Below are 125,476 nucleotides of genomic sequence, written 5' to 3'. Positions count from 1 at the left end.
ATGCTAGCATTTTGAAAATGCAGAAGTGGAGTACTTTATCTTGTGCATCTTTTACAAGATACACATTTTTCCACCATGTATGGTCTCTCATTCTGACGGCACCCATTCACTGCAGAGGACCCATTGATGAGCAAGTGATGTAATGCTAAATTTCTCCAAATCTGTTCCAATGCAGAAACAAACTCCTCTACATCTTGGGTGGCCTGAGCCATCAATTTTGGGTGCATTCTTTAAGCCATCTATAATGTAAAATATCTTATGTCATTATAATTCTTCAGTCTATGGAAATGTTGGCACAATAAGCTGAATTGCACAGTATATGTTAACTGGAAGGAGCTTTGTTGTTAGTGATCTTTCTCTGAGCTTAAGGTCTGTGTGATTTGTGTAACGGGGGGATGGGTCTCTCTCCAGAGGGTCATTCAGTTCAGTGTGTAGCTGTGGATGAGACCTCAGCCCTAAGTCAAGTCAAGTCAAGTCAATTCACCTTTATTTATATAGCGCTTTTAACAATACAGATTGTGTCAAAGCAACTGAACAACATTAATTAGGAAAATAGTGTGTCAGTAATGCAAAATGACAATAAGCAAGCCAGAGGCTACAGCGGCAAGGAACCAAACTCCATTGGTGACAGAATGGAGAAAAAACCTTGGGAGAAACCAGGCTCAGTCAGGGGGCCAGTTCTCCTCTGGCCAGAAGAAACCAGCAGTTCAATTCCAGGCTGCAGCAAAGTCTCATTGTGCAGAGGACTTGACTGGTTCCTGTGGTCTTGTCCTGGTGGTCGTCTGAGAAGAGGTCTTTACAGGGGATCTGTATCTGTGGCTCATCTAGTTGTCCTCGTCTCTGCTGACATTCAGGGCTGTAGAGTTTAGGGCTCTCTCAGGATCTCTAGGTGCTGATCCACCATCTGGTCTGGATACGTACTGGATCTGGGTGACTGCAGTGACCATCTGATCTGGATACAGACGTTTAAGCAGCTGAAGTGGTTTGCTTTCCATGAAGTCATGTTTGCATTTTAGTCTAACTGGTGAAAATTTAAGACCTGCCACTTCTGCTGCTTCAGTTGCTTTGGGGATATTAACAATGTCATTCAAAATAGTTATTTATTCAATACGGAGTCTTTTATTTAGAGTCAACGTTTGAATTATTTCCTATTTTTAAACATAAACATTGTACCCAAAGTTATTTTTGTTTTACTGGTAAAATTGTGCATGTTTGACCTGTGCATAGAAAAAGATCCCAAGCTGTAAAGTCATGTGACATTCTACCACAGGTTTCACAACATTCGTTTTATATATGTAAACTATTCCGGGGGGATGGGCTGCTGGGTTAGTGAGGTCACAGTATAGTTGTCAATGGAGCCTCTCCTTCATGCAAAATATTGTAAAATCAACAATGAACTATTAAGTGAAAAACAAAGACTTTTACTTAAGATTTTTACTTCTGCAGTAGAATAAATATGCAATTTTTTATTCAAAATGTAATTTATTTAAATAAAATATATATTATATGTTTTTAAGAAAATCTATGATTTTACTGTTAGGACACATTAGGACACATTATTACACTTTTTGTAAGCGTCATCCGCGCCACAAGGATGCGCTGTTTTCTTTCAAATCAAAGCTAAATACACGTAGAAACAGCGCATCCTTGTGGCGCGGATGATACAGAAGAGCATACCGTGATATGGAGAGACACAGAGGAGACTATTGACAAAGGAATTGTTGAATAAAGTCGTTATTTTTGTTTTCTTCGCTTACAAAAAGTGTAATAATGTGTCCTAATGTCTTAACAGTGAAATCATAGATTTTCTTAAAAACATATAATATATATTTTATTTAAATAAATTACATTTTGAATAAAAAATTGCATATTTATTCTACTGCAGAAGTAAAAATCTTAAGTAAAAGTCTTTGTTTTTCACTTAATAGTTCACGCTTACAAAAAGTGTTCCCGTTGCTTCATATAACCCAGATTGATCAGATGGCAGATGGAGTATTCTGACGACGACTTTCATACCTTTTATGGACCTTGACACTGTTATTTACTTGGCAGTCTATGGGACAGTCACAGGCCTCCCTGTTTTCATCCAAAATATCTTAAATTGTGTTCTGAAGACGAACAAAGCTTTTACAGGTTTGGAACGGCATGGGGGTAAGTGAGTAATGACAACATTTTCATTTTGGGGTGGAGTATCCCTTTAACTAAAACTTAAAAAAAAAAAAACTTTTTTTGATATTTGAAATAAAATTAGTAATCTAAAAAAATATATATATTTTTAACATTTTATTTCAGATAGTTGCCAAGTCAACATTTCTCATTTAGTTTGACTTGATTTACCAAAATAAGTTACACCAAAACTGAAATAAAAATGAATAAAAACTATACAGGCATAAAACAAAACAATAAAAAAAAACCACAACAACAAAATAACACTTTGGTGAACTTATCTGCTACAGATGAGTTTGTCTCTCCTGCTGTGTACATGGCAATAGGGCCTTAACATATCATACCAGTCAGAGGCTGGGATTGTCAGATAGGTATCCTGTTGTCCTTGGTTTTAGCGCTAAAACATGGTGATGTTCATGGTGTGAATGGGGGCAAGCTGATCTTGAGAAAGTAGAGCATGGTTAACGCGTGGCCTATATTCTGTTGTGTACATTAACTGTTGACCTACAAGTGGACAACAACAGTGCTGGAGGAAGTTAGAGTGGGTGACCTTCACCGACTGACACTGATTAAAGATTGACCAAGTGTGTTTGTGAATGTAAAATTTCAAATCATTAGTGTGTGGATGTTATTCAAGAGACATTTCACCCCAAATGAAATGGAAATAGACTAATAAAAATTATTTACAGTATTTTTAGCATTTAGTACTATAGGAATAAACAATCTAACTGTAATTTAGATTTAATATTGGGTGCAGTATTCATCAACTATGAAACATCATCAGATTTCTTTATTTTACACAGTAGCTCTTCAGTACTGACTGCACATAGGCTACTTGAATATTTTTATTAATTAATCTGCCCTGAATCTGCCTGATTATTAATTAATCTGCCCTGAAGGCTCATATTTACTCTTGACAGTGTCCTTTTGATCATAACAACCATGAAGCAAGTCAAAGCAAATATATAATTATAGACAATATAGCCTGGTTATTACACTGACCACAGGGAGCAGCCTCATAAGCTCATTTGTTTTGAGTGAAACTGAGCCAGTAGCATTGGTTGTCCTGAGCTGACCTTCTCTTTTTTTTTTTGCCAGATACTATAGTTCTGCTATTAACTGTGTGGATTATGCAATGACTTTCAGGGAGGCAGATTTTTTTAGAAGGGATTTCTGAATGTAATTTATGGGACACAATCTGATTCATCTTGCAAAATGCTTTTTTATGTGACACCAGTATTGTTTTATTATCACTGAGATGCTCTTATAGTTTTTTGAATTAACTATAGTTTATTATTTTTCAATTTTGAATTAGTTTTTATTTTTATATTTTCCATTGTAATTATTTATTTTATTTTGTCAATTCATTTTTAGTTTTAGTTATTTTAGTTCATTATATTTAGCTGAAATTAAATACATTTATACATTTAGTATATATTTTTTTTATTCCAGTTACCGTTAATTTTATTTCAAGTCAATTATTATTATTATTATTTTAATGTTTGTAGTTAGTTTTAATTTTAGTTAACTACAATAACCGTGTGACACCTCTGGAACAGTTAGGCTAAATATCAATATCATATTCTGAACATAATTTTTCTTAAAGATGCACTAATCTTTAATACATTGTTGATACGCTAGTTTACAATAAATTGATAAATTATGACAGTACAGCATACTGTTACTGTGGTAACTTCTAAAATAATTTGATTCTCATCAAAAATATAGCACTGAAAATAAATGTATTATGTTCCAATCAAACTCTACCTAATGTGGAACAGCAAGTACCATCTGATTCTGTAAAATGTGTTCCAGTGTGTAGTATCTGTCTCTACACACGAGTGCCACGTGCAAAGATGGGGGTGTACAAATAGATGAAACCGACCAATCACGGCTCAAGTTCTCCGGGATTGGATCTACTTTCCGTCCAATCAGCCACTGGATTCTCATCTGTCAGCCAATGGGAGCGCAGTCTGCGATGGCTTTTATCCAGCACGTGTAGAAACTCACATGTTGTCCCTTGCTGTAAAGTGACGTTAGAGGAGAAGGGAAGCGGAGAGAAGTCCAAACATTCTCTCAGGACAATAGTGCGAACGACCAAAACGTCGGAACACAGTCTTAATTAAGCAATAAAGTGTATGAAACTACATTGTGTTGGTCGTGTCAGTGGCGCTGGACACCAGGTTGTTGTGGTACCGACCCAGAAACGAACCACCATTAAGGTAAGGGCATGTTTTATATTTAAAAATGGTTAAAAATATCTGTTATACTCCAGAAATGCTTCACGTGTTGATCATCGCGCTTGATGTATGTTAACGTCATGTGGAGCTGAATGATCCCTTTGTTTTTTTTGCAGTCTGCTATTAAATAGCATCCCCTTGATTTCAAAATTGCGAGTAAAATTGATTTACAATGTAGGGAATTAAGTTATTACAATCTGATACTAGTCAATGTGTGGAGGTAATCATTATCGCTTTGTTTTTTATTTCAGCTGTTTTTTTCCACGTGATTAAGGTTTTTTATTATTGCATTTTAGTTGTTTTTCAGTTTTATTTAAAGAATATTCATTACTGTTTATTGGTTTAACAGCTGATATGATTAAATTTATAGATGATTATGCAGCACAGCCCACATGGACCAAAACCTTAGTGAATACAAGATAAAATAATAGTGCTCTTTAAATGTTTTATATTTGCATTTGTTCATTTATCAGACGATTTTCTTTCCTTTTCCTTTTTTTTTCTTTTTTTGTTTAACTACCAAATAGTCCATTTGGTAATTTGTCTTAATGGCACCTCCTACCTGCTTATTTTTATGAGGGACATGCCCTTGAGAGGGTTTTCTTCATCTGTCAATCCAAACAACATTATAGACACGCTCATATTATATTACATTCATGTGCTTTTCAAAACTCCTGTGGGTAGCAGTGTTTCTTGAGACACAGCCCATATGTGGTTTTGTGGCCTTTCACCTAGTCAAAGGAACAGTCTGTTGTTCTTCATGGAACGTGTGATTTTTTTTTTTTTTTTATGATATCTCTGTGATTTCTCTTTCAGTTTTGGAATGTATCCTGTGTTCCTTTTATCTCTTTTTTTAATCCATGCTTTGCCTTCCCAGTTGTTTTTTTGGTGCTTGCACCTCTCTTGTTTGTTGACTTAAAGAAAAGAGAAGTTTCTATACATATTTCTATTACATATCTCTCTGTTAGGAGACCTCAACAATAAGGGATTTTCTGCAGTCCAGAAAAGCCAGTACAAAGTCAGCTTTGCACATGTCCTGCTAATATTATATAGGCCTAAATATTTGTCTGTGTATATATATATATATATATATAACCACACACACATTTAGGCCTATATAATATTAGCAGGACATATATAATATTTCTATTTCAGCTAAATGATGAATTTTACATTCATCAAAGGGTCCTGAAAAATGTATCAGGATAAAATTGTTGTAAAGGGATGTTTCCCTTGTGGAAAAATGCTTCTACAAGAACATTAAGAATGTTTTCAACATCAACAAATCAACATATTACATTGATTTCAGAAGGATCATGTGATGCTGAAGACTGGAGTAATTGCTGCTGAAATTTCAGCTTTGATATTTTAAATTATAATATTTCACAGTATTACAGTTTTTACAGTATTTTGAGCAAGGTAATGTGCCCTTTGTGAGCATAAGAGACTTCTTTTCAATGAATGTTTATATATGAATTTAATGTTTAATTTTCTTTACCAAAAAAATAAGTTTCAACAAATAATTAAAAAAATAATAATTAATTAGGCATTTTATTTATGGGGAAAAAATATAATTCAAACACTCTTTTGCTGAAAAATAATAACATAGAGTGAAAAAACATGACTTGTTTTTAATTTTTAAACTATTGTAGCTGTTAAAATTGCAAGAAGGACTTCCAAGTCATTCTTGCAATTTTAACAAGGATTTGCAAGACGATCCCAGTGACCGTTCCGTCAACTGGCTCCTTCCCCCATTGTTTCACTTTATTGTTTACATTCTCTCAGATGTATTTCGTGTATCTTCATCTTCATACTTTTCAACTGCCACATTCCCTTGAGAGAAATCACTCGCTACGATCAGTTCAGTTCATTTCAGCCCATCGCTCCTCAGCTTTAAACAGTCTGCCACCTCACATTTATCCGTTTTCTCACATTTCAGTGATGCTGTCACCGGGGAGTCCTTCCAAATGGCAAGTGCAAGATTCCCTCTCCTTGACCCCAAGTCTCCCCTACAGCGAGAGTGACCAGACGGAGGATGAATCGGAGGTCTTCTCCTCTGAGAGTGAGGCTGCAGGAGTTGTGTCTGGTCCAAAGCCATGCTCCTTGGCCAATGGGAGCTCTCATAATTCAAAATCGCCTCTCACCTTTGTGAACCAGAGGAGTGGTAGATCTGAAAATGTTCAAACTGGATGTTCCTCAACATCTCCAGCCTACACCGGTCAGACCTCAACATCAGTTGAAAGGATTCCCACAGAGGGGGACCTAAGGTTTGCACGAAAAGTGAGTCTGAAAATCTCTTCACCCTGTTTAAAATGTATTGGTGTTATTTATTTATTTATTTATTTATTTATTTATTTTTTAAACACAAAAGTCGTACCAACACAAACAAGGAAGAGGTCATCATATACTCATTATTTTATTTTTATGCTGAGATAATTTATTGCCGCTTATAATTTTAGTCAAGTAGTTATTCATGACCATTTCTCTGTAAATGTTTTGTTTTTTGGTGCTGTACCTTTAAGCACACTTTCATATGTGAAATGTGAAATGGACACTATTACTGAGCACGTTCTTTCAGACACTGGCTTGTGAGTTGCTGTCATGTCAAATATAGCTTGAAGTGGCCTATCTATAAACTTTGCACCCCATTGTGACAGATGTAAAACAATGCTTGATGAAATGTGATGAACAAACGATCTGACAAAGAACCTTGTTAAAAATAAATGCCAGCTGCTTGTCTCAGCATGAGACAACCTAGAGGGTATCATTGATGTACAACTGTGGGTGGTCATGTTGACGTGTTGATCTGCACGCTTTTTTTTAATGTCACTAAGCTTTGGAAATTCAGAATGAGTCAGTTCTGCAGCTTGTTTCTGATAAAAGTTCTAAAAAAGTTACAGTGAGCTTTCATTAGGTTCTATTTTTATCTAGGTTTTATTAAAACAATCAGGGAAAGTGTGATTCCTTATGTTTCTTTTAAAATTGCTCAAGCCTCTGAGTTTTGCAGTTTATAAATCTGTTGTGCCTCTGTATTTTGATATGATATGCTGTGCCTCTGTACATTTAAAACATTTCTCTTACAGTGTGCAGAGCTGCATGGGTACATCAGACCCCTGTTGGAGCTGTTGAAGGGGCTGAAAACAGGTCGATATGATAAAGGTAATGCACCAACCTTTCAAAAGTAGGGTCTGCAAGATTTTTATTCAGGAAGAATATACTGGATTGTTCAAAAGTGTCATTAAAGACATTTATAATGTCACAAAAGATTTCCATTTTAAAGAAAGACTACTGTTTTGAACTTTCTATTCATCATAGAATGCTGAAGAAATATATCACTGTTTCCACCTAAATTTTAAGCAGCACAGCTGTGATAGTAATAAATAAATAATAATAAAAAATAATAATAATAAAAAATTTGTTACACTGAAGCCTGGAGTTATGTAAAAATTATATATATATATATATATATATATATATATATATATATATATATATATATATATATATATATATATATATATATATTATATATATATAAAATTTGGTGAAATATATATTTCAAATAAATGTTTTGGTGATCATAAAACTTCTTTAAAAAATTTAAAGAAAAAAAAAATTTTGACCCCAAACTTAGTAGTTAGTAGCTTCCACCCATTAAATATAATTGTATTTTCATTTTATTTTTTATATATATTTTTTTAAAATTATTAATTTGTTTCTTTTCTACAGGTTTGAGCACATTTCAACAGAGTGTTGCCATGGATAGACTGCGAAGGATTGTGGGTGTTCTACAAAAACCGAACCTTGGGTATTTAATTTTATTCTATTAAACTTTCACCATTGATACATTTCTCAGTATTGTATCCAATAGATATAATGCCATTTTAATAAATCATATTTTTCTGCTATTCCTCTGTAGGGAGAAGTATATGGGCACTCTTCTGCAGCTGGAGATGATGTTAAAGGTTTGGTTCCCTCAGGTGAGGCCTCAGCATCGGGATGACGCCCCTTCACTCCACAGTCTTATGGCTAACCTGCCTCCACGCTGGAATCAGGACCAGTTACATATTCCTGTGAAGGTAAGGGGCTGATATCCACCTCATTCTTCCACGTGGAAGTAAGATATTTTCTGTGAATGTTTGAGACTTCAGATTCATTAGTCATTATAGAACATTATGTTTTTAAATGTTTTCTATGACCATTATATTGGTCAGTGGGTGCAAATGAGTGTCTCTTACAGTCTACAACAATCTCAAATGGTTTATTGTCTGTCTTTCGTTAACATAAAAGACGTATATGTTCTAAACTGCATCATTGGTTTGTTCAGAAACGCAGATTAAGTTGGTCAGATTCTGACTCGCAAGGTTCTTCAAGCAGTAAACGCATTCAAGAGGACGATCGAGGACTGAGCCCCAGCGATAGCAGATCATGGCTCAGCAGCTCAGATACCACATCTAGTGAACCTGAAGACAGTATGATCTGTACAAATCAAAATAATGTGACATCTGAAACCAAACTCATTGAAAACAGCAAACTTCTAGTCAGGCAAAAGACAAACTCCTTAAATGAAACCCCTACGAGTGCAGCAGGAAGACCTCCTCCGCTTGTAATACCATTGTCAGCCACAGACGGCAGCAGCTTGGGCATGCAGGACTGTTCTGTGTCCTCCACTACTCCTACTTCCGCCTCACCAGTGGACATGATGATGAGTGGGAAAGATGTGGGTGAATCTGTAAAAGGAGAAGGGCCAAAAAAACAGGTTAATAGTTGCACAGAGATGTTAAACACATAACATTTGGAAGTTTCTCATGTTTAAAAGAATGATTGACTTAACCATTTCTCCAGCCTGTTGATACTGAGAATTCATTGTTTTTTCCACAATGTTTCGTTTATGTAGTTTTGTTAATTTTGCATTCTGCCACATATCTGTACAGCACAGAAATGATCATGTGTACAATGTGACACAAGATTTGTGTTTATACGGTTATAGGTTGAAGAAAGAAATGTCTTCAAATACATGCTAGAGCCATATTGCTCCACTTTCCATGATAACACAGACTATATATATATATATATATATATATATATATATATATATATATATATATATTATAAAACATCATCTGATGTATAAATAAACAAATATAAAACAATATCTGCAGCTTTATGAACATAAAACCAGGAAGCCAGATAGCAGCAGAAAAATGGTTTGGTAAAACGTCCAGAAGCATGACTGCTATTGCAATCTACATTAATGTTCTTTGACTTGAATTGAAAACCACTTTGAGCATTGCATGAAATAGAAATGCATTATACGGGAGGATATTTTAGAGGCAGTTTTATTTATTGCATTATTACTTGAAGAAACTGAATTCACTAAAGCAGCCTTAAAGTGTCAGTACAAGTGGGCAATGGTCCATTATCATAGTTTAGTGTTTCATATTTATTAAGAGACTGAAAGAATAATCCCAGGAACAACAGATGGGGCGTGTCGTGAAGTGTTAATCTATAATCTGGAGAGTAAACATTCATTTATTGAAAATGTTCTTGCCAAAAACAACATTTATGTTGTTCTGCTTCTCTATTTCTTTTTTTTTTCTTGGAGAGCTACATTTTTGTTATAGGAAATTGAGCAATTGTTTCCTTTAACACACCGTTTTTGTCTATTTAGAATTTGTGAATCTGAGCATTGTGACTATTAACCATTCTCTAAAACTAACATGTTTAGGTTAATGATGAATATGTGGCGTGTCACACACTGTAAAGGTCACCCTGAGGAAGATGAGACTTTTATTTAGTTATTTGTAGAATAGATTCTGACATTATAGATTCAGTATTTGGTAGTCGCTTCATTAAGAATGAGAAGAACTTTTTGGCTATGTTGACTGAGATGCATGTAGTCACGTCTTTGTGCAGCTGTACAAGTATCGTGTGAAAAATACGTTGTTGGAATTACAATGAAGATTGTACTATAAGGGAAACGTGAACATGAAGCTGTATTGTGAGACTAATATTTAATGGCACTTAACCGCTTCACGTGATAGCATTTTGAGGAAGTTTATTATTATTATTATTATTATTTGTTTCAGAAAAGTCAGCCATTGTAGTACCACTGTTATTTTCTATTCATTATTCAAAACCCTTTTCTCTTATAAGTAATTTCTGTTCTTGTATCGAAGTTTTTGTCAAGGTTAATGAAATGCTTTTTAACATGCTCTACTTTTTGATATCATTAAATGTTTCCAAGTTTCTTATTTGAATTTGTCCTCGCGCTCTCATTTTCTATTTCTTTATTTTAGACATCAATTATGGCGTGTATATTTCCATATATTATATAAAAATATTTTAAATATAGACTATAGCATTCATAAATGTGGGGTCGGTAACATTTGTAAAATGTTTTTGAAAGATATGCTCAAGTCAGGTTTACATTGCTCACCAATTATATTAAAAACAGTAATATTGCGTAATATACAATTTAAAATAACTTTTCTATTTTAATATGCCTACATGTTTATTTAAACTCTCCAAAAGAATCTTTATCATATATTCTACATATATTATTCAGGGGAAATACATAGGTTGTTTGTATTATCTTATTAAATGAATGAAAGTGTTGGTGATATCTGTAATGTCTTCGTCAGTAGAAAGGGTTGAAAGTTTGCTTTTCTCACTTGTCCTCTCTTTCCATGACTGACCCCTGCTGGATGTGTGCATGTTTCATATTTGAGCAATATGAAATACTCATATTTTAAGGAATTGCACCAGTTTCTACTTCTGTATATGTTGCGTTGTATAACACGTTCTCCTTAACGTGATTTCAGACCAGAGACTGTGAATGAGTAGAAAAGAAGAATACGACCTTCAACTGTACATGTCTAATTGTTACTGTAACGTTGGGAATAATGGAGGATCAGTGTCAGTGTCCCATGATGTTGCAGTATCCACACGTGAGCCTGTAAGGGGCAGCACCGCGACCAGAAGATCTGGGAAAAATGGCGGCTGGAAGCGCAGGTGTTAGCGGCCGCAACAATGGCTCGTCGCCGCGCTTGGAGTCCACTTTGGACCGTCGCTTTCAGACCGTATCCAACACCATGGAATCCATACAGGGACTATCCGCCTGGTGCATCGAGAACAAGAAATATCACAGCCTGGTCGTGCGGTACTGGATGAGGTGGCTGCGCAAATGTGAGTATTTAGCACGTTAGCCGGCTAATCTGAGTTCAGATGTGATACAACACCTGTTTACAGGCTCAAATTTGCGTCACTTGAGGTCCCTAAGTGGACTTGGGACATATTTGTGTGAATAAGCGCCACGAAAGTTAATGTGACTGGCTAGTTGTTGTTTTTTTTTTTACTAAAGAACTGTTGTTGCTAGTTAGCTAGCAAACTGCTAATCTGTTCCTATCAGGTCAAGAAGACATAGGACGTGTTTCAAAAGCTAGTGAGCTGCCTTCCTAGACAGCATTTAGAGCCATTGTGGGCCAAACGGGGGAGTTCTTCTGGGTCAGCTGCATCTTAGGCACGATTCGAGTCAGTAATGATTTGGGGTAACGTTAGTAAAGGGGTGTATGAGGAGAGCAGCATTTTTTTGGCAGAATGGGGCATTTAGGGTGAGAAGCTTTTTTTTTTTTTTTTTTTTTAGCTAAATATGGGTGTTTGAGTACAGTAGCAACTTTAGGAAGGATAGAGGCGCTTACAGTGAGCAGTATTTTTTGTGGTAACTAGGGGTATTTTTTTTTTGTCAGCAGTTTTTGGAGCAGAATTTGGGTACATTTTGGTGTCACATGCACATTTCCAATCAGAAGTGTTTGTGTTTCTGGTGTCAGCAGCATTTTGGGACAGAAGGGTCTTTGTATCAACTACTTTTTGGGTGTTATAGGCATGTTTCGAATGAGCAACGTTTTTGGGGTGAGCAGCATTTTGGGGAAGATTGAGGCGTTTGGAGTCTGCTGCATTTTGGGTATCACAGGCACATTTTGATCAACAGCATTTTTGGGCAGTGAACGGTGTTTGGCATCAGAAGCATTTTGGGGCTAAATGGATGTGTTTGGTGTCAGCAGCACTTTTGGACAGAATAGGGTGTTTGGGGTCAGCTACATTCTGCGTGTCATAGGCATGTTTTGATCTTCCAAGTTTTTGAGCAATAAACAAGTGTTTGGCAATTTTAGTGCAAAATGATAAAAGGCTTTTTGGGGTCAGCAGCATTTTGAGGCTGAATGGGGCATTTGGGGTCAGCTCTATTTTCGGTGTCAGGCGCATTTTTGGGCAGTAAAGGGGTTTTTAGGATTTAAGTTTGGTGTCAGAATGGCACATTTGGGTGAGCTACATTTTGGGTGTCATAGGCATGTTGTGAATCAGCAACATTTTTGGGTGTAACTAGCACTTCAGAGTCAGCATGAGCTGTGTTTTCATAAGCCAAGTTACCATCCAGTATTTGCACTGTTCTGTTATCCGCAAAGTGAAAATGCATAAAGTTAGCAGATTTTGCTTTCTTCAGTCTGATGTGCATAATGACGTCATCCTTAATCTAACTGCTATATTGATAACCATTTTGATGCACTTAACCCTTTATGCAAAAATATCCTTGATGCAAATTTGGCTATAAGTTTGTTTCAAGTCAGCTGCAGTTTTGGGCATCTTAGGCACTAGACTCTTTATTTAAAACACAGCCATTGTATCTTTCGCGGGGAAGTGAAAAAGTACTGTTTTATCCTGATTGTGCACATCATGCTCCAGAACGTTACCATCATGATTTGCTGTGTTTTCTGCAAGTATATCCTGACATGTGAGGTTTAGTCTGAACAGTTGATGTGAATCTTTAGCTATTAGGAGTGCCAGTTGCATAATATTTTGGATTTTCAAGAGGCTTTAGGATGAGAATTTGTGTCAGGAACATGAATGCTATATTTTTAAAATACGAGAGGCGTTGAAGGACTGTTGTGTGCATTGGACTTTATCCCTTAAATATGTCATAGTTCATATTTAGGGAAGTCTGTTAATTGGAACTGTGCATCTTTGGCTGGAGTTTTTTTGGACATGCATTGCCTTTTGAGAAGTAGCCTTAAATTTCCCTGCTGTTTCAATAAACATAAAAACATAAAGCTGCATGCAGTGTTTTATCTGACTTTATCTTGACTATTTATTGCACCCCCCCCCCCATATAAAACAATATTATAGTCAACTGTGTTTACTATTCATAAATTATTTGTTTCTATCTTAAGTTAAGAATTATGAAATCTGTATTAGTGGGTTTTATTTCCTAATATGCAAGAATGCACTTCTTTTCCAAAATTTGAGGCCGGTATGATTTAAAAAAAAAGTGTTTGAAAAGTCTGCATTTATTGATCCAAAATACAGTGATTTGATGCTCAAGAAGCATTTCTGCTTACATTTTTTTATGGAAACTTTTTTCTTTTTCCATGTTTCCAAGTTAAAACACTAGTTGCATTACTTTCCCACTGTGGCACCGCCCGCCACTGTCTTTTTAATATTTTTTTAGTAATAAAAATAATTTAGTTCAGTTAGGCGCCTGCTCAGTGCAGCCTGCCGAACGACAGTCGCATGATTTTGTACTTTAAAAATTATTATTATTGTTATTATTATATTTTACATTTGTTTCTTATTTATTTGGTTATTTATTAAGCTGATTTTTACTTTGTTTAAACTTTGTGTAATTAATTTATTTTATTTTATTTATCAAGGTGTACAGTATGTCTTTATATAAGGCCTATAGAATGGTGTATTTTTATTCGGTTTGGTAAAAAAAGTTCTATGTTTAATATAAGTGAGTTTGTAGTTGTACCATTTTGTTGTTGTCCATTCAATCATTTAACGCTAATTTGTAAAATCCCCCCCCCCCCCCCCCCCCCACACACACACAACCAATCAAAAAACAAACAAAAAAACCTCTGATTTGGATCAGCCTTCTCTGACTGAGAAATCCGAGAAAAATGGCAGTATCGGAGCCGATACCCGATATGAGTATCGGATCAGCGCATCCTCACTGTTCAATATCTTGAACAGTGTTGCCATGGCGATTTTTTAAAAATAACAGTAATTTTCTTATTTCTTTAAAGTGCATTATCCAAACTTTTCAAATAATTGTACATATGGAAAACAAGTCATTCTGAGCAAAAATGCTTAGTTTCATTAAGGTAGAATGCTCAGGGGCCAGCAAAAAACAAAACAAAACAGACTTATATCTGAAGCTTGTATCTTATTTTTGAAACTTCTGAAAATGGCATTTTTGGCATGTATGTTGCTTTTGTAAGTGACAGAACAGACTTTTGTGAAATAATTATGTTCTTGAATATGTTGTCAGAGAAAATCTGCAAAAATATAACATGGTGCTATTAGCTGTTCAAAGTGTAAAATTATTATTTTATTAATAAATGCTTGTATTTTGTACCATTTTGTCATTTTGTATAGATGGGAAACACACTTGATTAATCAGTCAAAATGAATTGAGAGTTGAACTGGAGTGATTGTTCTGAACCATTTTTAACAGTCTAATACTGACTGTTTCTTCTTAGGACAATGTGTAGTTAAAAGTATGTATAATTTAATAATAAGAGAAAACTACAAAAATGTGTTGGGAAAAATAGTATTGATTATAGTTTAGAATGTTGTTATGTCGGATTGCTTTTTGAAGGAAAGGGAGTACGGGTTTGTGACCTCTATCACTAAATCAAAATCCTGTGGGAATGTAAGTAAAGAAAGTAAATGTAAGTGTTATTTCTAAATAGATGACAAGCATGTAATTGTACAGCTCAGGGATGTTTATCAAGATAAATTGCATAAATATTGAATTTTGAATGGTATGCAGAGCACAAACATTTCTTAAATACAGGTTTTGATCTCTTTAGATGGCTTAGTGTGTTATTGTGGCATTATTGATCCATATAAAAGTGCCTTGTTTTTTGAACGTAATTTGTTTCTAAAAATAAAAATGCTTATAAAGGGATTTTTTATTTTGTGCTGCAACAGCTAATCAATAATGAAAATAGTTATTATTACAATGTAACTATTCTAGTCTTTGTGCTTTGCAATGAGCACCTTTGTTATGTTGGATAACTTAACAATAGGTAAACATTTTCTATGGTTAAAAACGTTAAATTTAGCTAATTTTAAAGGAATAAGATTTTTGTAATTTCAAAGCATTAACTTTGTATTAGTGCTGTCAAAATTAGCGCATTAACGCAGTTAATTGTTTCAGTTTCAGTAAAAATATTTAATGCAGTTAACGCAGGGGCAGAGCTAGGGTTGGCCACCCCACTCACAACTGCTGCTTCTGTCTTTTTTTTTTCTTGACAAGAATTGCGTTTATTTAGATGCAGAATGTCTTTATGTCCAAATCAAATGGGAGGCTTTTCAGACGTGCACTCCAACTTCACCTCAACGCCAGGTGCTATATAACGAACGTGGAAAAGGTACAAGTGATGAGGAGCTTTAGTAGAACAACAGTAAACTTCGGTCAGATGAGAATGCAATCTCGTCAGTTAAGTCATGAAGTTACCAAAAAGGTGATTAAAGCTGCCTTAAATCTGTGCATGCATGTAAGTATTTGTTATATATGAGTCACATTTAAGAACATCTCTCTGAAATGGTTTTCACAACTGTCCTGGAGTAGCCCAGCACTGTCACTCATTTAACACACCAGATTCTACTCATCAGCTCATTAGTTCACAAGTTCACTTAAATTAGAAGTTGTTTTAAAGTCTAATAAATGTTTAAATGAATAGCTCTAAATTATAATGTTGAATGGCTGTAGTCATTGGTTAAATTTCATAGTAGTCAGTAGTATTGGTTTCAGAGATACTTGCCTTCAGTCATAAAAAAGATGCCATTAAAACAAATTAAATGCTTCATTTGGCCAGGATGCTAAGTTTCGATGTGTACCAGTGTATTTCTGTTTTTCATTAAGTGCCGTCTAATGTCAGGAAGTGAATTTGCACATTCACTCGGCTCATCGCCAGCGAAAATCGATTGGGTATGAACACAAAAGACGTGTCGAAAAACCTCAGCGATAAACGCGTGTGGTAATCGTCCTGGTGTGTACGAGGCTTTAGGGACGTGCTGTTTTGCACAATTAATTTTCCATAGAAATTTTTCACTACTTTGCAGCGGCGTTACTAATGGAGGTTTTCTGTGAAATAGCACAAATCTAATGTTTCATTAGTTAATGATTATTTCCTAATTTAGGAACTAATTGTTTAGTTCCTAAAGCACGCGGCTTGTTTCTTTGACTTTCGGATTAAATGTTATTTATTCTTAGTAAAAGGCAAGTTTGACAGAGTAAGTCATTGATAGAGTGCAGCATGCATGACATAATTTTGTAGGCCAAACTGGAAGTTGGCATCACCCTGGTTCTCTTGACAAAAAGCCAATATGCTTTTTTACTCCTTTTAGGGTAAACGTACCCATTAAGCATACTTCCATTTTTTAGCTCAGATTATAAAAAGAAAAAATTAGATGTCTTAACCAATTGATATGTTTGTTACTATATACCTCCTATAATTTCAAGTCAATCAGATAATTGCACACTGAGATATGCGTCTCCATATGTTCACACTGTCTGGCAGCCATTTTGAAAGCTGTCTAAATACTTTCAACAAAAGAGGAGCCCCTGAAATGTGCATTTTTTAGATATTTAAGCCTTTATTTTGGGTAAGTTTCACTACTTATTGTAAAATTAAGAGATTAATGTTCAGACTTTTGCGTATTAAAACCAAGAACTGGGATGTGGGAAATAATTACATTAGATCCAAAAGATAGTTTTAGCAACATAGATGCTACATGCTACAGAACACAATTAGCTGACTAGCTGTATAAGATTGTGTGCTATTCTAACATATTCCTTAACAGGCATTACTTGCTTGTACTTTAACATCCATAATATTATAAATTGACAGTTTATTGGTGATCTGTCGTTTTACAGTGGTGTAATTTTTAAAGATTTCATATAATTGTAAGGTGAGCTTAAAGGGTGCACTACTATAAAAATTACACAGCTTCAGTGTGACATCAGTAAGAAAAAGTATCATTTCATAGATATAGTTAATAATAGTTGTTCATATTAAAATATGTATGAACCTAATACATGAGACTATTTATTTAGCAAAATCCTGTCATTTTAATTAGGGATGTCAACGATTAATCGATGATCGATTAATTGTCGATAAGAGATGCAATCGATTAAGGCTGTCGATGGTCGGTTAACCGATTTAATGTTGAGCTGCGTGCGGCTCATGCGCAGAACACGTGCGAGCGGCTGTGAGTGACGGTGACGGTAGCAGTAAAAACATCATCATTCATTCACAATGTAAAAAATAAGCTTTTAATGTGATTTAAACTTTAAAGTACATTAAAATAGAAACAACATAAAAGTTCTTCAACATAAAAAAACAATAGAAATGTAGTAACTAAGTCATTTCATCAGATAACTGTTTCATATCGTGCGCTTTGCAGGGCTGCGGGACACAGTGACAGGACAGGGAGTAACGTTATTCATTCCTACAACTTGTTAATTCGTTCCTACGACTTATTAATTTGTGGCAATTGTCCATGTTTCATTAATTTTGTTCCCTAAATAACCCATGATTTAAGTGAAATAAGGGAGCAAATTAATAAATCGAACGAATTCTTAATTCATGAAATCTTTCATTTCCTTTCCCATGTTTACCACAGAGATGCGAAAACAGTGATTAAAAGTGAAAGATAATAAAATAAACCTGCGAAATTAGAGGGTTACACTGTGAAGATTTAGGAAAAGAAACAATGACTATATATTATTGAATTTGTGGAAATTCGTGACCAACCGGCAAACCAGAACAAAGCCGCGTAAATGAAGACTATGGCTCGAGCGCATCCAGAGGCATGCTCGCGATCTAACATTTTCCTATTATTCCTCTAATAAACAAAGCTTTTATACCACACTTGTCATAATCAGAGCTTATAATTTGTAAATAAATAATTGCTGGATTCAAAACAGCGATTAATAGGCGCTGTGACAGACACGATACGTTTTCCCACGCGCATTCAGTGATGTCACTACGGTGACGCCGAGCATCGCTCACAAGTTTCTGCATTGACCTAACTAGGCACAGGCTCTCGAGCCCTGGGACAAAATGGGATGCTTTAAGAAAAATGTAATTGGCCCAAAATAAAAATAACAATTTGTTTTCTTGATGTTTTTTTTTTTTATTTAAATATGCGAAATATATCTGACTTCAATAATTAAGATAACGGATTTAAAACAGAAGTGTGGCTGCGCTCCACAAGTTCACGGAAAGAAAAAAAAGGATGACAACGCATTCTGTTTGTTTGCTTTATTTTACAAGAGCACAAATCTTCTGTTTTTATTGTGAGTGTGCACAAATGAAAGCAAACACTTTTGCGGAAAAGGTTTTTTTATTTTTATTTTTATTTGTATTTTTATTTTTTTATGTCTCAGCTGTTTCGATCGCGCCGGAGCCTGCTGCACACGTATATTCTAGCGATTTAAACTCACATCGCAGTCTGTTCATTATCAAAATAAAAATAGTCAACTAAAGATTTAAAAGGTTACACCAGTCAGTTTAAATAGACCGTACCAGTCTAATCTGCTGTTATGCCAAGGACGTTTGTGCTCACGTGAAGAGGATTATCTTTTCCGTCTATATGCGAATGCATGTAAAGTACAAGCCTAGTTTACATTATAAATAATAGTTTAACATTCAAATGCATTGCGAATATGGAAACATTTTGATTTATGCCGAATGAGACATGAGCAATAACCTCCAAATAAATTTAGCCAGAACCGCGCTCGCTCGTCCATCGTCTGCACGCACGATCTGATGCACTGTATGCCGGGTTTTTAAAAAAAAATATGCCTACCGGAACGCTAAAATCTGACATTTTCTAGGACAGAATCCAGCAGGATCAAATTAATGTGAGTAACAGTGTTTTGCTGCAGCAGCGCCGATGTAAGCAGTTCACTTAATGCGCAGCGCAGTCACACGCGCGCCACAGTTACGGTTGGGATAATTTTATTTTAAATGCCATAATGTTAGTTGAAAACATTGCAATTGTGTTTTAAAATACAACAACGAGCACCACAAAACCATTTAAAGAGGCGCGTTCAGCGGGATTCCGTCATCCGTGCGGGATTGGAAACGGTCAACAAAGTAAAATTACCTCAAAAGTATTGCGCGCTCTTTTCATTTTATGAAATCATCATAATCACATCTATTCATTTTAGAATCCTGCTACTAGCATTTTATTCAGACTTAAACCCCTTAAATTCAAGCGAGAAAGCGTTTTGTGTGTGCGTGTGGCTTTTGCACATCCTGTCATGCCGGTGACTGCGTGCCTGCAATAGACGCATTTTGCAGCATTATGGTTAACGATTAAACGATTAATTGATCGTTAATTTAAACGACGATCGATCATGGAAATAATCGAAATTTGACATCCCTAATTTTAATAAATATTACATAAAATTTATAAAAAAATGTTACTGCTCCAATTAAGCTCAGTGTGCTCTCTTTAAGCTCTTCCACATTGAACATCTATGTAAATACTTCCTAAACAGACTTTAAATATTAACTGATGCTTGTCATGTTAAGTTAAGTTAATCGATTTTCTATGGATTCTGTCAACTCAAATCTACACACTGGCTCTGACCTTTGGCAGCTAGCCTCAACTTCTCCAGACTGTAAATCTGTGGAAAATCGTGGCAAAAATCCTGTAGTGTATTTCAGGCTTGAGAGACTATAGAGAAGCTGACATCCATTTAATATATACATAATGAAGCTAGTTTCTGTGTTCATCCCAGTGAATTAAATCTTTTATTAGATTTTTGAATTTGTGTTACTTTGCTGAACGTGGCTATAGATTTTGAAAAATGTGCTTAAATGACTCTTCACTATGAATATATAACTGATCAACTTGAAAGCCTTGTTGCTTGATTTTAGTGTTCTGTTTTTGTACCTTCAAAAATATCTATTTTTACAATTGTTCTTAAAAAATTTCCCTTAAAATAAACAAGATTTTGTAATAAAACATGATGTTAGCTTAATGGGAACAGGGGTATGCTTAAAGGGTACAAAAATGTACCCATTAACCACAGTTAGACTTTTTGAATTTAATGATGTATATCTTAATTGAAATACTAATTTTAAAATAAAATTAAATATTTTCATGTGAGAGATTAATATTTTATTTTAATATAACTTTTTGTACTGAAACCAATGTCTTGTGCACTAAAATGTCTCAATGTAGATTTGGTGAGCTTAATAGGTATGTTTACCCTACTTTGGATGATTGCAGAAGTTGGAAAGTTTGAGTTAGTATAGTTTGCAAGAGCGTGAGTATACTATAAACACAGTGAGGCTTTAAAAGCAGACTACTGCCTACATGGATCTTGGATATCCCTGACAAAATCTGTAGTCCCAATGTGCAACTTGTCAGTAACTGCCTTTAAAAGTAGGCCATTACTGGTGTATTTTAAGTCATAGAATGAAACGTGAAAAAATCTAGCTCTTGTGTTCACCACAGACCTTAATTCAGTCGTTTAACCAAAAATCCATTCAAAATAAACACTTTGGGATGATGGAACCAGAAGTTCAAAAATGCTAACTCATTTCTGAGTTTTAGTACTCATTCCTGTGCCATTTTATTGGTCAGGATGTTATTTAGTGTTGTCAGCATTCTGCAGGGTTTGCAGTGACCACAAGATAAGCGAGATGTTCACAAATGACAATCTGCTATCACATCACACGCTAGTTTGTGTTCTTAGAATTTAAAATTGTTGCATAATTACACGCATCCTGTCACTGTAAACTGGCCTGTCAATCATCTTGTCACAGTTAACATCCTCCACATTTAATTTCATTTAGGCTAACTTCCTACTGTATTGGAGAGAAAAGAAGTAGCACACTGATTTGCCAGCCGTGGGTCTTTATTCATAGAACTCTGCTCATATTTTCTACATGATGTATGTAAAAGTTAATGGCCAAATGGATGTTTATAAAAGTTCACATTGTTGTTGTAGATGAAATATCCTAACACAGATAACATTAAATAAATATTTTGAACAGGTTAAATGTTAATTATTAGTAACTCAAACCCTTTTATCTAAACCTATCTACTTAACCATAGGTTGTGCACATCTGCCATGTTTGTAGTTTGTTTTTATCATTTTTTTTATTCGTGTTTGTTGTTCTGAACCGAATCATTCGTCAATGCACAATGGATTGTGGGTAATATTAGCCATCAGAGTGTGAACTTCCACACTTCAAAAATCTACCTAAAATAGTAGACAACCCGGGACTTTTGGCATACTCTTTTCAACATATTATGCTTTGGGACACACTTATTTTAATGTCAGATACTATCTAGGATGGATAGTATGAACATTGGGACATAGGCACAGACACTTTATAAAGCACTGTAAATTTTTAGTGCGCTATATACAGAAGTGTTCTGAAGCTGTTCCATATAATGTGAGGTACAAATATTAAAGTAAAGTTTGCGTAAACTCTTCTCTCCGCTGCGGCTGTCGGTCATCCTCCATTCAGCGTTCAAACAGCATGTCGCTTTCGGTTGTGACAGTCAAGACGATTAAACTCTCTCCATGATGATTCAATGTTCCTGTTATTATACAGTACATGTCCTGTAGATAATGATCAAAGATTTTGCATAAAAGGACTTTATCTTACTGGAGTTTACTGGAGTTGTTTCTAAACCATGTTTCTTTCTACCAGGGGTCTGTTTGAACACAACACTGCAGTAGAGAGCACTATGAATTGTTTTTCATGCACACAGTAACTGAAATTTAAAACGGATAAAAGAAGAGACTATCACACAGATATAATACACCAATATCAATATCTCTCCCCTTTGTGCTTTGAACTTTTCTATATGGAACGCTGTGACTCTGTGTTGCTTCAAGTGCATCATTCTGCACACGGGATTCACAGAAGCACTTTATTCCACTCTGTATTGGAGCCTATTATGTTATAATACATTTGTGCAATGAAAGATTATTAATAGCCTTTTTTGTTCTGTGTTAACTATCATATGTTGCATATATTTATATATAAATATATTTACTTGTTTTTCATGAATGTATTTTACAACAATACAAAGAGCGATGTGTAACATTTTACCAGATTACACCCTGTTTACTTAGATTTTTTTTCCCACTAAATAATGTTTTTTTTCTAAATGTTTAGATTTTATAAAATTATTCATATTTCATTTATTTATTTATTTTATATTGAAGTTGTTTATATTTAGTAGATTGTGTGTAACACACAAAAGAGTGATGATCAGGTCAACACACACTGAGGTATAGAAATTCTACACTGATTTAAAAAAAAAAAACAACCCTGCGCTGGTATCGTATTGGTATTGTCTGATGCTCAGAATTTTTGGTGTTGGATCGTGATATCGTGCCACCCCTACTTCTGTGTACCCTTACACCCCTACATGGAACTATAACTACTATAAACATTTAAACACTTATGATTTACATTTATAATTTTTCAGGTGAAGTGTTGCTGATGTAAAATGTGTTACATAGAATAACATTACAGATGGAGTGCTTGCAGAAATTTGTCTTGTGGAATTAGAAGATTGAATGTCTTCTAAGGAAAGTGCTTTAATCTCATTGTCTAGATTAGTATCGTTAATGTTACTATTGTTGTGATTGTCTAAACTCTACTGAGGAGGATCGTGGCAGTGAGTTGTGTATTGTGTTTCTTTGTCTTTAGGCACTTTTGGATACCATTTTTTCTTAATCAACAGATGGAATTTCTAATGCATTTCTAATCATGTATTGCTTTTTATTACCATATTTAGTGGAAATGATGGCGATAGAAGTCACATTTTAAACTTATTTGGAATAAAATTACAGCTGTAACTTGTGTAAAAAATTATTTTGCACAGTTGAAAATGTATTATAAGAAAATCATAGTTTTAAAAGGGTCATATGACGTTGCTAAAAAAACAACAACATTATTTTGTGTATTTGGTGTAATGCAATGTGTTTACGCAGTTTAAGGCTTAAAAACACATTATTTTCCACATACTGTACATTATTGTTGCTCCTCTATGCCCTGCCTTTCTGAAACACATCGATTTTTACAAAGCTTATTGTTCTGAAAAGCGCGGTGTTCCCTGATTGGCCAGCTATCCAGTGCGTTATGATTGGCTGAATTCCTCAAGCGTGTGACGGAAATGTTAGCCCCTTACCAGGCTCAGGAAACTTTCCTTGATAAAATGCGCTGCACACACTCGAATATTTAGGTTGTAAATAAAACTTAACCACTGATTTCTAGTTGCATCCTCTTTTGGAAGGCAGAACAAAGTAGTTTGGCTGGGGGCCTGTTTAAATTAGGCGTGTCTGAGCGTTCACTTTTACAAAGAATATCTCTTTGTGTTTGAGACTTTAATCTTTGTGACTTTACGGATCTTCTGTATGCACAATCAGCTTTTAACACTCAAAGGAAAACATGAAATCGCATTATATGACACCCAGGGGCGGCGCCAGAGAATTTTGAACGCAGGTGCTGAGGGTGTGCTAGATCATTGATGGGGAGCTGGGCAATTCAGCGATCCAGACTCATTCTTCCCACTGGTTGCTCTTTTCTCAGTTGGTCGTAGGAGCACAAGTTTTTTTTTTTTTTGCTACAACATGGGATTAAACAATGCATGCTGATGAACTTTTTTTATAGTTTATAGTTAGGCCTATATGGAAACGAAAGTGGTTAACATTCAACCCGTTCTTTTTCATCAGTAGTATTATTTGTGATTTGAATTTTGTGAACGGGAGTCCCTCTTTTGCTCTGTTATAAGCCCGGTTTCGGATGCTTTCACTTTCGATTTCGCGATCTTGCCACTTTTTTTTTTCTTTTTTTTTTTTACAATAAAAGATAATTGTCTGTTTTGCTTAGGCTACATCTATACACCTTTCACTTTTTAAGACTAAAAAAAAAAAGATGGATTCATTGTTATTTTTCATTAAAAATCACAACAACATTAAAACAAGATACAATGACAAACTAGCTTACAAAACATTTATTAACTAAAATTAATAAGATGAGACATGACATAAAACACATGCTGTATTATTTAATGTCTAATAAATTACAGAACGTTTAGCAAACACTGAGGAATCAAATAAATAAAATAAACAAATAAAAGAGAGCCCCATAGCAAAATGTGAGGTAAAAAGCAAGTTTAAGTTTTCAAAATGAAAACAAAAAGAAAAGTAAAACTAAACTTGCTGCCGGTGACAGTGCTTGCATGTTTTTTTCCCCCCACAAGAATACCAACATGTTCAGCTTCTCTGGTTTAAGAAGTCTTTTACTTTACTTTAGTGTAAAAACTAGGGCTGGGTTTCGATTCAAATTTCAAAAATCGATTCGATTCCGATTCTCAAGATCTTGAATCGATTATCATTATTCGATTCGATCCGATCTGATCCGATCTTCGATATTTAGATAAGTGTTTTTGAAGAAAGCATTTTTTTCCATTCGGCAGTTTGAGACCGGCTTGCGAGGCCAGGTTGATTATGTGCGCGAAGCAGCCGACGTGGGTTAGCCCCATAATCTCAACCGCACGGATCATATTCGCCGCATTGTCAGTGACTATGGCTGGGTCTTTACTCAACAGCCCCCACTCCTCCATAGCTTTGGTTAATATTTCAGCTAGACTGACAGAGCGATGGTCCGTTTGAACTTCGGTTGTCTGCAGCACGTAAGACACGAGGTTCCAGAGCTCGTCTATGTAGTGTGCTGTCACACTCATGTAAGATTCCGTAGCTACGGATGTCCAGATGACACTCGTAATGCCCACCCTCTCTGCGGTCTTAAGCTTACACATTACACCATCTTTTACTGTCTGGTACATGTTGGGGATCACTTCTTCAGACAGACGTTTGCGAGACACAATGACATAATTTGGTTCCATTACCTTCATTAGCCGCCTGAATCCCACATTCTCAACAACAGAATACGGGCGCATATCTTTGCAAATGAAGCCCGCAATCGCCTCAGTTATTTTGACAGAGCGTGCAGAATTAGTTGGCAGTTGTAGAGTTTGTTTCAGTGTCATCTGTTGCGGTCCGGTGGAGGGCTTGGATATGATGTCTTGATGATGTCGCATCATGTGGTTCCTGAGATTAGTAGTATTTCCACAATACTTCACCTCCATTTGGCAGGCTTTGCAAATTGCTTTGCTTTTGTCAAGCTCGTTCTTTTTATTGCTTCTGAACCCGAAATGGTGCCAGATAGCAGCTTTTAGCGTTTCTGGAGTTTTCAAATTCAATTCAATTCAAGTTTATTTGTATAGCGCTTTTTACGATACAAATCATTACAAAGCAACTTTACAGAAAATTAAGTTTCTACAATATTTAGTAGTAGCTAATCAGTGGTGACTGTCAGTTCATGTACATATGGCAGAAATGTTCAGAAAAATCAATAGTTTTCAAAGCTGCCATGTTCGTTGTTTTAATGTCCTTCCACCTCGCGCGCATGCGTGAATTCAATGACGCGGCAAATTAAAATTCACGGGGAAAATGTAGGCCTATTATTAAAATCGATCCTCTGAGTTATGGATCGATCTTTAGAAATTAATATGAAAATCGATTCAGAATTGGTGAATCGATTTTTTCAACACAGCCCTAGTAAAAACCATCCATTGTTTCCTCATTTTTGCTGCACGCAGCTTCGCGCTCGTGCTGAAGCGGTGAGTATAAACTAGACTCCAAGCGCTGCACATTTCAAACGAGTTGCCTTTTGATGTTTCTCATATGCAACAGAAATGGCAGCGCTTAAGAGTTGAACAACGCGGTGGTCGCGCCAGTGCGACTGCTCACAAAATTTAGTCACATAGGCAGAAAAATGGTCGCAGTCTGGAGTCCTGCAATTAAATATAACCAAAACAGGCTATTATTCTTTTTTATATCAATAATAAACTAAATATAAATAAAACTCATCCACTTGGTTTTGTCATTTTTCTTTCATTTTTTAGTCCATATGAAAAGGTGCATTTATTATGTACGTCTATGTGGAGATGGCAAGTCACAGGATTGGCATTCAGCAACTTCATCTTTGCCCCCGACACTGACTGAGAAAGCACTACTTTATTCATAAATAATTAAAATGCCCCCCCCCCCCCCCCCGACACATTCATAATCACTTTGCCGATGCTTTAAATGCTTTATGCGCGAGCCCGAGCGCGGAGTAAGCTATATCCTAAAATACGCCTGCCTATAGGCCTATATTAAAGGATGGTTAATATATTATTATATTAATCAATTTAATATAACGTGCGAAAGTTGACTAGAAAAAATCATTATTCGGGGGCAGGCCTACTTAGAACAGGGAAGCACTCCATTTTTTTTTATTTATAAAATGCAATGATGACATTACGAAAATGCAACAGCTGCAAATCATGTCTTTATTGCATTGCACGAGTTATGCCTATAAAAGAGTCAACTGTTTTTTTTTTTATCATCATCATAATTATTAAATACAGTAGGCTACAGCATGTATATAATTGGTTCCAGGAAAAAATCTGTGGGGGTGCTATGAGGGTGCTTTTGTTTTTCTTGGGGGTGCTGAAGCACCTGCTAGCCCCTCCCTAGCGCCGCCCATGATGACACCTTTAATATTAAAGTCTGGGTCTAAGACAAATTTACAACCAAATATGTACATAAGTGATTCAAAACTATGTGTAGGCACAGTAAAAACTTTCCAAGACAGTTTTAATGTGAATTTTATATGAGGAAAAAAGTTTAAGAATTAAGGGCTGTTCACAACAAGGACGATACCTGTAATGACATAGATAATAGATATAGTCTTAAAAATGTTTTAAGATGTAAAAGAATCGCAAAGTTCATACCACAACTATTTTGATAGCGACAGAGGGGAACGCTATCGTTGGAATCACTTTCACAACAATTTTTTTCTAGTTAACGAATTAAAAAAAACAGAATTCTTTCTGTTTTAAAGAGGTTAAACAGAGGTCTGTAGCAAGCTTATAATAAACAGAACATTATAGTGCATTGGTGTGGACGCTGATATAGCTATAACTGCTATAGTTTGTGACATTCCTCATTAATTATTCAATGTAAGCCTGAAATTTTAACACTTCATTATGGTTTGCCCATTCTCACTAATATTAGATACAGTTCATGCCATTGTAAGTGGACCATTAAACTGATTGTTTTATGATGAAGTTAAACTTTTCCTTATTCTTTTCCCAGCGGATGCGCCACACAGGCTTAATCTCTTCTATCTGGCGAATGATGTCATTCAGAACTGTAAAAGGAAAAATGCCATAGTCTACCGCACCACCTTCACAGATGTGCTGCCAGAAGCTATGAAGCTCATCAGGTGAGTCTGCTTTCATCAACATGAACTTTAACCAGAGTGTTCTCAAGAACAAGAAATATCTTCTCTGCCTATAGACCACAACAGTGACCACCCACTTTCTCAGAGGTCTGGTTCTGGAAGTAATTTCTCCATAGAAGTTTTATTCAATTCCATAATAAGGAGCCATGACCTAAACCAACCATATCCAAAATGAATCACCACATTGTTTTGAAGCAAAATATTTTTTTTTTTTTACTTTTTTGTTGTCGTTCATGTAAAAAATACTAAATCAAATATTCCATGTATGTTTTTTTTTATTTTATAAAAAAATTATTTAATTTTTGGGACATTTTGTATTTTGACGATTTAGTTAAACGATTAAATAATTGACATACAAATCAAATAACAATCTGAATTACATATGTTTTTTATTGAATTATACAGTATAAGCCTATGCATTGCACATATATATATATATGTATATATATATATATATACACACACACACACATTTATATAAAATTTACTTTATTTTTAAATAAATTAATCATTTTTGATTAGTATGTTTTTACAAGGCCATCAGTAACTAAATGATGCTGCGACCAAGTTCTTCTAACCAAGTATGAATTAATGTGACCTTGCATGCAAATTATTTTCTAAAATCTCTTGTGATGTTGCATTGTGTGAATTGCTTTATAGTATGAATCTTTGTAAATGTGATCTCTTGTAGTGCCACAAAGGATTCTAAGGTGAACAAGGCAGTGATGAGGATACTGTCCATTTGGGAAGAGAGAAATGTCTATTCAGAGGAGTTCATCAATCAGCTTAGGAACAATTTGGTCCGGAAAGAAGAACCAGTGAAAGGTCTGAATTAATAATTGCTCTTGGGAGTATTTTATATGCTTGTCAGTATTGTTTTTTAGTTTAACATTGAAAGACTTAATTTACAATGTGTTAAGACTTGTACATATTTTTGAAATTCTTATAATAAAGTAATGATTTTTAATTTTTAATATTCCTCAATTTTATTTTCAGCTCCAGTTAACTCCAAATCTGCCTTGAAATCCAAGATTGTTGCTGAGTTTGTGGTAAATAGTCAAAATTCACACTAGATTTGAGTGGCTCTTTGGAACTCCTTGGGTTGGGTGACTATACCTTTTATTTATACAATTTCTTACCTACATGTGTGGTTTTTTTTTACCTGTCAGCCCTCTGCGTTTATCGAGCATCTGTCCAAGTACAGGAATTCCATGGATGAGATTGAGCTCAAAGAGAAACAGTTAGCTGCAATGAGAGTGGATGTGTGCAGCACAGAAGCTCTAAAGAAACTGAAAGGTCAGTAAAAAGTGGCATTTTAAGATTCTAAATGGATATGCATTAATTAATGCATCAATATTTTTCAAATTTTTATGTGTTCGTATTTTAGACAAGGCAGGAGGTAAAAGGTTTTCTAAAGACTTTGAAGACGGGAGTGCAAAGCTTCAGGAGTTTGTTTCCTTTCTGGATGGAGAGGTCAAAAAAGGCCCTCCATTGATGGAAGCTCTGGAGAATGCAGACATATTCTACGAGATGCAATATAAAGAGGTCAAGATTGTGGCTAAAGTGAGTATTGCAGTTTAATGTGGTGATATTTTTGGGTGCAATTTGAAATTATATTATAAATAAAAATTAGCTACACTCCTGTACAAAATATTTTACACTTTAATTTGCAGTGTTTTTTGCAGAAATATTACTAAATTTATTAATTTTCCACATTGGGAGACTAGAATGAATGTAGAGAACCATCAAGTCATGTCAAATGAAATGGATGAGTAGGAAATAAGTAAAATGTTGTTTTATTTATATTTCCAAAAAGCACTTTATGAAATCTAATTATTTCCGTTTGCTTCAACAAAAGCTCTTAATCTTTCCTCACTAACAGCATCCTCAGGCCTTCCAGCAGACTCATTATTTCAATGCACATAAAAAAAATAAATCTATATGATTGAAAGCAGCAAATAGCCCTTTCATATGTAATGACCAAATGATCATTTAATGCTTTTAGTGGTTTCAGGTGCATTGTGCTGCAGTTGAATTTGTACAAAAACAAAGACATCCAGACCATTGTGTAGCAAAATGTGTTTGTTTTATTTAGTTTATCTCTGACAGCCATATTTGGCCTTTTCATAAAAATACAGCTGTATAAGTTTATAATTAACCTATTTTATTTTTACAATGATTGAAATTACCACATTTCTGGGATAATTTCATTTGTGGTCATTGGTTTTGCAAGGTTGAATTTTTATTTTTTTAATAGATTAAAGATGATGTAAGGTCTGGGTTATGAGCAATATATGTAAAATTTGTTTAAGAAAATTGCATTTTTCATCTGTGTGTGTGTATATATATATATATATATATATATATATATATATATATATATATATATATTATATATATATATATATATATATATATATATATATATATATATATATATATATATATATATTAGGGATGCACAATAAATATTGGCACGATATTTAATGGGTTTCTTGTCAGTAAAGCCGGTTCTGTAATCAGCGGTAAATCTCAACACGTGCATGCTTTCACGTGGAGCAGCATTTACTATACAGAGCTGTTGTTCATTGACAAGCTGCACATAATCATGATCATCTTTTCTAAACAAAAGTAATAATTTCTCAACCCCAACAACAAAGCATTTGTTAATGTGCCAATTTTGTGAATGTACAATTTGATAGATGTAGTTATTGGAGCTAATAGTGGAACATTTCCCCAAATCATTCTTCTCCAGGCCTATGAGACATTTGCAAACCGTGTGTCGCACCTTAAGCGCAAGCTCGATTCACTGAAGACTATGTTGCCTGACCCAGATGACTCCCCCATCCCCTCCCCCATTGAAGATGCTCCTTCACCCACGGGCTCCGAGTCACCCTTCCACGCTCTGGAAAGGATTGGTACCCCAGACCCAGAGCTGGATGGGCAGGCGATGGAGGAGGACTTGATTGCTTTGGCTGATGCTCCCAGCCCTCTCTCATCTGTTGGGGGTTCCTCCCCACCAAGTGCCCCTTTGGGAGACAAAGACAATCGTGATGTAGAAGACATGGACCTCTCGGATGTAGAGGAGACAGAAACACCTACCATCATAGGTACCATATGACCTTAAAGTTTTTTTTAAATTTAGTATGTTTCTCAAATATACTGCATTAAAAAGAAACTTGATGGTTAAGCTGGTGGGATGCAACTTTTTTTCTTACTTTTTTTTTTTTTTTAATTTTCACTTACAGTTGAGGAACGTGTGGCCTCTGCTGTTGTGTCCAAACAGTCTTCTGTCACTCCAAATGTCATAGAATCCTTGCCAACAACTGAATGCACACAAACAAAGCAGATCGACACCCCAGCAGTGGCAGTTCCCTCAGCAGTAACAACTACTACAACAACAACAACCACCACACCAACTACACCATCACTGCCAGTGAACCTTGCTGGTGTTGACCTAGGCAAGATCAGCTCCATTCTCAGCACAATCACAAACGTTATGAAGAGCTCAGGTGAGATTCTGAAATTTGATGTGTACAGCATGTTATACACAAGTTAAAATATCTTATTAAATGTGCAGTCACGTCAAAGCCTTGTCCTAGCAGTAAGCTGTGGTGCTCATTTGAGAGATGCATGTTTGAATGTGACCTGTGTCGTGTCCGCTCCCATTCCCCTACTACTAAACGCTCCACTATTTGTCAGTATAAAGTAGAAAAAAAATCCAAAAAGTAAAATAATTTTGGAATTGGAATTGGAAAACTGCTTGATAGTAAGAAATGTAAAAAAATAAAAATCTACATTTGTATGTTACATCATGCATTCAAACATTGCTTTTGTCTTTGCAGCTGTAGGAGTTAGTCCTGTATCTCGGTCTTCCCCCAGTGTACCTTCCACTCCAAGCTCGACTCAAAAGACTCCCACTCCCACTACTGCCCCTCCGGCCAACCCACTGGCCAGCATCCTTTCTAGGGTGGACATCAACCCCAACACTTTGCTCAGTGCTCTGTCCAAAACACAAACCCATGGGGGTTTTCAGGGTGAGAAATGGAAAAGCAAAATGATTTGAGAAACCAAAGAGTTGGGATATGAAATTTGTGAACACAGTAGTTCAAACATAGTATGTTCAAGTTGTTTTAAGTCAACATGAAATCAAAATGAACCCTATTTTTCTTTTAATACATTTGCCGGCTTACTGTGTGTTTTCATCAGTGAAAACTGATGAAAATACAAAAGAAAACGTTTGATGTAATCTTTCATTAAAATTGAATAACTTGCTCCACCTTTGAAACAACATCCTTCTCAGACGATGTCATCTAGGCCATTAATGTTAATCAAAAGCCCAAAAGCTTAATACCATTTAAATGACAAATAAACAAAGTTATGTTTGAAGCTTTTGATTTAGATAATGTGGCTTTTCTAAAATCTCCTCAAAAGTTGGTGCCAGACAGGTAGTGATTTATGAGCACAGCAGTCCTCCACAGTCGAATGTGAACTCAGATTCAGGTGTGTCTTCATTCTGGCACTCTTCCCCATGATTCATGATGAATGCAATCCAACCCTACATGTTAAATGTAATGTTTCATTCGAAAATTCATCACATTATGTAAGTTAAATGAGTTGACAGTGTAATTTCATGTTGACCTAAAACTCTATAGTCATTTTCCCTAGTTGTGGAAGCAACAGCAGATGATTTTAAAAAAGACTTGGGGCCAGATTTACTAAACAGGGCAATTTACTGTGTGAATGCAATCCCCATAAAAGTGCCAATGCAGTTTACCAAGAACAGCGTAAATTAGTGTAGGGTTGCAAGTCGATGACAATTAAGTGCGAGTAATCTACTAGAAGCACGGGCAAACTGGGATAAGACATGCTTTTTTGGCCATTAAATAATGGCGCAAATACAAGTAAATTGAATACCAAACCTTGGTAAATCACATTGTTCAATTAGGGTTAGGTAAAATAACCTATAGTATATTCTGGCAGTAGTTTTTTAATGCCAAAAGAGGGTTTGTGCTGGTACAAGCTCTTAGTATTCTGGCCCTTAGTATGAGTTCTTTAGAAAATGTGTTTTGTTTTTAAATCAATCTGCTGACCCTTGCGTCCCTACCCCTATCTTTCTTTTTCTACAATTTTTTTTCCCCGCCAGGTCTGTCCTCTTTGTTAAACAACCCAACTGCAAAGGCCACCACATCTTCAAATTCTGAAAAGCAATCCCTGACATTGCCTCTTACAGCAGAGACTCCTAAAGTCTTACTTGCTCCTTCTAGTCTCCCACTGGCTAGGGATCCCTCCACTCAAGGATGTGTGTCTCCTACGGCTATGCAGTCCAGTGAGAATGAGAAAGTAACTCCTAGCTCTTCTCTCAACTCTGCCTTGGACTCCAAGATGGATAACTTTCTCCAAGGTAACCCAGGGCTGAAAGGCTTTAATTTGGGATTTCCATCTGTTCTGTCGTGGCCTAAAGAAACTGTTGATAGCCCTTCAGCAAGTGCAGAGAACCTTGGTGGAACCCCAGTAAGGGATGAAGCTGGTGCTACACCAACGCAAGATGAAATTATGGATGCTCCTCAATCAGAGCTGTTCCCGTATCAGCAGGGGCAAATGGTGTCTATGTCCACTGCTTTAGATGCTAAATCAACGCGTCCACTTCCATCTTGGCAGGAACAAAATGCTCACACCGATCAACAAGCTCATACAGACATGCACCAGAAGACCGCACCTAAAAAAGACTTTAAAAACTCTGTGCCCTCGCTTGCTGAGGCAGAAGCTAAGCGGCATCAACGCATTGAAGCAATGCGTACCTCTTCTCTGTCCAGCAACCAGCAACCTTTGAGTTTAAAAGCCACCGAGAAATCCAGTGTAATGCTTCAAGAGCTGAGACAAAACCCCTTAATTCATGATGTGGGACCAAATCCTAAAATGGTTGAAGGTAGCTATGCATATCGAGATGATCAAGAGAAGCAAGTCTTGGCCAGCTCTGACGCATATGGTGCAGAGCGGTACGTTGCCAAAGCACAAAGACAGGATCTTACTGCGCCTAACTTCTTCACCACACCTCTGCCACCTATCCCAAAGCTTCCTCCTCCACCACAAGATTTCATGCATACAGCATCTTCTTCGAGAGCAAGTGGTCCTCATGCCACCGAAGATTTGCAGGAACCTTTCAGGGATCCAGAACGAGGTGGTGTTGATGGCTCCTATGTCCCAGCGAACTCTGATTATGAACACTTGTCTCAAGTGGTTTCAAACAATGAGCCTTTCCATCCACATGGGGATGGGGCTTCTCACTCTGCTCATGCACCGCACCTAGTTCCTAAAGTCCCACCAAATGGTCCAGTGGACTACAACCACCAACATCCACCAAGAGTACCTTTGCAGCACCCCCCAAGCATACCCCATCACCGCATTGGGTCTTCTCCTCCTGTACGGAGTTACCATGAAGCCTCAAGTCCTCCTCAACCTTTGCCTGAAGATCCATACTTTGACCCATTCTACGAACATCCACCACGTAGCCCCTCTCCCCCTCATTATGACATGCACCTGATTTCACCTCGTGCACAAGAGTATTATCCTGAAGAAATACCACCTCACTACCCAGAGCGTAGGGTTCCTCCTCACCTGGAGCACAGGCCTCCACCACCACACCATATTCTTCCACCTCACCCTGGGCACTATCCAGCTCCTAGGCCCCTTCGTAGGCCACCACCGGTCCATCATGAGCTGCCCTTTCCAAGAGGCAAGCGACCTGGCCCACCTTTTGGGGGACCTCCCAGAGTCAGGGGCCCCTTTTATCCCCCTAAAAGACCTTTCTTGCCTCCACATTACTGAAGTGTTTCTTGTGATTCTTATGCTCAGGTGTTTAGTGCATGCCACAGTGAGCAAGTAAAGAAGTCCAAGTGCTGTTGGGTTACCATCGAGACAAAGATTGCTGTGGACATTGACACGAAGGGGATGGTGCTGAACACCTTCTCAAGATCACAATAGAAAAGTGCAAATTTATTCAAGTAACCAAGGGGATGGAATCAGATTACCAAAAACTTTTGAGCAAGATCTGTTCTTTTCCAACGCCAAGACATGTAAAGCGTGAGCAGTTGTGCTACAAGAAGAAGTCAAGGAGCACTGGAGCAGAGAAATGGAAAGAATATCTGGCAAGGAATGCTGGGGGAATGAGATGGAAACTGAAGGCAGACAAAACAAGAGGTGGTTATTCAATTTCATTTCATTAATTCTTCTTTATTTTTTATAGTTTTTGTGTCTAGTTCTATAAAAAAGTCAAATTGAAAAGTTAATATAAAATGTCCTTTTCCCTTAGAGGGAATGTGTGCGTACATATCTCGCACATATCTTTGGGAAACTCAATGGTTTTTTGGATCATCATTTAACTGAGGTTGATTTGTGATTTTTTTTTTTTTTACTTCCAAATTTAAGTTCAGCTGATGATCAAGCTATATTGTTATGCAAAACTGGTAGTTTTGATCTTATATTGTACATGTAATTAAATGTACCTTAACACAGGTAGTTAAGCTTCATTATCCTCTTTCATGGACAAACAGCAGTGTAGAGAAAAAGTAATCTTTACAATTTTGAGGTAACATGCTGAGGTGTACAGAGACGAGCCGTTTTTGCCAACAGTGGCAGAAGATGCAGAAGAAACGAAGTTGTCGGGCAGAATCATCATGGCCTCCCTCAGTTCCCCGAGGCTTTTACTGTACTGACATAAATAAAGATGTGTTTGGAAAAAAACCACTGTGGCGGAGTGCAGTCTCAGCCATGATGTCTTTGAGTCTTTTCATCTCAGTTGCTTCAGTGACTGATTTCTTTGCTCTTCACAGTTTCGCGAACACTTTCATTCATTAATAAAATACGATCAACATTATACGCAGAGATTTTAGTGTAGCTAAATAGCTGCTACTTATGTTGACTATATATGACTGAGATGTGTCCTACACCGTGTTCTAGAACCAAAATCAGAAGCTTTTTAGCCCATTAAATGTAATTCTCAATTAATTCGTGTTTGAATGGGTAAATGTAGGCATTTCTATGATAAATTCTAAATAACTGCAAACTGTACAAAGCATAGCTTGAGTTATCAGAATCTAAGTGTAGACCGTTAATTCAAGCTAAATGTTCATCCTCTTCACTCAGTGCGTTCTGTAATCAATCCATTCCAGCTCCACTTCGGGTTTTCTGTTTCCTGTTTTGTAATCCTGCATTTAACGCTCCTCTCACATATTGTAGTTTGGTTTGCAACGAGTATTTACTTCATAATTACCTGTATTTATCTCACTTCAGGCTTATGTTTGCACAAATTGTTTGAAATAGCCAATTACTATGCAGAGATAGTTAGATTAAGATCAAGTTTTTTGTCTGATCAAATAAGGACTTTATCAAGAGATGACTCTGGTCACACTTCAGTTCTGTAGCAAATGTTGCATCACACTTGCATCTTTCTCTGAAATAAATGTAGCATAAAAAACAAAGAATTGTTTCTCTGAATTAAATGTAGCATATAAGACAAGGAATTTACACAATAACTTGATTTTAAAATTAAGGCCCAGCATAGTTCCACTTAATTTAATGTAACTCATGCTGATTGGATTAGGCACAGATGGAAGTTTATGGGGTCAACTAAAATCGGAACAACGTAACAACATGAGGCTTTTTTTTTTTCTTGAGTAACAATGTTATAGAAGTGTAAAGAAAAATATTTTTTTTTGCCTTAAAATCAGCAGCAGTTGATGTTTTCTGGCTAATAGGCAGGATTTTAGCAATGAGCAAAGCGGTCTAATTCCACTGATTCTGAAGTTATATCAGAATAATTCTGCTTCGGAAATCTTAAAAAAAAAAAAAAAAAAAAAAAACGAGTGCAAAAGTAAAACAGCAGGACTTTTTAAAACATGTTGAAACTGGCTTTTCTGGGTGGGTACTTCAGTACATACTTGATTCATGCTTCAACTTTCATCAAACAGAAAAGGAAGCAAAGACTCAAATTAGACTATTTAGCTAATTTATTGTAAAACATTAAATAAAAAAATATAGCTTAATAACCAAATTCGTGCTGCTGGAAACATTAAGTTGTCCTTTATAGTGAAGTTAGAAATCATAATTGCTTAAAATCATAAAATTAGCATTAAATTGCTAAAGACCTGTTAAAGTTAAACAGTTCAGTAAATTTTCACATCTATTTACATTTCAAAAACAGCATATACATGATATTGTAACCTCTAGTTGACTAAATCTAGCTTTGCTTCAAGTTGCAAAACAAATGTTTACACATGGTCTTCAGCAGGGGGCGACAACCTGGTGATGTGCTGAGCCCTGTGCTGAAAGGAGCCCACTAATGTCCTGGTTGTATTTTGTCAACCTAAACTAAATCCTCATCAAACTAGCTGATGCGTTTTGCTGTTTCAGAGAAAGTTTCAAGTTTTAAGAACATCTGGTGATGAGCAGACTTTAAAAGGATAGTTCACCGAAAAAATGGTTTTGAATATTTTATCATCATTACTTACCCTCAAGTTCTTCCAAACCTGTAGAATGTCTTCTGTTGAATGTTTATAATGTAGCTGTTGACTTCCATAGCATTTTTTTTCCATACTATGTTAGTCAATGGGTATTACCAACTGGTTACCCACATTTATCAAAATATATTTAATGTTCAATAGAAGAAAGAAATTCAAACAGGTTTGGAACGATTCGATGGTAAGTAAATGATGGATGCACTATCCCTTTAAGTTATTGATAGTTTCACACCTGTGGTTTTCAAACTCTCTTTTGCCCTCTGAGGTTCATCCTTCAGTAACGCGTCATACGGTTGATCTCCTCTCTGTCATGGACAAAAGCAGGGTTTTGAATTATAAACTGCCTCATGAAACATAACCTTAATTCTTAATTCATTAATTCGTATCCAGCTATACAGTCATTAGCCTAAATATTCATGTGTAGAGATTTGGTGGGACTAGGAGTAATTTACAAACACCTATATCACGTTTTTGCAAATTAAAGTGATAATGAGGTTTACATTAAAGTTTATCTTAAAAATAATTAAAGACGTCATGTGCACAGATAGACGTGAACGAATATATAGGTCAATAAAGTTATCGAATATTCCTTACTGGTTTTAAATGACATTTTATAGCCTACAGTGTTATTTACACAAATCCAAAAAGGCCAAAGCTCAGTATTCCATCACCATTCAAAACCATAAGCTGTCGCCTCTCTCATACGAATATGCGAAGTTGTTTTGAATTTCTAGCATTTTATTAAAATAAAGAGTTAACGCTGAAGCTGTCCAATATGTTACGCAGTCAAAACAACTGTCTATCGTCGTGTCCTCAGATGTTTCTATGAGACCGATTATGATACCTACTCGGATTTATTTTCGGGGAGATAATAATAATGAAATGTATAGCCTATAAAATATTTTGTCGGCCGAAAAACAAAAATCTCAACTTCAAACTCCTGAACAGGAAAATAAGATTAAGAAAACATTAAACTAGGTTATTATTATTATCTGTAATATGTAATTAAAAGATTAAATGCCTAATCATTGCAATACATTAGTATATTATAGCCTATGTTATGATTTAATTAATAGATAATATAATTAGTGTAGTCATGTTTTGAATTATAATTGTCTAAATATCATGAAGTAATTTGATTTGGCTGCTAACGCTACAATATTAAAATTTGCATGACCCAAGGTGACGTTTAATAGTGATTCTGAGGTTTACGGTGATCTTCTGAAGTTAATCAGCTCGCTTGTTCATTTACTTTACGTAACACACCTGATTTAAATAGCAGTGAGGGCCACGCCCCCATACGCGAAGCGCGAGCGCACTGTTCCTAACCTAACCTCGTCATGCAAAACTTTCCACAACAGCATGTTTCGCCATCCATCAAATCATCCAGCCACGGCATACACATTTCATACACCTCTGTATCAAAATATTAAAATAAACACTTTGCTGAAGTAACCAATGTTTTTTATTCTTCTTTGCATTTAATACATATTTTAATAGAATGTTTTCTCTTTATATAAATACTTTCCCATAGAAAAAAACAAAAACCTACAAAAATGTCAAGGGGCAGTACCCTTTCAAAAGATACTAATAGTAATTTTAATATGTATTTTAATGCACCATTGGGGTGAGTGTGTGTGTGTGTGTGTATATATATATATGCACTCTCTTGTATGTATGTGTGTATCTGTATATATCTCCCCTTCCCCCTTCTGTCACCTTAGTCTTTTAACCCAATCAACCTTTTGTTTTATTTTTCTCCCTCTGTCCATCCTCAATGAATGCAGATCTTCTGGTGAGGACTTTGTCTGCCCAGCAACAGAGTCCTTGAGGGGACATCCAATGCCCTTGTATCCTGTCTGCTTGCAAATCAAGGTAAAGGATATGCAATTGCACAAAGCACACTCCTTATCTGATAATTGTCCATTTACATTTGCAAGAACTGTAAAATAGATCAGGCTGTAAGTCCAAAGCAAGACACTCTGAAGTCAGTGGAGCTGACTGTGGAAAAATGCACTAACTATTAAATATTTGCTTATGCAATGGACAGAATGTAATATTAGTCTTAAACTTATATTGTAATGGAGGTTAAGTATTATGTGCACAGCCTTTATTCTGCTAAAGTTGTTTCAGGCCTTCAGGACAAATACAATAAACAATGTAAAGTTAGAGCTCTACCTCCCTCTACTGGTACAAACTGATGTTAATGAACTGGTACTTTATTGCTATAGGCAATTATCATAGGTCTCCTGGGTTAACTTGCTCTCTTGTTAGAGGTATTGTGGTTTCTGTTGTTCTCGTAATTAATATGCAGGCAATATTGTATCTACATATTATTAGACAAAGCAAAAAAAAATAAAAAATAAATATATATATAATGTTTTTTTTTAATTATTGTGATATGACCATGTAGGTCTAGCATAGTATCTAACCCAGAACTGACAAATCGGGTTATTGCTCAAAAAGAATGCACAACATAAAGGTCAGGGTATATCAGGTGACCTTTATGCCTGTCCACTTCAAGTAAGTAGATGCAGCTGATACAATATCACGTTTCATACCGCACAAAGATATGAAAGCCTTGGGCTGCTTGATATGAATTTACATACATAATTTATATATATATATATATATATATATATATATATATATATATTAATATATATATTAATATTAAAAAAGCTACTCACAAATGATACAAGCAGTTTGTTTATCATTCAGATTTCTTGGCTCTTGTTCAAAAATCATGTTGAGCATCTGGGAGCTTACATTTAATTGATTCTCCTGCATAATGCACACAGACTTTGACCACCGACAAGCTCTCAATGCTTACAAATAGGCAAGACTGAAATAACCAGCAGATGTCGTCGTTAATTCAGCTGTCTGGTATAACCAGTTGAGTCATCTGTGATTTTAAGTGCGTGCTCTTGTGTACGTGAATGAGTCGTGCTTTGGGTCATAGTATAGAGTTATGATATTTGTTCTAAAGTGAGATTATCAGAAAGATAACTTTTTAATATGGATTCGAGGTCAAGGGTAAAAACAGCATTGGGGGATTTAAGGGCTCGTGGCAGATGGTTGTCAATCCCAGTAAATGAACACAAGTACTCTAGTCTTTAATTTAGTTTACCCTAAGAGCCAGACAGCCTGATATATAGGCTACTGACCATTAAACAATTACAGATGAACTTCATGTCCCGGCGGATGTAAAGCGAACACATGGTTTGTGATGTGATCTCCTAAAGGTTCATTTTATTTAATTATATTTTTGTCAGTAATAGAGAATGAATTAAAATGAATTCCCTGCCAGATCGCGCACTAAGATAGGGAAATTGCTCGACCGCATAGCGAGCACATCACGTAGTCTAGCCTATGTGGGCGTTAATTTGCGAGAAAACATGATTTGGCTCAGTGTAGTTTCAGCACCGTGGTCAGAGCTCGACGAGAACAAAAGGCGTATTAGCGTCCTTGATATCAGGCACCGTCGAAATGTTACATGCAAACCTAAAAAACGAACACTTGAATAAAGCAGTAGCGAAGCTTAACCCTGTTCATCTGAGTGTACAGTTTCCTAGAAGTAAAACGTGTTCGTTTGTTTGTGTTCACCAGTAAAAAAAAAAAATTTTTGCCATATTTTGCTTATGTAACGTAGCTCTTCATGAAGGAACGTGTGAGATTATTATTTATATAATTATTGCACATAATATAATACTGTACATACAACTGTCTACCTGTACAACAATTGCCCATTTGTATGTTTTTATTCCTTATTTACTTGTTATGTTTTTTTTATTCTTCTTTTTATTATCTGTGTTTTTTGTTCTGTCACTGTCATTCTGTTGCACTGTGGAAGCTTCTGCCACAAAAACAAATTCCTCGTATGTGTAAACATACCTGGCAGTAAAAGCTCATTCTAATTCTAATTAATTTTAATTATTACTTTTATTCTTTATGAATAATTCTGAATATGATTATTCCGTCCTCCTTTGTCTTTTTTCCCATTATGTTCACTCTATTTTTTTGTATACATATGAAAAATTCATTGGTCTTATTTTGTCAAAATAGTTTCCCTCGTACAACTCATTCTCAAAACAAAAGGAGGTGAATCGTACTGTAATTATAGTACTGTATGCAATTTAGCTATGATGATCTGCAGTAATTGTGAAAAAATATAACATAAACTATCCCTCTTTATATATAAAGTTGCAATTACAATGTTTTGAGTCACAAACTTGAGCTATGCCTTATAAAAACTAAAATATTTGCGAAACAGTTGCATTTGTGAGATATTTTGGTGCCGATACAAAAAAAAAAAAGTCTTAATTGAGATATAAAGGCACGATTAGGAGAAATTCATGATTAGTGATTTTTACCTTCATAGTAACGCACTGATTTGAAAGGGACAGATGTTTCTATGTGACAGCGCCCAATGGTTTTGCGGCCTTTGTGAGAGGAAAATATAGACGCTCCCTTAAGCCGAGTAAACGTCACGGTTTCCACACCCCGAGGGAGGACAGGAGATGGACAGGAGGGGGACACCGGCTTTCGACGTCAAAAGCTACGGGTTATACGGAGTGTCAACACCGTGAATATAGGCTACAGCATTACAGTGCATCTTCTTCACAGCCTCTGCGTTAAAACGTGAGTGAAATAGATTTTATTTGCATTTATACTTGTATTGATTCATGCATGTATTCTAGGCAACAGGAGATATTTGAGAGGGCACAGAGAGACAAAAACCAAGACGACTCAAGGGTGACAGATGCACGGATTTAGTTAAATGTACAGGGGTTGGCGTTCAAGCCACCCGCTCTCCATCAGCTCTCTTTATCTGTGCACGTAGAATATCAGACCATGTTCACAACCAGCCAGAAAGACAGCAAATAAACAAACATCCCCTTGGGATTAACATAAGAGAGAGAGGGGGAAGGATACGAGAGCAAATGTCGCCTTGGACAAACACCAGAGAGCTAGTAAAAAAAAAACTGATTAAACTTCTTTTAGTCTCTTTTTATTTAAAGACGTGAAGTTGCATGGATAGCTGCATGTTTTTGTTCTCTGTCATGTATGTGCGTATGTGCAGTTGGTGTCGTGACAAAGAGCCACATACGCCTGAGCCTCCAGTGTGGATTAAACAAAGAAGCAATGGGGATATCTGTCGATATTTATATGCATTTCATTTTATTGCATTCACTTTGCCAATCTCTTACAGAATATTTACATTATATAAATCAACATAACACTATATAAAAATACCTTCGAGATTGACTGATCTCTCGTTTATATTCTGTTTTTGGTGACACTTTATAATAGCATACATTATTAATATTTACATTATATAATGCATTATTACATTATATAATGCATTATAGTTCATTTTTAAATATATATATATATATATATATATATATATATATATAGTTACTACAGAACTGCGAAGCGTTGTATAATGTTGAAATGTCAAACAGAAAGCCAACACTGTATAGAAATCTCTATTATCCTTCATATAATGCAGTTAATTCAGCTCAAACTTAAACTGTTTTGTAGATATTTTTTTGGTATGCTATCTGTTTATAAACGTTATACTTGTAAAGAAATGTAAGATGTCCCATTGTGTGAAAATGTTCGCCATTCAAATTGACCGTCACTGAAGAATATAGCGTAGTTGTGGCAAACTGAATAGCGATTGGATGTCGTTCTTGAATTTATTTGCATATTGAATTGTGATTGGTCTAGATTTCTTACCTCTAATTAAGTATGCCTTCATATCGCGGGACAGAAAACATTCTGATTCTCGGTAAATAAAAAGGGTTCGGGAAGTAAAAAAAAAATAAAAGAGAGGGGGCCTTAAAAGAAAATCTTTTACATTTAAGTACAAATATAGTAGGTTTTGGCTGATTTAAAAACGTTTCAGTTACCACAAGTTGCATTGATAAAAAACTTAAATACTGTCGTTATGTGTCGCTTCGTTCGATATATTTTTACAGACCAAAAAATAAAAGCATTAGTGTTTTGTTTAAAAGGTCTTCCAGATGCGTAACGTTCGGGCAACTGCGCTCTCTCTCTGTGTCTCTCTATAAAATGTATATATTTTATTTTTTATTCAGAGCTGTCACGGTTCAAACCTTTCCACCGGGACTCGTGTTTAACATCGCGACTCTTCCCCCGCCGCTGAGCCGCTCTCCAGTGCTGAAACCCCGGGCGCAGCTGTCGCTCCGTCCCCTTAGGAAACTGTCCTAATGAAGGAGGCCGACGCCATCAAGCTCTTCATTGGCCAGATCCCACGGAATCTGGAGGAGAAGGACCTGAAGCCCATCTTTGAGCAGTTTGGGAAGATCTATGAGCTTACGGTGATCAAGGACAAGTACACGGGAATGCACAAAGGTAATTAAACGCAGCTCTATAGAACGGACAGTCTCAAGGGGAGATGGGAGACTAATGGTGCTTTTTCATATCTTAACTACATATCTTAGTCCGTCTACTGTACTGAGGCCTTCTTTGATCGCTGGGATATACTTGTTTTATTGTGTAGAAACCTTTAGTTTGCAGTAGCATTCAATTCCTGCTACTTCATTTTAAGTTTGCCTCCAACATTCTAGCTTCCTGAGATAAACAAATCTATTCATATAAAAAAGGCATCTTTGGTGAGAAAACAAATTGTTCATTTCTTAGTCACGGTTGTCATATCATTTTATGTCCGCAAAACACTGCTTGTTATCCATGGTCTGTCTATGTCTGGTGTGTTTTTCTTTTTACATCCCACACTGTATTCTTGTTCTTTTTTTCAGGATGTGCGTTCTTGACGTACTGTGCGAGGGAGTCAGCCTTGAAGGCCCAGAATGCACTGCACGAGCAGAAGACATTGCCGGGGGTGAGTTGTCACTGTTAATAATGTGAACGGGCTGTATAAAAAATAGATTTATTTAAGTCAAACAAACACTTCCAGTCGCCTATATATAGCAGACTACATATAGGATACATCTTTTATCATGAAGCTCTTCAAACAGCGCTGAGGAACGTGAAGTCATTTCTAAAAGTGGAAGCAAGACATTATATGGTTCAGGAGATGGGATCTGTGGAAATCTGTGTTGACTGAACAGACTTTAATTAGGTATGTAGGAGGGCACAGTCCTTGAAGGCATCTGCGATCGTGTCGCTGTCTGAAGTCGTTGATTAGCTGTTAGGCCATCTGCCATGACAGGCAACCTGTAAATTCACAAACCTCCAATCTATTCAACTTTTTAATGCTTTTTTTTTTTATGTGTAAATTACCTACTTTTTCAGATTTGCCAGATGTACGGGATCATTATGAGCGGCGTTGCAAGTTGAATGCACGTGACGTCAATGTAAAGAACTTGAGGATGAGATCATATGGTGTATTTTGTGATTTACAAGCAGTAATTAAAGGCATATTCCACCCATTAACTAAGCCTCATGCCATTCCATACATGTATGACTTTCTATATTCAGCTCCACACAAAAAATATATATTTAATTTGAAGAATGTTGGTAACCAAACAGTTTCGGTTCCCATTGACTTCCATTGTTGAACAGTTCTTCAAAATGTCTTCTTTTATATTCCATAGATAAAAATAGAGTCAAACCAGTTTGGAATAACATTAGGGTGAGTATGATGATGAAAGTATTTTCATTATTAGGTGGAATATCCCTTTAATACAACTATTGCACTCAGTGCTCACGTGGTGATGTTTTTTGTTCCTGTTGATTAGACTTGGAGCAAGCAAACCCACAGGGAATTTTTTGCTTCCCCTCAAATTCTATTTAAGCGAGTTTAATTTGCACTAGAGGAAGCTGCGTGTCGTAAAAGATGAGACACGATGTGGACTGAGTGGCCAGACAGAAGCTTCTGGTGCATCTGAACAGACTCCGAGCCAACTATGCTCCCACCAGACGTAGGCTAATGAAGGGATATATGACTTTATTGCTCTGTATGTCACATCACGTAACATCGAAAGCTGGTTGAGTAGTGTTAGAAGCGACAAAATTAAATTGAAGTGTGAGCAAAGTAAACCTTGTTCTGCCTTGGTTTTAGAGAATCACTGTTTGTGAGCATCTGTTTAGATGTTTTTTTTTTTTTTTAGATGGAGTAACGTTATGCGCATATGTGCTCAAGCGTAACTACAGAACAAATCCCATTATTAGCATGACAGTAATCTGACCTTTGCCGACCTCTCCAGGCACAGATCAGCGGGTTCCCCTGGCTTTAAATCTTCTCTCCTCCTTCTCTATCCCTCCATCCTTCTATTAGTCAAACCTACCCCATGAGGTACAACGGGAACCACATTATTAAGAAGAACACCTCCCTCTCCTAAACAGAAATCGCTTTTCTTCTTTCTCTCTCTCTCTCTCTCTCTCTCTCTCTCTTTCATTCTTTCTTTTCTCACACACACACACACACACACACACACACACACACACACACACACACACACACACACACACACACACACACACAGACAGCCCAGCTGTGTGGCATTATTACCAGCTCTTGGCACCTGCCATTTAGAGTAGGCCCCGCCCACTGCCTGTCAATCATAACAAATTGCTCTGGCAATGCTGCGTGATGTGTGTTTAGAGTGCGTGTGCGGTTGAGATAGGAATTGTAACCACGAAGAGAGGAGAAAGACAGATAAGATAAGACAGAAATTGGCTTGGAACCTTCATTTCTCACCTTTTCTCTTCTTCTCTCAGGCTTTGTTCACACTACATCCAATTCAGATTAGTTTTTCAGATTTGATCTTTGAGACTCAGTATGTGCATTGTCATTTTGCAAGTGATGAAAACATACCTTGTTCAAATAGTATGAGAAAATACAATTCTGCCAGCATTTACTTATTCTCATGTTGTTCCAAACCTGTATGACTTAATTTCTTATGCAAAACATTCGTATGTGCTTTTAAATCCAGCTCTGCATTCATGTACACACCCTCAGTCTCTCGTTTCCTCTACATCTCTAATCATATTCCCTTTGGCCTTTGGCAGCAGCTAGTGTACTACAGGGCTAAAATACCGGATGAATGTGAAACACAGTTGTGTTGGCGATTTATGGTAAAATGTGACTCAGCTGGATCCTATCTGACTTCAGTTAAGATAAATATCAGCTTCCACAATGAGTTTTTTTTTTGTGGTTTAAGTTGTTTTATTTGCTGTTTCACAAACAGCTTTACTCTTACTCCTTCCTCAGCCTAAAAAAAAATTGTGACAAAAAACCAAGACGTAGTAGATCAGCAGGACAGACCAGATAGCTTCTGTTTGCACTATTAATGTTGTTTTTACTATTATAATTTTGATTCAAAGCATCAAATTACACCCAATCTCCATTGAACTAGCGCTCCCTTTGGTTATTGATAGCAAAACGGCAGTTGCACGTCTATCTATGATGTGTGTGAGCACACATTTTGCCATTTTCGTGTTTGGGATGAGTTGTTGTGCGTCTGAACGCATGTGTTTAAAAGAGCGTCTGTTGTGCTTTGTTGTGGGGGAGGGGGGCAGGTGTTATCAGAGAGGGGGATGGAGTGTATGAGAGCAAACGTCTGGATGTTTGTTTGTAGTTTAGTACAATGTGCTCTTTCTGATTTCCGTCGTAGTGTGTTTACTGCATCCGGAAAGTCAAATAAGATAAGATTGGTGGTTGTATACCTTAAAATATGTGTCATGTTTTGTTCAGTGAGTGCTTTTTACAAATATAGTGCACTACATTTCACATTTAAATGATGTGAAATACACATACGAAATGTACTTCTATGATTATGTGTGAGAAAGTGTATACAAACTCATATCGGTACTTTTTACACAAATAAAAGACAAGCGATCATATTAAACTAACACGAACTGATGCTTCAAATGCGAAAATGCATGCGCTCGCATGTTTCCTTTCAAGAAGTGCAAGATTAAGTATATTTGATTTAGTGCCAGTGTGTATACTCACATCCAGACAGGATGAGTCCATTGTTCAGATGAATTGAAGGGTTACAGGGTTCGAGAGCTCGAAAGCGGCAGAGAGGTGAAAGTAGGTCTAATTAAAGAGAAATTGGACAGATATGTGAAAAGGGGGGAAAGATTGGGGGTGAATTGGGGGAAGGGGGGGAAATGAAAGAAAATTTGACATAATGAGCCGCGGGTGGTGATGGGGGGGAGGGGCCACTGTTGAAAGGGGAGGCAATGGACGTCCACAAGCTTAAAAGACAGACATCTGCTAGCAAGAGTGTGTGTGTGTGTGGCCTTTGATGATTACACACTCTGTGATAGCAGAACTTAATCTGTTGGACATCTATCCACTGTGCACAGCAGATTTTTTCACACCATTGACATCAAATAAACTAGCTAATGGCCATTTTCTACTTTTCAAAAGGAAGTTAGCTGCAAATATTAGCTGGCCTTTTCATCCACTTTATGTTTTTGGAAGTGTTCAGATGCTCAGACATTTATTGTAATAAAGTCCCGAACAGCAGATCCTCTTGGGTCCATCCTACTTCCTCTCTTGATTTGATTGGTTTTGACATCTGCAACAAATCATGTAATCTTAAGAGCTTGTTTGCTGGCTGTAATCTGTCTTCTTTCTGAATGTGTCCCAGATCGATATTGTTGCTCATGAAAACCATACAGGCACTAAATGATGAATATAGCATTTGCAGATTTCCTGATGAGTAATAAGGCTGTATCGAATTTTCAATTTGAAGAGCCATGATGATTTTTTAAATAATATACATTATAGTAATAATAAATAATAGTCTATACCTGTTTTTACCAAGCAAGTTGTTTCAAATGAAGAATATTCACTCTTTAAATATCTCCAATGTAATTTTTTATTTGTTCATATTTATAAACTGAGAAGCTCATCTAATCTATAAAGACTAGCAAAAAAATATAAATTAATTATTTAAAATAAAAAAACATCCAAATGCTTTCCTCATCCGCATTTGGTTCCCATAGATATAAATAAAGTAGCACCCCCATCTCAAACAATAGGACAGCATCACCAGCGTTGGCGGCGTGTTCGGGGTGTTAGATATTAGCGTTATTGCAAGCATCACTCATATGAGGTCTGTTTGCTTGTCAAAAGCGAGTTAGTTTGAATGTGCTACATTCAGAGTTTGATATGCATATTGAGTTAGCAAGCCCAACCAATGCATATCCCCGTTTCACCCCCCTCCATCTTTCTCCATTTAGGCAGGTGTCAACACTGACAGTGTAAAGTCCGTGTTACCATTGTAATTGCTTGAGGTCTAGTGATTGACACAATTGAAACAGGCTAATTGATTAGATTATATTGATTATTTCAAGAATGAAGATTTCAGGAGCTTTAATCTTCCAGCCAAGATGGTGTTTCAAGGGTAGTTTATGTGACATTTCAAGCAATGACAGCAGTATGACATTCTATTTAAAGGCTTTTTTCTAATTCTTAAGATTGTCATACATGAAGTCTCAATAACCGTATAATAATTACTACTAATGGAATATTTGTATTCAGTGTTCGCTGAATGTTTATATTAAATATACAATTTTGTGTTTGAGTAAAAGAAGTACCAATAAAAGTATGTTTTCTTTGGCATGTTAAATTTGAATGAAACCTGAAGACCATTCTCGGTTTGTTATAAAATGGGAGATGGATAGAACGGCTGAAAGAATAAGCGAGAAAAAAGGCGATTGGAAAGAAAGCGAGTGGAATATATTGGGGGTGGGGTGGCGTGCAGGTTGATTACGGTCGCAGGTCTTGTTGCCAGGAGACGGCTGGGACAAGGGATGCTGGGTTGCTAGGGAACCAGCTCAATGCAATGACCAGCATTGCATGATGGGTACAGAGGCAAGATTGAGAATAGTCTTTGTGTAGATACACATCTAATTTAACATCTGCCAACACACACACACACACACTAACAAGTCACAAGAGAGATCCTCTTGAGCTTGAGTGCAAATCATACACACAGTCATTCTTTCCATGCACAGAGAAACTTGGGGAGTATGAACAAACAGCATGCCCTGCAGGCATATAGTGAACGAGTGAACGTGAATTGTGATCTGATTTTTAAGCTCTTATGAGTCACCGCCTTTCTGAATTTTGCTCATATTTTTCAGAGTTTTTTGAAAGGAAATGTCAAATTTGGGTGTCTTCACAATTTGTTTCAAATACAGGTATTTTACAGGTAAAACATGGTGATTTATTTGTATATATGTTCGAGGCAATGCATGGAGGTTGGCGGCAGAGTAAATGTCAGTTGATTGAATAATCTATGGATTTAATATCCCATAATCCCGCTGAAATCCCTGCCCTCAAATCAAGGCGGAGATTAAGTGCTGGCAGACGAATGAAGCAACGGTTATGAACTGCGCTTCTGATGGCATGTATGGAGAGATATTACATTATTTTCTTCAGGATTTTATATTTTTGTAAGCATGCGATTGCATTTTCCTGCTGCAACACAGATTGCGGGATTACGTTTATTTGTGTATTGATGTGTTTTACACAAAAAATAGCACACATTTGTTGAGTCTCAGTATCCTGGTGTTTTTGAACATCATGTTCTACAGTTTATTTAATGATTTACTTTATTAAATTGTCACTTAGTTTTAATGTCAGTGCTGCTATATACTGCAATATAAAAACAGCAGCTGGACATTTATGGAAAGCATGAGATGTTTGTTCTCAGGTTAAAGGTCATGTGCAGTTTATACATTTATTTTTACTTTTATGCTTTTGTTTATGCTCAAATCTATGAAAAACACCAGACTTTTTGAAACGGTTAGCGGTATCCACATTCATTTTTTATTAAAAAAAGAAATGAATTATTTTATATAACAATGATTCATCAAATTGATCAAAATTGACAGTAAAGACTTTTACATATAGTTAAAAAATATTTATTTCAAATGCTGTCCTTTTAAACATTGATAATTAATAATAAATGTTTCCTGAGCACTGAGATATTAGAATGATTTCTGAAGACTGGAGTTATGGCTGCTGGAAATTCAGCTTTGCCATCACAGAAATAAGTTCTATTTTTAAAATATATTCAAATAGAAAACTGTAATAATATTTCAATCAAATAAAAGCAGCTTTGGTGAACATGAAAGAAATCTAGAACCCCAATCTTCTGATCAGTTATGTATATAGCAGAGTAGATTTAATGAATGTAAATACAATTGTATAATGAGCCTTTTAATTATTAGTATGGTTATAAGGAGTCTAGGTTAGGTTTTCTGTCAATTTTCATTGATTTTCAAGATGTTTTTATACAAGCCAACAGGTTTCTTTCGCCTAGACGATGAGGAGTCTTCACTGCCTCTGTTGCTTTGGGAACCATAGCAGTTACACCCGCTACATTTATCTGTCCGTCTCTCTCTTTCCGTTCTCATAAATATATTCTCAAAGACTCACATTTCCTCCATTTCGATCCTTCCATCGCCCTTTTTTTCACCTCTGTCTCACTTGTTCTTTTTTTCCCCATCACTACCTTCCCCTCCCCTCGTTGTCCAGGGCAACCTTGTTTACCTGCTGGGTAGCTCGTCTCGCCGTTGTCATGGTGACAGAGGATTGGTTGCCGTGCCGACCTGAAGTGGCAGTGCCACGACTCTCTCTCTCTGTCTCTCTCTCCCACTCTTTCTCGTCTCTTTCGTCCCTTTGTACCCTTTCTCCTCACCCTATCCTTTTTGTTCTCTGCCGCTGTCTCTGTTTTTCCTTTCTGTAATCCTTGAAGCTCTGTGAATCATCACAATGCAAGGAAAGATATGAATAAATCTCCTCAAGGATTTTCTTGTACCTCATAATGCATCTGTAGCTTGTACCACCCGGTGTATCAGAACAGAAATGATGCTTTTCAGTATTTTTTTATCAACTGATGTGCCATCTTCCTGTTGATGCATGCACGTTAAATGAGTGTGCGAGCTGTCCCTTTGTCTCAACCTTGATGTGAGTTGGCTCCTTTCCGAAAATGAAACTAAAATGGCACAGTCATCATCAACCTAATCCATTTTGCTGACCATTTCAAAGTGCTCTTGCAGTCAACAGTTGGCCAGCAACCTGCTGTGTGTTGTACAGTCTTGAAAATAAAGTTACAAAAGAGGTAAACACCCTAATGTCACCTTTACATGTTCTTTAGAAAATCTGTCCAAAGAGCTCAGGAGGGCTTTACTTTTCCTCTTTTGATGGATAAATACATTGATCAGAACTTTTTAAAGGAACAGTTCACCAAAATATGAAAGTTCTGTCATACTTTACTCACTGTCACTGTAAAAATATCCTGGTGAATCTTTACCATGCAGTGAAAGTGAATGTAACTTATTTGCTATATTCCAAGTCTTCTGAAGACATTCAGAGGCTGTTTGCTGTATTGTTATATTTTTTAATCCACTGCAGCCTTTAGATCTTATTTATGATCTTTTACACTAGCATTCAAAAGTTTGGGGTTGGTAAAATTTTGAAAGTTTTTGAAAGTCTCTTATGCTCACCTAAGCTGCATTTATTTGATGAAAAATACAGCTAAAAACAGTAATATTGTGAAATATTTTTAAAATTCTATTTTAATATATTTTAAAATGTAATTTATCCCTGTGATGGCAAAGCTGAATTTTCAAACATTTCTTCTTATAAATGTTGAAAACAGTTGTGATGCTTTGTTTTTGTGGAAATTATGAGCCAATATTTTTCAGGATTCTTTGATGAAGGTTCATTTTAATAAATAGAAAAACAGCATTATGAAATAGATTTTTTTTTATAACATTATAAATGTCTTTACTGTCACTTTTAATCAGTGTAATGCATCCCAAACTTTTGAACATTGGTGTATATTCAAATACGGCACATTAATGAAATCAAATGCTATTGTTTCCATTGACCAACGTTTGAATCTGGTGCCCTATATTTGAATGTACGTGATGTTTAAGAAGTTTTTTCAGCAAATTATGATTTGAATTTTGTGGGTCCAAGAAAAGAGTTCTTGGCTGAAAGTAATGAAAGAACCATTAAACAACCTTGTGTATGAACTAAATTGAGAGCAATTGCCCTGAATACAATGATAAAACGCCCTCAAAATTTATATTTCCCCCTGTATGCTGGTGTTTTCTGAAGATAAACAAAGCGATTTGGGCAAATCAGATTTAAGCGCTGCAAAACAAGCTCTTACAGCTGAGATCAGATTAGTAATCACCAGAGGGAGTTATACTAGGAAAGCAAAAGAACTGATCCAGAACAGACGTGTAGTGGGATCTTTACAGTGCTTTACATTACTACAGCAATCAATGAGACCTGCTTCATTAGTCATCCTGATAAATGCCCTTCTGTTTGTGTCCTTCTCAGTCGTGTAATATGTTTTTGGCGTGCTGTGAAATAGTGAAAGTCATTATGAAAGGTTTATACGGTGCTGTATGTGTGCGAGTGAGTGCCTGATCAATACGGACCCCAGATGAGCGATCACGGCAGGTCGGATAAAACCAAGCGATCTGAATTGGGCCGAAATTGTCACCTGCTGCATAATTAATGACTTTATGTTGATTTGGGCAATTTAACTCACAGCTTCTCTTCTTGCATCTCATCTACTCCTTTTACTAATTGTATTTATTTAAATTAGAGCTGTATAATTCCATGTAGAATTGTGAAATAATTTGAATTACGATACTAATACTATCTTCTGTTCATGCTAATTCAGATTTTCTTTTCATTTCGTGGTAAAAAAGTATTTAGTCCTAAAATCATTTATTGTTTGTGTTTTTGGAGAACAATAAGGAAATAGTTTTATAACCTACTTGTAATTTGTTGTCACATTTCTTTTACAGTAGCATTTGTGGTCAGAATTGTGATTGTGATATAATTGTAATTTTATATTTGTATATACATATACTAAGGTTCATAAGTTTGGAGTCAGTAAGATTTATTTTTAAATGTTTTTGAAAGTCTCTTATGCTCACCAAGGCTGCATTTGTTTGATCAAAAATACAGTCTAAACTGTAATATTGTGAAATATTATTACAATTTAAAATAGCTATTTTTCAAACTATATATATTTTAAAATGTAATTTATTCTGGTGATGGCAAAGCTGAATTTTCAGAAAATGTTTTCAGGTATCTTTGATGAATAGAATGTTCAAAAGAATTGCATTCATTTGAAATAGCAATTTTTTGTAACATCAATTATAAAATATCACTTATAAAATTATTAATTTAATGTGTCCTTTATGAATAAAATTGTTACTTACTTTTTTTTAATTCTATTTTTGATTAGTATTAATCTCATTTTTAGTATATATGTGTGTGTATATATATATATATACATATATTCCTGCCTTGACAATACTACATAAATTTACCTGAGAAACAAAATTACACAGCATATTAAGAGTTGCTCAAATGTCTTAAAGACATATTATGGAGAGTATATTTTGCATTTTATATTTGTTGATTTTGTAGTCTCTCCTTCGTAGAAAAAAAATGATCTAATAAGAAGAGCATTTAATAACTGCATTTAATAACTTTACTTCCTTTTTTTAGTTCGTGTCTGCTTAAAATAAATGAAAAATCTGTATTCACGACAAAAATCTGTACACTTTCTTTCAATATACTTTCTAGGAAAACAAATTAAATTTTTTTTAAGGAATTTTGCTCAGGTAAATATATCTTGTTTTAAGGATGATTTGATATTTTGACTAAAAAATTAAGATATTAAGATATTAGATATTAAGATATTAATGTGTATCCTAATATTATAAATACTATCAAATCCCCCCCCACCATGTAACCTTGGTTAAACATGGTTATATATACAAATTTTTCTTGATTTCCCCCTCTCCATTCTCGTTTCCTCTCTCTCTCTCTCTCTCTCTCTCTCTCTCTCTCTCTCTCTCTCTCTCTCTCTCTCTCTCTCTCTCTCTCTCTCTCTCTCTCTCTCTCTCTCTCGCTCTCTCTCTCTCTCTCTCTCTCTCTCTCTCTCTCTCTCTCTCTCCCCTTCTTTCTATTTTCATGTTTTGGGATCTAACCATCCCTTCCCTCTTTCCCCTGGTGCCTCTTTCTCTCTTCTGTTTCACAAACCCAGAATATCTCACCATTTTAATCTGCCGTGCGTCTGTAATCCAGATTAGCCAGCGAGCGTGCTTAATCTCATCACTTCCCCAATCCTGCGTGGGTGTGTGCTTTTCCTGGTGCCCGAGAGAAAGAGAGAGAGAGAGTGGAGCAGGATTAGGTTGGATGGAGAGAGAAAGAGCATAAAAATGATTCTTGATGGGAGATAAAAGTGGGTGAGAGAGAGATGGCGATTAGGCCTCAAATAGAGGCAAACAAGTACAAAGGCTACATGGAGAGAGCAGAGAGCAGAGATAAAGGGATGGAAACACAACAGAAGCAGGGCCAGTGTGGAGATTTTGCTTTTGACTCGGGAATATTGAGGCAGATGGGCAGGTCGTAAGATCTACATCATGCACATACATTCATGATGTTCTGCAACAAAAAGCACACACAAGCACAAGAGGAAGTGGAAGAGCTGGATTATAAATAGTTGATCATGTGATCATGTGCTCTGTTTCAGATGAACCGCCCCATTCAAGTGAAGCCAGCAGACAGTGAGGGCAGAGGAGGTATAACACACACACACACACACACACACACACACACACACACACACACACACACACACACACACACACACACACACACACACTTGGCTGTCTGTCTATCTATCTATCTATACAGACTTGATTTATGAATCATTTTTACCTTTGAGAATGTCTTCAAAGGACAGGTTTGCCACATTTTGCTCACTTATGGGATAGTTTTGTCTTTAAAGTAAACACATACTTCATATTTTGTATTACAAATACCAAAATGTATTAATAATTCAAGAATTCAACATTTTAAACCCATTAAATGGGCGTGGAATAAGTACAGAAAACAACAACACAATCCGAAATACAGTGCAAATGGTTCTTTCATCTTTATTCTGCATTAATACACACTAAACACATGAGCTGTGCCATTGTGTTGTGCTGCAAGTGACGGTCCTCTAGGGACCTCTAGTGTCCATTAATGTTATCACACTATGACGCTTACACTAACATGGAGTGACAAATATTGTCTGCGATGATTTGATGGTTATTACCACTTAAGGATGATACATGATCTCACTCAGCCAAATGTATATTTATCATGATCTGTCTTTCTGTTTGTAGACAGGAAGCTGTTTGTGGGGATGTTGGGGAAACAGCTGTCAGACACCGATGTAAAAAAAATGTTTGAGCCTTTTGGAAGTATAGAGGAGTGCACGGTACTCAGAGGGCCTGACGGAGCCAGCAAAGGTCCGCAAACCACATTCAAATACAATATTGTTTACATTTCTTGTTTGGAAGATATGGTTTAAGTACATTCCCTTACCCTATTTTTCATTATTTTAGTCATCCTATTTTTCACAGATATTTATTTTTAATTTTTAAAATCATTTATAACAATAATTTAAATGGAATTGTTATTGTTATTATTATTATTGCTCTTTTATTAGCATTTCTTTGGAAGAGATGGTTTGAGTGTTCAATTACGTTCCCTTAAAAATATTCTTTTAGTGAACTCCATTTGTCACACATTTTGAGCACAGATGGCAAATTAACCACATATTATAGATATAAATTGTTACAAATAAATTGTTTTAGCAAGGCTTGCCAGTTGTCTTTGACTGAAGGCTTTTTCGATAAGATTGCAGGCAATAAAGCACATCTGTACCAGCACTGTAATAATACAACACTAGTAGGGTTGCAGCAGTGTGTTTACTCATGCACACGTATGTTGGCTAATGAATGATAGTCTGTTCTGCACAGCCTGTGATTTATAAAGTGATAGATGTGTGGGCTCTGTGTAATTATGTGTGAGTGTGAATGGAACCTGAATGCACCTGCTGTAGTAAATCATTAACTGTTTCACTTTTACTCTCCCATATGTACAGATGTAGGCCTTGGGAAATAATGTGGGCATTTTTACCAACCTCAGCTTGTTGTATTTGATTTAATTTGTTTAAATACTTGATGATGCATTGTTTAGGACTATAAAATGTCTGCCTAATGCATTTGCCACGTCGCTCCAGCTTTGTCTAATAACGTGTTGTGTGTTGCAGGTTGTGCATTTGTAAAATATCAGAGTAATGCAGAAGCACAGGCAGCCATTAGTGCTCTTCACGGCAGCCGCACTCTCCCGGTTAGTGTTTCGTTCACGGTCACATTCAGGATCCCTCCCACAATCACACCTACAGGCATAACACAACGCAGTAGCGCATTGTTTATATATTCATACTCACTCACTACAGAGTCTTTGCGCTTTGTTTTAACATCACCCACTGCATATTTTACCTCAAGACTTCTCAGTTTCTTTTATTTGATGTTGTTTGAGAATGAGGATTTTCTTTATCCCCTCAGGGTGCATCTTCTAGTCTGGTGGTGAAGTTTGCAGACACAGAGAAGGAGAGAGGAATCAGGCGTATGCAGCAGGTGGCCTCCCAGCTGGGTGTCATTAGTCCCATGAGTCTACACCTGGGCGCCTACAACGCCTACACACAGGCAGTGAGCACTAACACCACACAAGATCCAGTGCAAGAATATACTTGGTCTACAGAAATTCATGCTTTTATGACAGGAAATACTTGTACATTGTTTGAAAAGATTTCTATTTGAGATAAACGTTTTTAAACTTTGTATTCATCAAAGAATCCTGAAAAAATACGCATTTCAGTTTCTAGAAAAATATTAAGCAGCATAACTGTTTTCAGCATTGATAGTAATAAGAAATTCTTCTTGAACATCAAATCAGTATATTCGAATGATTTTTGAAGGATTGCAGAAATGATGCTGAAAATTCAGCTTTGCATCACAGGAATAAATGACATTTTTAAATCTATTCCAATACAAAACAATTTGAAATTGTAATAATATTTCACAATATTAAATGTTTTTTCAAACAGCTTTGGTGAGCTTAAGAGATTTGAAAAATATTTTTAAAAACCTTACTGAAACCACCCAAACTTTTAAACAGTAGTGTGTATTACATAATATGTCCATTGAGGAACTACATTTTGACTTGGACAGTATATTTAATCATTTAAACAAACAATTTTGAACATTGTCTGTCTTTAAACTAATTTCTAATTGGTTACATGTTTTGGTTTCTAATGCAATGACTTTCATACTTAGGAGTGGCTTATGTTTCCAAATATTTGATTGGCCAATGCATGCACCAGGATTTAGTTCACAGAAAATACATTGGGATGAAACTGAATTGGGATTATAGCAATAACTGGAAGTTGTATTGGGTTTGGTACCAGAAATACATCCTTTATTACTTTCCGTATTGCACACAGGAAGTTGTAATTGAAATGGAATTGACCTAATAACCCCAGTACAACCCCTGCACAGGACTTGAATTTAGTCCAACTCTGCTCAGAAGTTTATGTGTCATAGTCCTTTTGTACAAAGCTTTGGATTCACTTCTTTTTTTTTTGTCCCATTCAGCTCGTCCAACAGCAGGCCTTGGTGGCTCAGTCCGCATATCTGTCTCCTGTGGCGACGGTTGCTGCGGTGCAGATGCAGCAGTTGGCTGCTCTCAATCCCAACAGCATCATAGCCACACCCATCGCCTCAATCACGCCCTCCTCAGGTGAATGACAGTCTGCTACAAAAGAAATTTGGTCTGTAGAAACATTCCCATTCCAAGACTTATTGGATTTAATCGTTTTTGTAATGGGTCATTCTGATGTAGGTACGAACACTCCTCCAGCCATTGCTGCCACACCTGTGCCTGCTTTGCCTCCACCAATGGCAGTCAACAGTTACTCTCAACTCCCTGCACCACCCAATGGCCAGTCTGCCTCTGAAACCCTCTACACTAATGGTGTCCATCCATATCAGGGTGAGGATAGTTCCTCCAGTCTTTATTCATTTTAATACTATATTGTAGGGCTGCACCAGAAATCGTATTATAATCATGATCACAATTTCTGCTTCTCTCGATTCATTACTAATTGTCTCCTCTGTGCTTTTCTTCTGTTTGTTTTCATTTCTCTCTCCTTCAGCTCAGAGTCCTGCATTGGATCCTCTCCAGCAGGCGTATACAGGCATGCAACACTACACGGGTGAGGCTTCTGAACTCCTGAAATGCAACTTGAATTTTGTTGATAGTGAAGAATGTGGAATCTAGTACTCCCTTTTTCAAAAAATTAAATAAAAACAGCTTTTTACAAACAGGCCAGTAAAAGAAAATTCTAATGCAGTTAAAATAACAAACAATGTTTTCCACATTTTTCATGTTTTTACTAAATTAACATGTTTTTATTTATATACACCGATCTAACAGTAAGCATTCATAAAAAGCAGTATTTAACCCTGTAGATTTTTACTAAAACATTTTAAACACTGTAAACTGCTGCATGTGGTTTTCCATGAACGATAATGAATTCATTGGCGTGGATTGCTCAAAAGAACTGATTCAGCTAAATGAATCAAGCTTCATGAAGACTTTTTAGCTGCCTATTGAAGCTGGTCACTAGCTGAGTCGGTTTTGGCTGGCAAATGCATTTGAATAGATTACTTTACCCTGATCTCATGTTTAACTTCATTACTCCACCCACAGCTACATATCCTGCTGCTTATGGATTGATTGGTCAACCATTTCCACATCAGCCTACTTTGGTTGCCCAGCAGCCACAGCAGCCACAGCAGCTCCAACAACGAGAAGGTAATGATGTCATTTCCTGTCCAACTTGCTTCTATAACCACTGACATCCTGTTTTGATTATTTCCTAGACTATTGCTGAACATATTTCTCAATCATTGTTCTCCGAATCTCATGGTGTGCCACGAAAATATTCAAAGCACCATCTTTCATTCAGGGATCAACATGGTTACTTCCTTTTTATGATAGAAGAATTAGACTGAAACACATGTGTAACAGTGTGGTCTGATGTATTTCATTTCCTCCTTCGCTCTCTCCTCTTACTTTCTCCAGGCCCAGAAGGCTGCAATATATTTATTTATCATCTGCCTCAGGAGTTCACCGACTCTGAGATGCTGCAGATGTTTCTTCCCTTTGGTAATGTCATTTCAGCCAAGGTGTTCGTTGACCGCGCCACTAACCAGAGCAAATGCTTTGGTAAGTGATTTCCAAAAAGCGATTTAGATGCTGTATGTGGAAGGATTGCACAGACCAAATTAAATTAATATATATATATATATATATATATACTGAAATTCTTCGATACATAACGGAATATTGCTTTAAATGAGGTACGGTGAAATGTAGGCATAAATAAGGTGTGTTATAATATAACATTAAAATGATGTGAAATACTATCTAAATGTAAGCATAAATAAATAAGATATAAAATATATATTGTTTTTTCATGTAACATGAAAAAGGATGTGAAAAACACCTTAAAATGAAAAACATAATGAAATATAAAATGAAATACACCCTAATAATAAAATAAATAAATCAGATGAATAAATTGGGCATGAAATACTACGTGATGAATGCCTTGAAATTAAAAATGACATGAAATATGCTTTGAATTGAAATGTATCAAAGTCTTGAGGGCAGAAAAAAATATGTCACCTTATTTAGTTATTTAATCAATTATTTCATTATTTAGTTAAATCTTTCCTTAGTTATAAGAAGGTTACGGTTAAAACGCTGTTGAAATGACAAGGGAATCATCAGTGACTCATTCACCCTGGAAGTTGTATTGGGTTTGGTACTCATTCACCGAAGCACTTCCTCCACAGCATTTACATCTTGTTTCTTTCTTGTTTCTGGTCACACCCTTCATGACGCAGGTTTCGTAAGCTTCGACAACCCGGCGAGCGCTCAGGCTGCCATCCAGTCCATGAACGGCTTTCAGATCGGCATGAAGAGGCTTAAAGTTCAGCTGAAGAGGCCTAAAGACGCCAACCGCCCATACTGAGCCGAACAGGTGAAGAAAACAAGTGCCTTTTCAGTAAATCTCTCAGTATTATGCTTTGTGAGCAGTTCTAAACTAACCAGTCTAGCCTGTTTTGACTGATTAAAATTGTTACTACTCACCTAATGATTTATTATTAAATACTGTAACTTAAAGCATATCTCGTCAGCATTACAGCTAAAAAAAAAAAAAAAAAAAAAAAACTCATTAATTTTTACTTTTCATTTATTGTTTTTGTGCTGTGTCATTGTTCACAAAAAAACAACAACAACAAAAAAACAACAATCAAACAAACAAACACAACCTCATCCACACCAAGGCTGCCCTGTCCAATCATAACTCGTGCGGAGACCACGTCGCTATGGCTACGGTGGCCTAGCAACCAATAAAGCTCCCCCTTCCTCCCACAGCGTTGGTTTGTAAGTTGACTGGCCTGTGTTGATTACTGTGGAGATATATTCCTGCCTGTGATGGTTGCCATTAGCAGTTTTGTTTTTTGGCCCTTTGTCATGTATCCTCCATGCTGAGAGTGCATGGCGGGTTACCGTGGTGACTATGGACTGTGTTTGGTGCGTTGTGACTCTCTCTTTTTGTTTTATAAATACTGATCAATAACTGACACTAATCTGTGATTTACTCCTAAAGTAACTTCAGAAGCTAAAGGAGTTACTCAGACTAAATTGATCCTATTGAACTCTAATCAACCAGCTCAATGTGCTGCTTTTGGGTGGATTTTGTTTTTGATCAGTCTCCTCTGTGTTTTGTTTGGTCATGACTCTATTTCTTATATAAAATACTCCCATATGTAGTCTGGTGGTGTTATAGTTACTGTGAATGGTGGGGGGGTGGGGTCTCAGTGTGGTTGTATTTGATTCCAAGAGCATTTGTGCTAGTGGATATGCTGTTTCGTGCCAACGAGTGAGCTTGTGTACGTGCTTGCGTGTATGATCCGAACGATTCGTGCGTTTGAGCGTGAGAGCGAACGAGAGGTAGGGAATTTCATTCATTATATCTCTCAAACCTCTCACGCTGAGGTTTGAGGTGACACTTTGTGGTTGTTATGGTGAAACAAGTGACGCATTGTGCCGACCAAAGAACAGCATTCCCCTGTAGGAATTCTGGGTTATTTTAGGGAAACCTATAGTTCAGCTTGGTCATTTATATTCAGTCATTCGTCTGAGCACTTAAAAAAGATGCAGTTAAGACAACGTCTGAACACAACACAGCCCAGAATTCCTATGGTGCATGTTGGAAATTTGTTTGCCTGCCAGAAATGTTTCCCCACTTTAAATGATCACTAACAGAGAAACACACTCTTGCATAAAAACCCCATTCACTGATTCACAATGTAGGTTGCATGGAAGTATAGAATGGTAAGCATTAGGCTACGTCCATATTAGCATTTTTCTCCATCCACACTAGCATTTTTAAGCGTTTTCCAAAAGTTGCTCATCTGAAAACGCTTAAATTGCCTTGCTGTGCTTAGATAAAACATCATAAACGCTATATTCTGGCACTATCATTTTATTAGCAAATATCCCACCTCTCCCTTAAACTGTAATCTTTGTAGGAATGTTATGTGAAGATTGTACATAGTAACATTTATCTTTAATAACAGTATTAAATTGAATAGAAGGCACATCAATGTTGGTACAACCATAGATATATATGGGTACAATATTGTGTCACATGACTAAACGTAGCTCCGTTATCACAGTCCACACTACAACAAAAAAAAACGTTTTCAAATTTATACACTTCTGAGAGCATCTTCAAACAGCTGTTTTTTTTTTTGTTTTTTTTTTGCTGGACAAAAATGGGAATTTATGATATTTTCAGATGCAAGAAAATTCTGATTTTTAGTTTGGACGAAAGACCAAAACAGCGAGAAAACGAGCGTTTTCAGATTCATCCAGATTAATGTGGACGTAGCCTTAGATAACCTTCCCAAATGCACAATGGTGTTGAAACAAGTAGGAGTGTTTTTATGACTTGATCTTAACTGCTGTTTTCATTTTCTTTCTCTCACAGGGAAGAAAGGAGAGGACTATCGGGGGCAATTACAAGTCTCTTTTCCTCCTCTGCAAATTACGGGACCAACAACTTTCACAAAACTACAGTATAAAACCTACTGAGATTATTTAAACAAAAATATACATTTAATCACAAAGACAGACTTATCGCAAGAAGTGCAGGTTAAATAGAACGATTTGCTACCTTAACTGTATACAATATAGGACCAATCAGCAACGCAAAGCTACTTGCTCTTCTGCTTGTGGGTAGTGACCTTTCTGTCCTCAGCCCACACATTTATGCCCTGCACACACACACACACAAATGGGACCAATGCAAATATGTCAGTACTACATGAGTTTCGCTTCTGGGTTCAAAGGAACTATGAACTATTAGTCTTTCTGCAGCAATGTAAAATATGTATATAGAAATTTGAGGGGACCATGTGTAGACATATCGAAACAGTTGGGAGGGTGGGACTGGGTCAATGTGATCAGAGCAAAGAATCATGGGTGGTATATAGTAGATAGAGAAAGAATGTCCTTTTGGGAGTTTTGAAGGATTTGCTCTTGGTCTCTAATCGGAGTCCAGTTATACATAGTTCTTCATCTTCAGTACTTAAGGAAACGAATGACCTGTGGTATGGGATGCTGGTCCTATATTGCAAACCTCCCTAAAATGACTGAATATAGTTTAGAGTTTTTTTTATTTTTAGGTTTGTTAGTTTTTCTTTCTTTCTTTTTTTTAAATTGTGGATGATTCGAGAAGATTCATGAAAGTTAATAAAAATGTATCTCATTGTATATATCATGCTTTTAAAATGATGGTCAAGATTTAAACATTTGGGATATTATTATTATTATTATTATTATTCCTATCTTTTTTGCAATTAATTTATCAGTTTCTTCATGGAGGGCATTTTTTAAATTATTTATGAAAATAGAGGATCACTGGCACATGTTCCGATGAATCCATGTATTTTTAGACATTTTATTTACAGATTTACCATTAATGAACAATCATTATTATTATTCTATTTATTTTCTTCAACTGTTGTTTCACAACTTGTCAATTACAAAAAAAAATTTGAATAAAATTTTAAACAATATTTTTTTGTATATCTGTGTGAGATTACAAGAATAAATTTGTGTGTATTTGTGATATTTTCAGATGCGTGAAAATTCCGATTATTGAGTATGATTAAAATGGTAATACATTTATTCGTTTTTAAATTTTATTATAATTATTATTTTAAAAAAAAAATAACATTCTCTGTGTATGCTTATGTCTAAATACCACTGGCTTTAACAAAGGCTGCTTATAAACAGTTCTGCATTTTTATAGTAGCTGTATGAACTTTGATGCATAACAAAATACTTAATTAGTGTTTAAAACTTATTTGATTTCCATTGCATTATATTCTGAAAATGTTAACAATTTAAAGTTGTACTAAACTAAGTTTTCTCTTTAATTAATCGGAGACATGCACAATGAAGACAATGGTTATCTGAATATGATGCACACTTCTGGATTAAAAAATTCACAACAGACAAATGTATTTAAAAATCAATTTTAATATTTATCAAGAAAACACTTTTTAATGTTTAAAAAAGCAGAACTAGAATTAACTGCAGGCCGTGAGAAGGATGAATGATCACTCCTTTCATTTTACAGGTGTCGTTTACGTCCTCAAAGATTTCGTCATCCTTAACACGTCATAACTCACGTGCAGTTAATCGTCACCTTAAAGAGCATCTGCCCCGCCCTTCGGATTTAGTATGGCACTCCTCGTTTTTTTGGCCCTCCTCTTCAGTCTTTCATTCGCCTGACTGGATTCGTCTCTCAACAGCACCCGGCAGAAGTACGTCTGGACCCTTTTAACTCGGACAAGTGAAGCAAAAAGTGTTGAGAAATAGATAATCTGAGCTGTGAGCATTATTTGTCGGTGGACTGACAAGTATACGACTTAAAACCAACAGTGAACGAAGCGAGGGAAACCACCAAAAAAGTGGAAGAGTTTGAACGTCAGCTTTAACGCCAAACTTCTCTTGGCGTTTTTATAAATATATATATATTTTACAGGATTTAAGAAAACTATGCAAACAGACTGGATTATGAAGAACGCACAAAACTGTACAGATTGCCCTGAATAACTGCGAGATTACACCCACTTCCATGCACCTTCGCTAAATCCACCTCTTCTGCTCACACCCTTGTGTTTCGCATTACTGCTGAAAGTAAGTACCGTTATGCGCAGCTGTGCTCATTCCTGCGTCGCTCTTTGTCGTTGTACTGTCATTTCCGTAAATGTATTCTCATTTATTCATGTTTCTCGGGTTTTAAAGTTACTGTTTTGTTTTAGCGCGATAGCCTTTTGAAGTCAGTTGTTTGATGTGTACGGCCTACATCAGAGCACAGGCAAAATGGAAGTGCACACTAGATTTTGTAGCGCGTGATGTGGAGTATGCATCGTTGTGATTACAACACGCCTCCGAACAAATGTGCGTCGTAACTTGTATCCTATGGTGCTCGCGGTGGTGTACGCTGCCTGAAATGCATCGAAAATGAGGGAAACCGCAAGTTTTTTTTTTTTTTTTTTTTTTTTTTTTTTTTGCTTTCCTGGTTTTTAGGGGCGGGTTCCGTGTTTGAAAGCTGCTCGGATAATGCTTAGTGAGTCAATGCAAAATTGAGGTTTGGTTTTTAAGCGCTACATTGTACAGCGTGTCTGTGGCGCATCTTGTTTGGCACGAACGTGTTGCGATGTTTTCAGGCTGAAGGACGTCGGCTGGTCACAAACAGGTTTTAATATAAACCGTTGTTGGGAAAGTCTAACTGATCGTGCTCATACTTGTTTTAAAACCACGTAATCAGCGGATGTGTGTTTGATTTTGGACACGAAACGCACAACGTATTAACTTGTGATTGTCGTCTCGTGTTACACTCGAGGGCTTTGAAGTGGAGTCTCACGCGTCGGTATGACGTCACGACGTTATGATAAGCAGCACATATCTTTTTTTTTTATTGTACTGTTACCTTATAATAATTTGTAAATACACTGTACACTAAAAAATTCATGTAGAAGCAATTTTCACTGAGCTAGTAAATTTCACATTACAACGCAACGGCGTACAGCGGTACAAATAATGTAGTAGTTTCGTGTAAAACGTAATCCAAGAATCTTTTTTTTTTATTTACAATCTAAAAAAAAAAACAGTGTAGGCAAAACAACAAACTACATCCTTTGTTCAGTATTAAAAAAAATCATTGGTTGCGTTCACTAAAATATTTATTCTGAATTTGTTTAGGTCATCTGGATATTTTACACTTACTGCATAAATGGCCATAATACTCATTTGATATACTACTTTTTGTATACTGTAGCTATAGTATGGAAGGAGGCACATTTAGACACTTGAACGTCAAATATGCATGTACTTTTTATGAACGAGTCGTTGAATCATTCATCATTCCTTCATGTTGTCTTAACGTCAGCATGAAATGAAAATTCACCCTAACTGTTTTCTAAATGCATGTTATGAATGTTCTTGTGAATAGTTCTTTTGGTCTATTTAAACTCGCATTCCTCTGCATCATCTCAAAATCCAATCAACCAAGTCCTTACCCTACATTTATCTGGTTTTGTAATTTGTTACACCTGGATGTACGTCACAATATGGAAGAAAAAAAAGATGGAAGTCTGTTGCTGCTTCCATTTCATCACAACTTTACTGCATAAATGGACATGAAACTCATTTGATATACTTCTTAGTATGGAAATTGGCAAATCAAAATGTCATAACTGGATATTCCGGTGTAAACGACAGACTTATCTCTGTTGCCATATGCAACGCTTCACCAATCATTTTGTCCACTTAAATCCTGCCTCCAACCTTTTGAGTGCAACACCCACATCTGAACATCCAGTCATCAACTAATTCATAGAACCAATTCCCCGTCCTACATTGTTTTTCTGATAATCCATTAAACTCAAATGTACAACCTAATACAGAAGAAACGATTTGTCGCTACTTCTGCTTCATTGCAACTGTAAGCATCACGTTGTGTTTTCCCCAAAATGACAGCAAGGTTGATTTATCTTTCTTCCTCCAATTTGTCTCGAATATGAGTCACTGACTCATTCATGAACAAAAACGCAACTAGAGCTTTCCAGCTGCTTTGTATAGGTTGTGTATTTGCTAACCAAACAATTCTTCAAAGCGGAGTCTGACAGCAAACAAAAGCTGACGTTGCCAGACTGTCTTTAGTTTCCGTGTTCAAAGTCCATTTGTCTTATTTAATGCTTGGTAGCTAAGTCCTTTGAGAGACGTTTTGCTGTTTCAGATTCACAAAAATTTGTAAAGATGTTTATTAGTAGTTGTGAAGATTAAAATAAATGGTGTCTTGGATCATCACTTAACCAATTATTTCAAAGGATAATAAAGGTACTTTTTAAAACTACCTTTATTTAGTCATCTATGATTCAGTACTTGGTCAGCTTCCTACATTACTTGACTTGGCACCACTTTTATATCATCACGTGTGTCTGGTCTTTTATCAAACTTTATTCGCTGCTTGACATTGCAGATATCTTCAGGCTGTGTGCTTTTAGCTCTTCATTTATACAGAATGGCACGGACAGGAAGGGAATCTGTCTCATTCTCTGGCCCGGCCGGCTCTAAGCAGTACTCATTACCTCAGGTGACAGTACAGCCGTTCAGCCGCTGCCAGGCAATGACCGCAGCCGTGATGTCATGCTGACCTCTCAGAATGACTCCATTGAGACCGAGCAGGCTTTAGTACAGCTGGTGGCCCATCCGCTCAAACCGTGTCACTGACAGCACGCCGATAAGGAGGAGCTTTCATTCAAAAGTCCTTTGCTTGTTTTCTTGGACCCGTGTGAATGGTTCACCAATCTGTACCAGGGATGTGTTTCTGTACCTCTGCAGGAGAGCGTTTAAAGTTTGCTTTAAAGTGGTAGCTTATCAGTGGTCTTGAGCTCATTTAGTTTCTGAGTAATGTGGACTATCAATATTGAGGGCGGATGACATGAGTGTTTACTGAAGGAATGGCGGCTTTGAATCTCTTGATGCGTTACTTGACTGTTTTGTAAGGGTTTATTGACAATGTATTGTGAATATTGTATTTTAAGCACTAGTAAGCTGCTTACATAGACAGCATTTTAAGGCATCATTGGGAGTGTTTCAAACTTAATTATGCCGCCCTCTAAGCATTCCCTGCAGGGTTCCCACGGGTTTGTAAAAAGTCTTAAATTTAGTTGTCAAATGTATCAAATTTAAGGCCATAAAACATCTTAAATTGTACAAGAAAGTCTTAATTATGATTTTAAGAGGTCTTAAATTTGGGGATGGAAAGACCAGAATTGCGATATGGCTTAATATTGATGATTAAACTTCAAAAGGCTATGATTTAATTGAATATGAGCACTGCATGTTTCAAAGTCTGGTGCTGCATGGCTGCTGTTACCGGGGAAACTGTTGTATTTCTGCCGTTCCGAAAGCGCCTCCTGCTGGAAGAGAATGAGTGTGCATTTTCAATAAGCCTGTTTTATTAGAGTAGTGTAGTCTATTCCTACAATAACGGAGGCTGCAGTTTCAGGACTGCATTTCTAGGACCCTATAGTTTAAAAAAAAACATTTTTGTATGTATGCAGTTCAAATTAGTGTGTTTATTAGTACATTAATATATGTAAAATAATTTGAATACAAGCACACACACACACACAGCAGCACAGTGAACTGTTTTGCACAGCTAAATAGGGTAAGTGGAGATTGCTGACGTGGCCTCACACGCTCAAGTTCATGCCAGCTCTTGCATTGAAAATAAGATGGAAAGATAAAGAATGAATGTTTTCCATGGATCTAGTCTTTGCATCTATTTGTTTGATGTTTGAATCAGGTCTCCTCTGTTGGAATAGAATTGGCTAGATGGCGCTGTCACAAATTTTTTTACAGTCATTTTACAGTTTAATGTGTTACTATAGACATTGCCCTACCTCGCTCATATGGTATTAATTTTATTTGTGCAGGTCTTAAAAAAAGCTTAAGAAGCTTAAAAATCCTGCAGAAACCCTTCCCTGTATGCAGTATAGTATTGAATTATTGATATAAAAATAATTCATTCATTAAAGTCCCATTTAGTTCTCCTAAAGGATTTTGAAAAGTATTAGTTGGAGTTAGAAGCCTTGAACCAAACCTACTACAAGAATTTGAATTTGTTGAAGACATAGAAAGGGATAATCTGTACTATAAAAATATAGTATTTTGCATATTTTCATATAATAAATGGACATTATGCATTTTTAGCATATTTTACATGTATTTTTTTTTTCTCAAATCCTAACACCATTGCCCCATTTCATGTACACTACCATTCAAAAGATAGGGGTCAGACAGGTTTTTTTTGTTCTATAAGAAATTAAAATGTTATATATATATATATATATATATATATATATATATATATATATATATATATATATAATTATATATATCGTTAAAAATCAAAGAAAACAAGACACTTGCAGCAGCCCCATGAAATCTTCTTTAGTAGTCTTTAAAATGTGTGAATATGTCATTTTTGTGTTCGTCCTCTGCATCAGGATGTTGTCCAGGCTGAGCGAGTTGTTCTGGAATGAGAGGCTGTGGTTTCCAGGAGGCCTGGGTTGGGCCGACTTGGAGGATCATGACGGTATCACCTACTCCAAGCCAGCTGACCTCTGGGTGACCCTGCCCATCGCTCTCGCCTTCCTCATTATACGACAGATCTTTGAGAGGTCAGTGATGATTTTGCATGAATCATTTTCATATAATAAATGAACGCTTTTAGCATATTTTACTTGTATAATACAATATGATCAAATTGAATCTGTCTGGAACTATCCAGTAATCAATCTGAATTACGTTTTTACATTTGTAAGTGCTCTAGCATTTCAAAAACTTTGGAGCACAAGCTTTGATGCAGTGTTGAAAGTTTAATACTGTATTTTAAATTTAGGACAGTGGCCATTCGAATGGCTGGGGCTTTGGGAGTAAAGGAGAAAATCAGAGTGCGAGCGGAGCACAACCCCACGCTGGAGTCCTTCTTCAGAACCACAAATAAAAATCCCAAACAGGTACAATTCTGCATATTCTACACCGCCAAACTCACCAGTACAGTAAAACCCTATTTATTTGTGCTTTTTGTTTCCTTATTTATAAGCTGCTTTTGATAAACGCCTCTGTATTATGAATGTAAATGTATGCAGCAAGTCAGTTTTTGCTTTCTTGTGTATATAAACACATTTTTAATGCTGAAATGTTTCAGTGCACTCGTGAGCGACATATGTACCTCATACCATTTAAATTCCTTCACATTCTCTGTTATTCTACAGAGTGAAATCGAGAGTTTAGGTAAAAAGACCGGGTACTCCGAGAGACAGATCCACAGATGGTTTAGGCGACGAAGAAATCAAGAGCGACCAAACCAGATGAAGAAGTTCAAAGAGGCCAGGTACAGAACAATACGCACAAGCTGTTCGGTCCTGATTTCCATCCTTTCGTAAATGGCCATAAATTCCACCATGCTGTATATTTTAATAACCTTGCTCAATGTCATAAACATTATAAAATGTTTAAGTAACGATGCACACAAGATAACCGGAGTATTGAGTGGTACAACATGCAATTATACACACAATTCACTGTAAAACAGAAAAAAATCATAAATTTTTCATTAGGTAGGAAGGCTACTGCACACAGAAGAAACGGTATGTGGTATTAATAAACACAGAATTAGGCTAATGTACCCATGTATAAAATAAATTCATTGTGTTTAGATTACTTACTGTGGGTTGGTCTTTTAATATCATGTCCTTGACTTTTCATCATTTATTTGTCTTGTACTTCAGAACCACATCCAATACATGTAATTAAAGGAATGCACAGGGTTCAATACAAAGTTGAGGTTCATCCAAAGCATTTGGGGTAATGTTGATTACCTTTTAAAATGAACAATCACCCAAAAATGAAAATTTGAAATGATGATGAAAATGTACTCACTCTCAGACCATCTGAGATGTAGATGAGTTTGTTTCTTCATCAGAACAGATTTGGAGAAATTTAGCTTTACATCACTTTCTCACCAATGGATCCTCTGCAGTGAATGGGTGCCGTCAGAATGAGAGTCCAAACAGCTGTTAAAAACATCACAATATTGTGATACAAACCACACTGTTTTTGAAGTATAGTTCTTGATATTATACTTGTCCTCATAAGACTAAAGTGATATTGATTACTAACCTTGTCTATGCAAAGTTTTATTGTGCATATCTTTATCTTGTCATGATCATGTAAAGCTTTTTATTCGTGCTAGAAATTCATCCACCTACACAAATGACAATTTAGACAAATTTGAAGTTCAAATGTAATTCATGTAGGTGCTTTAACATAAATACAAGCTTCGTATTTCAAAAGTGCATGACCCAGTTTACTTGTAAGTGCACAACTGTAACTGCACCTTTCATTGTCTGTGGTAATTTACATTATGCAACAAATGCTTTTGGATAGAACTTAACTTGTATTGAGCCTGGAACATCCTTTATATTAGTTTATCATGCCATCTCCAGCTGTCAGTCACAACTGTAGATTGTAGATGCTTTAAATACAGTTGTAGGGGCTGTTGGTCAGTATGTGTGCTTGTGATGGTAGTGTTTGTATTGTGAGTGGACTGTTTCAGTGTTACGTCTGTACATTTTGTCACTGTGTATAGTAACTTCATAATGTAAAAAGAAGCCTAGACCCTTAAATTGAATGGCTGGTGATCAAGTAATGTGAGATGAGAGATGCTTGGCTTTTATATATATTATGTTGCTGATTAATATGTTTGCTTCTGGATATTATTTGCTGAAATGTATATGCATTTTCTTACAGTTGGAGATTTACCTTTTACCTTCTTGCTTTCATTGCTGGCCTTGTTGCACTTATTGATGTGAGTATTTCAAATGCTTCCCTTTTTCTCTTCAGTCACATATACGTGTATGTCGATGATTGGTCATTTTGAGTTTACTGGCATGAACTAAATCCTACTTTGTTTTATAATATATATTTATTTCCTATAATATCGGCTTCATTAATCAGCTGATTTGTGGTCATAATGAAACCGCTTCCTCTTGGCTGGTTGACACGAGTGTCATTTCCAAAAACTGTTGTTATATTTGTCAAGGGATAATGCATATTTTTTGTTTTTGTTTTTGAATATTTTATTGCACTAAATATAATTTAATTCAGAATTCACTTAAATTCCCTTTTTGTCCATACATTTAATTTGATCAATATTGTGTACATCTTGTTTGGCAAAATTCAATTTATATTTATATCATGTATATGTACATTCACTATAGATGCAAAATTGGACAAACCTACTTATTTTATTAGCATTTTTTACATTTTTACAATAACAGTAAAGTCTTCAAAACTATGAAATATTACATGCGGGAGCTATGTGCAAACAAAAATCAAACACAAAAAGAAAATTTTTAAAACCATATATAGGGACAAATTACCTTTGTCTGTCTATAAAACTAATTTCAAGCATTTAAGGAAAGGCATTAGATCAATATGTTGTCAAAATGTTTGACTAATCCATTTTAGAGTTTTTATCCAAAGCAAATTTTAAAAACCTTATAGGTTTTTTAAATTCCTCTTTTATACCATTTCAGCTTGTTATTCACCATGAAAATAACCAATGAAGCTGGTATGGCATTAATCCACCAACCAAATGTTTGGCTGGTGCTTTATCTACCATTATGTCACCTATCAGCCAACCTGCTCTATGGATTTTGACATTGGCTGTTCAAATACCCGTATTGGTGGAGCATTACCCCTCGTGTTTATAACTCATGTAATGTCATACTTGTGCAGTGCTTTTGTTGAGATGAAATGTGAGCGTGCTTTTGTCTCGGCTCATATGCTCTTCATATGGTTTGTGTTCTGCAGAAACCTTGGTTCTACGAAATGAAGGAGATGTGGACGGGGTTTCCAATGCTGGTGCGTTCACTTCTTTCATTCTTCTATTGACTGTGGGTATAAAAATGTGTGTGCACAACCTTGTCTAATGTTACAGTGATCTTTCAGTGAACGTTCATATTGATAAGCTTATGTAAATAAGTGTTAACAAGGAGAATTGTAGAAATTTGAATTTCACCAGAGAAATACTATATGCAAACTGATGCCAGATTACCTCACCTTAGAGCTTCAGGTCATGTACAGCAGAATAAATCATCTATAGAAACGTTTGTCATTTGTAAAACCTACTGTATCTTAACCACAGCTCTGTTCTGTTGTAATTGACACTGAAACGAAATCATTCGACATTTTTGATTAATTTCTTGATTTCTCTTTCCAGGAGCTGCTGCCTTCTCAGTTCTGGTACTACATGATTGAACTAGGCTTTTACATGTCGCTTCTCTTCAGCGTTGCATCAGACGTCAAGCGAAAAGTGAGTGAGCCAAACACAAACTTAAAACCCTGCCTAAACTTAAAAGATCAATCTTTTTCATAGAAATACCCACTATTTATTCGTTTTTTTGTATCAGTATCACAGAGGTGTACAAGGACTTCCAAGAAATCCAGCTTAGATGTGGAATGTTATCTGCTGTGTTGAGGATAGTTAATATTTTACTTGCACTTCTTTGGAAAATCTCTTATCTCACAGAACACTTTGTTAATAACATTAATTTAGATTTTTATATAGTCGGTTTCTAGCACACAAAGCATTAGTGAACAGTTAAAGTACAGCAGGATTAGGCATATCAGCAGTTTTACATCACTTGCCCAATGATTTATTATAAGCCCTGCTGAAAAAACAGCCTAAGATTTGGTTTGCTGGTCTTTGCTACTCTGTTTGCAGGTTTTAGACACTTTTCAGGTCAGCTTGGCAAAACCATTTTAAACCAGCTTAGGCTAGTTTAACCAGGTTTTCAGCAGGGAGTTTAGAGTTTCGGGACAATATGATCTCTCATCAGGTTGACTTTCAAATCTGTTCATGAAGTGCGTCTCCTGTTTATTGCTATTCATTGAACTTCTAGCCAACCGGGCAAATAAAGCTTCATAACTGAGCTGAATGAAGATGATACATCAATCTTTATTCTTTCTAAAGTCTGAGGGAACATTTGAGAGCCCAATAAGATCATTTTTCCACACAAAACCTATTTACATTTGATTTGTGCATTAAATCGAGCTTCATTCAACATGAAAAATAAAATCACCTGCCTGACATAATAAAATGCAACCGATCAAAAGTCACCTGATGATATTGTCCCACACTGAATTTCAATAGGTCACATATTTTAAGTGTTTCGATTAATCAGTCACGTAGTCTATGGTGTGCATCCTGAACTTTGACTCTAAAGCTTTGGCAATATAATACTAATATTCCCCGACAGAGCATGTGAAATCCAAATTCAGTCCCTTAAGTTTGTACGGAAAAGACCAGAGAGTATGTGCAAAAGCTATGCTTTCTAAGATACTGTTGTAGCTTGCCAAAATAAGCATAATCTAACAATTTAACACAGTTTAGAAGGTTGTATGTATGTATTATTTGTTTGTTTGTGAAGAAATGCACACTCAGTGCAACTTATAACATCCAAGTGGCATATCAGGATCATGTGACACAGAAAACTGGAGTGATGCTGAAAATTCAGCTTTCCATCACAGGAATAAATGACATTTTAACATATTAGAAAATTGTACCATATTACTGAAGAAACACCATATTTATGTTATTTACATACATGTACTTCTAATAAACCATGGCAGTACTATGACAGAAGTCAAAAACCATTGCATTATTTTGTTGGTAATAATAATAATAATAATTCTCTCTCCTTCAGGACTTTAAAGAACAAATAGTGCACCACGTTGCCACCATCCTGCTGATTAGTTTCTCCTGGTGTGTGAACTACATCAGAGCAGGAACCCTCATTATGCTGGTGCACGACGCCTCCGACTATCTGCTGGAGGTAATGGAACATCAGAAGAACATTAGCGTTCAGACTGTGGCCCTGGAGCTTTGACGTTGTTACACTTCAGTACAAGTAGAAAATGTTTTTCAGTCGCAAGCCACACATCAGTTTGTTTAATGGAATGCTACGGTGAATAGTTTTCTCTCAGGAGCTTGTGCAAATTTGGGTTCCACAGACATAATTTGCGTTTTAATGTGTTTTTCTTCAAAATCTCTTTGAACATTGTGGTGAACAAATAATTATATCACATAGGGCTTTTGTGACATCCACATATGACACACACTCACAGTCCTGTCCAGTGCATGATTTCACAGGCATTCTGTATGAACAGTTGCAAGCCAAATGTCATTTATTTAGTTTGTTGCTCTGTTACTGAGCTTCATATAATATCGCTCTTGTCAATGGCACAACTAATTCAGTACATCTTCTTTACTATGTATAGTAGTCAGGGATATTAATGCAGGTGTGTAACACTGCCTCCTAGTTGTGCTTTTGTGCAATACTCAGACATATGTCCCATCTCTGTCTGTCCCAACAGTCTGCCAAAATGTTTAACTACGCCGGCTGGAGAAAAGCGTGCAACTACATATTCATCGTATTTGCTGTCGTCTTCATGATCACCAGACTTGTCATCTTTCCATTTTGGTGAGTTGGGAAATTTTCTATTTTGATCCCAAGGTTTATTATTAAACCTATAAATCATGCATTTCTCTTGACCTGCTTTTTGTATTTGTCAAGAGATCAAATGATTTGCTTTTGTAATATCAAATGAAAGCTCTGTAAATAGTCTCAAAGTTTGGTTAAAATGTCACTCTTTAATAATACTGTAAACCTTTGTGAAAATGACCTCCATGTGCCTGTTTCTCTTAAATGTCAGATGTAAAACTCGTGCTTTCTCTCTTTTCTGTGTCTCTCAGGATTTTGCACTGTACCTGGGTGTATCCAGTGACTATTTATCCTCCGTTCTTTGGGTATTACTTCTTTAACGGGCTGCTGTTTGTGCTGCAGTGTCTGCACATCTTCTGGGCCGTACTCATCCTGCGTATGGCCGTCAAATTCTTGCCAGGCAATGTAAGTCAACCAACACAGACTGCACTACGTTGGATATTTTGTTTTGGCAATTCATGCACTATAGTTCTGTGACAGTGACTGGAACTGCTGGTTTCAACCACAGAAGATAAAAATGGCCTCCCAAATTAATTATACACAACTTGGACATTCTTCAAAATTTCTCTTTTTGGGTTCCACAAGAAAGAAAGTCCTGTTGGTTTGGAACTACATGAGAATGAGTAAATGATGAGAGAACCTTCATTTTTGTGTGAACTGCCCTTTTAAATGATTCAGGCAGAAGTGATTGCATAAAATTGTAAGAAATATGAATTGTTGGGATTTTAAAGCTTCATCAGAGTTCATTTGTCATGTCACAGAATATTGTGGAGGACGAGAGGAGTGACCGAGAAGAAACAGACTCTGAGGACGACGAGAAAGAGCTGGAGGGCAGGAAAGCGCCAGTGAAAAATGGACCAGTGCAGAACGGCCACCCTCCTCTAAACAACAACCATCACCGCAAGACTGAGTGATAATAGCAGAGATGAGAGAGGAGGTACAACACTCCACTTCCTGTACACACGGACGAGACCAGCAAACTAATCCCAAGGGTGTTTGATGGATTGAAAAGTCCCAGAGCAAACACACACACACACAAATACATGTAGATACATATGTTACTCATTTTTGGAAACGGACATACTTCGAAAAGGAGGAATGATATAAAGTCTTTCCCCTTGCAAACTATTTAAAACACTATTAACAGGCATCATATCATTAAATAACTCTTATGTTTGGTTCAGGGTCTGTCATAGATTCTCTAATGTTAGTGAATCCAACATTCACTTGCTTTACTGGAAATATTTCCTCCAATTTATTACTTGTTTAGTGCCTTATTAGTACAAAGTTGTACTGCCGTTCATACATTTCTGTTCCTTTTTATATTTTGGGCATCACACACACACTATCATCCTCCCTTTACGTGTCAGTAATAAGATTTTGCATGTTTGTCTGGTCAACTGTCAGATTTCCCAGAATCCCAGAAGGTTGCTGGAAACTGACTGGAATTGTTTCGTTTTTTGTCTCCCATTTGTTCACTATATAATCTCACCAAGTGACCTTCACACACCTGCATTACTTAGAAAACACACATGACCTTCATCAGAGGTGTGTTTACACTGCCGAGAGTCTTCCTCGCTGATGTTTCCCCAATCCAGTTGCACTAATAGATGTTACTGACCCAGTCTTGCAACACTACCACCATATAGAGATGCAAAGACTCATGATTTGTCTTGCCATGATATCCCGTCCCATAGGCGCTGAATCACTGTGGTGCTTTTTACATTTAACATTTGTCTGTTGAGTTTGTAACGAACCAACAAATGTGTGTGTGAAAGAATCTCGTACCTAATATGTGTGTTTTGGTCGGCGTGTGTCCTGTAACACATTTCTGTTAAAAATGCATTCTTAAATATATTAGTTACACAGTTATTTTAAAGTTTTGTTTTTTTTTTTTTTTTTTTTTTTTTTTTTCTTTCAGGGTTTTCATTTAAGATTATTTTTATTTAAGGTCCAGATACTTTCAGCAAACCTGATAAGCTGATCATTTATGCAGTATGTAAAAAAAATGACTTTGTAAAAAGCAAAAAACAAAGTACTTGGCAGGAGAATCTGTAGGTGATGATTTCCTCTTCCATTGAAATGATGAATAATTACAGTAATGATCAGTATTGAGTGCTGGATGAAATTTATAACTCTCTGTCTAATGTTAAATGCATTATAATGATTGTGTTGTTAGCAAACTGTTTGACATAATTGAAACTCTGGCTTGCATTTGTGGTATTTATGAGAAATTGATTTCATAGTTTTCAAAAAAAAAACAAAAAACTGAATTGTGGAATTGATCCAGTATGTACTGTTTGCCCAGTAGCTGCTGCTTTACATGAGATCATTTTAAACCTTAAAGGGACAGTTGATCCAAAAATGAACATTGTCATAATTGCTCACTCTCATGTTACTCCAAAACCTGACTGCCTTTTCTTCTGTGGACAGCAAAAGATGATATTTTGAAGAAATATGGAGTGCAAACAACATTGGACCCCATTGACTTTAATTGCATGGCAAAACTGTTGAAATCTTTTAAGTTTGCAGAAGAAAGTCATACAGGTTTGGAATGACATGAGGGTGAATAAATGATGACAGTATGTTCATTTTTGGGTCAACTGCCCCTTTAAGTGTCATATTCAACAGTAAGGTCAGCTATAGCATCATGATCTCTTATTGTAATTTAAGCAACAGGTTTACAAATTTTGGTCCGGTATTTGTTTTGTTAATATATGAAAGTCAGTGTCAATACAAGTGCTCAGCGTGTAATGCATTTTGCAAGTGGAACGGGACATCTGGATTGGCTTTACTGAGTTATTTTAAGTTTCCAAATGTTGTCACAAGTGCCTTATTTGTAAATGTGTATTTGTGTCATTTCTTTGTGTGCTTGTTGTCCTTGTGTTCCTTACCTCATCGCCTTTAGATTTTAAGCTTAACCATCCTCCTCTCTCTCACACCTTCTCTGTTTACATCCATTCAACCTCTTCTCTCCTTATGGCGTGGTGCCAAGACCAATTCGTCCCCCTCACCGCGTCCCGTCGACTGTGGGTCCACCGCACAAACATAAACGATTTGATCAGTGTCCAAATTGCCAGTGTTTTATGTTGTATCTTGTATCATCATCATTCAGTGATGAAAGATAAAGATTTTTGTGGATGACGGTGTTCTTTGTCTGCTTGTATTTTTTTTTTATTGTTTATGTTTGAAACATTTATATTTGAAAAACATCTTGTGCTCATCACAGCTGCGTTTATTTGATAGAATAGACCGTAAAAACTAATATAGTAAAACGGTAACTTTTATTCTATTTTAAAATTAAATTTTTTCCTGTGATGCAAAGCTGACGTGTGTCTGTCATTCAGAATCACAGTTTTAAGTGAGAAAGAAAGACTTGGTGTTCATTTCCATTTACTTTGCGCTATGTGTATGAAAAACATAGTTTACTAAAATGCTTGCTTAATATTTAGAGATTTTGGAGATCTTTTTATGTTGTTAAATATATTTAGGAACCAAAAGAAGTTATAAAGTAAATCCGCTTACAGTTCTGTTAATATTATTTACTATTAAGCATCATGTTCTAATTTGAGTATTTAAATTTTTTTTTTTTAAATCCCTTTAAAAGCAGTAGGTGGATAAATATTGTCACCGTTTTGCTTCTCTCATAAGACAAAACCTATCAGTCAAGTAAATGTAATATGTGAAATATAAAAATGATTAAAATTTGTTCCTCTCTGCTATTTAAAATCTTTTTTTGGATTTGTGACAGCCCAAAATGTTTGTAGTGCACGTGTGATACCTCTGCTGAAACTCTCCACTGTTGTGGCTACCTGACTCTCCCCTGTGTAATGAACCTTAGACCACATTACAGTTAGCTGCCACTTTAATATTTGAGATCAGTTACCAACCACGCTATGACTCTTAGCCTAAATGTAGGGTTATGGGCTGAAATCTGATCTCAGATCAGCAATTGGTGTGATCACACACTGACTGTAATTGGTCCTCTGTGGTAATGTGGCCGTGTCGCTTTTCTACCTCCACACAAAAAGGTCACATGTTTGAAGTTCAGTTGTCCATGTCTGGCAGCAGTGATCCAACTTTCTTCCTCCATATCTCTATGATCTATGATTAATCATGTGCTAGTTTGTAATCTATCTAAATAAGGTCTGTAAGGTCCAAATAATTCTCACTGAGGACAATGGGATGGGCATGTGAAGCAGGTGAGTGATTGATGCCAAATTAATTAAACGTGTTATATGACATGCGTTATCTTTGCAACAAAGCTATGCAGCTGGTCTATATATATATATATATATATATATATATATATATATATATATATAGTGTTTTATTTGTGTGTGTGTGTATATGAATGAATGTGTGTATGTATGTATATAAAACTATATATTTTTTATATATAGATAGATGTATATAGTTATATTTTATTGTATATCAGAGTATAATTGTTTATATTATATTTATTATATCAAGAATATTAGAGTATAGTTATATTTATATAATGATTATTATTATTTATTATATAATCATCAAAAACTTTCAGAATTTATGATTGTGTTTCTTGAGCAGCAAATCAGCACATTAGAATGATTTCTGAAGGATCATTTGATGCTTGTAATATTTCACAATATTACAGTTTTTACTGTATTTTACATCAAATAAACACGGCCTGGGTGAGCATGAGAGACTATATAATCATTTTGAATCATATTTTTGGTTATCTTAATGAGTTATTGAGAACTAAACTAAGTGAACTAATACATACAGTAATACATCAATTTTTACATTTTTTTGTGATTTGTATTACTGTACTTTGTAAGGAAACCCATAAGCAATAGACAGTATTTCAATTTCTCCATATCTTTTTCTTGTAGTGTAGTATTTTTTTTTATGACTAAAACCTCTTGTCAATAATACATCTGTGTAACTAAAAATATTGCAAAATCCCACCTTTAGTTTAGTTTCTGCTTTAATTTCACAAAGTCTTAATATTTAAAATTAAAGTTATAAATATACACACATACATGCATGCATGTATATTCAGTTGAATTTAATATAAATATTATGAGCAAGTAATGTTAAATAATTACGTGTTAATATGTCACTTAATATGTTATTCCTGAGCAGTAACAGTGCATGCTATTTACTTGTTCTTATTTTTTATCAAGTCTACCTGAAATGGGATCTACCTCCAGGGGGAACCAGAATAGTTGTGCATTGACTAAGCTTTATTCAGTCACCCTGATGAAATCTCTCTAGGATTGTTCATTATTTATAAGAGCTTTTGGAAATCACCCATCTCTCTACTCAACTACTATTCCATCCTGCTTCCTGCTTTCCCCTTCATTCTCCTGAACGCGAGTGTAGAAACTATTAGCTAACTGGAAAGGATGATATCTTTACTACATCACCTTGCTCTGTTTCTTGTTGTCAGGCCTGGCAGCCAATCAAATTAAAGCTATCGCCTCAATTTCCCCTCACTCTGCCCCTGTTGGCGAAATTAATTGCAGTTGCGTATTGTCTTTCTGTTCTCCTCTCTCCTTCCTGTCCTCCGTCATGTTCCTCTTTGTTCTTCCTACTCCTTTCCCTTGGTGTGACGTGTGGGAGTTTTTACCTTTTTGGTCGGAGGCCTGCTTGAGTTACGGAGCACAGGTGACTGGACCACAGCCAGACTCCACACAACGTCATTCAACTCCTGTTAAACTATTCATAATGGCTTGGGTGCCAGGAGGAGGCCGGAAATATGCAAACACTCTGTTTGATGGAGGTGGACCAAGTGAACTTGTGGAACAGTGATGTTTGACTGAGAGACTGTCAGAGGGAGAGCAGAGATGGTGTATCATGTAGATGTTAGCATGGGAACAAGATGTAGCCAGAGGTCTATGAGAGGTCAAAGAGAAAATGATGGATGTGCAGAGGTGAAGAAGTCCACAGGATGGAAATGAAAGATGTTTAGACAACATATGAAACAAAGGTTGCTCCAAAACCTATTGAACTGCCTACTTAGGAAACATTTACATTTAATTCATGCTTTAATTTAACAGTTAGGTGCCATAGGGTTTTCCATTGTGTACACAGTGAAAACATCCAAGATGATTCTCTTTAATAAGTGTGAGAAATGTTCACTATACATATATTTCATTCAATTACCAAAAACAAACCAATAAATATTGGTTAATCTAATATAAAAGTGATTTATTAGACACTTGATCCACATTGTTAGCTTAGTAAGATGTTTCATGATCTATTTGTATGTTATGAAGAGTTGCTTGAGTTTCCCCATATTTGTCACTTTTGAGGTTCCATATCAGTTATGCCACCTTATTAACCAGTGTGGTTACATTAGGGAAATTTTGCTGGCAAAAAAAAAGGTACATTTGCCAGTGTAGCGATGTATGAAGCAAGCCAATTTCAAACCAAGCAGTTTTCTGTTGGTCAGCACAGCACAGCGAAACCAACTTGACCAACTTTCAAAATCCTTGTGGGAAAATCGTTTGGGTTCAAACTGGTCACATTCGGTGTGCTGGCGAACAGAAAGCTTGGTTTGCCAGTAACTTTCGTGTGAAATGTTCTTCATACAAAACCAATGTAATGTATCTGCACCTTTAGAGGACAGCAATGTTCATTAGAATAGATGACGGGGGACAATATCTCACCCTTTAGCATGAATCTTCCTTCCTCATGTCGTTTGTGTCTTGATGAATTAATGGAAACAGCCAGTCAAGTTTATTTATATTTCAGATGATTCATAATTCATCATGCCTTAGTCAATTTGACATCAAATGTGGTCAGCAAATATTTAGTTAAAAAAAAAACTCTATGATGTTACTGTTTTAGTTTAATAATGATGTTCATTTTTAATCAGGGTGATGTGGCTTCATACACCATAAGCAACTATTCTCGTATTCTGGGATCCAATTCACAAGGCCACACTGAAGATCTCCTGTCAAAAAAACAACACCACCACTGATACTGCACATTTGCCAGAGGGGTTGCCGTTGTACTCTGACCCAGTTTCTCCAAAGGATTTTGACTCAATTTCAAGGAAACAATAACACAGGTCGGATGGATAACTTCTCGATTTCCTTGTAGGAGAACGATCTGTCATTGGCACTAAAACTAAAAGATCTGGTGGGTTTTTAATTGACTCTCAACACAAGCAGTCTCTGGAGATGGACACATCACAGATGGACCAGCCAGCGCCACCAGTATCATCATGGCTGGAGATCGATGTGGATTTGGGTTTTGCCCTCTTTTTTCTCTTTCTTCTCTGCCTCTTCTTGTTTGTTACCATAGTGCGTTGTGCTCAAACAGTTGTGGATCCATACGGAGCTATTTCCACCTCCACCTATCAGGAGGAGCAGATAAATAACTGATATCTGATCTCGCCTGTCCATACGTGTATTGTGTATTATGCAATGATGAACAGTTGTCAGATGACCTTAGTACATTTGCCACATGATATCATTACATCATTCAAACATGAAATGAGGTCAACGTGTTATGCCAGAAATGACCAAAATGCAGTAATATGCAATTATGGCCAAATGTTCAAACAAGAAAATAGAAAAGGAATTTGAAGTTGTAAATAAAACAAAGTTTATTGGAAAACATTTTACAAGAAAATACTCTTCAATCTTTGTTTTTTAAAATTTCACATTGAATTCAATGTGTTACTTGCAATTTCTTTGTGAATTTTACACTCAAAAATGAAACCCTACACCATTTGAAGCGTAGTAGATACGCACACTGAAATATTATTTTTTTGTCTTTTCTTTTTTTCTTTCCAGTTACACTTCTTATAGTGCATTCAATTCACAGGAGACATTTTCTTGTCAAAGGAACTAAAAATATACAGAAAACAAATCAAGTCGCTCTGCGCTACCTGCTGTTTTGAAGTGTATAGCACAAGACGTTTTTGCACAATACACCACGCTTTGTGCCTAGAGCTGCTGTACGTGACTAGACACGTCATGGTTTACAGTTTCGGCTTTTTTGTTATTTCGTGCTAAAACTCCGGGCTCGTCCGGGATTTGAACCCGGGACCTCTCGCACCCTAAGCGAGAATCATACCCCTAGACCAACGAGCCAGCTGAGAACGTAAAGAAATATGCATTATTTTTCACGTCATTTAAAGGGAAAGTTTACCCAAAAATTAGAATTCTGTCATCATTTACTCACCCCCATGTCGTTCAAAACCTGTATGAGTTGATTTCTTATGCTGAACATAAAAGAAGATATTTTGAAGATTGCTGGTAATCAAACAGTTGGCGGTTGCCATTGACTTCTATAGTATTTTTCCCCCCTTCAAAATATCCTCTTTTATGTTTAACATAAGAAAGCAACTCATACAGGTTTGGAACGAAATGAGGGTGAGTAAATGATGAACATTTTTGTATGTACAATCTACAAATCCCCCCCAATGCAGAAAAAAATTGCACAGCAATGAAGGGGTGAAACTCTAAAACATCTAGAGTGCAAAATCAACACACACACACACACACACACACACACACACACACACACACACACACACACACACACACAAAAAAACACCTATGAACTGGTGTGACTGTAACACTGCAACTATGTAAAATAAAATCAATAATTCGAATACAATGCAGTAAAAAAGTGGACAACAAGGAAGGGGTTACACTCTAAAACATCAAGAGTTTAAAAAGGATACATCCACTCACACACACTTACTTAAACACACACTCACTCACTCACAGACACACACGTACAGAATTGTACATACTCAAATGAATTGATATGGCTATAACCATGTAGCCAAAATGAGTCAGATCAGATCCAAGATTCAGCTCTGATAAAGCATTCCTGTTCATTTTTGTTACATTTTTATAGAATTTTAATGTTTTGTGTAACAAAATGCTTTCTGTGTTCAGGTTTGAATGTAGAAATAAGCAAAAAACCTACACTTCAAATCAACATTTAAAACAACAAAAAATATAAACCTTGACAAAAAGTAGTCTTTGAGAATGCCTTAATATACATTTAAATCCACAACCTAATAAAAGTTAACAATTATGTATAAAAACAACTAGGGAATTCACAAGCCTATCTATAGAGTCCTATACAGGAATCTGGTTACACCATGAAATTACAGGTTTTTCTTTTCATGCTCTCACCAGGAGGTGCTATTCTGCCTTCAAAAATTAGGTTTTAAAGGCCTAGTCTCTATTTTAATCTGAAATACTGCATTAACTGAAAAATAATTTAAAGAAATTAGAAAAATAATTGTACTATTTTCAATGGGAAAATTTTTTATTATAATTATTGCATAAATATTGCATAAATTAGTACTATAAAAATCTCTCAAAATACGAAAGAAAAAATATTATTGAACAAAAATATATTAGATTGATTTTACTTAAAAAAAAAAAAAAAGTTACATATCAGGTGTCCGGTCACTTTTGACCGCAAAGACCATGAGTGTGACTCCCAAATGAGGAGCGCACAAGGGTTAAATTATATTTATACTCAATATTTCAAAAGATTGCAAATTGTGCATATTAACTAAATTTGATGATTGCTGTTGTAACGCTAAACCTACATATCGGTCAATATTTCCCAACTGTTAACGCCGGTAATGTTTGTAAGTGATGGTGGCCTTGATTAAGCTTACTGTAGAACCAATGTATTTGTGTTTCACGTTCTTGCTGAAGGAATTTTCTTGACCTTAGAAGAAAATATTAGCTCTTATTCATAGGCCTATTAAAATTGGGATTCGGTTTCAATTTTAATCCAGTTTATTTTGTATTCTAAACAGCCAAATTAAGATTTTTAAATCCTATGTGATTTAATAAAGTTTTCAAAGTAAAAGTGTTCCTTTGAGTAAATTGTTTCTTATAGATGATTGGCATGATGTTGCTTCTTTATTTTTCATTATTTAAATTAAAAGATATTAGGCTATGCTTATTTTGAAAAAAAAATTATAATAAAGGGATTTTGTTATGTTAATAAATGCTTTTGTGTATTTTATCAAAAGTCTGATCATTCATTCATTTATTTATTCAGAGGGGGAATATACTCAACTGACCTTTAGTTGGTTACTAGACCTACAGGAAACATTGTCACACGAGATGAGATTTCATTAGACATGAGATTTCATTAGGCTCTTGGATAATAACTTGCCTGCTTAAGTGCTATGCTGCTGGAGACTTCCTCTGTCTGAATAGAGGTTTGAGCTCTTCTGATAGGCAGGCATTGATCAAGCTGTCTCACATACTGAGAGGCACTCTACCATTTCAGCCATTCGAGTCTACACATGTAGCTGCTAGAGATCTTTCGGATACAGCCAAAGCAGGACAGCCATTTTCAGTGGCTGCTTTAATAACCTGACCACAATGCACTTATTTGATTAAACACATCTGGTCCATTTAACTCAATGATATGTGTTAGAAACAATCACACCAGAATAATAGGGCATTTTTAACCTGCCCAATGTATCGTGCTGAACATCCTCTTTTACATTTTGTAAACCCTGGGCTTGTAGCCAACAGGATCCTATCAGCAAACGCATTATTCTATTGTAGGCAAATTGCCCTTCATCCCGTATAGATAAACTGTCTGTTGTGGAATGCTGATCAGGAGCTGCTACAGCAATTACAGTGAACCACGATGCTTCCCAGCTGCCTGAAGTCTCTGGGTGGGCACATCTGCAGACACTTGTCTCTCATGATGAGCTGGAAGTGAGCAGCCTTGATTCCACCTCCTGGGTTCTGCTCACTCCATGAATATAGTGTACTTGAGACAGCCTTCCACCTAAGAAGAACCTTCTCATCATCACCAGCTGCGTATTACATCCTCAGAATTCATCACTTTTCCTCTCATTAAAGAGTTTAGTGCATAAATAAATGAATAGTACTCTAATGTAAGATTAGCAGAAACACTAATGAATTAATGCATGGTATAATAACAACTGTAGAATCTAAAATGAAAAACACCAACAGTTCTATACGATGTCAATAGTACTGAATAAATGCTATATTCATGCAAGATTAGAAGTTATAAAGCAGTGCTATTTTAGTATCATTGATATACTCTTGTAGTTTTTGTTAATATTTTGAATTAGATTTGATTTTTAGATTTTGTTTTCGTTTAAATTTTAGATAAGGTTTTAGAAAGTTTGTGTGTTTTTGTTGTTTATTATGTTATTAGTTGTTTTCTTTTTAAGTATGTCTAAATTATTTTTCTTAAGGTTTAGTTTATTTAGTTATTTTAGGTTACTTCAGCTTAAACTGAACAGGCTGAAATAAAATAAGTCTACGGTATTTTTTTATAATTTGTTTTATTTCAGTTAATGTTTATTTTATCTGAAGTAATATTTTGTAATGGTTTTAGTTATACTTAGTTTTACTTTATAATAATCCTGATTTCAAGGTACTTCAAAAATAAAATACAAAGGTCATCTTGGTAGTCTATTGTCCAAAAAAACAAACAAACAAAAATAAAAACACGTTATTGTACTTTTTGGTATAGTTTTGTTTATAAGCCAATTTTAGTAGGAATTGATAACATAGTGAAAAGATGATTTTAAAATGTTATCTTTGACCATAACCATTTTCAACATAGAGGCTGTTATTTAGGAAGCATTTTCAACCAGTTTGCATGTTTCTGTACCTCTTAATGTTTATTTTTAAATATATTTTTTATTCAAACAGTAGCCTATAACTAACAGAATAACAATCAACATAGGGGAGAGAAATAAAAACAACAACAACAGCAACAAGAAAATAAGTTTTACAAAATAAATAAATAAATACAAAATAATAATAATAATAATAATAATAATAATAATAATAATAATAACAACAACAATAAAATCCATTATAACAACGATGATCAAAAGTAAAAAGCATAAAAAATAAGTAAGAAAGTAAGTAAATGAATGAATGCTTGCTAACGGGGAATCTTTAAATAAACACAACAAAATATTGTTCTCCTCGCTTTTTTATTTTTAGACACAGATGTATTTATGTATGTGGAAACTTGGTCAAAAGAAGTGTTATTTTCTAAGATAAAACTCTTTTCCCCCAGTTTGGATTACTGTTACTGACCTCATCTGCCTCTCCTAACATGTCCGCGATCTACTTCCGATGCTGCACTTCCGCTCAGCTCCGCGCTCGTCCGATCATAATCGTCTGTTTCCGCCTGAAACTTCCTTTCTGGCAGCGGCTTAATCTTCGCCAACATGCCAGTGAGTACCAGAGAGCAAAAACATGCCAATATACACCAATTACATGACATTTAGGACCTAAATATCATATCGCGTTCACGAACATATCTATATAGTTGACCTTAGCGTAAGACTTGCCACATGAGCTAGAAGATGAACATAAAAAGCAGCGTTAAGTCTCGAGCGGTTCAGAAGCGTGCGGTCGCGCTCTGCAGCAAGATGGCGGCGCACATAGAACAAAACATGGACGTTTAATTGTAATGTGACGCACGTTTAAGTATCGATATGAGTAAATAGTCCGGTGTTATTCAAATGTACCTTTAAACCTGCTAAATTATTTAATTCCTACTTTTGAGACAAGTTACTAGTGGCTTTATTGCTGTAAATGATTTGATGCAGCTCTCTGGAGTTGCCAGAATGAACTGAAACTGATCAAGACGCAAAGGCTTCTCTCAAAACCTAGTTAACTGTCTACCAAACAATATTTTTGAACATCATATGCTACTGTAATGGCCAAATGGCACACCATATTTTAATGCAGGGTTTGTGAGAAGTTGCTGGTCAAATGGTGTTTAATATCAGTTTTCTCATGTAAAATCTTGTAATCTGTGTAAATAGCTCGCAAAAGACTTGCTGCATCCGACCCCTGAGGAGGAGAGGAGGACGCACAAGAAGAAGCGTCTCGTACAGTGTCCCAATTCTTATTTCATGGACGTCAAGTGTCCAGGTGAGTGTCCTCCGCATGACTCAGGATTACTGGACCGGTCAGTGTCTGAATGTTCTTAATCATGTGTCTGTCTTGACTCTCAGGATGTTATAAGATCACAACGGTGTTCAGCCACGCGCAGACGGTCGTGCTTTGTGTCGGTTGCTCGACTGTGCTGTGTCAGCCCACCGGAGGCAAAGCTCGGCTCACAGAAGGTTTGTTTGTGTTTGTACTCAAACTCTGCAACAGTGGAATGGAGAGATCATATCATATGCTGCTTGGTAGTTATCACGTTATTGAGGTTATGAGGGTTTCTGTTATTCTGCTAATGTTGTGTTGTGAAAAGAGGTTTGACATTAACTATAGTAGATCTTTATTTAAACAAAAATGGGTTCAGCATTGCTTTGTAAGAATCAGGAATGGGATTTTTCAGTATTTATATGAATTTCCATATGAGACTTGTGAGCCATGTGAATCGCAGGGAAAAATGGCTGCAGTTTGAAATGCATTTAAAATACATTTATTTCATACTACACCCTAAATAATCTTAAATGTATGTGATACTGTATCTTCAATATATATTATTTTAGTTTTACTATTGTTCTGTAAATAATTTGAATACTCATTTTTATATTATAGTACAATAGTATTTTTGCAATAGTAATAAAGTAATAATAATAATAAGTCAAAATACTGTTTGAATAAGAAGTTTTTTTTTATTATTTATTGTTGTATAATTGTATCATGAGGCCTGATTTAGCAGATCATATGCCTGTAAAATGTGCTGTGGATGTAAGGAATTTATGCATAAGCCAAGTTGACTATTTGAAAAGCAGACTTTGAGGTCTCATTGTTATTAGTTGACTGATTTGAGTGGTAACTTTACTGTGGATACTGTGAATAACTGTAATTTAGTGAATTCAGTTGAATGAAAATGAGTGACTTAGCATACACTGAGTTGTACTTTTGGTGCTGGAAGGTCTGTGATGATGCCACGTAGGTTAACACTGGCACTATATTGTGAATGGTGTTGAAATGAAGTATATACACAGTACTTTAAGTTAGCAGATGCTGACTGGTGCAAACATTATTTTGCTCTAACTTCAATTATTGACAGATTAAAATCATTTCTCATTGAGCTTGACAACGTTTTCAGTCATTATTGTGAGTTTAGATGCTAATTGTTAGTAATTCTTTATAAAGCTGGTTCTGTCTGTGATTACTGCAGTGATTCAGGGCTTTTGTTGTGTGTGATATTGTTTCTGAATATTCATATTATATTCATTGTTATAGGTCTGCAGTTTATTGTAGCCTCTCTTATATCTTCCAAACCTTTAAAGGGATACTCCATCCCAAAATGAAAATTTTGTCATTAATCACTTACCCCCATGTCGTTCCAAACCTGGAAAAGCTTCGTTCGTCTTCGGAACACAATTGAAGATATTTTGGATGAAAACAGGAAGGCTTGAGACTGTCCCATAGACTGCCAAATAAATAACAGTGTCAAGATCCAGGAAAGTATGAAAGACATCGTCAGAAAAGTCCATCTGCCATCAGTGATTCAACCGTAACGTTATGAAGCGACGAGAATACTTTTTGTACATGAAGAAAACAAAAATAACGACTTTATTCAACAATTAGTTTCCTCTGTTTCTCCGACATCACCGTAGCGCCATTTTGGCGAAAAGGAGCTGAACGCAGGCAGCGTGCACTCTTCAGTGTCAGCCGTGCTGCGTTCAGATCAAAGCGTAAATATACATAGAAAACATATCCTTGTGTCGTGGCTGACACAGAAGAGTGTACGCTGCTTGTGTTCAGCGGATATTCTCCAAAATGGCGCTACGCAGATTTGGAGAGACACAGAGGAGAGGAATTGTTGAAATTTTTCCGGCCGCGATAATTTCCATTTGCATGCTTGTTTGTTTTGAACCCTCTTGTCAGTCACATGGTCTTTGTGTGGGAAGGCGGGAGTGCTTGAGGGGACTGCCGGGGAGAGAGAGAAGATGCTAGTTGTGAGTTGGAGGAATACAGAAAGAAAAAGATGGAATTGGTTTCAAAGCCAAACGCGACAGCTGTAGTGTGGGAGCACTTCGGAATCAAACCGAATGAAAGTGGTGAACCACTTAACCTGAGCGAGCCGGTATGTCGCATTTGTTGTAAAACAGTAGCAACTAACACAATCATTCGTTGCAGTTTTCCCAGCTGGAAAAAAAAGAACTACAACTACTCCGTCTTCCCAACATTGCACAATCACCGGGGCGTTTAGTCGACAAACAAAATATAAACAGGACAGTGCAAAATGGTGTGCACTCACCCACAGTGTAGTTCGCTTAATTGCTAAAGAGATGCTGCCCTTTAGTATCGTCTAAAAGCCGGCATTTTGACGATTGCTGCAAACATTTGACAGCCAGTATGAATTGCCTGTTTTGTTCATTTATTGTGGATATTTAAAATGTTTTCTGTTTTCAGTGTTAAATATTCTTTAGAAATAAGTTTATTGATCTTTGAAAAGGTGTACCTGCGTTATTATGCCATTATCATTATATCAGTTGAAACTGGTCTTAGAACGACAATATTATCGTTTATCGCAATAATTTCTTGAACAATTTATCGTCCAGCAAAATTTGTTATCGTGACAGGCCTAGTTCCGAACGAAGCATTTATGGGTTTGGAACGACACTGGGGTAGGTGAATAATGACAAAAATTTCATTTTGGGATGGAGTATCCCTTTAAACTCCTGCAAATGTTTTGGTGATGTTAATGAATGTTTTGAGTGGATGATTGAGGTGATGGTGGTGCCGCTTTGAGTTCTATTTGGTTGAATCCTGATGAAATTTGTGTGGTTTAGCAAATATTCAGTTGCAGAAAGCAAAGAATTGCGTTGGCCCATTTAAAGGTGAAGTGTGTAGTTATTGTCTATGTTACAATGTCTTTTATCCCAGCTTAATATGCATTGACAACTATAAATAAGCCACTTGTAGGTCAATTATCTTGATTATTAGAGATTTATTATACTTATTTGAGCATTGGCTCAATCAATGAATGGTGTGAGTTGATGTGGGATTTTTTTTTTTTTGTCCAACTGATTGCATTATAGTGTTTCAGAAATCTGTTTGAAATCATTTTTATTGCTACTGGAGGCAGAGAAATAAAACACTTCACCTTTGTCTGTACAGTACAAAAACCGAACATGTGCTTCTTTCCAATTGTTGAGGGCACTTCTGCTGTCAATGAGCTTAGCTGTTGTTTCTGATAATGACCTCTCTTTTTATTGTCATTTTTACCAGGGTGTTCCTTCAGAAGGAAGCAGCATTAAGATGTTTTCTGGATGCTTCCTTGGAGAGAGGGAATGAGAGAGAGAGGAAGGAGACGGACCGGCCTCAGTGACAGCAGCCTGATTATTTCAAGCAAGAGATGAAGAAATACAACCAAACACTCATAGAGGTCTGAAGAACTGACGGAAACACCCTCCAACCTGGTGTCTCTTTTTCTCTCTGTCTCAATAAAATGTTTGGGCTACAATTATTCTGTGATGAGTTTTTTGTTCAAACTGTCATGCTTCATCCGCATGGGTGATTTAGTTTATCAGAATAATGACTGCTCAGTGTGTAGTTCAACTATTCAACCCTTCCCAAAGCTTTTCTGTGGAAAATAAATAATCATACAAATATTCAAATATGCAGGAATGGTGCACGAGGAACCATTACTATAAATGTTGAAATCATTTAAACAGCAAGTCTTTTATTATTCTGCTTAATGTTTCAGTGGGAGCTGGTTTTCAAGAATCTTTAATGAATAGAAGATTTAAAAAGTGCATTTATTTGAGACCAATTCTTTTGTAACATACTATAAAGTCACTATAGTGTCATTTCTGATTAATATGTTTCATTGGGAATTGTAATATTGCTAAATATTGTTTCAGTTTTATGTATTTAATTTGACCAACACTGGATGGAAGCAAACTCTTAAGATTTGAAAAATCCTAGATCTAGATAATAGCCTGCATTCTTTCTATGAAGTTGCCCATCTGAAAAAAATTATATTACTTAACAAGAGTCATATTTTATCACAAGTTTAATAAAACCCTACAGTAAAAATGCATTGAGATTTCTGAATGGCTTTTTAAAAAGCGTTTCCTCCCAGCATTCATAAAATACTCATACAGATGATATTCATTATCAAGGCAGAGGCACCAAAGACCCAAACAGGCAGTTATTATTGAACATTGTTTAGCATTTCCATTCATGATAGCTTACAATACTGTATGTGAGATGAACTGTCAATGATCCCGTATTAATTGAAGCAATGTGTCTGTGCTTCTCGTCAAACTCATCTACTCAAACATGCAGGGTTTAAAATTCAACAGACATTGACCGATATCAGCCTTTGTCAGGAAGCAGAGGTGTAGTGTCGTTTAGTTTCCAAGATCATTAGTTGATTGCTTTTCTCTGCTGAACTGCTATCTTCAGTGGCTCCTGAATGATAATACGATGAAATCCATTCAATTGTATTCTCTGCCCTCCAGGAACGAGACCCGCGGGCTAAATTGTCTGTGTCCTTTTTTAACCAAATCCACTGCAAATTGTGGCTGCTTAATGATGCCTTGTGGGAATGAAACTGCAGCGTCATGGGAGGATCTCATGATTACTTTCAAGAGTCAAAACTTTAGTATACTCCAGTACCTTCTCTTATTATAGATAGACGGATACATAGATGTTGTCTTTACCCATTTTTTCTTATGAATTCATCTGGATGCATTTTTACCACATGGTGTTCTCTATGAACAATGTTTTGGAAAATGCAGTTATGCTATGGATAATAATTTTCCCATTTTGAAGAACATTAGTCTAAATACCACACACTTTCTCTCTCTATTTCAAACTAAAGAGCCCAGCTTCTACCGTCCTGTACAAACGCAGTTCCCAAAATGACCACATAGTGTCAGAAAATCTTTAACCCAGAAGTCTGCTTTCACCTTTTTTCTTTAGCACATGTGGTTTTCTGTTTTGACATGTATACATCATAAACATTTTGAATACCTTATTACTCATCATCAAAACATGGTCTGTTGGGGAAAAAAAAAACATGTTAATCAATATATTGCACAGGATGAGTAAAAGGAGTTCATGGAAAAGTTGAGCAAATTTTATTTTTTTATTAATTTAAATTTAAACAATAATTAAGTTACATTTATTAAAATAATAAATAACATAAATATTGAAACTTGAAATGAATTATTAAATAATCTAAAAATACAGTACTATAAAAACATAATAATGTAGGTTAATAGAAATGGAAACCAAATATTTTCTAAATAATATTTTAGGCATTAATGATATCATTTTCTTACAGTTAAATTTAAATTGGATCAGATGCCTTTTTAATATTAGGATGGGGGTCCCTAACATGAGGATGATCATATTTAGGGGTCTAACTAAATAAAAACCCTGACCTGTGTGGGCTCAGGTTTGTTTGATTACAATTTATTTCTTCTTTTGAGCACAGAAGAATGTTGGTAACCAAACAGTTGACTGTAGCCATTGACTTTCTTAATATCTCCTTTAATACCCCCCCCCCCCCACCCCCCCCCCCCCCCCATATTATAGAAGTCAATGGCTACCATCAACTGTTTGGTTGCCAGCATTCTTCAAAATATCTTCTGTGCTCAACAGAAAAAGAAATTCTTACAGGTTTGGAACAAGTAGAGGGTGAGTAAATCATGACAGATTTTTGGGCAAACTATCTCTTTAAACAATAGCCTCGTATTTATTTAGTGTTGCCATTGTGATACACTAAGATGCTCTCAAAAGTGAACTTGACCTTCAGCATCCACAATCCCCAAACTCCTTGCTATTATGCAATGGCCACTTTTCACAATCTAATAAATTTTTGATGCACTTGAAGTTTCCACATACTCTTTAGAGCATTTAAGCATTCTCATTTAAAGTAAAACGATTACACACTTAAAATTGAGCAGGTAAGAAACCCTCCTGATAAATGCAATCAAAACATCTTGCCATCATCATTCATCTTTAGCTGATTTATTAAACGCTTGTTTTCCATGACATATCTATATGTTATACCGCTGTTAGGCTGTCTTTTAGAGAGCAGTGGGGTGTGAAAGCCTCTCCAGATGCCTGACTGTGAGCTCCGCTCACCTCAGCTCCCCCCTCTTGTGAAGAGGCTACCGAAGGGCATCTGTAGTAATAGGGTAATCTATTATAGGGCTCTCTGGTTTCCATTCCCCGGCCCCTGTCTCAGCACTTCGTCAGGATGAATGAGAGGAGGAGTTTAACTAAGCACATTACTGTTTGCCACTTGCATATCCCAGCACTTCCTCAATTAAACCCCCTCCACCATAATCTCTGTTATTCCATTAACACACACACACACACACGCGCACACACACACACACACACACACACACACACACACACACACACACACACACACACACACACACACACACAAAAACTCATGCATGCCTGAACATGCTTGACTTTGCTAGTATGCCTCACCAATTTTTTTGTATACTTGGTAAATTTGGCAATTTCACACTGTAAAAAAAGCCAAATTCCCACATTGTATCTATCTTTTCTGAGTCACTACTTTCTGTCGACATGCATGTTAGAACAACAATATTCTCCTACAGATTTTGCCCTAACTAGCTTAAAATAGCCATCTGAGGAAACAATTACATATTGAATGGTAGTTGTGAATTCCTTGCATGCGCCGCGGATGAATAAATGATCAAGTTACTCATTTGTTTTACAGGTTTCAGATTTTTTTTTTTTTTATGCAGATGTTGTTGTTTTTTGTTGTTACTTTTACATTATAGTTGTTTGGTGATGCTTTCCTAAATTAAACCGGATGTTTATTATTGGTAAGTTAAATTTTACTGTCTGGTTTACTTTTTCATATTGTAATATTATTATATAGGCTACTCTGCAAACACAAACATACAGACATATGGGGCAATTTAACACATTTAAATGCTCTTAAAATGCACATTTCTGTGCTTAAAATCATACAATATGAATATTTTTCTATTAGAAGAGATGTTTTAGTAGAACTTTAACTGATTTGCCAGGCTAAATTCTCTTTAAAGTGATACTCTGCCATGACGTATTGAAAGGGAAATGGCCGTAAATTCACATTCCCCAGAGTTATTGAATATAATTAATTTACTTTAATATAATATTAGAGTTAACTAAAATAATAAAAATACACTAACAAAATTACTTTAATATGATTAATTTACTTACTGTAATTACTTCATGTTCTGTGGTGAAATACTTTGTGTATTTCTCCATAAAAAAATATAAAAATAAAAATAAAATACAGTAAAACAAAAATCTATTTTAATACCTGATGGCAAAAATAATTTTTAGCAGCCATTACTTCAGTCTTCAGAAATCACTCTAATATGCTAATTTGTTGCTCAAGAAACATTTCTCATTATTATTAATGTTTCCATCAGTTGTGCTGCTTAATATTTTTGTGGAAACCATATAAACAGTCCTTTCTGTCATTTTTGAACAATATTATACTTGCTGAATCAAAGTATAATTTCTTTTTTTAAAAATCATACTAACCTCAAACCACTAAAACGATAAAATCTTAAAATCCAGCAATGCTTCTATATGCCTTTTGAAAGGAAAATCCTCTGTATAGCAAAAGTTTTTCCATTGTGACACATCTGACTTTTTCTGAAGATGATAGTCTCACTTTGAGAATTTGTACGAAAGTAGGACAAAAAGAGAGAGAGAGGAGAAAGAGGGTAGGATTTAACGGAATGTGATTATTTTAGGTAGACAGGAAGATTAGTTTCCCCTTTCCCCCTTTTTTGTCCTTGATCTCTGTCCCTTTGTATTCCGAATCCTCCTTCTCATTCATCTGTTCTTCTTAGGGAATCTCAGAGATTTGGTTGGAGAGAGAGCTGACTTGTGAGTCTCAAATCAATCAGGTCTTTTTTCCCCTTTTCTCTCACTCGCTGGGATTTGCCGACATCACCGGGTAGTCTCTCTCTCTCTCTCTCTCTCTCTCCCCCTCTGTCTCTCTCTCTCTCGTCCACATTTATTCTCTCCACTGCTTGCATCAACCCAGCTCTTGCTTTCCTCTCCTCTCCTCCACTCCACCAGGATATTTCCTCCTCCTTTTTCCATATCCGAACATATTCCTGTTTTCTGCCCTGCTTTTCCTTCATATCTCCTGGAATGTGGCACTCTTTGGCTTTCACTCTATGTGGGATCTCCGCTTTGATCCAGGGTAGGTTCCTCACTATGTGCACATGCATGTAAGTATATAAATCTGTGTGTGTATGAAACAATTATTTAGGAAAGAGAATGAAGGCAAACATTTATAAGAAAGCAGCATAAGATCTTGGGTTTTTATTTTATTATATATATATATTTTTTGTTCTTGCATATGTGCGCTCTGCAAACCTGTTTGCCTGTGGGCAACCTTGTGCCACCAGATGTTTTGCATGTTTTTTTTGTTTTTTGTTTTTTACCAATGTTGCTGTCGAGAGAGATAAAGAGGAAAAATCAGATGGAATCAGAGGGAACGAGAGGCAGAATGAAACAAAATTGCTTTGCCATGAAGAATTAGAAGCTGCAATCATAAATTGCACCTTCTCTCCCCCTCCTGTCTCCTCTCTCTCTCTCTCTCTCTCTCTCTGTCTCTCTCTTTCTCTCTCTCGTTCATTCCTCTAAATCCATGAGTACATAGACTGCATGGAGGTGATGGAGGCACAGAATGCATTTTTAGATTCAGATCACCGGTGCTGTTGTGGACATGTTGCTGTAGTGAGTAGAAAGAGGGTGTGTGTGTGTGTGTGTGTGTGTGTTGCCATGGAAAGCCTCACTCTATTTTATCTTAAATTTTTCCCCCCTCTCTCTTCATCTGTCTGTCAAAAATAAGAACTTTTATTTGGGTTGTCAGTCTCACACCAGGCCATCTGGATTCGTTTCACGTACATTCTCTTAATGTATAATTCTCTTTATAATTTTATAATTTGTGTCACACCACAGAATATTCAGTGTCTTCATGTTTTCACAGTTGCAGAAAATGAAGTGTTTTGATAGAAATGTTTCTAAGTATAGGTTTCAGTATGTTTCCCAGAAATCACATGTACTGCACATGGAAAAAATGGTAAAAATAATTTTAAGATCTACTTCTTATTCTGACTTTCAATTATTTTAAAGGGGTCATATGATGCGATTTCAATTTTCCCTTTCTCTTTGGAGAGTTACAAGCTCTTGGTGCATGAAGAAGATCTGTAAAGTTGCAAAAACTAAAGTCTCAAATCCAAAGAGATATTCTTTATAAAAGTTAAGACTCGTCCACGCCCTCCTAAAACGCCTTGTTTAAACACCCCCCCCCCCACATGTCTAAGTCACTGTGTGGGAAGATTTGCATAACACCGCCCAAATGTTCACGCAAAGAAAGAAGGCATAACTTTTATTCTCACTGTAGTATTGTTGTTGCCGCTGAAGCCATGTTGTGGAGATGCTGTGTGTTTCGTTGTGAAAGCAAAATTAATTTGTTTTGCCTTCCAAAAGAGGACACGACTAGAAATCAGTGGTTAAGTTGTATATACAACACTGTTCAAGAACAGTTCAACCCAAATATTCAGATGTGTGTAGCACATTGTATGGAGGACTGTTTCCTGAACTACAATGCGTCTGTGGCACAAAGGCTGTTTCTGTAAAGTGGGGCAGTTCCAACTTTGTAAGGACAGTCTGGCGCTTCTGACTCACAGCCTGTAAGTACGTTTTTTATATGTAAATAATTTGCCAATGATGATTCAAACACGAGTTTTGAGCAGTAGAGTAGCACTTGTTGTTTGTTGTTTCTCCGGTCACAAATGCAGACATGGTTTTATGTTTACGCGGCGCTATATGCAATGCAACGCGTAAAAAGACAGTATAAGTCATTATAATCAGTAATTATGTCCCCAGTGGATGCAACAAATGCCTCATTTGTTATTGGTTTTGGTATTGTTTTGCACCAGGACACACAGCATCACAGTATGGTAAGGGGTGTAACATTTCCATCACACACTTGAGGTATTCAGCCAATCACAATGCACTGGATAGTTGGCTAATCAGAGCACACCTCAGAGCACACCTTTTGAGAGCGATGAGCCTTGTAAAAACTGACGTGTTTCAGAAAGGCGCAGCATAGAGGAGAAACAATAATGTACATTGTGGTAAATAATGTGTTTTTTTTAACCTTGAACCACATAAAAGCATTACACCAAATGCACAAAATAATGTTCGTTTTAGCAGCATCATATGACCCCTTAAATAAGTTCCTCTGAACTACTGTAAGTAGAGAAAATACCGATATTAATGAAGCATTCCCTCAGCAACCCTTCCCTTTTAAGTATTCATGCACTTTTCTGAAAGGTGACTTGTAATTTTATTTTGTTAAAACACACTGCAGACAAATAAAAGAAATCAAACTAGCAATATATTTACATATATATTATATTTATTTACAGACAGGGAGTTTTTGCATGTGAAAATTAATTGAATTTTTCCCATATTTTTAAACACCAAAAATGTAAAATGTTTCTGTGTGTGAAAGTTTGTTTATAATTGTTTCTCATAAGAATACGAAAGTCATGCAGTATCAACCTAATATTTTAGTGTTTCTTATTATTAAAAATAGCCTTGAGGTCTTTCAGACTCCAAACAGAACATTGATTATAAAAAGCAGGTAGATATTTGCTTAATAATCGGCACATACTAAGTTTAAATTAAAACTACCATTCTTCAGATATTTCTGTTATTAGTTCTTATTATTTACTTGCCTCTATACAGTAAGTTCAAGAAATGTTTTATCAGAATGTTGAAAGCAATAAATGCCTACACCTTAATGTTTCCAGGGTTGATATTTCAATTTTTTAATGAATAAAACCATGTAAAATGATTCCCAGATTGAAGGCTGTGGATGATATAGCAGAGTCACAGACATGCTGTAAACATCGGTGAAGGAACATTTTAACTACTAAATTTAATTATCCTTAAATATAAATTATTTATTGCGTCCAGTTACCCTTCATGGTTGAGCCTTAAGTTATTGGTGAACACATGACACCCACACTAAATTCACACATTTGGTACAGATGTGTATGTGGGCGGAGCATGTTCATCTAATTCTGTCAATCACCACAAGGGTAAACGCTGCTTACTTCACTGATGTAAACAATGGCATCCCTCCACCTCTATTTCTATTTAGATTTTCTTAACCTTAGTGATTATGTAGTCCGGGGGTTTTCAGCTTGTCCTGAACCCCATGCCCTTTAGGGAATGTCTTCTGAGAAACATTGCTTGATGCTTTTTGCTAAACAACACAGAATGGCCCTGAAGGATTTTTCATGTCAGTAATGCCACGAGCTCTATATTCTCTTTTCATTGCTGCTAGTGGTCATAGTCAGTTGAGAATGCCAGGAGGAATCCGATATTAAACCTGTTGTTGTGGCTGAAGGCTAGCACTGTTTTTCTAGTGTAAATGAGAGTAATAAATTCAAGAGCTGGTCTTTTCTTGCCTTAAATTTATTCTCTTCCATTCAATCATACCTTTTCCACACATGCCATGCACACACACACACACACACACACACACACACACACACACACACACACACACACACACACACACACACACACACACACACACAAACACACTCTTCACACAGCTTTTAAACCTCTTTTCTGGGGTTATTAGGCAGAAATAATTGAGTTTTTAAACTCTGGTCCTTCACAGATATACTTCTTAAGAATTTCCGACAGCAAAATTTAAGGTAAAAGCTAATGACACAAATGAGCAATTGGCAAAGGTTGCTATAGCCCCGTTTACACCTCACCTCTATTAACATTCAATTCATTATTTTCTCTGTTGCATATTATTTCTATTAATTTAAGTCTTAATTTAATATCTATCTATCTATCTATCTATCTATCTATCTATCTATCTATCTATCTATCTATCTATCTATCTATCTATCTATCTATCTATCTATCTGTCTATCTGTCTGTCTGTCTGTCTGTCTGTCTGCCTATCTGTCTCTCTCTCTGTCTCTTTGTCTGTCTGTCTGTCTGTCTGTCTGTCTGTCTGTCTGTCTGTCTATCTGTCTGTCTGTCTGTCTGTCTGTTTGTCTGTCTATCATTCTGTCATTCTATCGTTCTGTCTATCTCTCGTTCTTTCATTCTATGGTTTTGTTCTATCATTCTCTTTGCTCAGTGAACAAATGTCTTGATTTGAAGTCTCTGGTATGTCTCTGGGCTGTTCAGTACATTCATGTCTTTCTGTCAGTGTCGGTGCAGGGTCCATACCAGCGGACCCTGCTGAAGAACCTCCTGAAGGATTATAACCGCATGGAAAGGCCTGTTGCAAATGACTCTCAACCTCTCACTGTCTTTCTGTCTATGAGCTTGATACAGATCATGGATGTGGTAAGTCACTCTTTTTTTTTTGCCTTCTTGTGTGTTATGGAGTATGGAGTTTATCTGGTACCCCAAGGTGTAATTTCTTCTGGTTTCTCTTGTCCTTACGTGGCATATTTTTATGGACATATCAAATTATGTGCAATATACTTATCAAATGCTCTACATACTTCTTTCTGGGCCTGGCTGAAATTTGATTTTGATCTGTTTCTGTATGTTTCTGTTTCTGTTTCATGATCTTCTTTATCCTTTCGGCTCACCTTGTTTTCCTGCCACCACCCCAAGTGATGCTCTTTGTCCAAAATATTTTAGGCATTTTTTTAGAGCTGAAAATGGTGCTCTGTTTTCAGCTTTCACTGGCTGACTTATTATTTACATTTTACATTTGTCATTTTGTGACATTTATCTTTAAGCACACAATCGATTTTGAAATCACTCTAACATCCCTTCTTGGTCATACAGGATGAGAAAAATCAAGTACTGACTTCCAATATCTGGCTTAACATGGTAAGCCACAACTTTGTAGTTAGTAGCCTTTTGCTTAACAAAAGTGACCTAATGATATATCAGTATATCGAGGGCATCAGTTGTTCTGGGTACAGTACAGACTTGTAGCAATGTTGATTCCACTTGATGACAAAAATGAAGGACAATCTGGGTTGCATTGAGGCACTTACAATGACAGTAAATGGGGCCAATCCATAAATATTAAATTACTCACACTATTAATAGTAAAGCCATAAAACTTGACTATGTCACTCTTAAAGAAACTTTAAAATTGATAATTTAAACAGCTTTATAGCTCAAATAATACATGAATTTCAACAGATTGAAAGTATTTTCTTTTCTAAAATGATACACTTCTCCAAAAATCTACTCCGTTAACTTCCATTGTAACCTTGATTTTTGCTTCATGAGTTAAAATATTAAATCTATTAAAGCTGCCCTTACAAAACATACTAATTGAATAAATGCATTTGGTAAAACAGCTGACACAGTTCTTTCTCTATATATACTCCTCAGCACTGGTATGATCATTATCTGCAGTGGAACCAGTCGGAGTACCCAGGTGTCAAAAACCTTCGCTTCACCACTGACCAAGTGTGGACACCAGACATCCTGCTCTACAATAGGTATATAAGCATTTGTATTATTGAAACAAGACATTTTTTCATTAATATTATTACACTGAATAGTCTTATTATTATGTTGTAAGGTGGTTTTGTTTAGCTTTTTTCCTGGGATTTATTTCCATCTTGTGTGTTGTATCTGAATACTTATTTTCTCAATTGTAAGTTGCTCTGGAAAAAAAGTGTTTGCTAAGTGAAAACAAGTATATGTTACCTCCCTTTGAATTTGAATAGATTTGAAATCCAATAATTGCAGTGATCATGCAGGCAGACACTTCAGAATTAGAAGAAAATGGCTATCTGTTGTTCCTGGGCAAAGAATCCTTGGGAAATGGAATCAGCAGACGTTAGTTTGTGTGCATGTGTTTGAGGATTGCAGTATTGGGGCCATAATTCAAAGTGTAGGGCTAAACAGAAGAGCAGCTACAGATCAATGAACTGAAAATTTGGTCCTTGGGCAAAAGCAGATCGTTTAGTCGAAGAGCTGGTGTCCAAACAGCCTATTAACATCATTCGCTGTAGACTTCCCTTTTTTCTTTTTTTTTTTTTAATTCAGAGCTGATTCACATGGGAGCTTGCTACTTAGTTGTACATTAAATTTAATCATGGCCTCAAGATAATTTTTAAAAAAGGACATTATTCATTCATACCTTGTTATAACCTTATGAACCACAGGAGTCTTTTCTCATATTTAGTTTTAACTTTGAGTTGACTGCCTAAATTTGCATCAAGATTTTGTCCTTATCACTGTCTCTGAATGTTAATCATGTCTTTGTCTTGAAAAAAAAAGATCTTGGAGCTGTGGCTTAGTATTTATTGAATGTAAGAATGATGTTTGGTGCTCATGGTTTGAATCTGGCTTGCAATATTTCCCAGATACCCAACATAAAATATCTAATATATGCACCCTTTCTCCATTTGCAGTGCAGATGACAAGTTTGACTCAACATTCAAATCGAATATTGTAGTGAACTCCAGTGGCTACTGCAACTACCTGCCTCCAGGTCAGTGTGAATGCTTATGCTTAAGGTTTATGGTACATATAATGATAAAAGCAATAGTACGCTGCGGTTCATAACACAAAAACACCAGTGGTATTCAAAGTTCAAACATTAAGCTATAAAATGATTTTTGGATGGAAATAAACATAGGAAGGCAGCAGGAAAAGGTCACCTGTTTTATGGAGGTGCAACAGTTGAAGCACACATGAATATTGTCGGTAGAAATTCAGTCATGCAGACAAAAGGATATCATTTTTAATGCCTTTAAGTATTAAAGAGTTCTCTGCATACTGAATATGGAAATCAAAGAAGCCTCTTTCATTTGCCATAGTAAGTGATGGTTCATGGGTCATCAATTTATAGATCTGCATATCAGAAACAGGGACGTTTATGGTGCAAAAGGAAATGGGAAGTTCATGAATTATGTTGCAGCTACTTTATTTCCTCTGAGGGCAGTAGTGCTTAAGAATATGCATTGCAAATGCATATTGCATTTATTTTTGGAAAACCGAATGAGAACAGAAATCTCGCTTTGATGAAAATATATGCATTGTACATAAATACAGGGTGAAGCAATGACATGGTTTTTCCAGTATCATAGATTCTTCAGTTTATGTCTGTGAAGAAAAACGCCTATTTTCTGTCTCTTACATGCATATGCAGATTCATGCACTAAAGCAGGAGTCTTTAAATAACCCTCAGAGTCACTGCAGATGCAAACAAACACACATTTGCTATCACAAGCAGATCATGCCCCAGTGGCTCGTATTTTCACCTCACATTGTTTTCATTGCAATTTATTGCTGCTTTTCTCTTCCTCGCATTAAAGTCATCTAGTCCCTCAGTAGCAAACAGAAATCAAATGCCCTTTTGAAGTCAAGTCAGGCAGAGACGAAGAGAGAAAAGAAGCAGGGAGGGAAAAAAAAGAAATAGAGAGAAAATCTCTCATCTCGTTTTCAAAAATATGTTTATTCTTTAGTGGCTTGTGGGCATGAACATATTTAGGTAATCCAGTGATCTGCAAATGCCAGGGACACACACACAGAAAAAAAAAAAAAAAGAAGTTTGGTTTATTTGCTGCAACTGTTTGTGTCAGTGATGTTATGCACACGGATGACAATAACAAGATCTACCACATTTGCCATATTTCATGAATTTAATTGATCATCTATATAATGAGTAAATCATATAAAACATGTTCAAAGTGAATTTTGTGTAAGGAAAATAAACCCTATTTTATTTCTTTTATAAAATTATTTTCTTGACAATTGTGGACACCCCACAGTTTTATTGATTTTTTTGTTTTGTTTATTTAAGTCAATATAAATGAAAAGACAATGTATAATCACTGTACAATTGATCATCATATATACATTTTTTTAAAATAAAAATTCTGTTATATATATGTTATAATTTATATTTTAAAAAATGTATAATTTCTTGGTTTAAGTGTCATAAAACACAGATTAGTTAAATAAATAAATAAACATGCCAAATAATAATAATAATAATAATAATAATGAAATAAAAATAAAAATGCAAGAAAGCTTTTTTAAAGCTTTATTTCTCAATACTCTGATTTTGAATGATATGAACATGATTGCTATAAGTGTGTAGTGAATCAGAGACTCGTTTAGAAGTAATCTGCAGTGAACGGCTTGTGCTGACAAATTTAATTTCAGAGTAGATTACCCTGTTCTAATATTGACTCATCCGCATTTTGGTGGCATTCTACTGACAGGAGGTGCCCTGTAGGGCTGGTGACTCATTTTCCTGACAGATTTAAGACAAACTATAGTGCCTACACAGAATCATGGTCTGTATTTGATCCATTTTGTTTATTTTTGCAGTACAAAGATGAAACCAGTACTGGCGGTGACCAATGAAAACTCAACACTATTACATATATCAGCCCAGACATATGAAAACATGATTAGTAGGTGTCTAAGAGCTCATAACAGGTTTTTAGCATGCACCGGCTGCTTTCTGCTCTGCTCTCATCTTATTCAATTTTTTCAGTGTCTGTACTGCTTGCCCCATGCCTCCCCTCTGAAGAATCCTTTTAGCGGGAGTGGGTTTGCTAGCTCGCTAGCCGTTCTTATTGATTAGTTTTTAGGATTAGTCACCTGGTTCCCTGGAGTAGAAGCCGTCGACATGGAGAAGAAAAGCAGCAAAAATCCAGCGGAGATCTGAGGTGCTTAGACTGAGCTGTGTTTAAGTCCAGTATCGATCTAGATTTAGACTGATTTGAAAAAATCACCATCGTGCTCTTGAGTGTATTGTAAACTGGATAAGACTTCTCTAAATGTCAAGATACCAGAGGAGGTTTTTATACACTCGAGGGGGTCTGGCATTGGATCATAGCTGCTTAGAAGACCCCCAGTTCCATAAGTAGGCTTAAATGTAATTAGTGCTGTTATAAGGCAAATTGCTCATACTTATGGTTAGGGATTTAAACAAAAACCCTAAGTATTAAACTTGGGTATATAAAAAGGCACTGGATGTTGCTTGTTGAGAAGAGCTGTGCTCTTTCTAAGTGACTTTTTATACCAGTCTGACAACAAAACATGGAAAAAAAATCTCATAATACCTGTTGAAGAAGCAATTTAAACCATAACAAGAGATGAGGATATTACTGCAAATGGGTGGGTATTTGACATTAAATATTAACATGTCCTGTCATGAGAACAGCATATATATAATTTAATGATAAAGGAGAAGAAGAAGGTTCTGGCTTATGATTGTGATATGATCATGGCAAGCATTTTCAAAGTGGTACATTTTTTTCTTCCCTCCACCCCCCAAACTGGGAATTGAGATCCTGGGACCATTTTCAGAAGACTTTCTGGTCTTCATCTGGACCACAGATTAAAGAGAAAATTCTGTCTAATATCAGAGGCCCAGCACAGAGGTGAATTATTTAGGAATCTTCTGAAGCAGTGTAGATCAGTTTGAAGAGGATGTGGATGGGGTCAGTACAGCAGAACACTATGAGTGACCTGAAAAATAGCACTTTATCTCGGAAAATCAACATTTCTCTTTTTGTATGAAATCCTTTAGTCGTAGTCAAGGGAATGCACAGTATGTTATGTTGTTTTGAAATGCACTGAAATGCTTTGAGTTACTTATGCTGTGCTGTTACTAGCAGTGTTTGCTACAGAAAGCATGACTATTACTATTGCTCATTTGAACAAACTCCTAAGCCTTACTTCACCCTCATCACTTGTGCTAAGGACATGAATGATGATTACTACATGAATGATACATGTGCTTTTAGTTTGATAACCAATTGAAATCAGCATGAGCTTTTTTTTTAGGGCCATTAACCGAGCAATCACCCAAAACACCATAGAATCCAACTCTGACAACCACTCAGAACTGAAAAATATTTGTGCTACAGCTTGCAGTTTGTCAGTTATTCTTCAGTAATTCCATTCAAGCACAAGCACTGCTCACGTACATCTGTGCTGATTTAGTCCTTATGCTTTTAAATATGTTTGCTGCATGAGAATCACTTGTTCAGAAGAGACTGTCAAAGGTTCACGGTGTAATTTTTTCAGGCAAATTTGCAGGATTGTTCAATCAGTGTTCAGAGGCAACATAAGCCCCATCGAGCTTCCCTTTTCCTGTCTTTGTTCCATCTCAAGTGTGTTTTCTCCAATAAATATGTAAGTGTATGATTAGGAAGCTCTTTGAGGTGGTGGTTTCAACCACTGTGCGGTAAAAAAACAAATGACTCTCATTACTGTTCTCATCCATATCTGTCACAATTCTTCTTTTCAGTGTTCAAATTGGCTTATTTGCAAGCTGTTTGAAACAATAAATGAGTTTATCTGCCTAATTTGTGGTATTTAAACATCAGTGAGTCTATTTAGTTGCTGATATGACTCATCGAGCTGGTGTCTGTCTGTGTGTGTGTGTGTAATAATAATGAGAGTGTCAGCCTGGTTATCTGTACAGTGCATAAAGGTCTTTATGTAATGGTGTTTCCAAGGGCTCTCGCATTTGTGAATGTGTATCTTTTAACTGTCTGGTTTTACTCCAGTGAAAAGGTCAATTGGATTCAATTTCGAGTTGGCTGCTGCAATACGGCGCTGATGAAGAAGTGCGGTGGCATTTCGAGGCAGTGCATTCGTCAGGCAGTTTAAATACTGACTTTGGCTCAGAATGAAAAGCATAGACATTTTTCCTCCTTTTTTTCTCATATTTGTTCTCTTCATCCCAGGTATCTTCATGAGCACCTGTAACGTGGATGTACGCTGGTTTCCGTTTGACATCCAGAAGTGTGAGCTTAAATTTGGCTCATGGACGTTTGACGGATGGCTGCTGGATCTCCAGATGAATGAGGCTGATATCTCAGGCTATATGCCCAACGGAGAGTGGGATCTTGTGGGTGAGTGAACAGAGACAACATCCCTTGTAAGCTTCTCACAATCAAGCGAACGTAACACCCACAGGCGGTTTATGATGTGTGCTTTGTGTTGCTGTAGTAACCGACAACAGCTCAGGCAGCGAGAGGTCAGTTTGGTAGATGCATGCTTAAATGGTTAAAATGCATACCGCATATTTTTAAAAATAGATGTTGTAAGTACACCTTTAGAGCTTACAGGCCTGAGAATTCTTACCTGCTGTATAGAACAGAAATTGCTTCATAATTGGAAAAGAAAATATCCAGCCCATCTTGTTAAATTCATGTCCATTCATATTCATCCGATGAGCCTGTTAGTATTGAAATGAATGTAATTAAATCAAGTGGATAAGAGGAAGCGGACTGGAAAAACATCTTGCACTGCACAAATTCTCTGTCTTACTGACTCTTATTTGCTTCTGTCTTGCTGTGCACGTCTGTAATATCATGCTGTCACTCTCTTGAACTTTTCTTGAACATTTTTAATTGTTCAGCATACTTGCTAGATATTAAAAAGGCCGAAACAGTTTACATTGTCTTAACATTACAGCCCTGTCAGTTACATAAAAACCCTTGATTAATTATTGTTATTAATTGTAATTGTAACTGGTCTCTGATTAAAGCTGACAAGCTGCTCAAGAAGAAGAAGAAGAAGTTGTTAAAATGTCAACCTGAAATATTTACTTGAAGTACACCTGAGAAGCTGATATTTCAATAATTTAACAACACATTCGCATCTTTACAGTTTTCAGATGTTGGTTGGTGATCATATGACATGCAAGTAAATGGTTAAAATATAGGATAAAAAAGTAGTTTATTTTGACTTTGTAGCTGGACTTTAAAGTGGACTCAAGCCTCCAACCTTTTAGTTGTGTTAGTGTCTCAGTCCACATTAGATTCACGCAGGTGTTTTAGGAACCCAATCAAAATGAATAATATTAATGAATATTTAAATTATATTAATAACAGAACTAATATTTACTTCTTAAATTTTTCACTTTCAAATGTTCAAACCCTTAAGCTTTAAACATTTTAAATCCTTGAGGTTTTTTTTTTTTGGATAAAAAAAAAATAAAAAATTATTCAAATGTGTAAATAAGTTAAATTTGCAGCTCAAGCAGAGATGCAGTTTGCGCCATTTACAGTAAATGCTCTAAGACGGTAAATACAGTGGATCATATGCACCCCCAAATATTTATTTTCATTTTTACATTTGGTATAATTAATTATTAGCTCACAAAACCCTTGCGGTTCCCACACAAGCCCATATTTGTGTAACCATGCTAGGAATATTTCGCCCAAAAATGAAAATTGTGTAATTTTGAAAGTATTTTCTTTTCCGTAGAACATAAAAGGTGTATTTTTGAAGTATGTGCTTGCCGTTTATTTTCATATAATGACACTGACTACAAAAATGACACGAAATGCCTTTGGTTCTTCTGTGTCTTGTGACCAAACATAGATGTCAAACCTGATGCAAAATATTTCAGTCTGTTCCTAACTTTCGCTTTAGTTTTGGTTTCCTACTTTCCTTTTACGATTTTGAAGGGCTACAGAGGACAGTATGAAAAAACTTTGGAGATCTCTAATGATGTTCAGACAAAAGGATGATGCTCAGTCGCAGAGAATAACTTGCTTCTGGCTGCATCTGCTGATTAGGATGTTGTTTATTTCCTAGTAGATCAAAGGTGGAAGAGCAGCATCGGCAGCTCTTGAGGACAACAGCATCTCTTTGAACATGAGACCAAACCACAGAAAAAACATTTTTTTTCTTTATCCCTCCTTCATTATATATTCGTTATTCTCCTCACATGCTGTGTCTACCCAGGTGTGCCGGGCACAAGAAACGAGCTGTTCTATGACTGCTGTAAAGAACCCTATCCAGATGTGACATTTGTGGTAACCATTCGCCGACGGACGCTCTACTACGCCTTGAACCTTCTCGTTCCTTGCGTCCTCCTTTCATCCATGACCTTGCTTATCTTCCTATTGCCTGCTGACTCCGGAGAAAAGATTTCACTAGGTATTATGAAAGAAAGACAGAGAAAGAGAAATATATTGACAGCTTATAGAAGAGGAGAAGGAAAAAGCGGAGATGGCATCAGATTTATAAACCCTCAATTTTTGGAGTTAGATTACGTGCATGTTTTGATTGATTTGGAAGAAAGATGTTGTATATTTTTGCATATCTCAATTTCAATGCAGCGGAAAAAATTATTCCACAGCCTTGCCAAGTTCTAGACACAAAACAGAGAGCAGGGACATGCAAAAGAAAATGTGTGGGTGCTCATTTCATAGATAGCGTCTGATTGTGTCATGTCGAATGAACTCTTGGTTTACATCAAGGGCTTTCATCTACGTTTTTTTTTTTAACTCTCTGTCAAGAGACCTTTGCCATCACACAACTTAGACAGTTCAAAGAAGAGTAAAAGCAGTCACCAGAGATGGTATGAAAAGAATTTTAGATATGTCTTTCAGGAAATGTAACGAGGCATGAACTGAAGGGTTATATTCACAGTATATAAGTAAAGGAGACGTGAGAAGACAGAAGCTTAGAGCAACCAAAGAGAATGGAAAAGAGGCAGTTTGCTCAATTCAATAATTTAATGTCACTGCAAGCACAATGAAGGGAAATGCTTTGCCGTACACTCATATGGGCAATTAATTTATAAATGTAATTAAAGCAGTGATGACTCAATGTGTGTAAAGGAGAAAGAGAGAGAATGCATTGAGCTTTCCAGGAACACGGTCTGCAATATTGAAACATCTTTGATAGATGTAGTATCAGAAACTAGTTTAAGGATAGACCTCAAAAAAGTTCAAACATAAATTTTATAAATGTTGTAACCCTGATGTAAAGCCAAGAGTGTTTTTTTTTAATGAATCCAGTTGATGAATTCAGTTAATCTCATTTGTGACAATAATTTTATTGAGTGTTCATTATGCCAAGATAGCACTTATAAATCTAAGCAAAGAAACATATGTAAGAGAAGGAGGCTGAGTGAGAGAGCGGAAGCAGATTTAAGCAGCAGATAGAGATGGATGGATTGTGTGTGGGGGGGGGGAGAGAGGAGAGAGATGGATAGCACCTGGAGAGGGAGGGAGATGACTTGAACTAAACTAAAGAGCGATTGAGGAAGAGAAATAGCCTGATGCAATTCACTTTATGTATCACTCCATCAAGCCCTGCACCGCCTTCCAATCAGATCCAATCAAATTCTGTCAAGATGAGTTACATCCAATAAGAAGCTGTGTTTGGGCATCTTATGTAGTGCCAATGTCACACATAACTAGAGATGCTGTATAACTAGGCATCTATTTTAGTGCTCAGCTGCTCTTGGTTTTTCAATGGCAGATGCAGATATCTTCACTGCAGTGTTGCAGATTTAATGCCTATGAATAAAAATATAAATACATGTATAAATGTGTGTGTGTGTATGTATATATATATATATATATATATATATATATATATATATATAACTACCAATAAAACTTTTGTAGACGTGACTTATAGATAGTGTGACGAGTCAGCTGCCTCCTCCCTGATAATCACCGGCACCCCGTCCTAAATCGCCGCCCTTCACCAGGCTCCCGATAGGAGTGGGTGTGGGAGAGAGGAGGGGCGCTGGACGAGTCAGGGCTGGCGGCGTGTGATGGGGCACACCTGAAGGAAATGGAGCCTCATCACCGCCGCTGTTTAAAAGCCCAACGTGCCTCTCCTCGGGAGACCGGTCTCTTCCCCGTGCATGCACACTGGTGTCCTCGTGGGTCCAGGAAGGGTGCGTTGAGGGACTCCCGCGCCACCAGAGACGTGAGCTGCCGGACCCACGGTCCGGTCGAGAACCGCACCCGTCTACACGGCCGTCTGGCCAGGATGCCGGGCCGTCCATCCCCTGCAAGCGCCGCGGCCAGCGAGGAGGATGAAGCCGCTAGAAGAAGCCGCCGCCCCTCGCGCCCCGGACCGAAGAGGGGAGCGCGTGCGGCCGCCGGACTCCGCCCCTTACCTGGACCCTTCCTCCATGAACACTGCCAGACCCCCACGAACCCCGCAGCACGACGAGGACACCAGATTCCCTGTTGTTTTGGACACTGTTCCCCTTTTGGGACACTTTATTCCCCCTTTGTTTGTTTTTTTCTGTTAAATAAAAACCTCTCCGAGGCCTGACGCCACGCCCACTGTGTCTGTCGTTGGCTCGTCCCGTCGCAGTGGTGGAGAATGCGGGCAAGGCGGAGCCTAGACAGCGCAGTTGGGAAACACCTGATGACGTCACTCCCTCTCGTTTGCAAAAGTTCGCATAACCCGGACTGGGACGGAGGAACGGAGGAGACGGCCTCCCAGCCACACAAAGGGGTAAGTGACTTCTCTTTTTACGGTCATTTTACCCTGTGGTTGGTTGAGGCTATCAACTAAATCCCGTTTTCTCTGTCCCTGTTCCGGCGCGCTGCGAGAGGGAGGACTGCCCGGAGAGGAATCCCCGCCCCGCCCACTCCGACCGTTTGGAAAAAGTTTTATCAAGGTAGCACTCCCGTGTGGGCTGCGCCCTGAGGACGGGGATGTCGCTTGGGGGGGGAATGTGACGAGTCAGCTGCCTCCTCCCTGATAATCACCGGCACCCCGTCCTAAATCGCCGCCCTTCACCAGGCTCCCGATAGGAGTGGGTGTGGGAGAGAGGAGGGGCGCTGGACGAGTCAGGGCTGGCGGCGTGTGATGGGGCACACCTGAAGGAAATGGAGCCTCATCACCGCCGCTGTTTAAAAGCCCAACGTGCCTCTCCTCGGGAGACCGGTCTCTTCCCCGTGCATGCACACTGGTGTCCTCGTGGGTCCAGGAAGGGTGCGTTGAGGGACTCCCGCGCCACCAGAGACGTGAGCTGCCGGACCCGCGGTCCGGTCGAGAACCGCACCCGTCTACACGGCCGTCGGGCCAGGATGCCGGGCCGTCCATCCCCTGCAAGCGCCGCGGCCAGCGAGGAGGATGAAGCCGCTAGAAGAAGCCGCCGCCCTCGCGCGCCCCGGACCGAAGAGGGGAGCGCGTGCGGCCGCCGGACTCCGCCCCTTACCTGGACCCTTCCTCCATGAACACTGCCAGACCCCCACGAACCCCGCAGCACGACGAGGACACCAGATTCCCTGTTGTTTTGGACACTGTGCCCCTTTTGGACACTTTATTCCCCCTTTGTTTGGTTTTTTTCTGTTAAATAAAAACCTCTCCGAGGCCTGACGCCACGCCCACTGTGTCTGTCGTTGGCTCGTCCCGTCACAATAGTGATACAGAATATGATTTATAGTAATAAGACTTGCAAAAATTTTGCTCAAATGAAATAAACCTTTAATTCAAACAGTTTAAGTCAAAAATATTTTAAAAAAGAAACTATATATATATAAAATGGCCAAATACTGACCAGTTCATCGACCTGGACTAGTAAACATCTAATATCTGGTTATATGTGTATAATTATTTATGCAATTATATGTATGTTTCACGCAGCCTACTTCTTTTTGTTTTATACCTATTCACAGGTATTACTGTGCTACTCTCATTAACAGTCTTCATGTTATTGGTGGCAGAAATCATGCCAGCAACCTCAGACTCCATCCCGCTAATAGGTAAGGCATGCATGTCTGTGTTTGTGCATATTTTAACATATTTTAAAGGAATTGTTCATCCAAAACTGAAAATTTGCATCTTGGATGGCCTGAGGGCATTTTACGTGTGCTCAGAGGCATACATTGCACCACTGAAGAACAAATCGATCACCATTCTGTATCACGGCCAAAATCCCTGGTCTTGGCAGCCATATGCTTGACTTCTCGTGGTAATTTGCAACATGACTCGTAAAAGACCGCTAACTGGAAATGATGAGCAGGTCAGGAGAGAGAAGAGGCAGGAGAAACAAAAATGAAACTGACCTAGACATAGAGATGGCCCTCCAGAAAAATAAAAAATAAAAAAAATCCCACCCCACATTTACTTTTCCCACCCTCTGGTTTATAAGCCCTCGGAAGCCGCAAAGATGTAATCTGCAGAAATGCGCTTGCTGGAAGAGTGTTCACCCACAGCGCTTTGTCTCTCCTGTCTGTTGCTCCTCTCCTTTATGATTGAGTTTTTATGGTTCACTCATCTGTTCCTCATTCTGCCTTTCTACCCTGTGTCGCTCTTTTATAATCAATGCCCCTTTTTTGTTACATTTGCCCTGGTTTTTACTAGCATGACTGGATGATACAAGGCTATCCTACTAAGAGAGAAATAAATTAAAGGTTTATGCATTCCATATTCTCTTCCTTTCTCTCTGTTTTTCTCTCAGGACAGTATTTTGCCAGTACAATGATCATTGTTGGAATGTCAGTTATTGCCACAGTGGTTGTGCTCCAATATCACCACCATGACCCCAACGGAGGGAACATGCCCAAATGGGTACGTCTATTTACACACAAACACATACACATTCAGGTGCCTGAATCCACAAATGCTTCTTTTTTTAAGCAAGAAACAATGTCTCTCATGTCGTTTGCATCGAAAGTAATTTATTTATGCAATGATAATAGAGATAAAGCCAACAGAAGAGGGTACTAAATGAGTAAATAGGATGCAGATGGATATAGATCTGCGATCTGTCTGCGTTGATGAATGACCGTATCTGAGCATTCTGCAAGCCAATTAGCAGCTCAGCTGATGTGCCCCGGTCCTGCTGATCGAACGCCATTCACTTACAAAGCCAAATGCAACAACTAGAGAAAGCTGACAGGTGTATTTACATTCATTTAAGTATTATTTTATGGTAGTGTATGTGTTAGGGCCCCCAGGTTGGTTGCTGTGGTTTTCTAAATGGTTACTAGGTGTCAACAAGTCAAAAAAGCTCAAATTTCAATGATATTCTGGCCCTTAGACATGACTTCGATCTTCCTTAAATGTTCGACATGTGTAGTTATTGAAAATGTCCACTAGAGCCAGGGCTCAAAAGAGTTGAAAAGGAAAACCCTCTTTCTCTGAACAACCTGGAAAGAGGTTTACATAACAGCAATGGTAGTTATCTGACGATCTAAAGAGCTAAAAAAAAGTTCAGAAGAAGACAGAAAGGTGGATAGATACTGATCAGGGAAAGATGTTGCATTAATGCTTGTCAAACCCTTGAGGGCTTCTGGACCTGAATTTATAGAAAAACATATTCAAGTCCATCTAGAGTTTCTAGGTAATGCCTGTTCTTTCATTTCATATTATATTGTCTGATTCATTATATATTCTGAAAGATTTGTGATATTTCACTAGTGGCACTGCTTTTGTTTATGATAGCCAAACATGTATATCGCTTGCATTGAGTGATCTTTTAATAAACCAAAATTTGTGCAAAGATGCCAAAGAAGGACTAGTTTTTCTGCAGATGAAATCAGTGAAAATCCCACTAGTTGTACATTTTGTAATGCTTATGCCTCTCCTTGGGCAGGACTCGGCGGTGCAACTGAATAATTCTAGTTTGTCACCACTTTATCTTGCTCTGCATCATAGTCCTTGCTGTCACATGTTGCTGTTTTACAACTCCTCTCCTTCCAAAACTTTTCCCCTCTTGACTTAGCAGACACTAGCTAGTGCTTGGAAAACAACTGCATGGATTATTTTGCTTTATTTGTTCAGACAAACCGGCTTGACACACTTCTGTGAAATGTATGCTTCCTTTTACATAAATACATAAAATTACATAAATACATAAAATTACAAAAATACATAAATACATAAAATACATAAAATTATGCCCAAATGTAACCATTTGGGCATAACTTTGATTTGATTTGTTATTTTTTTGCCTTTGATTTGTCTTTTAATATTCAAAGCTATAATTGTTTACTGAGAAAACAGGATATAGGTAAAATTGAATTCAATTTGATTAAAAGTTGGTACTTTAAGGGAATAAGGAAGATTGGAGATTTATAAAAAAAAGAATAGGCTATTCTTAACTTGAAGGAAAAGAATGGTATCTCCAAATATCTCCAATTACACATTTTTATTAATTTAGTTTCCTTACAGTATCCACAACTAGCAACACTGGAATGAGTAGCACTAAGAAACCCATATAGTTCAAGACAGATGACTTTCATTTATCATACATTTATCTGATAGTATAGTTATATTTATAGTTATTTTTTTATCAATCAATGTTTAAATAAACAAATAAAAGATGTGTAAAATGTTTGAACACTATAATTACCTATTCTCTCACTCACGTCTGCCTTCTCTTAGGTCCAGCTGGTCTTGCTCCAGTGGGTGGCCTGGTTTTTGCGTATGAAGCGTCCTGGTGAGAGTGAAGACCCTGAGCGCCCTCCTTGTGCCCCTCACTTAAGACGTTGCTCTTCAGGTTCCCAGAGCGGCAGCCTCCCAAATGCACCCGGTTCTGCCTCTGCAGACCTCCACCACCACCACCACACATCCTCTACGCTACACCCACTTCATCCCCAAAGCCTCCTTCAAGCCGCCGCGGTCGCCGGCCACCCCCACCATCTTCACAACCAGACCAACAGTGCCAACAACAATGGCAACCTGCTCTACATTGGGTTCTCCAGTCTCGACGAAGCTTCTCCACCATCTTTGCTCGCAGAGTCTGTGCAAAGAAACAGCATGTCGGGCGGCCCCCGTCCTGCGGTGGTTTCGCCTCCAGCAGTAGGCTCCAGTCCTCCACCTCACCTGCCCTCACAGTTCTGCAGCCCTCCGCCGCCTCCCACTCCCAATCTGGAGGCAACGGGTTGTCCAAGCACAGTGTCCGGTGGTGGCGGAGGTTGTTCTTGCTCAGGAACCAGTGGTGGAGGAGACCCACAGCTTCAGGCTATTTTAGAAGAGGTGCGATACGTTGCTGATAGGTTCCGCGGACAGGATGAAAATGACAGCATGTCCGAACAGTGGAAGTTTGCTGCAGCCGTAATCGACCGACTTTGTCTGGTGGCATTCAGTGTTTTCAACATCATCTGCACCATCTCCATTCTCATGTCAGCACCTAACTTTGTGGAGGCAGTTTCCAAGGACTTCATCTGATTGCTTTGTTGGAAGTGAACGTGCATTCAGGAAACTTGGGTTTGACCTTTAATGGGAAGTATTCATTTCCCTAACTTTTTTTCCAAGACTGTGTTTGGAATAATGCAGAATCTTGAGGTCTGGATTGAGAACGCTTCTGAATGGCTAAAGGCCTTCACTGCAAGGTGTTTGTAAATGACAAAGGGGTTGGTTCACTATATGGTAAAATGTTCAGCTATGGAATGAATGAAAAACTATACATAAAAAAGCGAAAACACTGATTATTGATCTTTCAGCTGTCTCAAACGCCTCATAACCCCACATGAACTTCTGAAGAATGACCAGTTGTGTTACTCAAACTTGTGTGACATTGTACATCTTACATCTAGCACAGTGCAAAACGTCTCTAAGATGTCAAAATCTATTTTGGTAATGTTCATCTACGGGTAGGCGAGGAGAGAGGGAGGGAGGGAAGAGCTGAAGAGACAGAGTAATATTGATAATAGTGGCAGATGTGAGGTGAATGGCTCGTATGAACCCAGATAAAAAACTCTTTTCTTAAAATATTGAAAAAGGCATGTGTTTCAAGGACAGATATAGGAGAATAGGAGAACTGCTAGAAGGTTTGAGTGGTTCAGATAATGGAAAGATAAAAAAGAAGTGAAAGATGGAATACATCCCAGACGTGGACAGAGATGTAGACCGATAGAGAGATTAGGGCCTCACAAGAAAACGAGGCAAGAGCAGAATAAGGGTAATGAAAGACAAAATGAGACAAGCGTGTATAAGAGACACAGTCAGCGCAAAACGAGAGAAGGATGCGCTAAAGAAGTGGTTCAGACAAGTGGAGAAGAAAATGAAAGAGTGATGGACAGAAACAGACGGAGAAGGCGGTCGGGGGGTAAGTGAGACTCAGCAGCATTTACTGGCAAGAGGAAGAATGGCTTCGCAGTTTGAGAGAAATAGCGCATCATGCCCCAAAAAAGCCAAACAGTTAGTGCATCCGTCACAAAACAGATGAGGAGAGAAAAACATACTGCAGAAGGGAAGTGGGAGAGAGTGTGGGAAGAAAGAGTAATGATCCCCTGAGACATACTGGAGAAATGGCACAAAGACAGTGGAGACATGGGTAGAATCTTACATCTCCCTTCCTCTCTCCCATCATCTCTGTGAAATGACAGACAGTTTGAGGTGTTCAGACAGAGATGATCTTATGAATAACTAAGTAGGAGCAGAGCCACAACCACAGTAACTGTGCCCTGATTCTCTACTGTTACAAAAAACGGGTATTTGAGGTAAATCTCTCTTTCTTGCTCTGTTTTTCCCACTAACACATACAGTGTCCTACAAATGTTTTAAAATGCTTTGGGTAAAGTAGGGTTTTGCGCAATATCAGCATAAATACTGATCATTTTGTTATGAATTTGCATTTATAAGAGACTTACACAAACAATTTAGTAAATAAAATATTAATGAATTCAGAACACACCTTAAGCTGTTTTTAACCTGTTCTGTTTGGTCTGTCAATCAATCAGTAAAATGCTAAAATGGTGTGCTGATCCAATAATCTTCAAAAAAAAAAAAAAAAAGAAAAAAAAAAAAAAAAGAAACCTAGGCCAGTTTAATTCAGCAATAAGGCATTACAGCCTGACTGTGACAAGTATTTATTACAGTATGTAATCAAAAGGAAAATAATAATTGTTGGTCTTCAATCATAATTGAAAGTTATTTTAATGCTTTCATGCCAAGAAATTATTTGACAAGGATTTGTGCTAATTTTTGTCCAAAACTAAACCTCAGAGGCTGTTTTTATATTCCACTGTGCTGCTTTTCTGTAGTTTTCCATTTTACCATTGTGATTGTGTCTCACGTCTTTTGCAGCATCTCACGCATGACATTGCATTCTAAAAATTCAGCACTCGAGTTATAAGTTCAACTTTTAAAAAAACATGTTTCTAGGCCTTTGCTCTACTCTGCATTTTTTCTTCCCCTACTCTACATCTTGTTTTCAAATGCAATAACACATTCTGTGTAAATGGCCTCTTAGAATGTATTCAAACCTTTGGAGGGTGCTATACAACTAATGAACAAAGCAGAATGATACCATTTCAGTTGGTTTATTTACAACTTTAAAGCTGTTAGGTGTAATTTCAAAAGGAATTTAAAAAAGAAAAAGATGTTTCCAAAAAGGTTTCCTGAAAATTCTCCCAATCTTCCATTGTTTGGGCAAGCAGGTAGTCAACCCCAAATCCATAGCCTTGCTATTTGAGGTGCTCAGCAATTATTCAAAATCAGTGCACTTTGCAGCCATGTTGGTAACACACATCAACTATTTCTAGTCATCTACTGTAGAGTACAGCTCTATACTAAATGGGGAAAGACCAAAATCTCCTTAATTGTTGGTCAATGTTATGTTTTGTCTTGTATCAATAATTGTACTTCAGCTAAAATCATGTAAAGATATGTATTGTTCAGATTCACAGGTCTATACTGATGAGTAATCAAACAGGAGATGCCTCTAAAAACTTGACTGGCTGTTTTAACTTTGAGGCAGGAGTCTACCCACCATATTGACCAGTACGATCACTCCTGTTCATTGGAAAGCATTGGAAGCTGAGGTACGTGTTTAGGGAAACCTGTTTTTTCAGTTGGGTTTGTTGATGCTTGTGGTGTAGAAATGACTCTGCTTAACAAGTTGTAAATAACATGGATTGTTTCTTTGAAGGTAGAGAGGATATAGTTGAATTTGATAGAAAACAAGGATATTGTGTTGTTGAATTTAAGTCTTGTTATGTGACTTACTGGGCCAGGCCATTTACAGAAAAATAGAAATAAGAGTTGCAGATGAACAGTTCACAGTGAAGGTCTTCAGAGAAATAACTGAAGCATATATGGTTTTGCACTGAATGGACTGTATACTGTTCCAAATCTGCCTCTGGGGCCAGTGATCTTTCAGGTGAATTTTTACGATAATCCAGACAGGAATGTTTTGTAATTTTTTTTAACCGAAACATTTCTGGTGACACCACATACACTATGTGGCCCTTACAAACTGCTTTCTGGGTCTTATTGCAAGTACTACTTTATTGCTAGTGTCATTACAGCAATTAGTGGTTGTTACGGTATTAATTAAAGTTCATCCAAAAAAGTACACGCTGCCAAAAGAATGTTGCTGCTCGCTGTGCTCTTGTGAAATGCCAGTCATCTAATCTTAATGGTGGACCAAGCAAATTACTTTAAATTTCTCTCTCTCAGATGCAGACACAAACCATTTCCCTTCTTTGAATAAAGTATTCTTTTCTAATATACAGTATGTGGTTCATCATTTCTTGGCTGGCTGTAGTTTAAAGGGATACTCCATCCCAAAATGAAAATTTTGACATTATTCACTTACCCTCATGTCGTTCCACACCCGTAAAAGCTTCATTCGTCTTCAGAACACAATTTAAGATATTTTGGATAAAAACAGGGAGGCTTGAGACTGTCCCATAGACTGCCAAGTAAATAACAGTGTCAAGGTCCAGGAAAGTATGAGAAGCATCGTCAGAATAGTCCATCTCCCATCAGTGATTCAACTGTAACGTTATGAAGCGACGAGAATACTTTTTGTACACAAAGAAAACAAAAATAACGACTTTATTCAACAATTCCTCTTCTCTGTGTCTCTGCAAATCAGCGTAGCACCATTTAGGCAATTCTGAGCTGTACGCACATGGCATATGCTCTTCTGTGTCAGCCGTGCCACAAGGATACGTTTTTACGTGTATTTACACTTTGGTTTGAAAGAAAGCAGCACAACACGACTGACACAGAAGTGCGTACACCGCTTGCGTACAGCTCAGATTTGTCAAAATGGCGCTATGCAGATTTGGAGAGACACCGAGGAGAGGAATTGTTGAATAAAGTCATTATTTTTGTTTTCTTCATGTAAAAAAAGTATTCTCGTCACTTCATAACGTTACGGTTGAATCACTGACGGCAGATGGAGTATTCTGACGATGCTTTTCATACTTTCCTTGACCTTGACACTGTTATTTATTTGGCAGTCTATGGGACAGTCTCAAGCCTCCCTGTTTTCATCCAAAATATCTTAAATTTTGTTCCGAAGACGAACGAAGGGTTTAAGGGTTTGGAATGACATGGGGGTAAGTGAATAATGACAAAATTTTAATTTTGGGATGGAGTAACCCTTTAAATTTGGAAAATGACAGCTGAAAATAAGGGCGGGAATTAAATTAATATAGAACCAGGTTGTCAAAATAAGCAATAAAACATATTAGAGACTGATAATACTATATCTTTCAGTATTTAAGTAATGCAATTCGAAATTTATTTCTCTTGACATTATGCATCGCAGTGTGTTCTATATTGTATTGTGAGTTACGTGAACTACTGGAGCAAATAGAAAATCTAAACAGACAGAGATGGGGAAATGCTGACGTGTGGTCCCGGCTGGACAGGGGTTTAATTGATCACTCTTTCATGAAGGAGGGATGGAGCGGGGGATGGTGAAAAGTTAATGGTTTGGAGAGAGAGCAGCGTCTCAGCCCTGGGGTGAATTTACGAGGGAAAGCACTCGTGCATCGTGTACCGCCCCCAAAACTGCCAGATCTGCCAAAACACTACAAACAAAATGTTATAAACTACAATGCCCTGTAATTCAATAAGAGATTATTAGATTATAATGTAATTATATTAAAATTCTACAAATCAAGGGCAATTACGATCACAAAATACACTTACAATGCTTTTTACTTTGGTCTTGATGCATTTCAGACTATAACAGGATATTTTACAGAGAACACTGGCTAGATGTTATATGGAAGGATGTATTAAGAAAGTAAATGGGCTCAGTTTTGATTTCATATTGACTTTAATATTGTATTAAAGCTTTAGCACATCCTTCTTTAATAACATGTATTTATAAATTAATTAAAAATGCATCAGTGTTGAACAATTTCTACCTTAATTAACTTAAAGGTTGTTGTCACAATGGTGATTGATGGGAGTAAATTAAGTTCTATTATTATTAACTATATCAATGTTAATTTACAAATTTCTATTTTGTTATAGCACAGTTTCTAACCGAAAATGCTGATGCTTCGACACCATTTGTAGGATGTTGGACCAAAAATGCCATTTTAGAAAAATAAATGTCCATTACTATTTTGACAACATTATGATGATAAAAGCCACAACATCCCCACAGAGTTCAGCGTTTAAGAAATTCTATATAGCTCAATTTCCTATTCCAACATGCACTGTGGCTCTCAGTCAGCATCAGTGAATAGAAATTGCATGTCTGCTGTTACTGCGGCAGCCATGGCTCGTCTGCTAGAGTAATTCACTCGCCTCTCTCCGTGAATGTGCTGTGCTGGCACATTGACTTGTCCAGATTTACCGAGCTCACTCAGATGGAGAAAAAGAGGATATAGGGGAATAAGAGTGAGTGTGTGTGGCAAATAAAGGTGATGGCACAGAGATATGCCAGAGATGATGATTGTGTGTATGAGCCGGAGAAGGACAGAGCTAGTCTTGTGTGAAGGTAAAACTAGTGTGCATTTGATTATGAATGATGACACTGTGGTAGATACTGTGTTAGACTGACATCTCAGTGTGTCGGTAATATAAGGAGTTTAATATGACTGTAAAGATCTAAAAATACATGTGTACTGTAAATGGGAATGAGGGCGCAAAATGGTGCAACAAAGTGTAAAATTACTTAATAAGCCTTAAATGCCTAAAGTCAGTTTAAAATCAGATAAATTTGTCTTTATCAGGTAAGAGGGTGACAGGGAGGAACCATATTGATAACCAGCAATTTTGAAAAGGCAGCGATATTTGAAGATGCATGAACATTTACTCTCTGAAATTTGTTAATTGTCTGTCTTTTTTTTTTTTTTTTTCAGTGTCATTCATTGTCCCTCTTAAAGACACTGACACACAAACACATATCGTCTGATCTCTGAATGGCTCCTCCTGTGACACCGTCCACAATATTGCTGGCATGCAGCCGACAATCAATAGCTTTTAATTAACGGGGTAAGATGGGCATGGTCGATAATAATGACAAGGGAGAGTGAGAGAGGGTGATTGAGAGAAAGGGATGGGGCTGTTTAGGGAAGAATAAAACAAGATATAAAGAAGAAGTTCTGTAAACGAATTGGAAGAAATAAATATAGAAATGTAGAAAGTAAGTGAGAGAATTTTGTAAGTGTACTGTAGGTCAGGGGTTTGTACCCAAATATGATTTACATGGTTTGCATACAAGTATGTGAAAATATTATTTTCATAAGATGACTGTATGCTTTTTGTATCTTATATTGTATTGTATTTATAAAATATGTTTAGAAATCAGAAGAAAACATGAATTGTATCAGATTAGGTAAACGTTTAATTTAAATTTAATAGGTTTTACTTTTATTTGTTTGTATTTTTAACATGTAATAATAGTAATAATAATAATAATAATAATGAAAACCTTTTACAAATGTTATCATAATAATAAATAATAGTAATAATAATAAAAAATAAACACTTTACATGTTATAAATAAAATAATATAATTATTAATACTGTACAATGTGAGACTTTACATGTTGTTATAATAATAATAATAATAATGATATTTAAAATGTAAACATTTGCATTTTAATAATTAATATAATAACATGTTTTTAATATTATTATTAAAACCCTGCAGATAAGCAAACACAACTCTAACATGTAAAAGCCATAGAATAAAGATACAGAGAGAATCCTTCCTGGTTTGATGAGTCTTTTTTTCATGGCAGTCTCATGGGAGCATTTGTTAGCACTGATTTGGCTCACTAAAACACCTTCAGTCCAGCGGAGTGAACACAAGTGGCCTTATGAGACCACTGCGATCTCTCAAACAGTACCCCTCCTTCAGACTCTAATCCTTCAAGCATCAGCCACTTACAGGCAAAGACACACACGCGCTCTTCAGACAGCTGAGATCTGAGGTAAAGCAGACCGACACCATACAGTTTGACCTCTGCAGATCGTTGCAGTTTAGAGCTGTATTGATTCCCTCTAACTCCACGGACAGCTTCATCCTACGATCCTGCAACAGCAATTTATTACATTCTCGATCCCTCTTAACTTTACAGTGCTTTTATGACTTTGTAATTATGTATGTAAATAGAGGGCGGAGCGGGCTAAAGTCTCTAAGTGCCTATGTTTATGTGCACACCATGGGTTACAGTGTAAAATAAAATGCACCTGTGTTCGTTGTCCATAACATACACCTGCCCATACCATAACCCCACCACCACCATGGGCCACTTGATCCACAACGTTGACATCAGCAAACCGCTCACCCACACGATGCCATACATGCTGTCTGCCATCTGCCCTGTACAGTGAAAACTGGGATTCATCCATGAAGAGGACACCTCTCCAAAGTGCCAGCCGCCATCCAATGTGAGCATTTGCCCACTCAAGTCAGTTACGATGATGAACTGCAGTCAGGACGAGACCCCAGTGAGGATGACGAGCATGCAGATGAGCTTCCCTGAGACGGTTTCTGACAATTTGTGCAGAAAATCTTGGAGGTGAAGATGCTGGATGTGGAGGTCCTGGGCTGGTGTGGTTACACGTGATCTGCAGTCTGAACCATTTCTGAACCATTTTTGTTTTGTGGCAGGGCGCATTATCTTGCTGATAGAGGCCAGCCACCAGAGAATACCATTTCTTCAGAGATGTTCTGACCCAGTCGTCTAGATATCACAATTTGGCCCTTGGTCAAACTCGCTCAAATGCTTACGCTTGCCCATTTTTTCCTACTTCTAACACATCAACTTTAAGGACAAAATGTTCACTTGTTCCCTAATATATCCCACCCACTATCAGGTGCCGTGATGAAGAGATAAGCAGTGTTATTCACTTAACCTGTCAGTGGTCATAATGTTATGCCTGATTAGTACATATAGTATATATGTAAACCAACAATACAAATTCTTTTTGCTATTTATCACAAAATTATTTTACATTATCACATTTATAATTGCCTTTAATTATATACTCACCTTGAAAAACATTATCATTATCCAGGAACAGACTAATTTGTGTAACAATCATTAAAAATGAATTGCACTTGTCACTAATGATGAAGCCATTTTATCAAAGCTGTCAGTGGCACACACTGCGTGGTTCTGTTGTAACTCTACCTGCTAGAGTTTAGCAAGGTTTGAGTTTCAATAGAGGTTATACTTTACTGTTTCATAAATGTACTTCACCAAAGTGCATGCAATATGACTCACACTCATAAATGTCTATATATTAATTTAAGTGCATTAATGTAATTGGTTACTTATGGGCTGGGATGCATTAAAAAGGTCACCTGAGAGTAACAACACATTAATTTTTTTTTGAATAGGTCATTTTATTTAAAATAGTATGTTACAATGTTTCAACCTACATGACATTCTCAAATTTTGTTTGTTTTATAACTCTGGTCAGTTTTACCTTCACACTTTTCAAATATAAAACTATTGTATCCCAATATTATTGTTAATTTACGCCGTTATCTAGGCTACGTGAAATAATGCACGCCTGTTTATCTCCTTCACATTTGCATTATATCTTTTTCCATACAAAGCCCTTGCCTAAACCCACCACAGCAAAGGCCTTGTTTCAATCCCCTTGATTTAGCAGAAAAATAATTTAATGTTTTCAGTCAGAAAAGCTACAAAGACTCTGTCAGTACTAGACATAAGCAGTCAAATTTACAGATGAAGTGCAGAACACAGATAAATTGCCGTTAAACGTATCAGTAATCGTCCCAACACACAAGTTTTGGGGAAAACACTCAAAATAATAATACTTTCAATGTGGGCCTAAAGTTAAGAAAGCACTCGGTGGGAGGTTAAGAGTAGATTAGTGTCTGAAGTTTTAAACTGAAGCGTTATGACGATCTTAAATGGCTGCAGATAAAAAAAAAAAAAAAAAAAAAAAAAAAAAAAAAAAAAAAATTCTAATAATCATCCATGTTATAAATACATTCTGGTACATTCATATTGTTTTTTTTTTTTTTTTCCTGGCACATTGAGACAAAATAAGAAACACTGACCAAACAATTATTATTTTAGAGCGCTGGTGAACATTACGAGGTGGAACACTTTTGACATTTTCTGGACAATACAAAAAGTGTTGCACCTGCACTCCTGACAAAAAGACAAATTACACAACCATAATACACACAGGTCTTACTTTTTTTTTTTTTTCTTCATTCACATTGATAAACTGGCTGAACTAATCAAACACGGAAATAATCTGGACTGAAGACACAAATGAAGTTGTAAATATGCTTAGACCACAGATGCTACTGTGCTGCTATAATAGGAGCCTTTACTCTAACCAGAGAGCAATCTGATGTAGAACACACACACACACACACACATTACAAACTCACTTATTGATCAGGGTATCGTAGCCAAGGCGGCTTAAGCATTTGGATGACGATAAGCTGATTTAATCGCAGTATTGTGCTGGAATGGAAAGCTTTCGACTTGCATTAAACATGCATGTCTGTTCAAGGAAAAGTTCACCCTAAAATGAAAATTTGCTGAGTATTTGCTCACTCTCAGGCC

General features: G+C 36.6%; 5 protein-coding genes and 1 non-coding gene across 15 annotated transcripts; 5 read left to right on the top strand and 1 right to left on the bottom strand.

Annotated features, from left to right (window-relative positions):
- Positions 1–4,157: 4,157 nt before the first annotated feature.
- On the top strand, positions 4,158–9,494 carry LOC109049399 (circadian-associated transcriptional repressor-like). The gene is made up of 6 exons (XM_042776416.1): positions 4,158–4,388; positions 6,346–6,686; positions 7,490–7,565; positions 8,136–8,214; positions 8,326–8,485; positions 8,734–9,494. The coding sequence occupies exons 2-6, from the start codon at positions 6,348–6,350 to the stop codon at positions 9,196–9,198; spliced, it is 1,119 nt and encodes a 372-aa protein (XP_042632350.1). The 5' UTR covers positions 4,158–4,388; positions 6,346–6,347; the 3' UTR covers positions 9,199–9,494.
- A 1,702-nt stretch (positions 9,495–11,196) lies between these two features.
- LOC109069759 (CUGBP Elav-like family member 3) lies at positions 11,197–62,409 on the top strand. 7 transcript variants are annotated; one of them, XM_042776392.1, is made up of 17 exons: positions 34,771–35,011; positions 39,117–39,204; positions 41,753–41,970; positions 43,437–43,713; positions 44,118–44,200; positions 54,861–54,909; positions 55,501–55,626; positions 56,433–56,512; positions 56,731–56,874; positions 57,820–57,963; positions 58,039–58,216; positions 58,380–58,439; positions 58,937–59,041; positions 59,312–59,455; positions 60,139–60,275; positions 60,583–60,682; positions 62,295–62,409. In XM_042776392.1, the coding sequence occupies exons 4-15, from the start codon at positions 43,569–43,571 to the stop codon at positions 60,264–60,266; spliced, it is 1,386 nt and encodes a 461-aa protein (XP_042632326.1). In that variant the 5' UTR covers positions 34,771–35,011; positions 39,117–39,204; positions 41,753–41,970; positions 43,437–43,568; the 3' UTR covers positions 60,267–60,275; positions 60,583–60,682; positions 62,295–62,409. The 7 variants fall into 7 exon arrangements, with proteins under 7 accessions (XP_042632322.1, XP_042632324.1, XP_042632323.1 ...); XM_042776391.1 differs by lacking the exon at positions 60,583–60,682; XM_042776393.1 differs by lacking the exon at positions 60,583–60,682 and having other exon boundaries at positions 57,820–57,964; positions 58,067–58,216.
- Positions 62,410–63,983: 1,574 nt separating this feature from the next.
- On the top strand, positions 63,984–78,110 carry LOC109069763 (ceramide synthase 2-like). Of its 3 annotated transcripts, XM_042776414.1 has the most exons (12): positions 63,984–64,137; positions 64,359–64,513; positions 68,896–69,069; positions 69,291–69,408; positions 69,667–69,785; positions 71,204–71,261; positions 72,269–72,319; positions 72,678–72,770; positions 74,164–74,292; positions 74,834–74,940; positions 75,213–75,366; positions 75,723–78,110. In XM_042776414.1, exons 3-12 carry the CDS (start codon positions 68,897–68,899, stop codon positions 75,873–75,875), a joined length of 1,155 nt encoding a protein of 384 aa, XP_042632348.1. In that variant the 5' UTR covers positions 63,984–64,137; positions 64,359–64,513; position 68,896; the 3' UTR covers positions 75,876–78,110. The 3 variants fall into 3 exon arrangements, with proteins under 3 accessions (XP_042632348.1, XP_042632349.1, XP_042632347.1); XM_042776415.1 differs by lacking the exon at positions 64,359–64,513 and having other exon boundaries at positions 63,998–64,137; XM_042776413.1 differs by having other exon boundaries at positions 64,041–64,513.
- A 4,869-nt stretch (positions 78,111–82,979) lies between these two features.
- trnap-agg lies at positions 82,980–83,051 on the bottom strand. The gene has a single exon. It is a non-coding gene; the product is annotated as a tRNA-Pro (tRNA).
- Positions 83,052–87,054: 4,003 nt separating this feature from the next.
- Positions 87,055–91,389, top strand: LOC122148805 (40S ribosomal protein S27-like). Its single transcript, XM_042776426.1, has 4 exons — positions 87,055–87,181; positions 87,779–87,887; positions 87,971–88,081; positions 91,155–91,389. The coding sequence occupies exons 1-4, from the start codon at positions 87,176–87,178 to the stop codon at positions 91,181–91,183; spliced, it is 255 nt and encodes an 84-aa protein (XP_042632360.1). The 5' UTR covers positions 87,055–87,175; the 3' UTR covers positions 91,184–91,389.
- A 4,400-nt stretch (positions 91,390–95,789) lies between these two features.
- On the top strand, positions 95,790–116,652 carry LOC109111131 (neuronal acetylcholine receptor subunit alpha-7-like). Of its 2 annotated transcripts, XM_042776401.1 has the most exons (10): positions 95,790–96,135; positions 100,192–100,331; positions 100,785–100,829; positions 101,346–101,455; positions 102,377–102,456; positions 106,679–106,846; positions 108,690–108,884; positions 112,385–112,471; positions 113,170–113,279; positions 115,098–116,652. In XM_042776401.1, exons 1-10 carry the CDS (start codon positions 96,084–96,086, stop codon positions 115,881–115,883), a joined length of 1,773 nt encoding a protein of 590 aa, XP_042632335.1. In that variant the 5' UTR covers positions 95,790–96,083; the 3' UTR covers positions 115,884–116,652. The 2 variants fall into 2 exon arrangements, with proteins under 2 accessions (XP_042632335.1, XP_042632334.1); XM_042776400.1 differs by lacking the exon at positions 95,790–96,135 and having other exon boundaries at positions 100,008–100,331.
- Positions 116,653–125,476: the final 8,824 nt, after the last annotated feature.

This window comes from Cyprinus carpio, chromosome A19 (assembly GCF_018340385.1).
Source record: "Cyprinus carpio isolate SPL01 chromosome A19, ASM1834038v1, whole genome shotgun sequence".
NCBI classification, from domain to species: Eukaryota; Metazoa; Chordata; class Actinopteri; order Cypriniformes; family Cyprinidae; genus Cyprinus; species Cyprinus carpio.
The sequence above is the reverse complement of the archived record's forward strand: the minus strand, read 5'-3'. Positions and strand labels throughout refer to the sequence as shown.

What these genes read in the sequence shown, in the direction of transcription:
- LOC109049399 (XM_042776416.1), top strand. Translation starts at nt 6,348, where the DNA reads ATGCTGTCACCGGGGAGTCCTTCCAAATGGCAAGTGCAAGATTCCCTC. An exon ending in ACCTAAGGTTTGCACGAAAA is followed by an intron (nt 6,687 to 7,489) that starts GTGAGTCTGAAA and finishes TTTCTCTTACAG; the next exon opens with TGTGCAGAGCTGCATGGGTA. An exon ending in AACAGGTCGATATGATAAAG is followed by an intron (nt 7,566 to 8,135) that starts GTAATGCACCAA and finishes TCTTTTCTACAG; the next exon opens with GTTTGAGCACATTTCAACAG.
- LOC109069759 (XM_042776388.1), top strand. Translation starts at nt 11,402, where the DNA reads ATGGCGGCTGGAAGCGCAGGTGTTAGCGGCCGCAACAATGGCTCGTCG. An exon ending in GATGAGGTGGCTGCGCAAAT is followed by an intron (nt 11,595 to 27,663) that starts GTGAGTATTTAG and finishes TTCTTTTCCCAG; the next exon opens with CGGATGCGCCACACAGGCTT. An exon ending in AGATTGTTGCTGAGTTTGTG is followed by an intron (nt 28,861 to 28,980) that starts GTAAATAGTCAA and finishes TTTACCTGTCAG; the next exon opens with CCCTCTGCGTTTATCGAGCA.
- LOC109069763 (XM_042776414.1), top strand. Translation starts at nt 68,897, where the DNA reads ATGTTGTCCAGGCTGAGCGAGTTGTTCTGGAATGAGAGGCTGTGGTTT. An exon ending in AAGAAGTTCAAAGAGGCCAG is followed by an intron (nt 69,786 to 71,203) that starts GTACAGAACAAT and finishes ATTTTCTTACAG; the next exon opens with TTGGAGATTTACCTTTTACC. An exon ending in CATCAGACGTCAAGCGAAAA is followed by an intron (nt 72,771 to 74,163) that starts GTGAGTGAGCCA and finishes TCTCTCCTTCAG; the next exon opens with GACTTTAAAGAACAAATAGT.
- LOC122148805 (XM_042776426.1), top strand. An exon ending in CATGGACGTCAAGTGTCCAG is followed by an intron (nt 87,888 to 87,970) that starts GTGAGTGTCCTC and finishes CTTGACTCTCAG; the next exon opens with GATGTTATAAGATCACAACG. An exon ending in CAAAGCTCGGCTCACAGAAG is followed by an intron (nt 88,082 to 91,154) that starts GTTTGTTTGTGT and finishes CATTTTTACCAG; the next exon opens with GGTGTTCCTTCAGAAGGAAG.
- LOC109111131 (XM_042776400.1), top strand. Translation starts at nt 100,089, where the DNA reads ATGGTTTTGTTCTATCATTCTCTTTGCTCAGTGAACAAATGTCTTGAT. An exon ending in TGATACAGATCATGGATGTG is followed by an intron (nt 100,332 to 100,784) that starts GTAAGTCACTCT and finishes TTGGTCATACAG; the next exon opens with GATGAGAAAAATCAAGTACT. An exon ending in GACATCCTGCTCTACAATAG is followed by an intron (nt 101,456 to 102,376) that starts GTATATAAGCAT and finishes CTCCATTTGCAG; the next exon opens with TGCAGATGACAAGTTTGACT.